Here is a 113,617-nt window from a genome sequence, read left to right on the forward strand (position 1 = left end):
AGATATATTTTCACGTACTTAGGAGTAATTCCTAAATTCCCTACTCCAAAAGAGTTTTAAGTTGATTCATTCAGTCAAAATTCATGCAAGGACTTTTAGAACACTGAATTATACCTGAGAAATAAAAAATGACACAAAATGTTATCTCTAAATTTGGAGATAACTGACCTTAATATATCTCTTTCTTAAATGTTAGCCAATCCACTTACTGTAGGCTTTGAGCTTTTAAAACCTGCTTTATTTGTGGTTCTTTAATGCTTCCAACTCACCTACCGTAGATAGGAGAGAAAGAAGGTTACTAGAAACAGGAGAGGGGGAACTTTTTAGACTCAGTTCCCTGGGGACAATTCTTCATTGTCAGGCTTCCAGCAGACCTATTAAACAGCAAACCAGCGATTCAGCAAAAGTGACAGCAACCACAGTATCAGAAACCTCCAACTGTTCTCTGGAGTGTTTCTCTCAAAGTGGAGCTATGTGCAGTCAAGTGATTCGAGGTGATACAAAAGCTATTGATCTTTGTTTTCTGGGCTGTTTATACTCTCCCATAGTCCAGACAGGATGCTTTTCAACTGTCAACTGTCAAAGACCATGCACCTGCGTGAGGTAGTTCCCTTTCTAGTGGACAAACATCACACACTCTCACATGAGGCAGTTTCACATCTCACACTTGGGATCAAAACATGTTTACATCCACTACAATTTACCATAGGCTAAGGATGTGTTCAATAGTTGAGACACTCCTGGCTTTTAAGTTCCTCCAGCCTATCCCAACTGAGGAAGTGCTTTGTGGTTCCAGGTAAAATTAGGCTTTGTTTTCATGTAGAAACCGTACTACAGATCCCTCATCCCTTCTCTTCATCTTGCTTTGTGCGCAGATGCTCACTGAATGTCTGTACTTGAAGCAAGTGAACCCGGGACTCACAATGGAACCCTTAGTTGGTCTGCTTAGAGCTGGCGCCAGGAGACTCTCTTGGTCAAGCCATTTTGTAAACTCCTGGGGGCAGGACACCATTGTGCTTTCCCACAATTCCTCCATTTTACCTTGTTACACAACTCACTGAGATTGTTCAGCATGGCTCACTCATATTCCTTCTCTACACTGGATTCTGAGTTCCTGGAAGAAAAACTGTTGAGAGCACACAGCACACTTTTTGGTATGTAATAAGTGTTAAAAAAAAAAAAACAAAAACAACTGTGGGTTCTGTTTGGGTAGTTCCAAGTAATTTTATTTTCAAAACATTCCCACTTGGATGGCACTTATTTTATGAAAAGGGTTGTCCTGCAGATGAATGCGAAGTAAGCCAGAAGGCGTGAAAACTGTTAGGCATTTGCATCACACACTCCCTTTGGGGTTTAACTGGCTTTAGCATAGCACAGCAGAGTGCACAGGTGCTTTTTGGTTGTTGTCACTGTTGGATCATTTTTGCCCCTAGAGAGTGAAGCCTCCACTTCATGAGTGCATCCTAAACACACAGCAGTAGAACAGTAACACAAAATGTGACCTCTTGCTAAAGGAAGCCTACAAAGTATTCGTTTTGTTGAGTATGGGTATGAAGCAGAAGATACAACCATATGACTATGAGCAATTCTATGCCTCTCTCCCTTGATGGCTTTGGGATAATGAGCCAAGAGTCCACCAAGAGCATATGTGTTTAAGATGCTACAGATTGTTTGTGCACAAAGCTTTTGCAGGCAAAACCAAAAGCAAACAACAAGCCAAGGAGGCCCAGAAAGAAAAACTGCATGAGGGCAAACTGGCCTCTTTTGTTTTGCAGGTAGGATAAACTATGGCAGTGAGTACTCGCTATTTCAAGTGAGGCTTTGAGGGAATTTGGAAAGTTCTGTTCCATAACATCCAAAACAACCTTAGTGTTCATGAGAACTGTAATAAGGGATGAAGCTGGGCATCTCTCTGTTTTGTGTGAAGGAAAACTCACCCCCCCTTTTTTTTTTGGTGTGTATTGTATCTGTCAATCACACTGGTTATTCCATTGGGAGGTGCAATGTTGTACAGGCAGGTGTGATGGAAGTGGTTACACAATGACTTTTATCAAACAATTATAATTGATTCTTTGAAAACAAGTGATGTATTTATGCATTTATGCGTTTATTTGTTTTTATGTGGATCAGTGTTTTGCTTGCATGCATGTCTTTGTGAGAGTGTTGGGTTCCTGGAACTGGGACTACTGTGGTACTTACTACATTACCTGAGGATTGTCTATTAGGAATGTATTTTCTCACTAAGCTGTGATCCCTGATTGTGACTACAACATGTTGAACACACACTTTCCTCCCTTCAATATCTCTCCTAACAGTAAAGTTTGTAGAAATCCAAGCCCTATTATTTATCATATTTTTTTCCCAAATGTGTTAGCTGCAAGAGCAGACCATGAAATTAGTTCAATTTTTTTTTCTTACTACATCAACCGTAGCAGCTGCTCCATTAAACTGTCAACTTCTCATAGAACCATTTTTAATTTAGTAATTCTAGATAGGTCTATTACCTGCTATGCTCAGGTTCTCATGGCTGCAATGTCTACTCACTGGTACTCTTACGGCACTTTTTTTAGGCCTACTTTTCAAATGTACAGGTAACATCTCAGTGACCATTCCATCCCTCTCCTCTTCTGCACAGGTCACTAAGGGATCGAGTGTTGTTCCTTCTGCATGCCTCTTGTTTGTCGTCACATTTTTTTAGTTTCTACTTTTGCACCTCCCTGGATCTTGTCCTGTGTGTTGTACTTCTTCATTTTCACTTTATTTCTAAATTTGTTTCATTGTCCTTCTTTTATTACGCTTGCTGATGCCTTCAAGAAAAATGATTGATTTAAAAGTTTCTGGGACCGTGGATGTTTTGTGTGTTGGTGTTGTGAGAAGCTTGTGTCCATCTAGGTTGACTCCCCTTGGTTCAGTGAAGCGGCAGGAGTCCTGGATGAATTGAAATTGGTATGAGCTACTGTGATCACTAGTGTCAACTTGACAGACGGGAGAATCAATTGGCGTTTCTTCTGGGAATCGCCCTGATTATACTTGTTGAGGTGGGAAGACCTGCCCACTGTGGGTGGCAACATTCCCTACGAAAGAGGATCCTGGGTTGTGGAGGCTGAAGAAGTTGTGTACTTGGTGAAATCTTTTCTTCTGACTGTAGATGTAATTTGACCAGGTGCTTCAACCACCTGTGGCCTTGACTCCCCTGCTGTGATGGGCTATCCTCTAAATTGTGAGCTAAAATAAGTCCTTCCTTCCTTAAGTTGCTTTTAGTATTCAAATGAGTTAGAACCGTTGCATCGGTCAATCCACTGAGCCCTGGGACAAAGTTCATTCTAATGCTGCTCCCCTTGGGAGGCTTGGACGATAGCTTTCTTCTGATATTCTTCACAAGTCAGTATCTTTATTGTTTGACATTACAAAACTTTCCCCATCTGAGGTGAACAAATGCTATTATGTAAAGTGGTGTTGAACAGTGTCAATCTTGTCAGTCCTTCTTTCCTGATATAGGTAAATTTTAAAAGAGTACAGCAATGATTCACTGAGCCCAAATGGGTGGCATAAATTGACTTTTGCAGAAACTATTTGAAAGTTGATTAACTGAAGGTTGCCTACCTCATCTGAAGTCTCCATATATGGTAGGAATACATACCATCTTTCCCCAAAGTTAAATGCCACTGACAGAGGAAAATGAAAACACATAAGTTTATATTAGAGAGCTTGCTTTGAAGGTGGGCCCACGGAAGATGGGAGTGACACTTTAGGGATAAACTGACTCATGCTCCCAGCCTTGACTAAGAGCTATTAGTCTTCCATTTTCAGAAAGCAGTTAACGTTGTCAAAAAAAAAAAAAAAAAATTCAGTATAATTATGCATGTCGGAAATGCAATTGAATAAGAGGATAACTCATTGGGAGCATCCTCTTGCTGTCATCCAGAGATCCAGAAACTTGTCTCACTCTCATCTATGCATCAGTATCTTTCCCAGTCCACAGCAGCCCCGGAACTGAGGGACCACCACTTGCCAGATAGAAATCAGATTCTATCATGTTTTCTCGCTATGCTTAAGTCTTATGAATGAACCCCAGGTTTACAATCAACTATGCTCTGGGGTTCTCTGATTAAATATTTCATTCTTTTTATGTTTTCCTGCACCTTTTAACAGTGACATTAGTATTCTAGACAGGTGGTCAGTAGTCCCAAACAACCTCAGCTAGTTCCAGCTATTTGCTTTAACCTCTTGCAGCATCTCAGAGTTATCAGGGATTGTACCATCTGTTACATCACACTCATCTCTAGGTCAGATCAAGGGAATCTCTGGGGTTGTTAATTCCTGGCCCAACTGCTTTGGGAAGTGTTCTCTTCTTTATCCAAGATCTTCACTATTCATGAATGCAATTTTACCTTTCATCACTCTACAGCATTCTACCTTAAAGCCCCAGGCCACACATTTATTGAAATGTATATTTCATGTTGCACGTATAACTGATTAGCATAACTTTTATTTTTGTTATTCAGCTTTCTAGGAACTTACAAAAGAACCCCACACATCCAGGTTGCATTGCAAAAGTGCAAACAGTATGAAATATCAAGATAGAATTCCCCCAACAAAATCCACCACTATTCTAACCAATGTTATTTAATGAGAATTACATATATGGCACACATTTTTTTAAAAGAAACTTTTATTTGATTTTTTTCATACAGCATATTTTGATATGTTTCCATCTACTCTAACTCCTCCCAGATCCTTCCTACCCACCTAATTTCATGTTCCCTTTCATTCTCTTAAAAAAAGAATAAATAATAACAGTCTCCCCAAAGAAAGAAAGGCAAAACAATCAACCAAACAAAAAGAAAGAAAAAGAAAAATAAGAAAATCATCCACAAGCCAATGAATGCATTTAAAGGGGCAGGGGGAAAGTCTGTTTTGTATGGTACAGATCTTAAAAGAAAAATTGTAAGCTTGATCAAAGCATTCAAGAAAACAAATAGCTCAATGAAATGCAAGAGAATGAAAAAAAATGCCCTAGTGATGCCATAGAAACACAAACCCAAGACCTAATGAAATGAAAAAGACAATAGATAAAAGTATTGGGGTCAATTCCAGCTTAAATGAAGGAGTTGAAAATAACTAAATAAGAAAACAGAGGAGCCTTGCAAGTAGAAAAAGTCCAATTAAAGACAGACTATCAGGACTTGAAGATAAAGTAGAGGGGTTGTCCCATAAAATAAAAGAATTAGAAAAACTTTCAAAAGCATAGGAAAGTACTATGAGGCATGATGAAAAGACCAAATTGTCAAATACTAGGCTTAGATAAGGGAGGAAAATCTCAGACCAATGGAGAAAACTCAAAGCAATCCCATTTAAATTTGGAAAGAGACAGGATTGTCTATTGTCCTCACTCCTTTGCAATATAGTACTCAAAATGTAACCAAATCAATAACAACAGAAGGAAATTAAGGGGCTGCAAACGGAAAAGAAGTCAATCATTCCTATTTGCAGATGGTATGTAAAAGAGCTCAAAAAATTTACCACTAAACTGCTGGAAAAGATCCCCAATTTCAGCAAAATGGTAGGACATAAAGTGGCCTTTCAAAATTTCAGTGGGCTTTCTATACACCAACAGTAAACATGCCAACGAATAGTTCATAGACGCATTCTCATTCATAACAGGAAAAAAAAATGGAATAAAGCTAACCAAGGAATTCAAATAACTCTACAGTGAAAACTTAAATTCTCTGAAGACAGCTACTGAGAGAGGCGCTGGAAGACAGGAAGACTCCCTTCCTCATGGGTCGGCAGAACCGATATTGTGAAATGACCATTCCATCAAAAGCAATTAATGGATTCAATGCAAGCCAGTTGAAATCCCCATGACAATCTTCACAGAAATAGAAAAAAAATCCCAAAATTCACATGGAACCCGTAAGACACCAGATAGCCAAAAAACAATAGCAATACTGAGCAAAAAGAACAAGACTGACAGGATTCCCATTTCAGATCCCAAGACAAATACCCCTGACATAACAATGAAAACAGCAGGGCACAACAGGCCTGGAAACCAATGGAATAAAACAGAAGACAGATCTGAGTGCAGGTAACTATAGCCGTGTGATGATTGACAGCGGTAACAAACATACACACTGGGGAAAAGATAGCATTGTCAACAAACGGTACTGGGAAAACTGGATCTTCACATGTAGAAGTATGAAATTAGACCCACATCTGTGATCCTGCACAAAAACCAACTTCCAGTGGATCAAAGAGCTCAGTGTGAAACCTAGAACACTGAAACTGCTAGTTTAAAAACATAGGCAGTACCAAAGTACATCTAAAGTGTAGTTTCTCCTTCCTAGTTATTCACAGTTGTGCCAGCAAGAGTCTAGAACCATGCCATTGCCTGGCTCTTAAAATATGCAGTGGGTGATAGATGGTTGTCCAAGAAGTAATATGGGTTATCTCTGAGTCTGTCCTACGAATGGCTACGTTTTTCTGACCATTTAAACACTGAGTCATTTAATTGACACCCTTGGACTGTTCTGTATTTATTTTGAGAACTTAGTCTGTCTTTAACACATATTCCAAAGGTGATAAGACTATAAGAGAAATTAATTTCTTACCTCAATTATAAAAACAAAGTTTGGGACCCTAATAAAACAAGTTCATCTTTGTAGAAAGTTTCAGCATAAAGACACCGACGTTAAGCCAGAAGCAACTTTCTGTGTCTGCAGCAATAAGACATTCTTACAGAATACCTGTTAATAGTGACATTTTATGATGGTCGTAAGAGAAGATTTTATGTTTTGTTAATTAAACTGTTTTATGTTTTCTGCCTTTTGTGTTTCAGGCTTTGGCTACTTAGAAATCTGTCTTTACAAAGCCAAGTTTCATTTAAGTAATTATTTAAGTATTGATCATCATTAAGATCTTTTAAACAACTTCTCTGAAAGTAATTATTTTAAAGTGATTTTTAGCACACTTAATGCTCGATGTATCTGTGAATAAATGTTGATGGCTGGGTTTATATAATACATATTTTACAGTTAGATGAATGTAAGGCTTATAAAAATAATGAAGAAATACTTTTGTTCAACACAATGTCTTTTCAGCATCCAGGCACGGGTTGAAGGAGGGACAATAAGAGGGACTGCAGCCAGCTTGCCTGAGCAGCGGGCATGCCAGGGCTAGAATACAGTCCTGCTTCCCAGTGTCCCAGGGCCAGGTTGAAAAGATTAGTGAAACTTACCAATTAATGTTATTAATTTGATTTATAGTTATTGTTTGAATGATCATAGTAATACAATTTTGTACAAAAAAAATCCAAAAAAGAGGGTATGTAGTGGCTTACAAAAGAATGTCCCTTATAGGCTCAGGTGCTTGAATACTTGGACCCCTGATGGTGGCACTGCTTAAGGAGGGTTAGGAGCACTGGTCTTGGTTAATGAATAAGACATTGGGGTGGGCTTTGAGGGTGCAAAGCCTCACTCTATTCCTGGTTTGCTTTCTCTGTTTCATGCTTATGATTTAAGATGTGAGCCCTTGGTTTCTGCTGCAGATTCCATGCCTATACTCTACCCTCATGGGCTCTTGTCCTTCTAGAAGCTTAAGCCCAAGTAAACTCATTCTTCTGTTAAAAAAAAAAAAAAAGAAAAAATTAGTGAATTCCATCCCGGTTCAGTTGAGGAAGAGACAAATCATAAGACTTTGGACTACTGAGGTATAATAAGAAAATTCCTCCCATTCACATGGATGCACCTAGCTTTGCTCTTTTAAGGGAACAGCTGATGGGATGCTTCCTTCTACACTGTATTATTTTCTCTTGAAAACTGTGTTTCTGAACCAACCACCAATACGGTTAATCATCAGTTTCATAAGAGGATTTTGTTCAGTGCCAAGGGTAAGAGTTACCTCTTGTTTTTATTAAGCGGCTTTATAAGTGAGTCCTCAATTCAATAAGGCTGTTTTTATTCCATTCCCAAGCTGTTTTCATTACGATAGCTCTGTAGTATAACTTAAAATCTGGAATGGTGAGCCCTCCAGTGATTTGGATATCCCACATATTTTGTAATCTCATATAAAATTTAGTATGAATCTTTTTCAATTTCTGAGAATAATTGCATTAGGATTTTTGATGTAGAATGCATTGAAAACATATACTGCTTCTGGTAAGATGGATATTTTCACAACATTCCTCCTGCCTGTATATGAGCATGGCAGGTCTTTCCATGTTGTGTTAATTTCCTTTTTCAGCGTCTTAAAGTTTTCATTGTATAAGTGTTCCACTTCTTTGGTGTATTCAAATAGTTATTTTTTTTTTTAAGTGACTGTGATGGTCTCTTAACTTCTTCTTCAACTGGTTTGTACTTGTACAGACGGAAGCTATTGGTTTGGAGGGTTAATTTTGTACCCTGCTACATTGCTGAACATACTCATCAGATGTAGCAGTTTTCTAGCCGAAGCTTTTAGGCTCTTTCATATAAAGAATCATATCCCCAGAAAATAAAGAGGTTTTTATTCCTTGCTTTCCTGTTTGTATCCCCTTTATTCCCTGCAGCAGGAGGGGTAAGTGGGAGCAATTGGTCTTCTATGTTTCCTTTGGAGGGAAAGGAGTAAGTCTCTTTCTGATGCTTGGATGGCACCTCACCTCTTTTCCAGATGCTTGGATGGCACCTCACCTCTTTTCCTGAAGGCACAGAGTAGTCTTTTCCTTGAGGTTTCTACTGTTCTCCCCGAGGGAGTTTTATTTGGCCAGAGTGGGGGCCAGTGAAAAAGACCTTCCAGCTGGGTCCCAATTCTCAGCTTTTTCACCTAGTGTCCTGTGGGGACACACACACACACACACACACACACACACACACACACACACACACACACACTATTTCTAGACCTCATATTCCACCGAATACTGTATGCTTTTTTTTCCTTCTTTCTGCATACTTTGAATAACTCCCTCATGACCCTCTTTCTCAGCTGACATGCACTTCCTTCTCCGAGGAGGACATAGTAGGAGTGGAAAAGAAAAAGAAGTTAAGATCTGAAAGATAAGACCATGTTTGTATATTGTGTTATTGATTATAGGGAAGCCGGGAAAACCCATGATACTACAGAAGGAATAGCTTAAACCACGGTGTTATAGGATGCACATAGGTAGTAAAATAGTTATTATAATGAAGAAAATTAATAATCTCTCATCTCGGTTATGGTCCTTCTGCATATCTGCCACTTTATACATCTCCCCGTTTCTTGCATCTTGCGTCATACATTGTCATCTGCTGCATCTCATTATTAAAGGCACGATTAAAAAAGTCTGGAGACCTTTCAGTATGCTGTCAGTGGGATGTAGGCTGGTGGAGCCTTTATAGGAAGAAAGAACAGCATTTCCTAAGAAATTACAAAGTAGAATTGCCCTATGACTCAGCAATCTGCTCCTGGGTATATATTCAAAGCAGGTTACACCTTCACCTGCTAAGATAGCTGCACTCCCATGTTCACTGTGGCACTATCCAAAAGATCGAAGTTGTGGGGGACAATAAGACTGTGTTGAGAAGAAGTAAGTAAGTAACGTGTTGTATACATTCAGTGAAAAATTATTTTTAATGCAATATTCATAATTTATTGCGTCAAGCCCCTGCTGTAATGGGAATGGGCTTCCTAACAGTATTTCTATAGGAAATAATATGTTGGGAGTAAAAATGGGTTAATCCTAGGAGCGCTGTCAGTCTAAGGAAAATGACTGCCAGTCTCTGACTACTGATCCACAGCTGAATGGACAAACATGTATTTGATGGATCTATTTTTATAACTTTGTAAGTTGTACCATTGCTTTCAGGCCAAACCAAAGGCAGGTGTGAACTTAATTAGAATATATGTGACTATCAAATATATTTAAAATCAATTCAATTAATGATAGAATTCAAATTTTGTGGCAAAATTGTTGTGATTATAATACTCCAATTACTATAGTTAATTATACTAATATATATTAGTGTATTAATATTATATAACACATGATATACTAACATAATATATTAATATAGTTAATAATACTGAATTATAATTATTATAATTATAATTAATAATAATTATCAGAGTAAAATTGAGAGAAAAAAATTTAAAAATTTAAAGTATAATTTGTTTTGGCAAGTTGTTCCTGAGTAGCTAATTCTTATCACCCCTTTTTTTGTTTACATATTTGATTTCTTTTAGTAATAAATGGGCGTGTTCAACTACGACTCGTCTTTGTGGGTTATAGTGCATGCCATGAGAGATATGATGTTCCCAAACGTTGACAAAAGGAAATGTTATGCCAAGACTACGTAGATCACAAGAGCCCCAAAAAAGACCACCAGGACTCAATACTGATGCAATATGCACAGGGTCCTATATTACGGGCTCAGAGCTTCAGATCACAATCCTCCCTGACACAGCAGGATAGATGAATGATACCAGATCTTCAAGGGTAATGGGTTTGTAAGGGAAAACTGTAATTAAGTGTTGGCGTCACTGGGAAGTAAGGAAAAAACCCATAAACTGGGGTTCTGAGTCTCAAGATGTCAACCTTCAGGCAGGTTGGGTCCAGGAGGCTGAATCTCCAGGGAAGTTGTTTTATCTCAGAGAATCATTGGGCATTAATTGTGTCTAATTGTTCCAGTGGCAGGTCTAGTTTATGGCAGTGCGTGGTCTAGTTTATGGCAGTGCGTGGTCTAGTTTATGGCAGTGCGTGGTCTTTCCCAGGAATGCAAGAAGTAGTAAAAACACCTGGAGGACAACTTCTCACAGACCACGGCATTACTTGTAGCATATACATTACATATAGGATATGGCATTGATTTTACTCCTATAGAAATAAAATTTTTGTTGGTACAAGCGACATCATTGTCTGTTTAAACTTGTTTTGAGATCCTCACGACAGATAGAGCAGTCAGTCAGTGTCTGTAATTGCTCAAGAAGACACATAGGTTTAAGAGGTGACAAAAATAAGGCTTGAAACGTTATGAGTAAAGCATGAACACATTGAAAATGATCAAAGGACAGTTAAAAAACTGAGCCTGTATCTGTAATAGTTTTGATTATTTTTATAGAGCATTAGTAGCCAGTTCATATAACTGTTACCAAGAGTAGATTAGTAACTTATAAGAACTTCATTAATTTACCTAGAGGTTTAACACAGATATGCTAAACCTTGTGTGTGTGTGTGTGTGTGTGTGTGTGTGTGTGTGTGTGTGTGTCTGAAAACCTGCTAGCTCAGAGAGGCAGAGAAAGCACCCAGCTGAACCTCCTACTCAGCTCATGTTCCAATGGAGAAGGCCCAAAAGACTCACTAACTTAGCTGACAGGCCAGGAGGAAAGGCCAAAATACCCAAGGCCAAAGGCTTGCTACCTCAAGGCCCCAAAATCCAAAGGCCAAGGAGCTGAGGAGCTCAAAAGCTAGCGCGCTAAGAGCCAAAGAGCTAAGATAGAGGCTGCATCTTTTCAGCTGTTTTTTTTTTTTTATTCAGTCAACTTCACATTTCTATTTACTTAATTTTTAGTATATTCAAAACTAATACCAAAACCTTCAATGATAGTTTTCATATAGTTTCAGTGTCTTTAGATATGGCCATATTATTCTCAAGTTTCAAGTTATTTTTGAGGGTAAGACAAAATAAACATAACTTTCAATATCTGTCTTTTTTTTGTTTTTTGTTTTCTTTCTTTTTTATACATTTTTAATTGAAAAATAAAATAATTTGTATTACATCTCATTTGCTATTCCATCCCATGCATCCTCCCATTCCTCCCTCCCTCCTGCTTTCACCCCATTCCCCTTCTCTATGACTGTGACTGAGGGGGACCTCCTCCCCCTGAATATGGTGCTAGGGTATCAAGTCTCTTCTTCGTAGTCTGCTATCCTTCCTCCGAGTGCCATCGGGCCTCCCCATCGAGGGCACATGGCCAAATATGGGGCACCAGAGTTCGTGTGAAAGTCAGTCCCCAGTCTCCACTTAACTGTGGAGAATGTTCTGTCCCTTGGCTAGATCTGGGTAGGGGTTTGATGATGACTGCACGTATTGTCCTTGGTTGGTGCCTTAGATCGACCAGAACCCCTGGGCCCAGATCCACCCATCATTGTCCCCGACCCGCGGGTTCAGTTATTCGTGGAGTGGCGAGGAGGGTCGCAACCTGTGAATAAAGAATTGGGCGAAAGAGAGGCACGAGCCCAGGAAAACTTTGCTTATCAAGGGCCGTTTATTGTAAGGGGGTATCCAAATTTAAAGTAAGTTTCTGAAAGGGCGGGGGTAGGAAGGAATGCAGTGGAAACTTACAAAATCTTCTGGGCCAGGCCCAAGGACAGCAGGTGTGGAGTGGGGCGATTATTCAGAAGTCTCGATACACCGAATGTTCTCTTTCTCAAGGTCAGGCTGGATCTTTGTGGTTGCCAGGCAGAATAATTATCTCAAGTATGCAGACAGCTGTGGCTTTCAACCAGCAGGGCCTCTCAGCCACTGGGGCAGGTCAGGCAAGGTCCTATGGCTCCTGACATCTCCCCCTACTCTAACTAATACAGTGACGGGCGGGCAATTGCCAATTAACATAGTCTAGTCTCTTGCCAATCAAGGTCTCAACCCAGAGAGCGCTCGCCATCGGGATGGCGGAAGGCGGAAACCAGCGCCAAGTCAGGGCATGGTTCTTCGCAGCTCTCTATATTTTGCCCATGTTTGACGAAACGGGTGAGAGTAGAGGTCTGATCTCCAGAGGGCACTGATATACGCAGGGCTGTCAACCCTGTGATCGGCCCCTATATGGCCACTGATATGCTCAGAGCTTAACTGAGTGCTCGGCCCCAGCCTGGCTCTGGATCCGACCGACACCTTTTGTCTGGAGGTGGGACATTGGGTGTCAACCCACATGCAATCAGACATGCTCCCCAGGAGGCCATTAACAGCAGGCAATGTATCTCCTGTGCAGTGCTTTGCCTCGCACCCCGAACGTGATGAGAATTAGGGCTTAAAGGCTGTCAGCCAAGCCTAAGGAGGTTACCTGGCCTTAATGGCAAGAAGGCATGAATAATAAGGGCATGGTCTCCATCTGTGTGGACACCAGCCTGTATTAGAAAACCCGACTGTACAGTAGAATGAGGGGAGATTTTAGGGAGGAGCCACTAAGAGGTGTCTTTGCAGAGCCCTGCCAGCCAGCAGCCTCCTAGCCACTGCTTTTTGTCCAGGGCCCTGAAATTGAGGGGGCGGCCAAATGAGAATGGCCCAGGATTGGAGGAAGTCCTGGGCGTAAAGTCAGCTGGGGGGTCTTCGCTGTCCAAGCGATGATAATGGACCTGAACAGGGTTGGTAGCCGCATCCACCTGTGCTTTAACAAAACTGGAAAGGCGGTTAAGGGCCCAAGGACCAAAGGAGAGGAGGAGAATAATGCCCACAAGGGGTCCCAGAAGGCTGGGCAAGAGGGTGGTGAGCCAGGGGGAGGAGGAGAACCAGTTCTGATACCAGGACTCCTGTTTCTCTCTGGCTCGCTGGCGTTCCTCCAGGGCCTTGGAAACTTTGTCAAGGCTCTTTTGTGCTAATCCCGTTTTACTGACATAGAAGCAACATTCCTCTTTAAGAGCAGCACAGAGCCCCCCCTCCTTGAGGAAAAGGAGGTCGAGGCCTCTGCGGTTTTGAAGAACTACCTCTGCAAGGGAATCAAGGGAGTCGGAGGGAGGGAGCTCGCGGAAGGCCACAGGCAGCGAGAGGGTCCCGTCTTCCGGAATTAGTACTGTTGAGGTGGTGGCACAGAGGTCCAGTCCTGGGCTGGGGGAAAGGGGGGCCGAACAGAAAGTGAATTGGCAGCGGGGAGAGGGATTAAGGGTGGTGGAAGGCTGGCTGGCAGCGCCGGAGTCTGCTGGATCTGTCCCGTAGCAGGCTGGAACGGAATCGGGCGAGGGGCCCGGGACTGGCCCCCATAGGAGTTTCCCAAAGGCGGGGGGAGAGGGTTACCCATGGCATCCGTTCTTGAACGACAAGTGTTAGCCCAATGGCGGCCGCGATGACAGCGTGGGCAGACAGTTTTAGGAGGGAGACTCGAAATAGGTCCCATGGGTGTCAGACTCAAGGAGGAATTTTGAGAGCCCTGAGGCATAGCAGTGGGACAAGTCTGAGCAAAATGTCCAGGTTGGCCACAGCGAAAGCAAACCTGGGAACCTGAAAATTGGGACCCCGCCGCAGTGCCCACCACAAGAATAGCCTTGGTAAATTTTTCAGTAATAGGGTCAACATCTCGGCACAGATGAACCATCTCATCAAGGTCCTTTCCCTTATATTTTCCTCTCAAGGCAGCCTTATAGGCAGCATTAGCATTTTCAAAGGCAAGCTGCGTAAGAAGTTTATTTTCACCTTGGTCCGGACCAAGGGATCTTTCTGCAGCCTCGAGGAGGCGAGCCACAAAATCACTGAAGGGTTCCTGGGGTCCCTGGAGAATTTTAGTAACAGGGGAAAGAAGTGCCCCAGGGGAAGAGACATTTCTCCAATCAGCCAAAGCTGCAGCGCTAGAAAGCGCCAAGAGGCCAAGGGGGAAGGCTCATTGTTTTTCATCGGTGGAATATTTGTCTTGGCCCAGTAGTTTATCTAGAGACCATTTTTGAGCAGAAGACCGCCCTTGTTGGTAACTTCTGCGGACGGCATCTCTGCACCGATCAGCCCAATCAGCTCGCCAAGAGAGAAATTGGCCCGAGTTAAAACAGATTGGGCGGTGGTGATCCACTCATTAGGAGTGAGGTGTTCGCCCTCCGCCAGGTTATCAAGAAGAGAGAGAGTGAAAGGGGCGTTGGGCCCATAAGTGCGGACTGCTGTATTTAACTTCTCTAATTTTTTAAAGTTGAGACGCCGGTAGGAGGTGGCCCCGGAAACGTCTTTGTTTATTTTCTCTTCCTCAGCGTCAGAAGAGTTGCAAGAGTCTAAATAATCAGAGTTATTTGAACGAACAGAGGAGGCCCGGGAGCGTGTGGTAGACGTGGCGGGTGCAGGTTCTTCACCTGCAGCCTCAGCCTCTCCGGAGGATGGGGGAGGAGCAGGATTAGATTGAGAGCGGGTGACAGGGATCGTAAGGCAGGGAACTGAAGACTGTGAAAAACGAGAATTTAAAAGCGAAAGCTGTTTTTGAAGTCGAGCGATTTCAGCGGCATCTGCGAGCTGGGAGTGAAGATGGGCTTTTAGGTTACAAAGGCAAGAAGAATATTGGCAGGAAGGAGATTGATTATAGGGGAGAACAGGAGGCTGCAGTTTACGGGGTAAAGCTGTAGGAGGTGGCCACTCTTCAGAATGATCTCCAATGGCTTTTTCTTCAAGGGCTGTGGCGTCATCAGGCTTAAGGGAATCTCCAGGATTAACAAAAAGGACAGCGGGGGGGGGGGGGGCAGAAGACTTTGTAGTGGATGGAGAGGCAGTCTTGGAATTCTTACTGTTAAGAGGGATAACAGGCGTGCAGAAAGGGGAATAGCCACGTTCCATAGAGGAGGCAGGATCTTCATAAGCAGGGAGAGGCAGAGTCGGGTAGAGGGAAGAGGAAGGGGGGATAGAGACAGGGCGGGTTTTTTTGTTGAGGAGCGGCCTGGTCCGAGGTCTGCGCTAAAGAGGGTAAGGGGTCAGGCTGGGAACTATTCGGGGGCATATCGATCAGGGTGAAAGAGGACCGTTGAATAGAAGAGCAAGAGGGGGCACGGGAAGATTGGCGAGAGGGCGGGAGGGACTCACGCAGGCATAATTCAGCAACGGAAAGAAGTTGTTTTTGGCCACTATCGTTTTCAGCTGATTCAATTACATCTCTAATAAGCCCCCAGTAAGAGAATACACTGTGTTTGACTGCGTCATTGCCTTCTTTTTCAATTAAGGCGTTTAGTTCCCTGCCCACCTTTTGCCATTTTTTAGAGTGAATAGTAGGACCATCAATCATAAACCATGGACATGTATCAGCAATAAAAACAAAGAACTGCACCAAGTTTTTCTTTTTAACCCTAATGCCCCTCTCTCTGAGAGTTTCCTTTAAGTCCTTAATGAATTGGACTTCCTTGGACATAGAATGGCCCATTCTTGAGAAAATGCAGATGGATGACTCACCTAATAACAAGACCAGCCGGGCGCGCAGGACGAATTATGAAAAACCAAGCGGGATCCCTTAATCCATCTGGGGGTGATCCATGCCTCGTACCCCACGTCGGGTGCCACTGTCCCCGACCCGCGGGTTCAGTTATTCGTGGAGTGGTGAAGAGGGTCGCAACCTGTGAATAAAGAATTGGGCGAAAGAGAGGCACGAGCCCAGGAAAACTTTGCTTATCGAGGGCCGTTTATTGTAAGGGGGTATCCAAATTTAAAGTAAGTTTCTGAAAGGGCGGGGGTAGGAAGGAATGCAATGGAAAATTACAAAATCTCCTGGGCCAGGCCCAAGGACAGCAGGTGTGGAGTGGGGCGATTATTCAGAAGTCTCGATACACCGAATGTTCTCTTTCTCAAGGTCAGGCTGGATCTTTGTGGTTGCCAGGCAGAATAATTATCTCAAGTATGCAGACGGCTGTGGCTTTCAACCAGCAGGGCCTCTCAGCCACTGGGGCAGGTCAGGCAAGGTCCTATGGCTCCTGACACATCATAGTGTTCTTCTTGTAGGTTTCTAGGACCCTCTGCATCCATCTATTTCCCTGTGTCCTATATTTTTCTCACCTAGAGTCCCAATAGGATGTCCTCACCTCTATCCCACTTTCCTTGTAAGTGAAGACTTTCATGAGACCTGCCCCTCAGGAGGTCAAAAAGCCACTTATAGACCTAAAATAAGATATCTGCAAAGACAAGCAAACATGTTATATTTAGAACAACTATTTCAAGTCCTTGATTTGCTACAGTCTAAAATTGTAGAGTGAAAAAACAAATATCTCTTAGTGTTGTTGCTTGTTAAAGATTTAATGTGACCAAGAATTATAAATTAAGTTACCGCAATAATCTAGCATCACTACTGTATGTTCTCAGCATTTTTATTTTACTGAAATGATACATTTTTCGATAGATGATATGCATGATTGACCATTTTAAATAAAATTTTATTACATTAAAAAAAAGAGCCAAAGAGCAAAAATCCCAAGAGCTAAAAGCACCAAAGACCCCTTCGACTTCTCTGCACTGTCTTAAATACCCCTCAGCTCAAAGTCCCTCCTACTCCTTGATCCCTGTCAGCTGGTTTCTTGCTCTGCCTCCTTTTAAAAAATTTTAATTTATTATAATTTATTCAGATTACATCCCTATTGTTATTCATTCACTTGTGTCTTCCCTTTCCCACCCTCCCTCCCTCTTTTGCCTTATTCCTCTTCCCCAGACCTCTGACAGAAAGGGACCTCTTCCCCCACCATATGGTCACAGCCTATCAAGTCTTATCCAGATAGTTCGCCTCCCCACCAAGGGGGAAGTGGTCAAATTGGGGGCACCAGAGTTTGTGTCAGAGGCAGTCCCTGCTCTCCCCACAACTATGGAGAATGAGCTGTCCATTGCCTAGATGTAAACAGAAGGTCTAGGTTTACTGCATGTATTGTCCTTGGTTGGTCCAACAGTTTGTGCAGCCCACCCTGGGTCCAGATCCACCAGCCTTGATGGTCTCCTTGTGGGGCTCCTGAACTCCCTAGGTCCTTCTATCCCCTCATTTGCCCAAGCCACTCTCATCCGGAGTACAACAGTGAGTCCCAGCATCTGTCCTGATCCCCCAATGGGTGGAGTCTCCATATGCTAAACTTTGAACATGTATCATCTTTAAGTCTTCATTTTCACATACTTTAAATCACTTAACTAACACCCTCACAAAGTCCATAACCCTTCTTTTTCCTTCCATTCTGGAAACATCCAGCCATTTTAACCTTTATTACAACTTCCAAAAACCATGTATGTATGTATACATATATATTTAAATATGAACATACCATACATCCATTTAAACCAGTACTTCTCAACCTTCCCAATGCTGTGACCTGTAAATACAATTCCTCATGTTATGGTGACCCCCAACCATAAAATTATTTCATTGTTACTTCACAACTGTAATTTTGCTATTGTTATAAATTATAATATAAATATCTGATATTCAGGATATCTGATATGCATTCCCCAAAGAGGTTTGACTCACATGTTTAAAACAACTAATTTAAACCTTCATATATAAATCCTTTTAAAATTAAAAGTATTTTATATTTTATGTCAATTTAACATTTTTATTTACTTTTTTTCTTAATATCATAAATCATGTTTGATTATTGATATTAATTATTGAAAAAGTAAGTCTTTTGAAAAAAATCACCAGTGGAGCATAAAGGAATAGTAAAAGCAATTTTTAAGTCAGTAATAACAGTGTGGTAATTTGAATGTTCTTTTCTTGAGATCTGTTTATGAGCTTTACTTATCACAGTAGGAAGCCTGTTAACTCTAGGAAAAGGCAAGGTCTTATTTTTACATTTGGAACATGTAGAAGCCTCACCAGAATTTGTCTTTTTATAAGTCAAGAAAACAAATAAGGTGGCAGCAATCTGTTTATTATCTGGCTCTTATTAAATGTGTCTCTCAGGGACTCCAAAGCAACAGTAACAGCATGCTGAGTACTAAAAGATTTCACAGGACTTAATTCACCTTGCTCATGCTTTTGTTTTACAGTTCTTCTTCTTCTTCCTCCTCCTCCTCCTCCTCCTTCTCCTTCTTGCCCCTCGATTCTTAGGATCTAACATTCCCTTTTCTAGAAACCATGTTTTATGCTCAATAATAGTGACTAAACTTAGATGGAAGTCATCCTCTGTTGTTAAAAAGAAAGAAAACCCCAAACAAGACTCAGGAACCGGATGCTGGGGTGAAAGCTTACCAGCTCAGAGAGGCACAGAAGGCACCCAGCTGACCTTCCTACTCACCTCATGTCCCGAGGAAAAGCCCTTCCTATTCAGCTTATGTCTCAGGAGCAAAACGCCCCTTCTCCTTCTCCATGCCATTGTAAACACTTTCCTCCCCAATGTCCCTCCTATCTGTTTACTGATGTTGACTTCCTGTTGGCTGGTTACTTGGTCACCTGTTTGACCCAGAGTTAAATTTATTTAATCCTGTTTACAGAAAGCTCTTGGATTAAAGGTGTGTGCTAGGGCTGAGCCACACCACAAGCACTTGTTTACAGTAAACAGAAAGCTCTAGGATCCAAGACTGAGCCACACCACAATTACAAACAGGCTTTTATAGCTCATAATCTCAGGGTTCACACTGGGATCAGATATCCTGCAACAACCCTCGTTTGCTTTACCTCCTCTACAACTTATTATTAAATAAAGAGACATGATGTTTCCGAACACTTTCAGAATTCTTCAGGTTCTTGGGTTCTTATGGGTCACGAGCCAATGTGTTTCTCAAGCTGATACACTCTTTGTCCAAATCTTAAACTGCTTTGCCATTTAAGTAGATGAGGATCCTTCAAGCCCTACATTGGGCAAAACTTCCCATGGCCATTGTAGCCAAGGGTTTGACGGGGGACATCCTGAAAAGGAGGGTAATAGTAGACCGACACAAAAGAATCTGGGTTCATGCCAAGAAGGCACAACTCTTATTTTCTCCACTGCCGCCTATGTATTGTTTAGCTAGATACCAGAGGTAGTGTTGTGAGCAGAGATCACACAGTATCTTTGGCCACCTTATCTGAGCTTGTCTTTTGCACTCCTTGCCCTTGTGGCCTTACTTCCTCCTAGGCTTTATCTTGTGCCTGAAGTTTCCCATACTTAGGGGGCCACATCTGGAATAGAGTTTGTGCTTGAGAAAGAACTCCAGGTCTCATGGATCCCAAGGAAAAATGAAATATGTAGTCCCAATACTTGGAGAAATAAAATACTCTTAAAAATTTATAAAGAGCCACTTTATCTGGACAGTCATGTGTATACCCAAGGATAGTCTTGATTACTGTGAGTATATTCCACTATTATTGCTAGTTCACAATATAATAGAACTGTAGAATTATAATAACTTGAAGACATACCATCATGAGTCTTTTTCCTCCTTGGTGTTAAGGGAAAGCCTTCTTTCCAAGTTCAGGTAATGGGAAATCATGGTAAAATTTACAAATGTGTGCTTCCTTATTTATATTTTATCTTTTCTTTGCATAGAGAAAACAGACACAAGATGAGACTCTCTCTTTCTCTCCTGTTTTTCTATAGATTATAAACAAATTAATCTTCCAAATTCTATATGGACTATGTCATTTTTCTTAATGTGGGTGGACTTTTGTACCTTCATGGGTATTTTGGTTAAAAAAAAAACAAAACTATTACTTCCCACCTCACATAGTACTTACATTAAACTCAGAACTTTAACGATGCTTTAGACAAGCACTCTGCCTCTGAGTCACAACCCCAATATCTAAATTCAAAGTAGAAAGCCTAAGAATTTGAATTCTACACGACACTGGAGTAGATGGTGTTTATTATATTTCTTTAGTAGTTTCTGGTGAGCATATCAATGTACAAATGAATGGCTGCTGCTGGAATATGGACGTAAAATATTCAGTGTAAGTATATTTGGTATATTAATTATTTAGAGAAACTGAAGACTTTTGAAGACACAGAAAAATGGCACTGAAAAGCTATCTTTTCCTAAGAGTAAGTTGGACTTACTCCTATTGGTGAATGATGGGTAGAGGCAGGGACCTTTTATTTTGTACTGTCGCCTACTCCTCTGCCTGCAGGAGAATTTGTAATAGGATAACAGAATAAGGACACAGCACATGGCCAGGGCAGAAATGACCGTAGATGGTGGATCCCCGGGGAGCTTCAGACTCAGAGTAAGTAGCTCTGATGCTATGTGCAGCTCCCTGTTACTACCAGATGTGCTTCATTTCCCTTCCCACCAGCCCTGCCACTCTACTTAGTTCTTTGTGTTGTCAGATGTTTTGCTCTTCTTAGAATAGTTCTGTGTTCCACTTCCATTATCAGTTTATTTTGTAGATTAAAATTATTAAAAACTCAGAAAAAAAAAAAAAGAACAAAAGGAACAACATCCTGGTGGCGTCATGTTGCGGCAGAAAGATATTCTTTGGCTCTTATAAATAGTGGTGCATTGACGTACATTTCTCCTGAAACTATCTCCTGGTCCCAAAGAGAATGAAAATTTCTGGGCCTTGCAACCAAGTGAATAATATGCCTTGAGACCATTTAATGTATGTATTTAACCTGATAGCCTACTGTGTATTAAGGTTTTTAAAGTTTAGCTTGAATTAAGATAACTGTCTTAGCCAGTGTTCTATCAGCGGAGAAACACCATGACAACAGCAACTCTTATAAAGAAAACCATTTAACTGGGCCTTGCTTAGGGTTCAGAGGTGTAGTCCATTGTCATCCTGGTGGCGCACAGACAGACATGATGCTGGGAAGTAACATCCAGGTCCACAGGCAGCAGGAAGAGAGAGACATTGGGCCTAGCTTGAGCTTTTGAAACCCCAAAGCTCACTTCCTGTGACACACTTCCTCCACACCTCTTAATCCCTCTCAAATAGTAGCACGCGTTAATGACCACATGTTCAAATAGATGAGCCTACCACACGATGTAACCACCATTACTCTGTTTCAGATTTCCCACGCAGTCAGCTCTACAACCCAGGCTAAATGCACAGCTTTAATGATAAGTTGTGTGGTCTTCCATGCCCCTGACTCAGAATGATGTTTATGCATAAGTGTGTGTTGTGATTCAGATCAGACACACACAACAGATGAGCTAAGTAACCACAAACTACAGACAGATCAGAGACGCTGGGAGAGAAGTTGGGCTTACTCTTGGACAAGCGAATCCTAGAGGAATTTGCTTTGTCTTCATTCCTTACTGTGTGTGACTCTGCTTCAATTACGTAGTATTTAGAATGACCTCCTTTTTTACTCTTTGATGTTCAGTTTCTTGTATTTTTTTTAAAGTAAGTGCTCTTTAAAGATAAAACCAATATAAAAGATATACAGTTAAACTCAAGTTGTGCTTTTCACAAGCGTGGAGAGAACAAAGTTCTGAAAGTAGGAATTATTTTCCAAGTACCAAGACTTGCCACCAGGTGGAGCTCTTCTGGAGAGCAGTGGCTCTAGCGCCACTGACCTGGGCACCCAAGCACCAGGAATATACTTCTCTTCCCCAGATTAGCTTGGAAATCTGTGTCCACATTTTCAGCTTTCAATACTCCAGAGACAGATGCAAAACTAGAAGTTCAAAGTCATCTTCAGCTAATTTGTGGCTAGTTTGGGAAGTCAGGAGGATGTTACAGGCCATTTTTTTCTTCCTGGGCTGTTCTATTGGTTCATCAATAACTAATAAATCCACAACCTAGAGGCCATAAAACCTGAGAGCTCTTTCTATTGTTGGGTTCTGTGCTGGTTGCTGTTTTTTTAATTTGAGACAAGCTGTGGTCATCCAGGAAGAGGAAAACTCAGTTGAGAAAATGGCTCCTCCAGACTGGCGCATGTATAAGCCTCTGAGAGAATTTTCTTGCTTATGACTGATATGGGAGGGACACTGTGAAACGTGGCTCTGTTTACATGGTCCTGCTTGTATAAAAAAGGAAGCTGAGCCAGCCAGTAAGCAGTGTTCCTCCATGATCTTTGCTTTAGTTCCTGCTTTCTGGTTCCTGCCTTGAGTACCTGTCCAGACTTCCCTCAATGGTGGATGTGACCTGGGATGTGCAAATTCGGTTTTGGTGTTTATCCCAGCAGTAGAAAGCAAACTTGGCCAGGGTCCTTCCTTGCCTTTGAAGGTGGAGACCGTGATCATGGTGTCAAGGATCAAGGTAAGCTGGTGCAGGTACTGAAACCAAAGAGATGTAGGCAGATGACCTCACATCTGGAGGCCCACGGCCTCTGTAAGATGTGTAATTTTTCTCTCTCTTGCATTTGTGTGTGTGTGTGTGTGTGTTCATATGCCACTGCATGCACATGGAGGTCAGAGGACAAGATGGAGGAGTCAGTTTTCTCCTTTCACTGTGACAGCCTAGGGAGTCTTGAGCAAGCTTGCTTTCTCTGCCAGTTAAATAACTAAAAGGCAGGAGGAAAAAAAATCTCAATCATGATAGATAGGGGAGGAGTCATCTTTTCAGAGGCTGATATTTTTAAAAGCTCTGAAGAGTTTTCCTTCTCTAATTTAGGGTTGGCTAGTTTGAAGAAATATAGGATGGTTGATCTTTAAGTTGCCAAGCTTTTGAATCAGGGCAGTAGGGTAAGGAAGAAGCTGGCCACCTGGGAGGTTCACCATCTTGATTACCTAGCCATGGCCAACCTTCATATCTGTCTGCCTACCAGGGATCTGTCTAACTCCTGGTATCATATACTGCTCTGTAAGCCTTGGGTGTCCATCTCAGGTCCAAAGGCTTGGCCGCAGGCTCTGCTTTGCACTGAGCCAGATTAGTAGCTCCTAGTCTCTTCCTTTCTGTTATTGAAGACCTTAAAGTTGATTAAGTTATGTTGGTTTGAGGGCCATCCTCTGAAGAGTTAATAGCTAAGAAGCCCTGGGTGGACTGAGAAGCTCTGGGCAGGGAGGGTGATTTGACTGACACATTGGTGGAAGCTGCTCTTCAAGAGATCCACAGAGCAAACCAACAGGGGTCTATCACCTCCAGACAGAGGAAGTGACCCTCAGATTGACTCTTCCAGCCCCCCACATTTCCATCCTTTTCTGTTCTATAAAAAACACTAAGACCTGCCCAAGCTTGGTAGGGTTTAATGGCTGCCAGCATTGATTTGAAACCTCTATGTTTTTGGTATGCCGTGTATGCCATGTGTATACTCAGTTTGGATCTTTCCCTCATCTGCCTTCCTCTCTCTCTTCCTCTCTCATTATTATGTGGCCATCAGGCAGAGCCCTTTTGCCATTCAGTCACAGTGTGTTCAACAGTCACAGGCGTGTTTACAGTCAATTCAGTTGAAGGCGCCCTAAACGGATATCCTTGATCTGACCCAGGAGGCCCTCCAGCTTTGCCTGCCAGGACACTGGAATTAGGGGACCCCTTCTAGCCCCCTGGACATTCTTTTTCAGTCACTTCTTAGTTTTAGATGATGACTTTTTTTTTTTTTTAATCAGAAACTAGTGTCATCCTTACCTTGCCTAAAATGTGCTCCCAGATCTGCATTCCTGCACACATTTGGTTCGCCTGAAAACCAACCTCAAGGCATCGTATGCCTGTTAATTAAGGTCTGGATCCAATACAAACCATGTAAAACATTTAACTTTCAAAGTCTCACTGACTCGGACAACATAATGAGACAGAATGACAAAAAAAAAAAAAAAAAAAAAAAAAAAAAAAAAAAAAGAAATGCCCCCAACTTCAAATCTTTTCTATTTTCACCCCTGTCCTATGTTTTGTACCTCCATTTCTGCATTTCAGATTTTGCCACTCAAACTTCTAAACCCAGTCCCCTAAACTCTCTCAGACCCTAATCTGGCCATCAAGGCCCTTCCCTATGAGAAGGGAGCACATTAAGTTATGCTAGCAAATTCTCTGATGCTGTTTAAGCACCCTGGCTTTAGATGGGCTTTGATCTTCTCACTTCAGACTCTTACATGTTTATATCCTTCAAACCCCTGTCCTGGGTCAGGTGGACCGCTGACTCTGTGACTGGGAAAAGGAGATATTCGTTTATTAGGATATCTTATCTATGACTATGTGTAGATAGACATGCGATTGTGGTTTGTTTTATGTCATGTGCTTAGTGCAAAATTGACTTGTAAGTAAATGCTCATGTAAACTGAAGTTGGTAACTTGGCTCAGTTTCATCTTGTTCACAGTAAAACTAAGATAAAAAAAAGAGAAGTAATAATGATAATGGCTAATGGTGTTCACATTCACCATTCCACAGAGAGATCCTGGCTCTTCAGTCATTTTTTAATTAAAGGACATTTCTGCTTCGGGAGAAGTCTGTCTGCTTTGCTTTGTTTCCGTGTTTTCTCCTTCAAACTCAATCTAACAGCCTCTAGTTCTTAGAGGTCTTTTTATGTTTTGTTTTTTTTTAAATTGATAATGTCTCAGGAGGATTGGGAGATTAAGTGGAACACAAGTACAGTCTTCTTGCCTCAGAGGCAAGTGCTCGATTAGTATTTTTACGGGTACCATCTGTAAGGCACTTCATAAGGGATTGTGGGGTTTCAACCTTCTGGGTAATTTCTTGGAGTGGACTCTGGATCAGAAAGGCCAGGAAGTGTGGCCGAAGCAACAGCTCAGGGAGTGGTCAAGTCAGTTCTACTTAGGTTTGGTAGAAGAGGCCGTTTTCTTTCTCTACTAGCTGTAGTAGAGATCCTGGATATGGAGAGAGTTTTGCAAAGGCTAATGACAAAGCCTAGATGTGGGCTTTTCAGCCTAGCAGGATAGAGGAACAGATAACATAAATGTTCTGGAAAGACAGACTGCAGGACTGTGAGGTGTGCTGCCCAATGTGGGACAGATCAGAGAGGAAGAAGGATACTTGGGCATGAAGGCTGTCCCTGGCTGTTACAACCTGTCTTAAGGATAATTCCCTGTTTAAATATGAAGGTCTGTAGAAAGCTGAGAATTGAGTGTTGTTTTTAATAATATATTTTATTAATCCTTTGATACAATGTATCTTGACCATATTCACACCCACTCCTTCTGCCAACTTCTCACAGATCCAGCCTCTAGTGTCCTCTTTCCCTCCTTTTAAAACTTGAAGAGACTGCCCTGTAAGATTTGAGTTTTTGAGAAAATGGCGGGATCAGGGTTATCCAGCCCTTTGCCACTTCCTATATTCATAGACATTGATTTTATGATTTTCAAAACTATTAATGAGAGCTATGGGTCTCAGGCATTACTGACGGGGATGATCCTGGTTTCACAGTTGGTATATATATTAACTAACTGCTTGATTAGCCAGGCACAGTTGATTTTCATTTGCAAATGAGTGTCAGGGAAAGTTTGCATGCTGCACATCTTGTTGACTTATCCAAGAGGAAAACATCTTTTATTTCATTGTTTGTCTGCTTAAATGAATTCTCCTTGGAAAAGCACGAGGTCATCACATGTATGCTCTTGATGTACATGTATGCACTAGATTTGAAACACAGCCCCAACTATATGACTCTGGGCTTCCATTTAACTTCTTGACCACAATTACCCTCTTTGCCAAATGAAGGCAAGAAATTGTTTTTGGGATTAAGAAAAGTATGTGAAAGTATTTTGAAGTATTTACTTCCACAGTTCATGACTTGTGCCAAATAAAAGCTCAGATTTCAATATAGTTCAAAAGTCAGAGCAATGTTGTTCTCTGTCATTAGTTACTGTGTAGCGAGCGACACAACTTTCTCCCACTTTTTAAAATGGTCATAATATCATATTTAGAGTTTTGTACAGATTAGGAGGAAGGTATGTAATCAAGCTTGGTTCATACATGTGTTCTGTCTGTTGTAGGCAAGATAACCAATTAAAATAATCTGGATTTAAATTTTTGTTAACTCTAACCTCTAGTGATAGCTTCTAGTTAAGGCAACTCTTTGGGTTGGATTTTTTTTTTTTTTGGTAAATTTCAGGAAAGGGATATTGTAAACTATTGTCAACTTTAGTGACAGCAAGGGAAACTTGCCTGCACTGTTTGTGGTTTCTGTTCAGACTTTCAATTTTGGTTTTTGTTGCTGCTCTACTATCGAGTTATGTCGTTTTAATCTATCGCATTTTCTATAGCTGCTCATTCATCAGAGCTAAGCACAGAAGTCATTTTTCTGTGTCTCTGGATGTTCATAGCTGAAGGGTTTCATACCACATTACAGTTTTCTTGGCTGTGTTGCTGGGGTTGGAAGCCATGGCTTCAAGCTTTCTAGACAAGTACTCTATGAGCGAGCTACATTCCAACCTTGGGGACCACTAAGTAAACTTGTGTTCTTTTCTTAGGAAGCTGCACTTTGTCAAAGAGACCCTCGTGATGGTGCAGAACGTTGCATTTTTTTCTGTCCCCACTTCTGTGAGCATCGAAGGCAACTGGAAAACTGTTTAATTCACATTCAAGAAATGCTTCGTATTTATCTTGCAAAATTAAGTTGGGAAAAGGGATTTTTTTTTTAGTAACAGATAAAATTATTTATAATCACTTTATTTCTTTTTTTAAAATACATATGAAACAGTAAAATTATATTTCAAGTGCTTTTCCATTTCTTTTACAAAAGTAATTATGAACTATCCTTCATAACAGCGTTGAGGTTTCATTGTTACATAGCTCATCTGATCCTGACAAGTATGTTCATATGCTCTAAAGAAGACACTGTAAAGATACCAAAATACAATGTGTAACATTTTTCAGAGGGTTTACAGAAACATCTGCTCTAAGTAATATGATTATAAGATGTCAAAGTTCACAAATGGCTGGTCACCATACAAAAGCCAGAGACACAAATTTCAAGACTTCTGTTTCTGTTCTATAATGTAGAAGTCAAAGATACTTATTTGAACAATGGCTAAGTATTACATCACAAACTTCACTTAAAAAGTTACATTAAGAACAATGACTTAAAGGTACTCAAAAAAAGGTGGACTGTGATGCGTTCAAATTGCCTGAGGCTCTGTGTGAAGAAGACGATTAGCAGTTCCTACAAGCGTAGATGGTGATTATCTACTTCCAAGGGAGTTAGAGGAAACATCATATTTATGACAGGAGGCAGTTCATTTCTTTTTTAACATCTTAATTCTGAATTGACAGTGTTCTGTAGTTTCTCCATCTTTGACTGTGAACCCAGTCATTGATTTGTTGGGTCAATGACAGCTAATGTTGACAACCTGGGTGTTTTCCTCTTTGTTTCAGGAACAAGGCATAATATTTTACATATTGGAGTTTTATCTGCTTCTTCTTTACGCAGTGAACTCTTCATCATTGATACTACTAAATTCTTCAAATGCAAAGCTTAAAGGACTCTACAAGAAAAACAGCAAATCTTAACGGAACCTACTTATGAAATGTTTTACACAAATATTTATAGAGAATGATTATTTTGTTGTTTTACAGTTATTTGGGGTGCACAAAGTTTCCATCAAATCACTGAAATATATTACTTCCTTTCTTAATGTTGAGATGGGGTACACAAGAAGCCTTGTCAAGTCTAGCCACCACATGCATTAACTCTGCAACAGCAAAACTAACTTATCCTTAATGAGTTTTGATTCATATCTGTAAATTACATCAATAGTCAGCAAATTATTTTTTAGGAAACAAAGAATTCAAGAGGTTGAATAACTAAAACTCAATCCCGTGTTCAGTAAGTAAGGAATTCTGTGCATAGTAGATGCAACTCAGCAAAATGTCAGAAGACAATGGCTTACTTTTACCCTCTGTGATGAATGCAGACATAGTCTCACCATTTGGGAAGGGTCTCGTGGTCTACATCAACGGTTATTATACACTTGAGATTAAAACATTTCCGTATAAATATATCAAGAGCAACTCATATTTCTTGTCACAATAAAGGTAAAAATAGGGTTTATATAAATAGGAGTGCATTTAATCATCTTAGACTTACAAAATACTGTCATTTCTCTTAAGCATCTTTCACTCAATATTTTTCAGTCATTACTTTTAGTATTAAAATGTTTTCATTAGGTAAATCATTAAGGCTTACCTGGGTTAACTGAGAAGTATTCGCAACCTCTGTAGCACACACTGTCATGTTACCAAATCACACTTCAATATAGTGACATAAGGGCATGATGAAAGGAAAGCTGAACCATGATTAAGTGCAGTTTTAATCAAATATGCAATGGTACCGCTCAAATATAAATCTTTTTGATTAACTGTTAAGCAGATGATAAGTAGTTACCTTAATCTTAACTGACAGATTATTAGAGAAATATTGATCTTTTAATGAAAGAAAATTCTTAGCTAAAAGAATACCCAGGAGACATGGTTTTGGAAACAGCATTTTGTTGTTGTTGTTTTATTTTTCGAGGCAGGGTTTCTCTGGGAAACAGCATTTTTTTTTCATTAGCTCTTTTCCCATGTAAAACATTAAACTCATTTTACCATAAATATTAGGTCCTCACAGCAGGTTCAGGATAAATCACATCCTGAGCTGTGTCACTGGGTAATGATTAAATGGTGAATTATGGAGCTTTGGAACAATAGTCAAGAATTAACTGTCCACTAAGAGTTAAAATACAAAGGAATTCCCTTTCCCCTACCTCTCAATATTGTTGTTTCCTATGCTTCATTGTCTTTTTCACTAACTATATGCTTATTTAAATTATCTTATTTTTAGGTTTTAAAAATTCTACCTGTTGGCAGCATTATGCTTTTAGTCTAAAAATTACAAGCATCGAAACCAACCAGGTCAAACCAGAACATCTGTGTGTTAAGACCACGTTGTGACACAGGTCTCATTTTTTTTTTTTTTTTTTTTTTTTACATTTAACAAAGAGACCTAAATGGTTTCTCAAGGCCATGCCAACCCAGTTTTCTAACTATTTGCAATTAAACTGGCTGGTAGTATCACAGATATTATGACAAAAAAAATCAGACAAATTCAAATTCTGCTCAAGAGTAATATCAAGTAGTCTTTTTGAAGAGGTAGAAAGAAATTGATTTGTGTTCAAGGTTACAATTTTATGTTCCTTTATTATAACAATCCTTGGCTGCTTGGAAAAAACTTCATCCTAGAATAAATTATATTTTGTTTTATAGATAATAGAATTGGCATGGGAATAGAATTTTGACTTTTTTTTTTTTAACTTCTGAAATGACTATTAAGTGGAAATTTCAAGAGATTGGTAGTTCTTTATTGAGCCTGGAAAAATTTTAAAAGAATAAACACTATAGCAGAGTAAGTAAAGTTGAGAAGATCAATTAAATATCACAACCAAATAGCTCTAACACATTTGCTCTAATATAACCCCTGAGTCAGTATTGATCGGTTGTAAGCTCCGTGCAGCAACGAGCATTTGCACACCCCACAGAACTAAATGAAGGTGCGTGATTGGCTCCACCTCCTCTCCCCACTTCCCTGGCATTTGTCCTAACATTTGTTACTTATCTGAGTGTGTATGAATTTGGTGAGTTTTACATGTAAAAGTACCGGCAACACAGGGTGGCCTGGGAAAGGAAGGGACAACTGTCGCGAGAAAAGCGTGTTAGGGAGCCAGTGAGCGTGCCTGGACCTTTGGACTAAAATCAAATGTAGGACACCAATGAGGAAAACCTCCAAACTCCAAACCAATCAGCTGCTGGTTTTGTGAAAATATTGTGCACCAGACACATACTGGTGTCTGTCCTAGTCATTGCACTTAGCAACAGTGCTGTCATGCCCACGAGGCAACACTGAATCTGTTTCCTAGATGCGTATATTGGTAAGTCCCTGAATAAGCCCCTGAAGTCGGGAGTTTATTGTATACCTAAATTACAGCTTCATGCTGCGTCTACCTGCATTAGCACATGCCGTCCCACAAGCTAGGTGGAGGGCATCTGGAGCGCCGAGCTGTATTCTAAATACTGACAAACTGACAGTACCTCACAAATAGAGAGACGTTTCTGTGTGGGGGCGGGTAAGATGAGGGTGCGCGCAGCGTGAGACCCGTAAGAATTGTATTTTCTTAGCATGAACTGTTGTTCTGATGAATTTGTGTATTATTCTGGGAGAAAACTTCTCTCACACACCAACTGAAAGACAAGTTGTGAATTTTCTCTCTTTAATCTCTTTCATAGGTTTAGCAAATGCTTTGACGTTCTGACTTAATTCTCATGTAATTTTGGGTTTAATTTTTCCCAATCTTATTTTAGTCCTACTCGCCTCAGAGTTAAGATATCCTGGTTACCTGTCACTTTCCTTTTGTTCATAAGAAGGTTTAGCCTGTCTCAGTAGGAAATTACCTGTAATTTTGCAAGGAGTAAGTCTGTAAAATACCATTTTGAGTGAAAATGCATACTTTACGGACTTAAGAAGTGTCACAGCTGTGTCTACTAAGAAAACCTCTCCGGAAATGTTATTACACTAAAATTATAAGGTTTTCCTTCCCATTTAGCAGTTTTCATTTCACAGTAAAACAAAAACTTCAAGGTTAGTTGTCGCCTTGAGTCATTCTGTAACGAGTACAGTTGTTTTGTTTGCTTTTTCCAGCTTGACAGGACAGTTAGGTGTTTTCAGACAGGTTTCTCTTATTCTTTATGTGAAAAGGGTTAGTAGTACGTTTTCATTAGCTGGACACAGGCATTTTAAAAAAGTTTTAGGCAGAACTGAGTTTGTACTAAAAATATTAATGGGAGACATGCTTACATCCTGGTTAACAGCAATTGAATCTTTATGAGAGAAAATGAAAGACTTTTAAAATACACTTCCTAATATTTGAAATAAGGGATTTTTACAAATATAAAAAAATTCATAATTTGTCATAAAACTTCCTCACCCTAATGAACTTGGCTTTAAAATTCCAAATATAAAATTTCTTCCCTTTAAAAAACCTTATCGTGGAATAAGCTTTAAGTATGCACACCTCAAAAGTAAGGTTAGAGTCATTCCATATAGATTCCATCCAATAGGGTCTTAAAATGAGACAATAAAAAGCTGACCTGATTTCTCTCTTGTAAAAAAATGAAGCAATATTTGCATAGTTTGTTTTTAACCTCTAATGGTCTGATCATTAATCCCTTTGAAGGTAAATGCCTTTCACTAAAGGACTATATGTCTGTCCTCTGGAAGGCCTTTACTTCTATTAAGTGTGAAAGTTGTACTGTTTATAACATGCGTCTATATTTTGATGAGTGACAAGTCGTGCTGTCATTGAGAGGCTATCCAGCTCTAGGAGTGAGCTCCTGAGTGAGAGGAGCCACCACCTGTCTATCTAGTGGTGAGCTCCCGAGTGGGAGGAGCCACCACCTGTCTATCTAGTGGTGAGCTCCCGAGTGGGAGGAGCCACCACCTGTCTATCATCTAAAGGACAATGGGCATGGAGAGCTTTGCTGGACCTTTGGTTTCTGTTAAGTGTGACCTGTCAAAATCACAAAGAGCCACATGACAGTTCCAAGTCACCAAATAATAAACATACCACAGCACTGGAGAACTTTGACAGACAGACTTACGACTGTAACCATTTAAGAACACCAATGCTACACTTGAGGTGAAGGTTACTAGGCCTTTTAAAACTATCAGCTTTGTAGTACACGTCTGAACTAATGTCTGAACTAATGTGACAGCAAGACATTGTAAGCTGGAAGCCTCACTTACCAGCTCTCAACATCACTTTATACATTAATATTAAAAAATGACTCTTCATCTCGCAGCTTAGCTGAGTGTCCCCCAAAAGAAGCTTCAGAGACAAACCTCAGTGACGAAACTGCTGATCATGAAAGAAAAACTGTTATCAGACAAGTGACGTTAATTAGAGCTTGAAGGAGTCGGTCCTTTTGAATTAATTTAAATATGCACATCAAAGTTCACAGAAAACTGTGTGTACGGTTGGGGATTACACACCTAATATTTTATACAACACAAGCACAAACTATATTTAATTTTACAGACATGTGGATTTTCTTCTCAAAAAACTTATTTCTTTGCTTAAGCAAAGAATTACAGCGTAATAAAACACCGTGCTAGTAGAGAGAAGACATGAAAAATAAAACACCTTATGTAACTAAGGACCATTAGCACTCAAGTAGAACATATTAATATGCTCAAAGCTAAAAACAAAGATAAGCCAAATAAGCCAAAAAGAAATTATGCATCGTTATTAATTATCACGGGTATATTTTAAATTAAGAAGCCAAATGATCTGTGTTTTTAGCGTGTGTTTCTGATCCACGGGGCATGTGACGCTGGGCCTTTCTGTGGTGCAGTCTTTGGCGGCTCTATGGTGTGGACGGTGGCCTGGGGGAAGAACAGGATCCTTGACTGTCAAAGCTGGTTGCCCGGCCAGGTAGCTGAAAGACAGAAAGTTCATAATATATGATCCAGTGAAGAAGAAGAAAAAAACATATAATGGCAACCCTATCTCTGTTAACAGTGGATATTCATGCACAATTTGCACATCTCTGAAGAGAAAAATTTTGCAATTTCCACACTCTACAAAACTGGCCTTCCAAGGCAGGGAGAAAACACAAATATTTTCTGTAATATGGAGCGCTTGGAATACAATAGGTATACAGAATAATGTCGCATAGCAACATTTTTGGTTTTTTAAGAAGAGTCCCATACTTTAGTTTTTCTGGAACAGTCCTTGCCATAGCGCAGGGTAAGAGTAACAAGAAGTTATAGACGTAAAAGCCTTACAGTAGTTTGAATGAGAAATGTCTCCCATGGGCTCCGGTATTAGAGGACTGTCCGGGAAGGTTATGGGGCCTTTGGTAGATATTGCTTTTTTGGGTAGGCTTTGAGGGTTTACACTGTCAGTGGCCATCTTCAAGTTTGTGCTGTGTGTGGATAAAAATGCACTGTCTTTGCATCCTGCTCTGACCTCCTGCCACCATGCTTTTCCGCTATATGGACGTTTCTCTGGGACCATTAAGCCAGAAAAAGCACTTCCTTCCAGAGGTCACTTTTGGTCTTGGTGTTTTATTATAGCAACAAATTGTAATTAATTTAAGCCTGTGTTCCCTTTGCTTTGAAGGAGGAAGGGATTTTCATCTGGGCAATTAATAAACTGAAAATACTAGCCTGTCAGGTGGGAGCCCCTAGTGACAAGAGTAATTCCCATGATCCTTACATATCTGTATTTTAAGAGGTGAATTAATAGGATATATGTGTTTGGTTAATGAAGTAGAAGTAAGTAGATTTTTCTAAATGAGGCTTTCATCTCTGCCCACCAACTTACTCTGCTCTTGAATAACTATTATTTTCTCATTTATTCCTTCTCTAACAAGAAAAAAATATAACTTCACCCTGATTTTCCTGTAGTGCTAAACTCAGGCTGTGCAAAAGTCTACGGTCCATATAATGTTTGTCCACTGAATAGCGACATAGGGGGTGAGAAAAAGATTAGTAAGGTACAGGATTTCTCTGTGTAACAGAGCCTTGGCTGTCCTGAACTTGCTTCGTAGATCAGCTTGGCCTCAAACGCACAGAGATCCACCTGCCTCTGCTTCCTGAGTGCTGGGATTAAAAGTGTGCGCCACCACACCCAGTCAGTACATTCATCTTTTGATATCAGTTGTCCCTGATGGTGTTACTAGAAAACCATGTGTGATCTAATGCCATATTAAATCCTGTGTTTCTATACATCTTGTGATATATACGGACTGAAAAGGGATTGAAAGGGTTGTTTTGGTCTTGATACAAACACCTGCCTACTGGTCTTAATCAGGCAGTTTCATATATACATATATATGAATGTATGTTATAATTAATACACCTCAGACTCTATGCTTTTCCTTTTAAAAAAATTATTTATCTTTGTTTTATGTGCATTGGTGGTTTGCCTGCATGTGTGTCAGTGTGAGGGTGTCAGAGATTGGAGTTACAGACAGTCGGGTGAGCTACCATGTGGGTCCTGGGACTTGAGGCCTGGTTTTCTGGAAGAGCAGACAATACCCTTAACCACCGAGACATCTCTCCAACCCCTCTATGTTTTGCTTTACACTTGTTAAAATTCTTGCTCATGTGCTCTCATTTCTCCCCACACCATCTTCATTAGCATGGAAGGGCGCACAGCTGCCCCAAGATCACACGGCAGAGGAACGAGAATCATGGCCCGCATCTCCATTTAGCACCCCCATGCAGCAGAGCTTTCCTTCCCTTTCTGTATTCTTGAGCTTAATTTTTAGTTCAAACTAAAAAAATAAGGCCCCAGGGGGAAAAAAAAAAGCACAATTATACAACAAACAGCGCAGCACGTTCTACACAATATTTACCTCTGAGACAAAATAAATTTATTTAGTAAGTGTTGAGCTATCCGGCAAATACACCTGTCTCTACTTCTGAAGTGTTTCAGGGGAGTACTCTGTATGTGACTGTGTGCACGTGCATGTGTGCCTGTGTGCATTTTTGTGTATATATGTATATGTGTGTATGTGTTTACATTTATGTTTTTTCATATGCATCTGTGTGTTCCTGTTATCTATGCCTGTGTTTAGTCTGTGTGCATGTGTTTTATGTATATATGTATCTGTGTATTTTATGAAAGAGTGTGTGTCTATTTGTGTTGGTGTATATCTATGTATGTGTGTGTATGTCTGTAGATGTTTGTTGTATGTGTATATGTGTGTGTATTTCTGTATATATGTGTGTCCATGTGCTTATGTGCTTGTGTATGCATGTGTCTTTGTGCATAGGTGTTTGTATCTGTGGGTATTAGTGGACATGTTTATGTATGTCTGTGTATATATGAATGAAAATGGCCCATAGGCTCATATATTTCAATGTTTGTTTCCAAGTGGGTGGACTGTTTAGGAAGGATTAGTAGGTGCTGCCTTGCTGGAGAAAGTGTGTCACAGCTTTGAGGATTCAAAACCCCACACAGGGCATCCCACCTTCTCTCTGCTGCATGCTTACGGGTCAGGAGTAAGATCTCAGCCACTGCTGGGGCACCTTGCCTGCCTGTATGCCTCCCACAATGACGATCATAGACCAAGCTGCTGGACCTGTATGCAGGCCCCAAGTAAATGCTTCCTTTTATAAATTGCTTTGTCCATGGGGGTCTCTTTATAGCAATAGAACAGTGACTGAAAATAATGCCTGTATGTCTCTGTGTTTATGTGTCTGTGCATACATGCTCTGTAAATATGTATGTCTGTGTGCATGTGTGTGTATCTGGGTGTCTTTGCATGGGTATGCCTGTGTGTACTGGTATGTGTCTGTGTATATGTCGTCCATGTGTGTCTGTTTGTACCTGTGGCTGTATTTATAATTCATCTTATGAAATTTCACAAGGTCTTTCATCTTGTGAACACTCAATACATCTCAGTTTATTCTGTGGCTCTTGAGGAGGTTCAGCAACTGACTTTGTTGGAAAGAAAGGCGCCAGACAAAGCAATACTTTGTACATCCAAGAGACCAACTTGGACTTAACCTTATAAGAGAAAACTGGTATTCATCTTTCTAATGTAACTCAGGCATGGGCACAGCTGTGAAGACCCCGTATTGACTATTCTGTGCAATGCAGTGTTACCATCGACACTGTAAGTCACTCCTATTGCAGAGGCGTAGCAGAAACTCAGAGAAGGCCAATCACTCACTTAAGCTTTATAGTAAAAGTCAAATAGCATGGCCAGCCTTCGAATGCAGCTAAGTTGGTGTCTTGATATTTTAAATCTCTGTCTTTTCTTTCTGGGCTGAGTTGGATGGGACACAGAGGTATTAGACGACGGTGCTTTATCAAGGATTTATAAATGGAAAGGGGCTTTAGGTCAAGAGGCTCTTTTCACTAAGAAGTAGTGCCCAAGCTCACTTCCCACTGAGTAAAGAGTTTAGTCTTTGGTCTAATGGTCTCAGGTCACTGACATAAGCCTGAGGCTATGCAAAGAAAACAAACAAACAAACAAACAACAACAACAACAACAAAAAACCCGAAACACTCCTCTCACAGGCTTACTGAACAAGAAGCCCCAGAGATGTACAGTTTCCTTTTACATCTCTCAAGGTACACACAACTTAAATAGACAATGTTAGAGACTCTGAAATAAAAGCAAGAGCATTTCTTTTTAAAAGGGAATCAGTGAAATGTTGAATAAAAGTTCGCAGATAAAAATATTTAAGCAACGGCAGTACAACCGAGGGCAGGGTGGCAACGACATCCTTACCTCCAGTAAGGGGTGCCAGTGTGTGATTGGCTTTCGGTGATAGGCCAGCATTTCATTCCAGTGGTCTCTCCCAAGACCCTCAGCGTCTAGTCCAGTTCGGCACACACCTATGACCTCATTGTGTCCCACCCTAGGGTTTGAGGAATGCAATAATTTTATTGTCATAATTCAAAGGTAAGTGGAATGTTCCACATCTTGGTAGAATTTGAAGCTCCTCATCAAAGCAATAAATCCTGCAGCCTATGGTAGCTTCCAGGCCCAGATTTCATTGTTTTATACCTTTAGTGTCCCATGGTCAATCATTGTCTGAAGTTTTCAAATAAAAAGTTATAGAAACAAATAACTCACCAGTGGTACATAGATGTTTTACAGTATATTGCTATAGCAATATAATTATAGCAATATACTTGCCCGATTTTATTGTTATTGTTAACTTCTTCTTGTGCATAATTTATAAAGTGGGCTTCATAAAGATCTGTACATGTAGGAAGAATAATATATATGAGACCCACTGCTGCTTTTGGTTTTCATTATGAATGGAACGTGCTGGAACATTCCTTACAGAGAAGGGATTGTTGTATATCCCTTTCGATTAAATGAAGACTCCCAAATAAAAATTAACTAGGCCAGGTGTGGGTGGAGACAGGAGAATCAGAATTTCAAGTTCAGAGTCAGCTACAGGGAAACCGTTGAAGCCAGCCTGGGGTACATGGGATCTTGTCTCTAAAACAAACAAACTGATAAAAAAGACCCAAAGATAATTAACTAAATAACATCAACATACAAAATGAATCTGTATATTAAAAAAAAAAAAAAAACCTCACAAACCTTTCTAACTCTCTGCCACATTACAATAAAAGCACGTGCATGGGAAGCACCAGCAGACCCCTCACGTTTACCATGCTGCTTTCTGGGAGGAAGCCCCACTAAACCCCCACACTGTAAAGAAAACCTCTTGTCACGAGGCTTATTCTGCAGTGGTGTTTAGACTGCATGTTAAGAGGAGAGGGCTCACTTCCTTGCCTTAAGTCTCTATTTTACTGACTCTAAATTATATGAGTAAGTATGCTACTGCTGGCAATATAATTAAGCAGGGCAGGGTTATGTTTAGTCTCACCGCTGTGACTTATCATTGCATAGCAAAAAGAATACTGTTCGACATCACTATTTTCTAGTTTTGTCCTATTTTCAGGGCAACCAATAAAATGATAGATAAAATTAAATTTAAGTTTTTTAAATTTTTGATTATAATGTAATCACACCATATTTTCCTTCCTCCCTCCAAACCCTGCTTTCTACTTTCCTTCACATTCATGGCTTCTTCTTTTGATTGGTTGCTATTGTATGCACATATGACTATGTTTAGACATATATATATATATATATATATATATATATATATATATATATATATATATATATATATATATATATTTCCTAAATATCAGCTGCTGAGTCTGTATAATGTTACTTGTATGTATGTATGTTTCCAGGGCTGATCATTTGGCACTGAACACCCTGTTGGTGCTCTCTTCCCTGGGGAGACCTCCCCTTCCTCTCCCAGTTTTCCTCAGTTGTCTCTGTTTCTCTGTGTGGGCGTTTCTCTTTCCACTTGGGCATGTTCAGCTCACTTTTAGGCAGTCGTGTCGGTGATGTTTTAGGGGTGTAGCACTTGATATCACTAGGAAACACAGGCTCTTATACTCTTTCCATTCCTCAGGCAGAGTTTCTAGAGCCTTCTTAGGTGTGAAAGACCCTGACTCTGAATAATATTGCCATGATCTCATCCCCTAAAATTAAAACAACAAAACCAGAACCAAATGGAATGTTCCAAAGAGTTCCTGAGAACCAGCAGCAGAAGCTGGGTCCCCTCAGTATCGAGACAGCACCTGACAAAGCTGGCTTTCCTTCCTTCTGTTCTTTTGGAGATGGAGTCTCCTGTAACCCAGGCTGCCCTCTGACTCACTGTGCGTAGCTGAGAATGAGCCTCCTGCCCGAGCCGTTTGAGTGCAAAGATTACAGGTCTGTGTCACCACAACATCCTTGACAAGTTGTTTCTGGAAACCCAATGTAATTTAAAAGAATTTGAAAGACTGTCCCTAGAGTCACACTGGTGGCATCTGTGATGCGGCATGGGGATGGTTTTAGGATGCTCCAGTATGCTTTCCTGGTCTTCTTCTATGCAAATGGACTTCAGTATGAAGTTTCCCAGGAAGAATATGTGTAGAAATGATTTTTATCTTCCCGATTTATGTGACGTTAGGATCTATTTCCTTAACACCGGCTTGACGACATGTTTAGCTATATCTACCCAAACTCCCTGCTTTGCAGTCAATAGGGGTAGTAACTAAAGCAAATGTTCATGAAAACACAATATTTTGAAGGTTTGAAGTGTGAGACAATTCAAGATTTAAAAAAATCACCTCTGAAAAGTCATCCCAGGTGCTTTCCCTTTAATATAAACTCAAATAGATCAGAAAATCATTATTTATTTATTAGCTGAGTTTGAGACACTGAATGGCACATTACTATTTTCCCTCATGGTGTTCAGTGAGTATTCTCTCAGGCATTTTATATTCATGTTCTACACATGTGGGAGAATCATCAACAGAGTAATCTATTAAAGCACTGAGCAGTGTCACAGCCTCCCAGGCCACTAAGCATCTTCCACTCCCATCATATGGAACCACAGTTCCATAGTATGTCAACAGTTTACCAGTGAAGAAAGTGACCCTCATTGACATGCTGTACTGCCCTCGAAGTCAGTTCATTCTAAAGCTGGGGTGAGCACCACTGTCCCCGGGCATGTGGTAGCCCCTCTAGTTAAGCCAACTCTGGACTGTAGTATTTGTTATTCTGAAGGAAGACTTACGAACATGTCTTTTGTGTGTCGTGAACTTCACGCCACTTCCAGGCTCGCTCTTTCCTCAGCCTCAGGTGAGTGCTAAGTAAGACTGCTTAGGCGGTGAAGCCAAACCAAAGCTGTAGCTATAGACTCTGATGGATCATTTCCCCGCTGTTCATTTTTAGTTAGCTCTGCTGTAACAGTGGGTAACCTGGGAAGCAGATGTGACCTGGCTGACTGGTTGATGACCTGCATCAGCGACGAGCAGCCTCCACCCACCTGTCGTAATCCATGACTGCGATGCACAGGCTGACCTGGTCAACGTTCTCTGGAGGGATGTCAAAAATGATGGCTTCATTGTACACAGGGTTGAGAGTATTTTTCTTGGTAGTTGTTTTCCGTTTTTTAAGTCTGCGGCCCTCACACATCAAAGACACTTTGACATAAGGGTCTATGAGAAGGAAGGTAATTTTATTAAAATTGTATAAGAATTTTATGCCATGCATGAAATGCAATGTTTTTTTGTTTTTTTTTCCGAGACAGGGTTTCTCTGTGTAGCCTTGGTCATCCTGGACTCACTTTGTAGACCAGGCTGGCCTCGAACTCACAGCGATCCGCCTGCCTCTGCCTCCCGAGTGCTGGGATTAAAGGTGTGCGCCACCATGCCCGGCATGTTTTATTCTTCTTAAATAAGAATGTATACATGAGCCCGCTCATGTTAATAGTTTTAAACTCAAATGACTTGGTTTGGGGGCTACAGATTCTTGGTCTTATTTTTGTCTATTCCTATAACTTTCACTTCCTTAGAATAAGATTTCAATTTATTGAGCAAGTATGTACATCTTAAACTCTGGGAAAATGTATCTCTATATTTCGAGGAACAAAAGGTATTTTGCTGTTGGAGTTATGTACATACTTGTGCATGTAAGAGGGCAATGCCAATATATAAGCTGTTCAGATGTATTTATTTCACACGCAGGCTGTTCTAAGGAAGACATCCTTTGGGTGAGCCTTTTCACAAGAGAATGAGGCCTAGTTGCCCTCTGCTCCCTCATCTGATGACGACAGTCTGTGCGTCTGACAAGTTCAGTGGCTCCTTTGTTGATGCAGATGCCTCTTGTGAGGTAGGATTAGATAACATTCCCTAACAGACACCTCAGGGGGAAAGCTTCACACACCGAGGGATAACTCTGACACTGTTCGCTGGGCTCAAAACACACAGTCAAAGTATAGACTCAGCAATAATGTGTTGAGTGACTTGCTGACATTCAACAATACACATTGACCTAAAGTTTTTCACCAAGATAAATTTAATTGTCCTTCTATCTCTCTCTTCGTTATGTAGCTCACAAAGTTTTAAAAAGGAACGGGTAGCTCATGATACAGTCTGCAAATTAAGATGTTAGCAGAACACACATAAAAAGCCTTCACATTACCCAGTCTCTTCCTTTGCCATCTGCTGGCTTGTATCACTTTATAATTCTCCAGGCAAACACTGCAATGTAAGTTCAGGTTCAAAACCATGAAAGGAAGGGAGAAGGAACCACCGCGTGTTTGATGCCTTTGTCAAATTTCCCTCCAGAGTTTCTTGGCATAGTGCTTTTGTTTGTTTCTTGTAATTTCTATGGTTTTACTGGAAAAGTACCAAGAATGCAAACGCAAATCATGAGCTTAGCTTTTGTCTGCTTCTCTGCAGACAAGTAAAGGAAACCTATTCACTTTGAGTGTATCTTTGTATGGCCTTGATTCACAGCTGAAAGTCTAAGGATTTCTTATTAAAAACACTATCTGAGAGCTTGGCAGAACAAAGCAAAGTAGACATTTTTAGATATATTAGATCAGTAAGGAAAGAAAGGCAAAATCAAAGTTCAAAATCAATCTATTAGCCGTTTTCAACGATTTCATAATTTGAATTCTATCTTTAAGAAAGGTGATTTGTAACATTTTAATTTGTAATCTCTCTGCTTTTATTTTATTCCACAGTTGAGAAATCAATAAAAGCCTTATAATTTTTAGATATGTGAAATTATTTAAAGAGGAACATGCCATTGACTGTGCTGTGTACGCACCTGATGACCCAGTAATGTCCATTGCCTTCAGATTTCTGCACTTGATCACTGTCAAGGTCATACGACCAGCAGTTGGCAAATAGCAAAGGGAAAACATGATTTCCCCCAGGTCTATGCTTTCCTAGAAAGGCAGTTGATAATGTTAGTAATCTCAAACACCAAACAGTGAAAGCAAAACGAAACGGAAGAGAAGTGAAAAAAAATCACCTTAATAGGGCATTGGAAAAATTTTAATGATTTCATCAAGTATTCCGATTAAGTGTAACTAAGTTTTTATGAATGGTGTTAGCAAGAAGAGTATATCCCAGTTGCTCGCTTACCATCTGTGACTCAGCAGAGAGAACCAGACTGCTGATTCCAGCCACTGGCCCCTTCATCTTGTTTATCATATAGAACAAGCGACAGCACAACTTACCCAGAGGCTGTAGCCTAGAGGGCACCTAGTAGGGAATTGATTCTTCATTTCCTCTCACCTCTGCATCCAGCCATGCCAGAGGTCTTCTCTACACTACTGACAAAGTATGTCATGTATTTTTACATATTACCAACTCTTTTGGGATCTACTGTGACTGCTCAAGCCATTATCTCCCACCAGGATTGAATGGCCTCTAAAACTCATCTCCCACTCCAGAAACTAAGCTTCGTATACCGGGGGGACTATATATCAAATGAAAAGCATTTTATTTACACACACGCGCACACACACACACACACACACACACACACACACATGGCCCTCATCTTAAAAGCATTTATGGGCTCAGTGATGTATAATTCAAACTCTTTAAATTGGCCTAGCGATGGAATGACTATATGCCCTGATATGCATGGGAAGTTCTTGATTCACAACTCATTTGGTGTGACTGTGAAGGGCTTCCTTTACACGGGTCTTCATTTAGACAACACACTGAAAACCCCCATGCACAAACACAGTGGCTGGATCTTATCTCTCTGTTTCATTTCCAATGTACCAACCCAGCCCCATTATAAGTGTAGTAGCCTCTTCCCTCCAAATCAAGTAATGCTCAACTCTGCTTTTGAAGATGCTCCTTGTTGGAAATTATTTCTCTCACATGTCAACTTCTTGACTTCTCTGTCTTTGTCTCTGTTTCTCAGCCTCTATCTCTCTCTGTGTCTCTGTGTCTGTCTCTGTTTGTCTCTCTCTGTGTCTCTATCTTTTTGTGTTCTCTTGGTCTCTGTCTCTCTCATTCTATCTACCTATTATCTACCTATCTACCATCTATCTATCTATCTATCTATCTATCTATCTATCTATCATTTATCTAATCTATACCTTACATGTGCACTTGTGTGTACATGCACACAGAGGCCAGAGATTGGTGTTAGGAATTGATTTCCCACCCTGTTTTTTAAGGCAGCATCTCTCAATTAAACCCAGAGCACACAGCATGATATGGCTAGTTTTGCAAGTCAGCTTTCCCTGGGAACCTGCCTCTACCTTCCATGGTTGGAAATGCCAGGTGAACCATCACACCCACTTGCCATTAATGTACATTCTGGGGATCTGAACTTAGGTGCTTACACTTGCAAGCGAGCTATATGCTTTGCTCTCAGCTGGTTGACTTTTTAACTGGGAGGTGGCTATGTAGACACTCTTCAATGAGACACCCTAAGGTGCCTTGTCAGGTGCACATGACCCTCCCTTGCCCCTTGCAGATCCTTAGATTTTCATAGCAACCACAGCACGAACTGGAAACATCTACAGTTCCCTTTTAGTTTCTTTCCCTGTTGCTCATATACAATATCCAAGATAATAGGGATTCTGTTTTATTTTCAATATCCTAGAAAGGCATGGTGTATTAGTGACTTCAGTACCTAAAAAACATGGTCCTTGGGATTGGATCCAGGATTCCAGCATGCTAAACAACTGTTCTACCATGCACTGCATCCTCAACCATTTAGTACCACAGTCCTTGAAGAAACGAATACATGACAATTACTCTAGATAAAAACTGATATGTATTAACTTTCACATATCCATTAAAGATGCTCCAAGTATTCCAAATGTAGATATATATGTTGCTGCTGCTGCATAGATGGTGAACAAGTGAAAATTGATGTACATGGTGGGAATTAAGAATTTCTTTCTAAGGGTGGATTAAAGGGTTTGATGAAACTATTTGTAAAGAAAAAAAAATTGGAGTGATGGGGAGATTTCTATGAGCTGCTCTGTAGAGGAGAGCAGACAGTGTGGGCTTATCCAACCATTCTCCAAGTCTTGAATAAAGTTGTTTTAACAATAAAAAACAAACAAATAAAACAAAAACAAAAACAAAACAAAACAACAGCAGAAAAAAAAAAAAAAAAAAGAACAGGGAAAAAAGAAAAAAAAAAAAAAAAAAAAAAAAAAAAAAAAAAAAGAAAAGAAAAAAACTGGAGTTGATTTAATTTGGAGAAAATACATTCTGCACTCAGTACCCAGGACAGAACTAAGTTCTTAAAGTTTCTTTGTTTCTCAGACCTGAAAACTGCCTCTAAGTCTGATGATCCAAGTTCAGCCTTTGAAAAGGAGTCCACATGCTAGAGGGCAAGAAGTGACTCTATACTCTTCCATAGTGCACCTTGGCACACATGTACCCACACTTCCACACAAAATAAATGAAAAATATAAACTATTTTAAAAATTCTTGTTTCTCTGAAAAAATGCAGTCAGAATCTTGATTGGCATCGCAGCCAGCCCGTGGCTTGCATTTGGTCGTACAGCAACCTTCATGGAATTGATTCTTCTTGCCTATGAACTTTGGAGGGTTTCCCATCCTCCTGTGTCTTTTTCTTTCTTTGATGTGTTAAAGGTTAATTGCAAAGGTCTTTCCTTTCCTGGTTGTGCTCACTCTCCCTCCTTTAAATGGGAGTGTTTCCTTGATCTTTTTCACAGCATGTTAACTGGTACATGGTTACTGGTACAGAGGGAGGCTTTGACTTTTTGTCGGTTAGTTTTGTATCCTGCCACTTTCCTGAAAGTGTTTATCAGCTCTAAGAGTCTTCAGGGTCTCATGTACAGAATCATAGCATCTGCAAATAGAAATACCTGGAATTCTTCTATTTCTATTTCTTTCTTTCTCCTGTCTTTCTGCTTTAACTAAGACTTAAGACTTTCAAGCACACTATTGAATAGGAGTAGAGAAAGTGGATAGCCTTGTCTTGTTTCTGATTTCAGTGGAAATGCTAGAGATTTTCCCTGTTCATGGTAATGGTGGATACAGGTTTAAGGAAGCACAGAAGGTCCCAGGTAGTAAAAGCAGTTTGGGGCAAAAAGAATGTGTGATGTTAAACAATATTGATTTTAAGTTACGGTACACAACCATCTCAACAAAACCCAGCACAGTGTTGGCACAAACACAGAGTGAGATCAATGAGTGGATCAAAGGACCCAGATAAAACCCCACAGCTACAGCCACACGATGACAAAACTCCGCAGCAGAAAAGAAGACAGCTTCTCCAACTAGAGGTGCTGAGAAAAGCTGGATAGGCACATGAAAAAGAATGAAACTAAACCTCCATCTCTCATTCTGTACATGACCAAATCCAGACAGATCAAGCAGACTGGAAACTCTGAAACTGTTAGAGAAAACAGTGGGAAAGCATTCTAAGATATTAGTATCGGGAAGATTTTCTAAATAGAAATCCAGTCACTTGGGAAATAAGGCAGAAAGGACAAATGAGACCCCATCAAATTAAAAAACTCTAGCAGAGCAGAGGAAACAGTTAATCTAGTGAAGAGGCAGCATATAAGAATGGGAGAAACATATGCTACCTACATATCAGACAGAGGATTAATATTTAGAATGTACAAAGAATGAAAAAACTAAGTAATTAAAGCAAATAATCCAATCAGCAATTAGCCTAATAAGACGAGCATACAGATCCCCCAAAGGTGAACTATAAGTGGTCAATACACATATGAAAATATGCTCAATTTCACAAGCCATTAGAGAAATGCAAATTAGGGGTTGAAGAGATGGTTCAGTGGATAAAGCACTTGCCAGTCAAGCATAGGGTTCTGAGTTCATATGCCTAGAACCATGGAAAGCTGGGCATAATGGTATGCATATGTCGTCCCAGTACTCTGACAGTGACAGGAGGTGTAGACAGAAGAATACCTGGATATTTACAGGCCAGCTACTCTATACACAGCTGCAAACAAGAGACCCTTTCTCAAGGTGGGAGGCAAGGACCAAACACATATGCACCATAGCACATGGGCCCTGCATTTACACATGTGAATGAACATGCCCAACACACACACACACACACACACACACACACACACACACACACACACACACACACACACACCTACCTTGGTTCTCTGTCTCTCCCCAGTCAGGATGGTAGTCAATAAGAAACCAAATAACAACCAATGTTGCCAAAGACACTGAGAAATGAGAAGCCTTACATAAAGCTGGTGGGGATGTAAACTAGTCGGGCCACTATGGCAATCATTGTGGTGGTTTCTCATAAAATTAAATATAGGTCTACCAGCAACCCAGACATACTACTTCTGGGTATTACCCTAAACTCCAAGTCAGCATATCACAGAGACACTGTGCATAAATGTGGACTTCAGCACTACTCACACTAACTAACATACACAACTAACCTAGGTGCCCAACAACAGAGAAATTAACTCAAACAACTTTCAGCAAATCAAAGCCTCACGCTAGTTCCCAGGCTGTTCTAGCCAACTTGCCTACTTCCCACTACAACATAACCCCTTATAACTGTCAAGAATCTCCCTGAACCCTAAGGGTTCCTTAGGGTCCTCTCTGAACCCCAAGAGATGGCTTTGACAGTTTGAATAAACCTTTCTTTTCACCCACTGAGTGGTCTAGTTTAGTGACTTCACTGCACCCTTGACTACAATATAAATCGAGGTAATGCTTTTCTAGACAGGATTCCGTCAACATGGAAAATAAGACCAACACTTGACTCATGGGACCTCCTGAAATTAAAAAGCTTACCCAACAGCAAAGGCAACCATTAGGGGACTGAACAGAATGAGAGGAAATATTTTCCAGCTATATATCTAAAACAGGATTAGTAACTACAGTATACAAGAAATTCACACAACTAAAGTCAAAGGAAACAACCCAACTGAAAAATGGGATTTTAAACTAAGCAGCAAGTTGTCAAAAGAAGACTTAACAGTTGTCTAGGAAACATACAAAAAGTATTCAACAATCTTTGCTATCAGGGCAAATGTTGACTAAAACGAGTCTAAGATTCTATCTTATTCAATGGTATCAATGATGACAAATATTAGCATGGGATTGGACAAAGGAGAACTTTTTACACTGTTGGTGGGAATCCAAATCACTACAATCACTTTGGAAATCAATCTGGAGGGTTTTCAAAAGACTATAAGTGAATCTACCACATCATCCAGCTGTACCGTCCCTGCAAGATACCGAGATGACTCTATATTTTAATACAGAAATATTTCTATTAGCACATCGATGTTCATTGCCGCTGTAAGTAGATAGGAAATAGAATCAGTCCAGATGTCCAGATGGATGGAGAATGGAAATGTGGCAAAATATACACAGTAGAATTTTATTTATCTATAAAGAAAAGTGAAACTGAAAAAAATTATGTGGACGAGGCAAACTACCCTCAGAAACAAAAATGCACATGCTCTTTCTTCTATTCAGTTCTTTGCCTTGACTCTTTAAATGTGGGTGTTTAATCTGGAGTTCTTTGGAAAGCCTGGACGCTAGAATAGAGATTAGAAGTCTTGCCTTAAAGGAAATGGGTGGTAGATCATGGATAAGATGAAGGAGAGGAGATGGTAAATTGGATGTGGAAAGATTCAAACAGGGAGAGGGCTGGGCAGAATACGCTGTAATGATGTAATGATGTAAGTAATTGAGATGAGCATAAAAACGAATACACATGAACAAGTGCATTCAGGAAGGGACAGGAGGAAGGTGCCGTGAAAGCTGTTCAGGGAGAAAAGTCATGAACAGGCTTACACAGCTGTGAACCCTGGCAGCCAGAATTCCAAGACGTGCCCTCTGGCAACATAGTGGCATGAGGTCATGTGGATAATCAACATAATTTTAAATTAAATTTAAACCATGCTCCACAAGAGGCAAACAATAACTGATACTATAACCCTTGGCTGTGGAGGCCATAGTCCCAAGGAGAGAATGCACTACTAATATTTTGCTAATGAACACATTATGAGTGCTGTCTAAAGGCATAATACTTATCCTTCTGCTCATAGATTAATGCAGCTATTGATTCTCATCAGAGAAAGTTCTTATTGTAGTGGACAGAGGCTACTACAAAGATCCATAGCTGGTCAAAGTCCAGAGAATGAATGGGTGTGGAGTGGCCAGTCCTTAATAGAATGTCTGCACCATTCTCCTTGCTCCAAATCCTCTGGGACCATCTTGGGAGAGGTGGTATAATTAGGATATATTTTGTGAGGAAAAAAAAAATCTGTTTTCAATAAAAGGAAAAAAATGAAAGAGAGAGAGAGAGAGAGAGAGAGAGAGAGAGAGAGAGAGAGAGAGAGAGAGAGAGATGGAAGATGGAGAGAACTGTTGCAAACTAGTATCTTCGTGGACATGATAAGACATGGTAACACCCTGATATCATTAGCCAGTCAATATGGCTATCAGTTGGACTCAGAAATATATGTATTTGGAAGGGAAGTGGATGGCGCAGGGAGGAGTAGAAGAGAGCAACTAGGGGAAGATATGGTTAAAATCCAGTTTATATATGGATTAAAATTTCAAAGAATAACTAGTGTGATGGCTCTTCTTGGTTATCAACTTCACTACATGTGGAATTAACTAAGATTCAAGCATCTGGGTCCACCTGTGAGGGACCTTTTCTAATTGAATTACTTGGAGCGGGAAGATCTACCCTAAATCTGGATCCCTCAAGGTAGGAAGATGCACCTTAAATCTGGGCCCCACCATCTGATGACAGCCTATATAATGGGCACGGAAGATGCAAGCTCTTGCTCTTGGCCTGCTTGTCCCTCCTCTCTTTGGCAGTTAAATTCTTCGTTGGCATCAGCACCTTCTTTGGGATTCTGAAGACCAACTGAGACATCCATCTTCATGGACCAAACAACTCCTGGATTCTTGGCCTTTCCCTTGGGAAACAGCCATTGTTGGAATAAAGGAAGAAATGTTTCCATCCTTAGCAGAGGACACACCCCCACCCCTACTCCCTGAAATATTACCCTTTTTACCTTTGTCAGAGGAAATCAATCCTTCATTGTCTGCCAAATCATTGGTGACTTTTCTTGAAGGAGATGATAGACTTGATAATACTTTGTTCTTCAGAGTCTACCTATAGTTACCATTAGGCCTATTACCACACTTAAGCCTAAGAGGGAATATAGAAAGTCTAGTTCATTAGAAGGTGTTTTATACCACCAAAGAGCTTACTGGGTTTGCTAATTCATTCACTCAGAAGTCTGAAGATTAGGAATGGATTTCAAGGCTGTGGTAAAATGGTAGAAGAATTATAAAAGTAGCATGGTTTATTGATGGTTTTGTAGCATAAAGAAGTTGACTGCTGTAGCATTATAACCTCTTTCTGCAACAAGCCTGAAAAACACTATTGAAGAGAAATCTTCCTAGTGGGCAGAATGTTGGGCAGTACACATGGTTTCACATTTTTTAAAAAGGAGAAATGGCCAGATGTGCAATTGTTCACTTATTTATGGCTTGTAGCCAATGGATTGCCTGGATAGTCATGGACTTGGAAAGGCCATCGCAGGAAAATTGGTGAATAGACCTCTCCAGATGGACAAAAAATGTGAAGATACTTGTGTTCCCTGCAAATGTTTATCAAAAGGTGACTTTGGAAAAGGAAGAGTCCAATAATCAGGTAGATAAAATGTCCTATTCTGTGGAAAGTCAACCTCTTTCCCTAGCCATCTGTGTCATTGCCCAATGGGCCTGTGTACAAAGTGACCATGGTGGCAGAGACTGAGGTTATGCATGGACTTGACAGCATGGACTTCCACTCACTAAGCTGACCTGGCTACAGCTGCTGCTGAGGGTCAGGCTGGCCAATGGTAGAGAACAGCACTGTGACTCTGATATGGCATCCTTCCACCCAGTGACTTGGTGGCAGGTTGACTACGTTGGACCACTTCCTCTGTGGAAAGAACAACACAGTGCCCTTACCGGAGTAGATACTCATTCTGGTTATGGATTTGCCTTTCCTGCATGTAATGATTCTGCCAAACTACCATCTGTGGAATTACAGTCATAGCATTCCACACAGTATTACTTCTGACCAAGGAACCCGACACCCAAAGAAGTGTGACGGTAGGGCCATGATCACAGAATGCATTAGCCTTACCGTGTTCTCTATCATCCTGAATTAGGTGGCCTGATAGAAAAATGGAATGGTCTATTGAATACATAGAGGGTCAATTAGGTGGCAGCAGCCTGGGGTGGTGGTGGGCCGGGCCAGGGCTCTCCAGCACGTGCTTATATGTTTTGAGTCAGCATGCAATATTTGTGATAGTTTCTTCCTTAGCCAGGATCCATGGATACAGAAATTAAGGGATGGAAAAGAAAGTGGTTCCACTCAACTATCACCTGTAGTGAATCACTAGAAAGAAAAGTTCTTAATGTTTCTACAACCTTAAGTCCTTCTGGCCTAGAACTTTTGGTTCTAGGTCAGGGAGCACTCCTGCCAGGTGACACAAGAAACGTTCAATTGAACTGGAAGCTCAGACTCCCCCTCTTGCCAAATGGGCAAGCTTCAGCAAGAGACATTGTCTCAAAAACATAATGGAGAATGGACTGAGGAAGTCACCCAGCCTCAAGCTCGACCTTTACATGCATGCAAACACACACGCAAATTCATCCACACCAATGTGTGGGTATGTTCACAGATACCACCAGCAATGGTACATATTCCATGTATTAATTCCCAAACAAAGCAAAAACAAAAAAGCCAAAACAGACAACCTCACCCACCCCTCAAAAGAAAAAACTTGATCTCCTTTAAGTTGAGTTTAATTGCAAGTAAAATGAGAATAACTTTTACCTTACCAGATCAAGGTAAACAGAACACAGTAATAATTGCAATATTATCTGCAATACTTCTTTATTTTTTGTGACCTAGGTTAGAAGGAGAAGAGAAAGAAGAAGCAAATTAAATGAAACAGGGATGAGAGGAAAAGTTTGAATTCAGGGATATGTTGGGAAGTAGACTAACGAGGACTTATTGAGAAAAAAAAAACCATTGGTTCCTATGGTTACAGAAGTCATCACATCTACTTAGCACCCTAAATGTAGCCTGCCTTCCACATTTCCTTGAGGGTAAGAAAACATGGTTTTCTGTAGTATACTGCTAAAAGCAAGATGTGCTACTAAGTAGATTGAGTGAGAAGTGAGCTCCTTCATCAAATGACTAGTCCTCTGTCCACCTCCGAGAAAATGAATTTATAGTGAAAGGCAGAGTGATATACTGGCTTCAAATGACTATAAAATTCTTATTATTTCTTCATGGCACATCTCGTGAAATTTAATCTTGAGCAATCTACCCACCCTTGGCTTCAGTGTCTTTGGTATAAGATAGTGTTCAATAAGATGAAATAAATTCTATTCTAGCTCTAAATGTTTATTAATGCAAACACTAGTGAAAATAGGGCCCATGGAGGATATATAGTTGGAGCATGCTCAAGATTGTCTGAACCTGGGGCTGGAGAGATGGCACAGTAGATAAGAGCACTGGCTATTCTTCTAGAAGGCCAGGTTCAATTCCCAGTACCCACATGGTAGCTCCCAACCACCTGTAACTCTAGTCCCCAAAGATCTTACACTGTATTCTGACTCCCACAGATACCAGGCACACACACGGTGCACAGACCTAAATGCAGGCAAAACACCCATACACGTAAAATAAATACTTCAAATGTGGCAAACCAGCCACTGGGAAAAATGTCCTGGTTCCTGCCACAGACAGAATTCAGCCTAAAAGTGGGCAAGCTTGGATGCAGGCAGAGTAGACGGCCAAACTCTGCCAAGACAGGGTAAGCAAGTCCTCAATAGTTCCTGCCTCACAAATATGTCTGTCAGATATATTGGGTCAGAAGATGATGCTCCAATGTTATAGAGAGTTTTGGGTGACTGTTCAGGCAGCAAACCGTCTCCGTTATTTTTTCATTTTGGAAGCTGCTAACCTGCACTTCCAGTTCACTCAGGTAATTAAGTTTCATTCCTTCTCAAGTCTCGGATGGGGTTGAAGACCAGATAGCTTAGTCTTACAATTAAACTTAGTCGTTTAGGGGTTAAGATGTTTCTAGGTCTAGATAGATGTTTTACGTTGATAGAGATGAGATATGACAGATATTGACTTACATTCAGAATTTTAGCCTCACCAAGATAGGAAAGATGTTTTCTTCAAGTTTGCCAAATACCTATAACCAAATAACTATGAATGTAACATTTATATAAGTGCTGATTGTTTCATGGTTCTTCTTGCTGTATGTAGTTTATTTTATTTATGTGCAATAATATAAATGTATATGTAAAAAAAGAAATATAATTAAAAAAATTAAAGAAAATGTTCAGAACCACAGTTTCCAGCTTGTTTGCACTAGTGCAGACCCAGAAAAGACAATAAGGATCAATTGATGTTAATTGTTCAGATTCAAGAAAGGAAAAAGCAGACACAGAACATAGCTATCACCCCAATTTCTAGAAAATGTGCCAGATGAGGGAGGTGGTGCTCCTTAAATCAGTCAGCGTCTAGGTTCATTTAACAGGAGATGGCTGAGGATGGCATAAAGGTTAATGGATGGACACTGTTATTTATATTGTGTAATCAAAATGCCTGTGAGGAATAAGGACATTCTAAGGAGACCTTGTGTCCCTCATACTAACAGTCTGGACTATTGAAACAAGCCACCCACAGGCTTGGAATTTCTACCAAGGAAATCTCAACGCTGGGAGAAGGGAAAAGCTGAATCCTGGTCCCTTCCAGAGAGAGGGAGCTTGTCTCCTGGAAGGAGACATATTACCAATCACTTCTCAGACTGCCTGGTCCTGATGCGGGAGACAGTCTGGGTCAGTGATGGGCGGAGCCAAGACTGTTTAGTTATGCACTCTTTCTCTTCCCGCAATTTGAAATTTACCCTCATGCCAGAACCCTGAAGGTGGGCTTGGCAATGGCAAAGGGTGGGAAGGAGGGGGTGTCACTGGATTGTTTTATCCCTCTTCCCAGTGTGGTCACCTTGAATCTGCTTTTACAACTTTTTGCTATTGCTTGTTTGCTTAGCTGGCTTACTAAGTATAGCTGGCTGAACATGGCTTCTTACTGGGGCTACAAACCCCAGACCTTCTGCAGCTCCAGTAATACTACTCGGTTTTGTTAAAATCCTCAAAGAGATCTGGTGTGTGTCTTACAGAGATCTTAAAATATAAAGTCCAAACTTCATATCATGGCGCACATAGGCCCCTGAATGTTCAGCTCATTATTAGTTCTATTAATTATCATCACCATCATCATCATCACCACCACCATCATCATTACTAATTTTTATTTTGGCTTTCAAAAATCCCAAACTCTGATTCCAACTGTATCAAATACCTTATCAATCTTTAAAGATTTGCCCATCCATCACTATGTTCACATTTATTCCCCCAAACACCAGGCACTTGGTTATTCACGGGGACACAAGTGATCAAGATAAATGCTCTCTCCCAAGGTTCGTTCAGCTGATTCCAAACAAGCACCTTGACCTTTCGAAATGTCACACAATTAATTAGGGAACAACACAGAATCAAAACACAGGTCTTTATCATCTTAAGGCATCATAGGCATTTGGGGATTTTAAATAATAGAACAGTGGTTTTCTTTAAAAAAAAAAAACAAAAACAAAAAACAACTACCCAATTCTTTCCAGTGTTTTTAATTTTCTAAGGAGGGTGGCAAATAATCGAGGATAAGTACAGTGGATTACAGCAGTAAAGCATCCACAGAAGCTCTGGGGATAGGATGATGGACAAAGACCAGGCCACGCAGGAAGCACTTCCAGGGCAATGTCATCCAATACAATCCAAATGATAACACTGGCCACATCCTAAAGGGCCCATCCTCTGAGCCACCTAATTAACTTGGATTTTCGGGTTTTGTTGCTGTTTGCTTGTTTTCTGGTTTTGTGAGACAGGGTCTTAGTCTGTTCTCAAACTCTCTATGCAGTTAAGGATGACTTTGAACTTCCAATCCTTCTGCCTTTCTTTCTTAGCGCTGGCGTTACAGGCGTGTGCCACCACACCCGGCCATAGGCTGTTGAAATTTAATTTCGGTCTTTGTGCATCCAAAGCAAACATTCAGCCAGCTGAACTTTATAGCTCAGCTTTAATTTCCTCTGCTGTCAAGATCAGTTCCAATTTCATGGCTAGTAAAAATTAGCAAGAAGTGAGGAGTTTTGCTTACCTGAAACTTGTACCTGCCGTACTGCCTATCATGCAGCGAGACAAACACCCAAGTTGCCCAATTTTTCACTACATATTTTTACTTAAGAGGAAATTGGAATTTTGTAATTTTGAATATTTTATCAGTGGCTGTATCAGCTAATAGTTTAAGTTTAGAAGAAAATCCAATAATAGCAAAATTTAAAAGTAGCGTTATCCCGACTCTGTGATATATTTAGTACAACTGGAGGAAAAATGAAGAATGTAGCACCAAAATTATAAAGTTCATTAAAAAAATTTAAGTACTCACAGAAATTTAGTAATAAATGTTAAAATGTATTTATTTACATTACATTGGAAGCTTAGCAGGAGCAGTTGGTGCCCAGCAAGACTGGCACCGGGAGCAAGGTATTCTTTTCACTTATCAAGTCAAGGTCTACATGTTTACATAATACTTGGCAAATTCTGGGCTAGAAAAAAAAATCTATTAAAACATTTCAGGTCCACAAACCAGCTCAATATGTTATGTGACCATGCATCTCTTTTTCTTAAGTTCTTGTGAGAATTTTTAAAGTGCTTTAAAAGATGGTTGTTGCTATAAATGTTTATTTAGTAGGAAATCAGAGAAGTAAATGTGCGAAATGTAATTTTATTAAAAAGGGGGGAATTCTTAGGCCACTGAGATTGCTCAGCAGGTGAGAGGCACTTGCTGCCAAGACTAAAGACCTGAGTTCAATCCCTGGCACCCAAGTTGCAGAAAGAGAACCAATTCCTACAAGTTTTCTTTTACTTCCACTCATGCATGTATACATTCATATGCAAACATGCACAAGTACTCATGATATAATATAAAATAAATAAGTATTCTAAAATAATTACTTTCCCCATTTATATTCTCCATAGCTTCTGGGTATGCACGGGAAATCCACATTCAAATGTACAAAATGTTTGTCTTCATAGTGATTTAAAATTTCAATTAAATGCACCAATTAAACATTGAACAATGGACTCCGTTTTAATATGAAAATGTCAAAGATTATTCTTTATAATCGGTCATCTATTTTCTAACACTTTTACCAATAAGCAGCGATCTTTATTAAATTCTATATAACTAAGTATAAACTTGTAGTTTTTCTCTTCTGTTACAAAAGTGGTCACCCAGGGTCCACCGCGTCCTTCAGTGCAACCTGCCCGAATGTTAGCAATTTTTCTGTTAGTTAAGATGAGATGAGTAGATTGCTTTATGTATGATATGCAGCTGATAGGATGATTTATAAGATGAAATCAGATCTTTTATATGTAGCAAATATATACCCCTAATGTTTTTTTGCTATTCAATACCAAACTTTAAGAGGGGGAAAAATAGAGAGATAATTCCATATATCAATCCATAGGTTTCTTTCTGAAGATACTCATCAGTCTTAATTTATTTTCCTTTCCTTGTGCCGTTTTCTTTTCAAATATCAGTGAATTCTTCAGAATTCTGTTGCCATTCAAGGATGATTTTAAATAAAATAGATACTTTGGTTGTGTGTGTGCAAAGGATTACTTTACTCCTGTATTTATCTCATACTTTAGATTTCTTCCTTGACTAAAACTGATGTCTTACTATGATTTGTCTCTACTTTAAAATTTAATATGAACTTTCACAGAGAAAGTTTTCAGGGACTATATAATAAGAATAAAGTTATATGGGTTTCAGGCTTCTGGAAGTTTCCTGGAATGGACCGTTGCAGAGTTTTTTTTTAGAAAAGTCTTAAAAAGGGATTTTGATACATGAGAAAAAATAATGCTCTAGAGACAGTGACGGGTGGGCTGTCACTGTCTCCTAACACCCTTGCCTTTTCCTTCAAATGTTTGTTCATTTTGTTGACTCCCTCATATCCAATTTGCATGTTACCTTTTCAAGCTCCCACAGGATGTGGGTGATGAGAGTCGGCTGTACTCCTATTTCTTTCCTTTTTTCTTCCTTCTTCTAGAACAATCCTACAATTGTAGTTTCAATTTATAGATGTATGGGCTAAGAATAGAATGTGCTGAAGCAAAATTTGATCTACATTAATATTTGCTTTTTATTAAAAAGAAATATATCCTCAACTTAAGACCTTAACTGTTACTTACAAACAAGGTTATTTTTAATTCATTGGTATAGAATTTTGTATATTGGTGCAAAATAGGTTTGATTTTGATACACTGGCACAGAATTTAAATTCAAGATTATTCTTCACACACACTGAATATATTTCTACTCTAACATAAGGTAGTGTACTCATACAACTCAATTATAATATAAAGTTTAATTCCAACACTTTGAAGGTGCTATTGCAGGCTGTTTAGGATAATTAAGTAATACAAATTAATGTTAGTTGATCAACTCATGGTCCTGTCAATTACTACTCTATTTTCATCACAAGAATATACACCCTCGCTTTAACAGATAGATATGATTCTATAGATAGATAAAGTAAAATAGTTAGGGAAGGTCTTCCAAAACCCCAGAGACCTACAGAATATGGCATTTATAGATGTTCTTATGATTTTAAGGATCCTTTGACAATAAGACAGGCTAACTCCTGGCAACACCCAGTCTACCTCAAAGAAGATGATGAGCATCAAAGAATCTCCTTATAGAGATGGCTTCAAATGTGGCAAACTAGCCATTGGGAAAAATGTCCTTGTTTCTGCCACAGACAAAATTCTGCCTAAAATGAGCAAGGTTGGATGTAGGCAGAGTCAACTGGCAAACTCTGCCCAGACAGGGTAAGCAAGTCTTCAATAGATCCTGCCTCACAAATAGGTCTGCCAGATATAATGGACCAGAAGGCTGAAGATGATGCTCCAATGTTATAGAGAGTTTTGAGTGACAGCCTAGGCAGCGAACTGTGTCTATCATTTTATCATTTTGGAAGCTGCTAATTTGTATTTCCTGTTTACTCAGATAGTTCATTTTATTCCTTCTCAAGTCTCTGATGGGGTTGAAGACCAGATAGTTTAGTTTTATAATTAAGCATAGTTGTTTAGGGGTTAAGTTGTTTTTAGGTCTAGATAGATGTTTTTAGGTTGATTAAGATGAGATATGATAGATATTGATTAACATTCAGAATTGTAAACTCACCAAGATAGAAAAGATGTTTTCTTCAAGGTTGCCAAATACAAATAGGCAAAGCACTATGAATGAAGCATTTATATAATTCCTGATTGTTTCGTTGTCCTTCTTGCTGTATGTAGTTTATTGTATATATGTGTAATAAAATAAATATATATGTAAAAGTAAAACATAATAAAAGAAAAAAGAAAAAAAAGAAATACAAATAAAAAGCATACAATTGTTTCTTGAACAGGCATGGTGGTACACCCATATCCTGTCAGAATTTGGGAGGCAGAGGAGGAGATCATGTCTGCAAAGCCAGCCTGGGTTTTATAGTGAGATTATTAGAATATATTATAAAAATAATACATCAATACAATATATAAATAATACAGAAAACTTATAAATAATATAATTATAAGAATATCACAGTTATCAAAATAACTATGTTGTTTGTATCAAAAATTCAAGAATGATAAGAGATGCCTATTTCTTAAAGGTCCTGTTCATATACAAAAGTTTATAATTACTTATAACAAAAAATCCACTATGAGGCTCTTGGAAAAGGGACTAAAGTTATATTTCCCTTATTGGTTACTTACTGCTGAACCTGCATATGGACCGAACATGATTCCAACAGTATTCTAGAAATGTCTAGAGCTGACTAAACATTGGTACTTTGCAAACATTTGCTGACCAAATAACAAACCATGATCAAACACTTAAGCACAGAAGGAAATAACTCTGCAACTAATGCTCAACAATCACCATCTACATTTGTAGAATTTCAACTATCAGAGCACTAAAAAAAATCATGATTGTTACTGTAAGGAGTTTCTGTGTGGGAATATTGTCAACAAAACATTTAAAATGTAAAGTCAAAGATCCCAATGGGCCTGGCTGTGAATCAGAATCCTGCTTCAATTCCACCTTGTTTTTTTAAATGAATATCAAAAAAAAGAACAAACTCCAGAGACTGAAAATTCTGTAACAATGCAGTTTCCACACAATCTGTAATAATAACAATAATTTCAAACACTGCCTCAGGAAAATATCCATAAGAAGAAAGCCAAAAAAAGGGAGTTATTTTGAGTTTATAAAATGTTTTCTTCTTAAAATAAATGCTCTGTTGTCTGTATTCAGCATCAATTTTGGTAAAATCATTAAGGTAAATTGGTAACATATGAGGACAGTCTTATACGTTACTTAAATGTGTAAATGGATAATGTATTTAGAGATTGTGCGTTGTGTGGCCAACAAATGGTTTAGCGGGTAAAGGTACATGCAGTGCAAGTCTGGAACCTGAAATAGACCCATGGACCACAAGCAAGGGTTGGAAAGAACTGACTCCACAGGCTTCTTCACTGACCTCTGTAAGTGCCTGTCATGGTACATGTATCACACACACACACACACACACACACACACACACACACACACACACACACAGTTTAACATTTTAAAACAATAAAGATCATGCATTGAGACAGATAAATTAGCATGGAACAAAATCAGTGTGAAAATAAAAATTGAGTGCAGTCATAATTACTTTAATCCATTCAGAGCGGAAACAGGAAAAGCAACATCCCCAAACATTTACATAATTGGTAGCATTGTTGATTATTTTTATTTCTATTGTGTTTTTACTGCTTTCAAGTTTTTCAATACTATGTCATTTGTAATTGAAAAATACATATCATGAGAAAATACTTCCAATATGGAGAACTGTGTCTTGATCCTTTACCATCCCATGTACTATAAGCACGTACAGTCCATGGGAGCTTCTAAAGTCATGGCTGTTTCAGACCAAACCATATTGCATCAAGCGTACATATCAGGTTTAACCTGTGTGTCAAAATTACTTTAAACAGTGAAATTCAGCAGCACCTTTGGAGAAACCTGCACTGGGAACAGGTTACATGTCAAGTATATTGTAAAAGAAAAGTCTTGCCACTTGGAATAACACATAAAGGCTACTTTGCTGTCCATGCACCTTGTAAAGTTATCATATTAATCACTCAAGCTATATTGCTATGTAAGCAAAAACCACCTTTGCAGAAACTTGGAGCTTAAGTTCTACAGCCCTGTAGAGTTTACTCTAATAATGTGGGCAACGATTTGTCTTAAACATCAGCAGAGGTCACAGAGAAACAGAGGCTTTCTTACTTACTGTGGTAGCACAGTGGATATCTTTCCACACTGTGGCTTCCCTGGAGAGGTCAGAGACTTCGAATAAATTGTCAAGAATCACTTCCCCGATCATGTCGTGTCTGGAAAATCTGTCAAAGTCATATATGCTAAAATGTAGTTTCCGGTTGCTTAGCTGATCATAGGCCACTGGAAACTGAAACAGCTCATCGAACAGAGGGTTTAAAGTCTTCCTGTGCACACGCGTCTGAAATTTCTTTTTCCTGTCTGGAAGAAGATAGATCTTCACATAAGGATCAGAGGTTCCTGTAAAATCTTTAGCTGGGAGATCTAAAGCTTTGATAATTTTAACAACCAGGAGTTCGTTTTCATAATCATACTGGAGCGTAAAGTTCAGTTTCCCACAGGTTCCGGAATCGTCTTCTCTGTTGCCCTCGGAGTCGACTGACTTCTGCTTATAGAGTTCTGGCTTTATCCTCCCAATGCTGGTCCTTGTTTCTCCTCTTTGTAAAACAGGTTCAGTGCCCGTGCTAAAGTCAACACTGGAGACGTTCATTTGCCTTGGTAGGTGTCTCCTGAAGGAATTGTGGCTGTACACACACATACACACACACACAAAATCATTCAGGTTAGTCATCTTTGAGGTTGGTTACGAAGTGGCACATACACTCCCCCCACCAACCAGGATCAGGAAAGAATGTTATTGTCCATGGATAGGATTATTATACCTATGTCTGTATCAACACTCTCACACTGAAATGAATCAAAGAGCTACTTCGAAAAACCAGAATGGCAGCAGTCAAAAAAGTCTAAAATTTGATAAATAATGTAGAGGTTTCACTTTTTTTCACTCATAAATACATTATTAAACACCACTGTGAAGAAACAAGATTCTCAGCGAAGTTCCATTCCACAAGAATTACACATGCCTTTATTCATCTGCTCACATCTGGACAGGAGAAGGTTATTTGCTTGGTCTTTTTCTTTACATCTGTATACTTAAGTTTCGTGTTTTAGTAACTCCACTACTAACTAAAAACAAAATCCTATAAGCACATATTCTTACACGCTGATTATTGCCCATCTTTAAGATAACTAGATGTGTATTTACTTTAAAGATCAACAGAGTTGTGACAACCCAGGTGAGTGTGTTTCTCTTATTTGACAGAGTGAGCTTCAAAGCTTTAAGCACAAAAGAAGAATGCACAAATTTAATACTCGGGACCAAAATAACAGCCTTAAAAATTCAAACTGAATCTCTCATACTCATTATTACCCATCTACATTTATATTTGCAAGACATTAAGTATGCAGGTCTTGTTAATGCCATGTAAGTATAATTTGAATTGAGATCCATTTCCCTTCTATGTCCTCTGTGATTTCTATCTGGCATGAGCTATGCCAACCCATGAGCTTCTTGCAGGATTCATTTCATGTACTCTGGTCTCTTCTCTCTTAAGTCTATCCATCAAAAAGTTTACAGTGTTGGACTGTAATTCCCGGGTAAGTTAGATTGCTTCTCAGATATGCCTCAGCTACATAATATTCACCCCATGTCCCTAAATCTTCATAATATTCAACCCATGCTTCTAAATCTTCAAGATTCCAAAAATAGATGTTGTAACTCCCCTCTCTCTAAGTCAAACAAATTCATTGTTTTCTCCCTTTTGCTGACAGAGTCATCCTCTCTCCTACAATTTCTAACAGTAATAAATAATGTGTTGTATTGAGTAACCATGAAATAATGAAGAAATATTCATATATGGCTTATATAACATTTTTACTTAAACATTCTATATAACCTACCTATTTACATTAAACTTTAAACCTTACCTGGTTGGAATGTGTTTTTTTTTATTTTTTAAAAATTAAATATATTTTTTACATACATATTTATATTATTATACATATATACAATAAACTACATAAAGCAAGATGAACCATGAAACAATCAGGAATTATATAAATGTCACATTCATAGTGTTTTGGCTATTTGTGTTCGGAAGCCTTGAAGAAAACATCTTTCCTATCTTGGTGTATCTAAAATTCTGAATGTAAATCAATATCTATTGTATCTCATTGTTATCAGCTTAAAATATCTATCTAGACCTGAAAACATCTTAACCCCTAAACAGTTAAGCTTAATTGTAAAACTAAAGTATCTGGTCTTCAGCTCCAACGTTATAGAGAGTTTTGGGTGACTCTTCAGGCAGCAAACAGCCTCTGTCATCTTCTTATTTGGGAGTTGGAGTGTCTTAAGGTATATTTGGGAGTTGGAGTGTCTTAAGGTATATTTGGGAGTTGGAGTATCTTAAGGTATATTTGGGAGTTGGAGTATCTTAAGGTATATTTGGGAGTTGGAGTATCTTAAGGTATATTTGGGAGTTGGAGTGTCTTAAGGTATATTTGGGAGTTGGAGTGTCTTAAGGTATATTTGGGAGTTGGAGTGTCTTAAGGTATATTTGGGAGTTGGAGTGTCTTAAGGTATATTTGGGAGTTGGAGTATCTTAAGGTATATTTGGGAGTTGGAGTATCTTAAGATATATTTGGGAGTTGGAGTATCTTAAGGTATATTTTTGGGGGTCTTCCCCCCACTTCTTTAAATAGCTACCTAAACTGAAATGGAATAAGGATGCTGAATTTGTAAGCCAAATTGTAACTATTCCATGGTATAAAATACTCTAATAAGTAGATTATTATAGAATATTCTGTTATATATATTCAATATATACAAAAACAGTAACATAAACATTGTAACAATTTATTCTATATTGTATAATAATAATAATGACTAAGTAAAATTTTGATCATAATTGAAAAGTTATTTTTATAGAAAGAAATATACTAGAAATATTAGGTCAGATAAAAACAGCTATTAATTAAAACTATAATTAATGTAAAACTCAACATTTCCATTTTTGTAAGTGAATATATAACATATATATGAAAGTTTTTTACTAAAACTTGGAGACTGTAAATCTTGAAGCAATCTGTCTTCTTAGACCTATCTCATTATAATTTATTAGACATGCTATAATGAATATAGACCCTAAACCAATCCCCAAGTAAAATATCAGAAGCCTAAATTATTTTTTTTAATAGAAAAATAAATTAATTTTCCTTAAAATAAAGCACTGGTAAAATATTCTTTTTTTCCTTTTTATTCCTTTATTTCTTTATTAATTTATTCTTGTTACATCTCAATGGTTATCCCATCCCTTGTATCCTCCCATTCTTCCCTCCCTCTCATTTTCCCCTTATTCCCCTCCCCTATGACTGTTCCTGAGGGGGACTACCTCCCCCTGTAGATGCTCATAGTATATCAAGTCTCTTCTTGGTAATCTGCTATCCTTCCTCTGAGTGCCACCAGGTCTCCCCCTCCAGGGGACATGGTCAAATGTGAGGCACCAGAGTACGTGAGAAAGTCATATCCCACTCTCCACTCAACTGTGGAGAATGTTCTGACCATTGGCTAGATCTGGGTAGGGGTTTAAAGTTTACCGCCTGTATTGTCCTTGGCTGGTGCCTTAGTTTGAGCGGGACCCCTGGGCCTAAATCTGCCTATCATAATGTTCTACTTGTAGGTTTCTAGGACCCACTGGATCCTTCTACTTTGCCATTCTCCCTCTGCCCATCTAGAGTCCCAATAGGATGTTCTCCCCTCTGTCCCAGTTTCCTGGTAAGTGAAGGCTTTCGTGGGACATCCCCCTTGGGCTAGTATGCAGATATAAGTGAGTATATACCATTTGATTCTTTCTGCTTCTGGGTTAACTCACTCATTATGATCATTTCTAGCTCAATCCATTTATCCACAAATTTTGGGAATTCCTTGTTTTTAATAGCTGAGTAGTATTCCATAGTGTATATGTATATGTACCACAGTTTCTTTATCCATTCCAGAAGCCTAAATTATATTCAGAGTAAGGTCAGAGAGGACTTATGAAACAGGAGAAAAACATTTCCATAGGCTCCATTGCTGCTATGAAGCATTAAAGTGGTCCATTACAATCCAATTTGTGAATAAAGTCCAGGGTGCGAATCACTACATAATAGAGCGACCCTTAGCTTCTTGGGAAGGTTCATTAAACAACAATATTATTAAAATTACTTCACTTGTCCAACAACTTTGATTCATATGAATAGAGCCGGAAATAAGTTAATTGTTGAATGCTATAAGCTCATTTTATAATTTCAAAGACTTTCAGATATAATAATTTAATTCCTTTTCCTTCTCTCCAAACTTAGAATTTTTTTCTTTATGTCTCTGAGTGTGATGTGCATGGTTGTAAAGCATCTAAAAGGACTCCCTTCTACAAAGCCTCTTCTAACAGAATAAAAACTGTAGTGTCACTTTTGTTCAAGCAGCAGTGTCCTAATTACAGGGTGACTGGTGCACATTCTAAGTCAGCAAGCTGGTTAACAAAAGCATCCACTGTTACAATGCTGAACTATCACCATGACAACGCACAGCTTCTCCCTCTTTCCCCTCTTCTCTTTTGGAATGACAGTGATTAGCAAATGTTCAAATAATGAAAATGTGAACCACTGCACCACTTAGCCCTCAATCTTCAGGGGATCCATGCAAGCACTCCGGGAGAAGCACTGGACTGTAAAAGACTGCAACTGGGCCTCGGTGGTCTTACATGGACTCTAACTGCACAAGTCGCCCAGGGTATGGATGCTCTCTATGTGTTATTGCTTCATAGAAACCTGCCTCAGACTTCTTGTGTGGCTTCTGATGTTTTCTCTACACCCCTTACTCTACTGTGCCTTTGCCTGGGATATTCCATTGTTCTTCTTATCCCGTCACCACTTTACACAGTTCAGAAATAAATGCTACTCTACTGACTTGTCAGCTGAGCACTTCCTTATGGTAATAACCTGTTATTAGCCCCGTATTGATACTTCAAATTATTCTCTTGAAACACCATGTTATTTTAGTCTCCTTCCACAACTCTCTGGGCACTTCTATTTTGATTGCCATGGTATACATGTGTCTTCCCAAAGTTTGATCTGTAAGTTGAGTGGACTACTTCTTTGTAGTGGTGTTTGTATCTTAATCACTATTATGCGAACAGTTGGATTATGTTTTATTAACTGGAAACTGTTCCACAGCTCCAACTTATAGCATACCTCTGATCAATATCTTCTACCTTTCAGTGATCTTTTGAGACATACTGAACACTTGTCATCAGGTAAGAAGACTGAGCAGTGCAGAGAGAGAAAGGAGCATTTGTTATGAATGAAGCAAGACATAGTAACGAGTGAGGATCTGGTGTGAGATGAAGACTTTGGTTGTTGTCTTAGGTTGGGTTTCTACCATTGTGATAAAAATACCATCACCAAAACCAACACGGGGAGAAAAGGGTTTGTTTCATCTTACACTTTTCAGGAACACTCTGTTACTGTGGGGGATCCAGGGCAGGAATTCAAGGCAGGAGCTTGGAGGCAGAAATGGACGCAGAAGCCATGGAGGAATGCTGTTTACTGGCTTGCTTCTTATGGCTTGCTCAGTTTGCTTTTTTAAAAAAAATACAACTCAGGACCACCTTCCCAGGATTTGCATCACCCAAAAGGCCTGGACCCTCCCATATCAATCAGTAATCAAGAAAAATTCTCACAGACTTGCTACAGGTAGTCTGGATGGAGGAATTTGAAGGATTGAGGGTCCACTTCCCAGAGTTCCACAAACTCTAAGTAGTGCCAAGTTGACAAAATCAAAACAAAACAAAACAACTATCACATTTGACTCCTTGTCAACTTGGCACAAAAATATGTCTGTCTTCAATGGTAAACATTTCTTTCTTGTTCAACTGCAGGACCTCATATAATACCACAATATAAAGTATAAATAACATTAGAAGTCTCACAGCTTTTTAAAATTCAAACATTTTGAAAGTTCAGTTTCTTTAAAACATTCAAAATCTCTCAATTGTGGGCTATTATAAAATAAAAAATTAGTTACATATTTTCTTATTCCAAGAATAAAGAACTGGGAAATAATCACAATCAAATCAGACCAAAATTCAAGTTTCTAGGTATAAATACAAGTACAGTACTCAAAGGAAAGCCTTCTAAGTGGACTGAATCAAGCAGAAGACAGACCATCAGGACTCAAAGATAAAGTAGAAGAACTAGGCTGAATAATAAAGGAATATGAAAAAAATTAAAACACAAGAAACATACAGGAAATGTGGGACTCGATAAAAAGATCAAACCATTGAAATATATACATAGATGATGGAAGAGAAACTCAAGCCTAGAACATACCATTAACAAAATCACAGAAGAAAACCTCCCCAAACTAAGGAAAACCACACACACAGAGATAGAAGAAGCACACAAAACATTGAATGGGCAAGAGCAGAAAAGAAAATCCTCATGGTCTATCATAGTTAAAATACTAAATATACAGAAAAATGGAAAGCTGCAGGAGAAAAAAATGCAAGTCACATATGAAAGAAAACTCATCAGAATAGCAGAGGATTTCCCGTTGGAAACTTTGAAAGCAGGAAGAGTCTGAGGCAATGCATTCCAAGATCCGAAAGACCATGATTGCCAATCATGATCAATATATCCTGCAAAATTATCCCCCATAGTTGAAGGAGAAAGAAAAGTTTTCCATGGTAGAAACAGCCTACAAACTATTTATATACAGTAGATCAAAGCTAAAGATGGCAGAGGAAGCAATATTTCAGGCTGAAAAGAGCAATGAGCACAACAGAGATTGTGGAAAGAATTACAAAGTTATAATTATTAAAACATGAAGTACTACTGAAAACTGAAAACACAAACAACACCAGATATCAACAATATGATGGTTGCAATTAACACACACTTCAACAATAACTTTAAATATAAATGGTCTTGATTCTCCTAGCAAAAGACACAAGCCATTAAATTACAGAGCCATAGTAATAAAACAATATGTTGCTGGCACAAAAACAGACACATAGACCAATGAAATGAAATCAAAGACCCAAACATGAGTACAGTAACATCAGCCACTTAATTTTTGACAAAGATCCCAGAAATATAATGTGAAGAAAAGAATTCATTTTCAATAAATGGTTCTAGGAAAAATGAATGTTCACATGCAGAAGAATGAAATTAGACCCATATCTATCAACTTGCACAAAAACCAGACGCAAACGGATCAAAGTCCTAAATGTCAAACCTGGAACCCTGAAGCTGCTAGAAGAAAACATAGGCAGTGCCCTACGTGATCTAGGTGCAGGAAAGGACACTACGAATAGGCCTCCATTTGCCCAAGAACTGTAAGGGCAAAACCAGTCGGAGTTCATAAAACTAAAAAGCTTCAGCAGTGCTAAAAAATCAATCAGGTGAAGATGAAGTACACTAAATGAGAGAAAAAAAAATCTTTGCCAGCTGCACATCTGACAGAGTATTAACATCTAGAATATACAGAGATTAAAAAACAAAGTCTGGGACCCGAACAGGGAGTTCTCAATAAATAACTAAGAAATATCATCATTCCTACCAAATAAGGAAATAAAAATCAAAACAACTTTGAGATTTCGTTTTACCCCAGTCAGAATGGCAAAGATCAACAAAACAACCGACAAACTGACAACAAATACTGGAGGGGATGCAGTGGTGGGGTGCCGGGGGGGATTAAAAGGACCCCCCTTTACTGTTGGGGGTATTGCAAACTGGTCCAGCCACTCTGGAAATCAGTGTGGAGAATTCCTAAAAGAGCTAAAAATGAGCCTACCATATGACCCAGCTTTAACACCCGTTGGCATATGTGTAAAGGATTGGACATTCTACTCCACTGATACTCGCTCACTGATGCTCTCTCTATTCACAGTAGCTAGGCTATGGAAACAATCTAACTGTGTTTCACCAGGCAAAAGGAAAATGAAAATGTGGTACACATATGGATGAAATTTTCTAGTAGATTGTTGAAACTAGAAAAATTGTGTCGAGTGAGTTAAGCCAATCCCAGAAAGACAAACACTGCATGGATAGCTCATCGGAGGCTCATGACTCCAAATCTTCAGATGTGAGAATATATCCTGGAGTAACTATAAAGCCCAGGAAAGTAAAAAGGGATCATTTCCAGGGTGGAGGAGCAATAGAGAGGGGGAATACCAGAGTGCACATGATCTGAAGCGGGGAATGGGAAGATCGGTGGGGCTCTAATTAGGTATATGGAGAGATATAAATAAAGAAGATGGAGGAGGGAAAAAAAACCAGAGGGTAAAGATGTCTGAAAAAGTCATAAAAGGTAATACAATTATTATTTACCTAAAATATTTTTAATAAATATAAGTAAGTCAGTTCACCATAATGTACATTAACATTTTCTATCTTGGTTGACAATGCTCCTTCCAAGAACAAAACCTGACTATCTGACAAAAACCTTATCACTAGTCATGAGAAGCCTTCTTTTGAGTCAGGTAGTCCAAAAGAATCCCAAAACACTATAGACTATTGTTATCACCTTTGGCTGTCTCCCCCACCCCCAACCCCCACCCCAACACACACAATGGAGGTTAAGTCCTTATTGCTGACGACACCATGCACTTAAGACACAATCCAGGAGCCTTGAGATAGATATGACCTGAAAGCCTACTCCCTGGGTATCGTTAGTTGCTTCCCAAGGAAGGACGCAAACACTAGACCTTTCCCAGCTATGGCACCTATGAACCACAAAGATGACTGGCATGGCTTGATAACTCTAAGGGTTCGTTCCTGCCATATCTTGGAGGCAATCAACAGTTCTCCAAAACGGAAGTCCCACTCAGCAAAGTGGGAAGCCATGCCTGGTACCGGAAACCTCGCCAGCTACACAGGACTAGTGAAGTCATAAATCTTGGTGGTCCTACAACTATATTAATAAGCCAGCAAAGTCACTCATCTCTAAATATTTGTCCTACTGCTCAGAGTAGTTCTCACCCCTCATCCAGGAAGCTTCTCTTGTAACAGAGGGAAACTGCCACAGAAAAACACAACCAACAATGTGCACCGATGTGGGGCCCAGTCCCAAATGATACATCAATAAAACGTTCCTGAGCTCAAGGCTCAGCAAACACTGAGGAAAGAGAGGGGGGGCAAAAAGGTGGTAAGATCAGGGAGTTTGCTGTATGACTGTGTCTCCTAGAAATGTCAGAAGCTACATCTGTAAAGTCTCACCAACGTGACTGCATAAACATGAGCATACTAACCCAGGACAATACAAGTAGTAAACACCGAACCCCTACTCTGATCTACCCAATGGACAGGACATTCTCCACAGTTATGTGGAGAGCAGGGCCTGACTCTGACATGAACTCTGGTGCCCCATATTTGACCACCTCCCCTTGGTGGGGAGGCCTGGTGGCACTCAAAGAAAGAATAAGCAGGCTACCAAGATGAGACTTGATAGCCTATGACCATATGGTGGGGCAGGAGGTCCCCCTCAGTCATAGCCCGGGCGGGGGGTGGGAGGTAATAGGGTGAAAGAGGGAGGGAGGGAGAAACAGGATACAATAGATGGGATAACAACTGAGTTATAATCTGAATAAGTTAATTAAAAAAAAAGAAACAACAACAGTAGACATGCCAAAGTGCATGGGGGAAGTTCAGAGGGCTTCACTCCTACACAAAGAACCACAGGCACCTCAGGGGATGCTCAAGTCAAGAGAAATAGCCTTTGCCAGGGAAGAACATGCCAATTGGTTAACCGATACCAAATGGTCAGTCCTGAAAACATGTAATATTGTGTAGACTGAGTAGGTTGTACTTATGCATTTATGAACGTATATACATACACATTATATAATATAAATTATATATATAAAACAATTAATGAAAAAGTCCATGAATTTGAAAGAGAGCAAGTTAGAGGTATATAGGAAGGGTTTGGATAGAGGAAAAGCAAAGGGTAAATGATGTAATTACATTAAACACTCAAAGGTAAAAGAATTTTTTAAAATTATCAATAATATGATTAATATAACAAATCTTAGACTAACTTTATATTATTTCTAGGACCTTAAAAAGCGTTCTGACCTGTTGTGGGATATTTGCTCCCATTGTGATCCCCGAGATTGTGAACTGTAAAAATCTGTTGTTGTTTGGTGTGGTTCAGCCCTAACACACACTTTTAATCCAAGAATTTTCTGTTTATTGTAAACAGGTGATTAAGGTGTGGCTCAGCCAGTCCTACCACACACTATTAATTCAAGAGCTTTCTATACACAGGATTTAACAGCTAACCCTAGGTCAAGAGGCAGAGCAAGAAACCAGCTGACATGGATTAAGGAGTAGGAGGGACTTTGAGTTGAAGGATATTTAAGACAGTGAGGATAAGTAAGAAGGGGCTTTTTGAGCTTTGAGCTATCAAGCTCTTGGCCTTGGGTTTTTGGCCTTTTCCTCCTGGGCTGTCAGCTGAGTTGAGTCTTCTTTGGTAAAATCAAATGGTTGGCATTTTCATTTATTTAAAACACCGCTGATAAAATGTACTTTGGCCTTAAATTTCTGCACGCAGTGTTCCAGTTTAGGCTTTCCCTTACGTAGCAACAGAATTTTGACCATCAGGAGCCCATGTCCTGGGTGAGCTGAGCTGATTTCTGAGGGGCAGTTGGAAGCCTGAGCTGAGCTGATCTACTCTCTGCTGCCCTGTCCCCTCCTACTTCAGCACAAGGTACTTGGCCAATACCTGCTTTCTCTTCTGTCTGCCGTTCCTTAGTATTTTATTAGACTGTGATATTCATAACATCAACAAAGTATTATTCATCTTATGCTTTTAAGTGAAAACATTATGGGACCATACAAATGACTGTTTATGTAAGTGATTCATGATAGGGTCCTTGTGACGAATACCATGAAACTTCCCAGGGCTTACATATGTCAGAGAGAAGCATCCAGCCAACCAAACACTAGTGCCTCTATAGAAAGAAATACTATTTATTAGTGCCAGAAAACTAACACGGTTTCCAACTTGAGAACTTTGTTCTCTGGTTGTTGTATTTGGTACAGCCTTGATCAAAGAAGGTATCTCAGTTGAGAAATAACGCATGCGCACATACAACCCTTCATAGGAGCGCTGGTGTGCTGAGTTCACAGCCACAGGCCTCATGCACTCTCAGTCCAGGGACATTGACCTCAGTCTTGTCTATTGTTCTGGATAAACATTGCTTCTTGATATCCTAGCTAGCTACATATTTTTCCAAATGCTTCCATTATTATTATTATTATTATTATTATTATTATTATTATTATTATTATTATTATTATTATTATTATATTATCATTATGTCTTGTTTTCTATTCCTTACAATGACCCGGAATGAGTAATTTCAGTGTTTTGTTGTCCTTTAAAAGAAATTTAATTTATAAAAAAACCTTACAGTAAATAAAATTACGCAGTTTTACATAATTTTTCATTTTCCTTATAACAAGGTACATTGAATTATTCTTTGTGAAATTGTGCATGGTCATTTCATGAATTGCTTTTTTAATCAATCATAGCTAATTCCATCGGAACATGTAGTCATCATTTATCTCGTACACATTTCCCTCCTTTTGTTCGTGTGCAGTTAGATCTCTCATGTTTTCTAATCATTTCATGGGTCCTCAGAATCTTTGAACAGTGATGAACCTAGGCAATTCTGCATCTTCAACAGATTGTTGTCCCAGTGACTATTTATTTTATCTTTACACCACTAATGAATGAACAGAAAATTGGTTTCCACACTCGTCCTGTGAGTACATCACCATTAATCTCTTTCTAATTTGGGCATGGCGTTCCCTCACCACTTGATGTCTAGAAGAGTAAACAGAAGTGGAGCAGATCAGCCAATCAAAAGCATCCTCCTGACAATTGCTCTGTACCTACACAGTGCTGGAAGATAGGAGGGTAGAAAAAAAAGGTTACATTTCCTTATAGTTTGAGGATTTAACATTTGAAAATGGAACATGTTTTCAAAAGGACAGCTTTTGAGCATCTCAGTTATGGTTTTTAAGGCCTCATATACTCCGATTCCAGCTGAATCTGCCTATATTGCCACAAAATTGCTCTTCTGTTAGCAGGACATTGTGTTCTATGACTTCACGTGTTTCCATCAGTGAAACACTCTTAAGTCTCCACGACTCATCTGGAAGTAATCTCTCTGTGCTCTGAAGTTCACTTTCTCTACCACACAGGTGACATTTATAGTTAGTTATATTGAAGTCGGTATCACACGATGTATATTTCTTTACAGATTCTCGGAGGCTCTAAGTGGGTAGAGTACAGAACACATTGACTACACCCAGAAGTACACATATAAGCATTCTGAGTGAATGAAAGGTCAATCAAAATGGACACATGGGGCATTTAGTAATGAGGAAAAACACATGTGGAGCTGAGCAGTTTTTTCGACAGCTGGAGGGATTTGAAAATGGGGACGAGAAATCAAATTCTTTTTCCAGTGTCCAGCAATGCTGCTAATTTATAGACTTGTCAGAATGTTATTTCTATTGAGAAAGGGATAATTGAGACTTGAAAGAGCATGATGTCATCTCCTGTTTGAACTAATAAGACGAGGAAATAGAAAATTAAAGTTCAGTTTGTTTTGGATCTGTGTGCATGTATATGCACGTAGCTTTGATTTTGCCATATGTCAGGCAAAATTGGCATTTGAGCCGGATGACTTGATTTATCATAAAGTAATTTCCATTTCATGTTGACGAACTCTACGATCTATTTCCCGTATCACGGTAAATAGACAACATGAAGAAGTGGCCGATGGAGTTGAGGATTCTTGAGAAGTGGCAACAATCAAAGAGTCTGTGAGGCATTCATCCTAAGCTGAGCAGATTTGGAATCCCATCTCGAATAATTCACAGTAGCCACCCCCACCTTTAGATCTTTAATTAAGTGGAACAAGCAGGAAGATACTTTTCAACTCCAAACTGCTTGTCTTCAGATGACACGGCAACTCAGTTTTGCTTGTACAAAACCCACATTGTGTTTAAAAATCGAAATGTTTCATCCGTCTGAATAAAATTTGAATTCTCATTCCTCGTAGCTTTCATTATGTCAGGCAAAATATTTAATCTCCCTGGGCTTCGTCTAATTCACAAATAACAGAGGCAGTCACGAATCCTTGCTGCGGGATGGCGAAGGCACAGCAAATAAGAGGGCTAAGTTCTCCAAGAGCTTCTTTCGCCTTCCACAACCTTCCCCACAGACAAGTGCGCTTCGGGAGGCATGTGAACCCGTGACATTCCCACCACGTTCCTGAGCTGTACAGTGCTCCATCAGTTAGAAAATACCAGATGTGTATACCTCTTTTTACGTTTCCTAAGACTGAGAGAGGGAAAGCTTTCTGACTTAATAGCTGTGTATTTTTTTTTTCATATAGTTACTGAAAAATCCAAGAACGGAATTATTTCTCTTGACTGCAAGAGAGACCGTTCTGTCTCCAGAGCCCGGCCTTCAAGTGCATTTTCAGCACATCGTCTTTCATTCTTCCTTCACTAGGGATAATCAGATGGACTCTTTATACCCAGATGATAGTATTTTGGAGATAAAGTTTCACTTCAGTGCTGTTTTCCAAAATAGAACACATCTATCATCTTCATCACCTGGGTTTATTTATGTGAGGCGTATACCTATCAACTAAAGTGGAATAATTCTGCACCCCAAGCTGTCAGTTATTCGTAATTGTTAGGACAGTAGTTCCTCTCATCCTGTTTTACATTCTTTGGTCTTTGTCAACTGTTGTCTTGGTTACCAATAGCAAACTGAGGGCTGGAAATATTGAATGGAACATTTCAGAAGTAAACAATTCATAAATTGTAAAACCGAATACTGGTGAGTGAATTATTGCTGACTTTGCTCTGTCTCCTGGAGATGTGGCTCACTCTGCTGCCCCCACATCCATGCAGTACTTGTCACCTGCTTCTCAGTCTCTAATATGTCATCCTGGTCATCAGATACACTGCTGTCATATTCCATGCATTCATTCGAATTACTCTGATGTAGAAGTCCAACACCATGTCACAATGCCTACGTCATTAATTTCCCTTCATTGTATCATGAGGAAATACTGTTGCATACCACAAGGAGAAAGCTATTATATATAATAAAACACAATATTTTGAGACAGAGGGATCAGATCTATATAGTTTTAATTATCACTGTTCTTTTTCACTATTAATTGCTACTGTTGCTATCACGTCACTATAGGTGTGTACACATAGAAAAACATAGCATTTACAGAACTTGGTGCTTTCAGGAATCCATTGGGGTCTCAGAGCTGCTCCTTTTAAAAACTGCTTTGTGATTTTCAGGGATAATAACATACTAATCAAGGAGGCATATGCGATCACTTCACACATATGCACAGAGTTTTGAATGACCATCAATGCCACTGGTTAAAAATGTTCTCAGAAGAACTAGCTAGCAGCTGTTGCTTGCTTGTAAATTTTTTTCATGGTTATATGCTATTTTTATTTATTTATTTATTTTTAAATTTTTTTATTAATTTATTCTTGTTACATCTCAATGTTTATCCCATCCCTTGTATCTTCCCATTCTTCCCTCCCTCCCATTTTCCCATTATTCCCCTCCCCTATGACTGTTGCTTGTAAATTTTAACCAGCACAGCAGGCTAGCCCGAGAGACAGCTCTACCTGCGTCCTTATGTCCTGAAGTTCCTTATGTCAGTTGTAACAGTTTCTTAACCCATCTCTCTGGAACACATTTCAGAAAGAAGTGTGTGCTGCATGGTGTACCTGTGGCATTTCTGCTCCTGTAGAATTGCCTAGCATGAAAGTGTCATCCACATGGGCTCAGATAGAGTGCATATCTATATTTACAGTTTAGGTGCTAACTAACTGCAGACTAAAAACTATCCTCTGGTTCTACTATGAGCGGCTAGCGTGTATGTGTGTGTGTGTATGTGTGTGTATGTGTGTGTGTGTATACTCTTTCTGTGATACATATTTTCAATGGCTGTTTGTATACTATTTAACAACATTAAATTGAAAACTTGTAAGTGGCAGTTGTGAGCTGATGACATTTCAAGGACAAGAGTTAAATAACTAGTGTGGTATAATTTCACCGACTACCAAATCCTTTCCATGTCCCTCCCTATCGGCTTCTTTGCCTTTGATTTACTCCCTGCATCCTCTTCTGTGTCCTACCCTTTGTCTCTTGATTGCCTCATTTGCTGGTATGTTTCCTTATTCCCTGTTCCTCCTTTCTCTTTCCCCTCCCATTCTTGCTGTTATTTTTTTTTTTTCCTGTTTCTTTTCTGTTCTCTCCTCCTACTCATGTGTTTGCTCTTCTGGAGTCACACCCACCCGTGTGTGTGTGTGTGTGGGGGGGGTCACACATGTGACCTTTCCTTACCGGGATGAAGATGTAGGCTCGGTGGTTTGCCTTTGCACACGAGCGTGTTTAATTAAGTGCTCCTTTAAAGCAGTCTGCACTTCTGCTGGGATATCGGGGGAAGTGTGGCTAATTTTGATGGCAGGCTCAATCGCTTTTGGTGCTGGTTTTTCATTTTCTTCAACTTCTTTTTTCTCTTCAGTCTCAAAAACTTCAGTTGGAGCACTTGAGATGCTTCGTGGAAGGGCGCTTCCATTGGTGGCCACGAGCTTGCTTTTCCAGCATGGCCAGCACAACTTCCAGAAGACAAACAGGGAGACAACCAACAAGGCCAGGCCACAGAAGCTTACAACGACTGCTAGCAGGCTGACTGAGATATCTGGGGAGAGAAAATAAAAATCACAACAGAAAGTACAATCAATAGACATTAGAATAAGGAGCAGAAAGAGTGATGTGATTAAGATAATGGGGGGGGGGCGGGGAAGGGGAGGGCCAAAGAGGTTTATCATATGAAAAACTATCAGCTGAACCCAGAGAACGCGTTAGTCATACCCAAGCACACCACTGGGGAGTCAAGGTTAACCAGCTTGCCTCCTCCTATAAAGCCAGAAAGTTAAACTCTGAACCTGTAGAAGATAGAAACTATTCGCTTCCTCTCTGATTTAATGACCTCCTCCCCCTGTCTATGCAGAGAATAGCACTAACTACTTAGTAGTCAATATTTCTGTGCACACACGAGGACAACACCATGAGATGAGTACATACTTAGATGTTCAAACTCTGTGTCTTCTATGTGAGCTACTGAATCTGCCAGTAACTCAGTCTTGAACGTCATAGCCTCAGACCATGGGAAACACACTTCTGCTCTGTATATGATGCCCAGTTAATACTATTTTGCAATAGAAACCTGACTAGGTTAAGAAAATTCTTACTTGTGAATTAAAAAAAAATATTAAATAACTATACCATGAATTTATGTCCATGTGAATTTCTTGACAGAGATACAGTTTAAAAGCTGAGGCTGAATAAACAAATAAATGAAGAAAAAGCAACAGAATAGCCATTTAGAAGAACTTTAAGCAAGTTATGTATATAATTTATTTTTCAGGAGTGAGCACAGCTCCCCACTTCTTTGCTGTGGGCTGCACACCCTCACGGCGACATTCCCTTTATGAGTATTACTGACAGTGAAGGTGATGGAAGTCGACAGTGATGAGCTGTGGTCACAGCATGCAACTTTGACATGGTTCTGTGGTCACCATGCCTCATGCCAACAGCTCATTTAATCATGATAAAAAAAAAATTCAGACAAGTTCCAAGAAATAGAAGTTCTAAGAACACCCAACCAGTACTCCTACAGGTCACCAAGGCCAGCCACAAAAGTTTGGGGGAAATGTCCCAGTGAAGGAGCATCTAAGCAGACTTAGTCACAACATGGAGTAAATCATCTTGGTTAGGGTCCTGGAATAGAAAAAGACTATTAGCCAAAGGTGAAGGAAATCGCAAAGAAAAAGGTATGAAATTTAGTCTCTCAGTTCCAGTATATGTGTAATATCAATGTGTCACTTCTTCGTAAGCCATGAATATTAGGAGAAAGTGGTCATGGAGATGACACGAGTCTTACTTTGTTGTTTTTCTGTAAGTCTTAAGCTACTTGAAAACACAAAGTCTAAACGAAGAAGAATTAATCTTCCCATTCCCCATTTTTATCTTTCTAAAGTGACCCAAATTAGTCACATGGTTTTATAGCATTATTAAAATTTTGAATGTCAAATAGATTCCCAATAAAGGACAATTTTTCTAGATTTGATTAACCTTATAATTTTTTATTACCAATTTTATTTACACTCAATATGAAATATAAATCCAATTTCTTCTGTTTGTTTTAAGTAAGAATGTTAGGAATATATCACAGATTGTGTCTGTCTCTTGTCCCTTTCTAAATTAACATCTTGAAGTAATAACAGTCAATACTTCAAAATATGACTCTATTTGAGAAAAAGGACTTTTTGGTAATTATGATAAAATCAAGTAATATGAACCAGTCTTCCTCCACCGATGCTCATGTTTAAAGAGGAGAAGAGGCAAGGACACAGATAGAAAATCTCATAAAGGCATAGGCACAGTGACGACCATCACTGGCTATCTTAATTGGGATTTCTAATATTGAGACAAAACATCATGACCAAGCAGTACACTAATACTGAATAATTCCAAATTCCTTTAAACACTGTTGTAAATACAATATGTCAGATTCTTTGGAATTGACCAGTGACACTAACTGGATATGTATGTACAAGTCTGGCACTTAAAGACAAAAATATGTCATATAAAATCTTAAATATTTAAAATTATATAATATTATTTTAACATAAATTGTTTTCTGCATAATTCTTTCTTCAATTTGTCTTTTTACCTAGATATTAGTTCTAATTTCTTGTTGATGTAATTTTCTATGATAATTCATCCAAACAGATATATAGCTTAAGCCTAGTGTTTGGGAGTGTAATACAGTTACACTGAACATCTTTGCCTCTTTCTCCTTGTATGAATATTTGTGACTGATTTTTCCAAAGCAAAAGTCTCAAAATAGAATTCCTTGGTCAATTATAAACTTAGTTTTATTTAGCTCTTACTAATATTTAGATTTGGTAGATACTTTCATAGTTCCAAAAAGAGTCCCATGTGGGTTTATAAGTTCTGCAGTTTTAGAGAAATATTGTCTTAATTTTCACTAATCTTCTAAAGCTTTGTGTCCTCCTGACTGAAATGAAAGCGCTTCCATTTTTTTTTACTACTACCCAGTTATAAAAAATTTGGCATGCTGTAATGGACATTAACATTTCCCTTACTTTTCTCTATCTTACTTCAGCACCTACTAAGTGCTTCCTGGTTGTACCCTTCTAATCAGGAGGGCTTTATTTAACATTTTAGAGTTTTTTTTTTTTAGTTCATTTATTATTTTTACTGGTGTATTACCCGTTAGCACTATAACTTGAGGAAAAGAGAAAAAAAATGTATGAGATTAATGTGCTTCCTGTCTATTAACTGTATTTTAAAAGATGAATAAAGGTAACGCCATGTCTGCTATGCTTCTTCTTTTTTTTTTCCTTTTTTTTTATTAATTTATTCTTGTTACATCTCAATGTTTATCCCATCCCTTGTATCCTCCCATTCCTCCCCCCCCCCATTTTCCCATTATTCCCCTCCCCTATGACTGTTCCTGAGGGGGATTACCTCCCCCTATATATTCTCATAGGGTATCAAGTCTCTTCTTGGCTACCTGCTGTCCTTCCTCTGAGTGCCACCAGGTCTCCCCCTCCAGGGGACATGGTCAAATGTGAGGCACCAGAGTACGTGAGAAAGTCATATCACACTCTCCACTCAACTGTGGAGAATGTTCTGACCATTGGCTAGATCTGGGAAGGGGTTTAAAGTTTACCTCCTGTATTGTCCTTGGCTGGTGCCTTAGTTTGAGCGGGACCCCTGGGCCCAAATCTGCCTATCATATTGTTCTACTTGTAGATTTCTAGGACCCTCTGGATCCTTTTATTTTGCTCTTCTCCCATGCGTCTCTCATTTAGAGTCCTAATAGGATGCCTTCCCCTCTGTCCCAGTTTCCTGGTAAGTGAAGACTTTCGTGGGACATGCCCCTTGGGCTAGTATGCAGATATAAGTGAGTATATACCATTTGATTCTTTCTGCTTCTGGGTTAACTCACTCATTATGATCATTTCTAGCTCAATCCATTTATCCACAAATTTAGGGAATTCCTTGTTTTTAATAGCTGAGTAGTATTCCAAAAATATGGAACGCTTCACGAATTTGCGTGTCATCCTTGCGCAGGGGCCATGCTAATCTTCTCTGTATCGTTCCAATTTTAGTATATGTGCTGCCGAAGCGAGCACATGCTATGCTTCTTCTAAAGCACTCCCTGAGGCTCATAGCTTGGAAATGTTATGGCAAAAGCAGTAGGGCTGCAAAGTGAGGCCAAATTCGAGTTGCTGTCGTCACAAGGGCCCTGATGTAATACTGGGCTGATGCTATGCCAAGAGTGGTTAGTTACTGAAGGGTAATTCTTTCATTGTTGTTGTTGTTGTTTGTTTTTAATTTTAGTTTAACTGAGATCTTTACTTTTGAAAGTTTAATTTAAAAAATTTCTTCAGATTACATCCCGATTGTTATCCCCTCACTTGTATCTTCCTGTTCCCACCCTCCCCTCCTCTTCTCCCCTGTTCCCCTCCCCTAGATGACCTCTGACAGAAGGGGACCTCCTCCCCCACCATATGACCACAGGCTATCAGGTCTTATCTGGATAGCCTGCTTCCCCTGAAGGGTAATTGTTAAGCTTGTGAGTCCTGGCCCAGCGCAAAGGCCCTTGACATCAGAGTTATTAGCCTTAGAATGATGAAAGATGTCTTTATTTATAAATTATATAATCTGTGTTATTGTTGCAGTAACATAAAACAGATCCAATCCTGTGGTCTTCACATATTTTCTACATCATTTACCTTATTCTTTTTTTATACTTTGAAATTAAAGTTTTCAATGAGTTATTCCAACAAAGTTGGAGCCAAGAGCCAAGTTGTAGACATGTAGGATTTTGTGGGATGAACATAGTGTTCATTAGTCATTGGAAATATGGCTTCCTTTCCTAATGGGGTACAAGTTTGAGTGGAAAATCCATTAATAGCGCTGTCCCAAAGAGGTGGCTTTGGCATTCACAAGTACTCAGTTTAGGTAAGAGACCTGTGGGAATCTGAGTACAGTTTTTAGTTTTCTTCTATTAATTCTTCTTCTAAAATATTGCATCATTTTTGGAAACCATCAACTACTCCTGAGAACCACCACAGCATTTCTAATGACGACAGGTTATGCCATCAGCATAAACAAGACAGTGGAGAGGAACAAGTCTTGTTCTTGCAGTTCAGCTGTTTACTCTTCCACCTCTCTTGGTTTCGGATCCCTCTAGACAACTCCACATTTTGTAGGACATCTGCCAGCATCTTTGTGACCCTGCCTCTGGCTGTGGGTCCAGCTTCGATAGCTGTTCCTTGCTCTGACCAGGGTTTCTTTGCCATAATCTTTAGAAGCATCCTGCAGTGGCAATGCGTTCTTTCCCTCCTGTTTTATCGAGGGGCATCCTATAATAATTAGGCCCAATGCTACCCCTTCTCTGGGTTCCTTTCTGCCTCTTCTACTATGAAGGTCTTCTCATCCACACCCACAGGGCAGTAGCACTAGAACTGTGAAACTCCTAAAATATGATATATTTAAAATATTTTCATTTGGATATTAGCTATCAATATGGTATGTACTATCCACTATATTATCTGGGAATCAGGCATAGTACTATTATCTGCAACCACGTAGATAACTGGGATTACTGTAGGCCCTAATAATATACACTGTTAATTAATTAATGCCCAGCCAGGTAAGTTACTAGTGTCAGGTTGCTACAATTTACAAACTGACTTTCAGTTTTCAAAGTTTTGAGGGCTTCATATGATGGATGGAGGACTGTGATCTTACCCTTGCTTTTCCTCTCCAGGCAGTCTCATCAACACCCCAGCAACTTGATCCTTCAGACTGGGGACACACTTACTCACCTTCTAACGTTCAGTGTCCATTTTATATGGCACAGTTAAAAAAATGTTTGTGGAGTTATTGAACGTATGCTTTGGCAGTTATGTGCTTGCTAGTTGTCTCTTCGAGAGAAAAGGCCTTCAAATGAAGGGAGGTTTCCCCATGTGCTTGAGCAAAAACACCACACTGATGGAAGCACACAAGTTCTTCATTGCATGGGACACAGGAAGTAGAAAACGAAAAAGAGCTCAGGGCTAAGATACAGAAGCCCTCCAAAGCCAGGAGTGGTAGCTCAGGTCTATATATAATCCCAACACTCAGAAAGCTGAGGAATGAAGGCCACAGGACTTCAAGGAAGCCTGAGCTATACAGCGAAATGCTGACTCAAATACTGAACGCACGCACGGACGCACGCACGCACGCACGCACGCACGCACGCACGCACGCACGCACGCACGCATCAGTTTCCCAATGACATAGGCTCAGTAGCTTATTTCTTCCAGCCGGACCATAACCATTGCAGTTTCTACCACATCCCAAAAACAGTATCACCAGCCGGAGAACTGGTATATAACACAAGTTTGTGAGGAACATTCCAGAGTCAAACCTTTCCATTTAAAAAGCTCCTCCATAGTCTGTTGGCTTTAAGCTGGCGAGGTAGCTAAAGGGCTCTTTGGAAGGAACGTGAAGAAAGCCTTCTGCAAGGAAGACAGAAAAACACTCCTGTCTTACAACACCACGCACGCACACTGGTGTAGATATCTGTTTTACCACAGTGAAACTTTGCGGAAATTATGCATGGACAAGTATTAAAAATGAGAGTAAATGCTTAATGCAAGGCTTGTATAACTTAATACCTTACACCAAAATTAATTAAACAAAGTAAGACTGTCACTGAAGGAAAAAATGAGGACCTGGAAACGATTTAAATGATATTTTTATAATTGCGATTCAATGTGATTAGTATGGTTAGGAATAAACGGAAGGGCCTGAAGAGATGACTCAGAGGACCAGAGCTCTTGTAGGGGACCTGAATTCCACTCCCTGCACCTACATAGCGGCTCACAGGGGTTCTGACTTCAATTTCAGGGAATTCTATGTCCTTTTCTGACCCTTTTGGTCACCAGGCATGTGTGGTGTGTGGTGCACAGTTGTACTTGCAGGCAAACCACTCATGCACATAACCAAATCTGTATGTATGTATGTGTGTGTATATATATACATGATAGCAGAAATTGTATTCTTTGGGCAGAGATGGTTGCTTTGAGAAACTGGACTCGGAGAAAGAGTAGAGGGAAGGAGACTAACTAGAGTGGCTTACGGAGTTGAAACAGGTACTTTTCTTATTAAAATGCAATATTTCAGCGTGCGTAATTTTGATGGAGAGACTTGGTAAAAAGTAGCAAGTATAGGTATAGGCTAATGCTGATGTGCCATGAAAGGTCTGAGCCAAAGGCAAAAGAGCCTTTCACTTTGCTTTCCAAGAAAGGCAAGATGGTCCTGAACGCTGGTGTGATAATATGCCTTAGGGCAGTAAAAGTAAAAAGATCTTGTTTTCCCCCGTCAATTGTTAATTAATTTTGGATAGTCTATGGCAATGGCTCTCAGCTTTCCTAATGCTGTGACCTTTTAATACAGTTTCCCATGTTGTGGTGACCCGTCCCCCCCCCCCAACCATAAAAGTGTTTCCATTGCTACTTCATGGCCGTTATTTTATAGAGGAGCACTGTCTCAGTTCCTAAGATCATTGGAAATATGTGATTTTACATGGTCGCAACCCACAGATTGAGAACTGTTGCTCTATGGATACTTAAGAGAGTGAAAAAATAAGTAACAGAGACTGTAAAGAAAAGAGGAAAAAGCTACATAGACACACACAGAGTGTGTCTTATACCCCTGCCAGTTTCAGAAATCTAGAAGCCACGGTTGTATTGGTATAAGGGTCAGCAGGAGCTATCCATGACTGAGGTCTTGTTTTTTTTTGTTTTTTGTTTTGTGTGTGTGTGTGTGTGTGTGTATGTGTGACTTCACAGGAGAATGTGATAAATTTCAAGGGCATGGGTGCTTATATTTATGAAATGACACAGGCCTAAGTATGGGTCTGTCCTCAACAGCAGGGACTCATGTGAGGACACAGGCTGGTGGGTGGGAGAGTCCAAGTGGGGAGGCTGACACGTGGTTTGAGAACTGGAATATTTGCCTTTGTAAATCTGTAGCAGTGTTGTTCACCCCAGTGTCAGGGGCTTGGGCAAGATCGCTAAAGAAGAGCGGTGAGGAGGTGAATGGGAGGACGCTAAGTGAAGAGGCCTGGGTGACACATGAACACTTTGCCTTTGAATCAAGTTACTCACTGCAATGGACAAGTTAGACGAGTTGGCCTTCTGGAGCTGAAATTTTCAGTCTCCAAACAATTTGAGAGATTTCATTATATAACCGTCATTGTATTGTATCTTGATAAGATTGGAGGTAAATGAAGCTTACAGAAATTAGGTTAGGCCTCTAGACAATCAGATTAGAACTGTCCAAGCTGTGGTTTGAGTACATACGTTTGCGTAACTACTGTCCTATGACTATCTACTTACATACCTCTGCATGAGTGTATGTGTCATAACTTACTCTTTTTTTTATTAATTTATTCTTGTTACATCTCAATGTTTATCCCATCCCTTGTATCCTCCCATTCCTCCCCCCCCATTTTTCCATTATTCCCCTCCCCTATGACTGTTCCTGAGGGGGATTACCTCCCCCTGTATATGCTCATAGGGTATCAAGTCTCTTCTTGGCTACCTGCTGTCCTTCCTCTGAGTGCCACCAGGTCTCCCCCTCCAGGGGACATGGTCAAATGTGAGGCATCAGAGTACATGAGAAAGTCATATCACACTCTCCACTCAACTGTGGAGAATATTCTGACCATTGGCTAGATCTGGGAAGGGGTTTAAAGTTTACCTCCTGTATTGTCCTTGGCTGGTGCCTTAGTTTGAGCGGGACCCCTGGGCCCAAATCTGCCTATCATATTGTTCTACTTGTAGATTTCTAGGACCCTCTGGATCCTTTTATTTTGCTAGGATGCCTTCCCCTCTGTCCCAGTTTCCTGGTAAGTGAAGGCTTTCCTGGGACATGCCCCTTGGGCTAGTATGCAGATATAAGTGAGCATATACCATTTGAGTCTTTCTGCTTCTGGGTTAACTCACTCATTATGATCATTTCTAGCTCAATCCATTTATCCACAAACTTACTCTTTATCATGTTTTAACACAGAAAAATAAAGCATTAGAGTTCTGGAAAAAGAAAAGGCTGCTCTAAGAAGGTGTGCATATCTAGAAACCTTCAGATGAATGGAATCTTGATGAAGAACAATTGATATTTGGCCTTCACATTTCAAAATGTGGTATTCATTATGCCTTGTCTGATCACCTTTGACACTTACACAGCTGGTGATAATTGCTTAGAAAAGCACACATACCTAGTGTCATGCCCTCAACTCAACAGCTACTGTGTTTTTCTTTTTTTCTTCCTTCCTTCCTCTCTTCTTTCTTTCTTTTCCTTTTCTTTTCTTTTTTTTTACATTTTGTTAAGAACTTCAATTATGAGTGTTGCCTCTATGTCACACTTGCCTCCCTCCCATCTCCTATGGCACCCCCTCTCCCTCCCAAATTCCTGACCTCTTCTTATTATAGCTTTTAGTTTATAAAACTTAGTCATTTTAGTTTTTCAAAACGTACTAAGGTGTGATCTTAAAGTTAATGAACAACTTTGTTGATGGGTGTGTTAAGTATTTTGATTGCTGGTGGGCCTTTGTTCTCTCCTCGCATGGCCACAGTCTGTAGACCACAGACCGCCCCTCTGCTTATGGCACCTTACCATAGAGAGAAGGAGAAGAGACTAAAACTCGAACCGGTGTGTTTTCTTAAATGAAAGGGCATTTAGGGATTATTGATGAAGTTAGTTTGTTTATACTATTCCTTTGGGAATTCCTGTTATAACAGGTAAGTCACAGCTCTGCTTTCTATGAACTAAGTTAATAGCGACTTAGACAGGAAGATTTTTCTCTTGTTAGTGGAGAGGAATTGCCAACTTCAGCAGCCAGGGGCAGACACAGCGACACCAAGGAGGTCTTGCTCCACTGGCCAGTTTTTCATTCCCAGTTTTCCATGGAAGGCTGCCATGGCTACACCCTAGGAGCTGAGTGAAACTATCCAGGGGAAGGGAGGATAAGGGGACACATCATCACGGCCTTGAAGAATATCGCCTTAATATCTGACGCATCAGATTGCTGCTCACATTCTGATGTTCCCATCTTACAACTTAGTCCAGAGGCCACACCACAAAGAGTTCTATAGCTACAAGGAAAGGAGATTTGAGCACTGGCAAGCAATTACTGTTCTTTATTTCTACATTAGATATGTAATACAATCAGCCCTTGCACCATGCCGCTGAGGAGTCCCATTTTAATTTCATTTCCCTGTGCTCTTCCTTTGAGTTACAGTAAATGAAAAAAAAAAAAACCTTTGAACTTAAATATCATCCTTAACTGATGATAAAATGTGTATTTAAAAATATCTCTTGTTGCTGAGGTCACAGTACATCAGTGATTTTCAACCTGTGGGTCACAACCCTTTTGGGGGGGTTACTTATTAGATATTTACATTAGAAGTCATAACAGTAATGAAGTTACAGCTATAAGGTAGCAGTGAAATAATTTATGGTTGGTGGGCCACCACAATAGGAGGAACCATATCAAAGGGGTGCGTGCAGAGCTAGGAAGGTTGAGAACCACTGTGATATATATTAGCGGTTAGGGTTTACTAGCGTTTCTAACAGCCAGGAAGTTTCTGTGGTGTAGTTATGCCTGCACTAAAGCAAAAGCGTCCACATAAAAATCCATGAAAGAATTTCACAGTATGAAAAAAAAAAAAAAAAAAACCAATGTACTGCAGCAACTGGTCATGTCACACTGCATCCTTACACACGGAGTTCTTAGTGGAAATTGGTAGGAAAGGTGATGAATAAATGTATTTGCCAACATTGCTAACTCTCAACATTTTGCACAGAAAGCTAAACAGAACAATAGCTAATGGATTTTATACTAGACAAGACTGAAGCCCCAATTCTGTTCATGACACTGTCTGAAAATGGCTAATGAACAAAGGCATCATGAATTCTGAATTTAAAACCAGAATTTCAGCTTTAACGCCTGAGGTGCAGCTCAGTGGTTAGGAGTGTTTCCCAGTATACACAAGCCCCCGGGCCAGTTCTCAACACTGTGAAGGAAAATATGAAGAAGTTAAGTTTTAAAATTACTTCAATCTGCTGATTTCTTGCTGGATTTTTCCCTCTTGCATGTTCAGAAAAGTGATGCATGATTTAAAAAAAATCTATTTAAAGTTAAAGGGCATCTTTATATAAATATGATATAAAAATTTCACGTGAGAAGAAAGCACTGAATTCCCACACCTACAGCTCAGGGAACAGTGCAGAAGGCAGGGCAGCAAGATGGTAAGAGCCAGGATATCAGGGTCTTTGCTGTGAGACTGTGTCTCCTCAGAATGCCAGAACCTTCACCCATAAAGTCACCAACATGGATGGCTAGACATGAGCTGAACAAGAACAACAATGGACATGCCAAAGTGGGCAGGGAAGAGCCCAGGAGGGACCTACAGAAAAAGTGAAGGCAACTGAGGGATGCTGGGAGTTGGGGAAACCATCTTCCCCAGGGAATAGCACACTAATTGGTTATCATAATACCAAGCAGTGGGCCTGAAAACACACATACAGGTTCTGTTTAGGAATATACATGTGTGTGTGTATATATATACACACACACATATATGCATAGAATAACAAATAATAAAAAAATGAGGCCATGAATTTGAAAGTAAGCAAATAGAGGTCTGTGGCAAGGTTTAGAGCAGTGGTTCTCAACCTGTGGGTCATTCAGGTGTATTAACAAGGGCTACGGAAATAGATTAGAAATGACAATAAAACTGAGACTATTTATCCTATTGTTGCTATAATTCTGAGCTCCAAAACAGAACTAAGGGGAGGACTAAAGAGAAGACAATAGTTGAAGACTGCCAGTAATGTTTCTTATTCAACAACAGCATGACACACGGTTCCTCTCTCCCTTCTACCCCAGGTGAGGATATCCTTTTAACTCCAACACCATCATTGCAGAGCTTTGCAGAGGAGAAGGAGGAGGGGCCGGGGAGAGACTGATGAGAATTAACTATCCCACAGAATTGAGTGGATGTGGTAATATCGTCAGAACCCAGCACACATTCCTCAAAGCACTTTAAATCATCCTTAGGTTTCCTGCATTATGTAAATGCTCCATCGATGGCTGCCACACTGGTTGTTCAAAGAGTAATGACAAGAAAAGAAATCTGCACAAACTATGCATGGCATTTGTTTCTCTAAGCATTTCCCATCCACTGGTGGAGCCCAGGGACTCACAGGGCTGACTTTGCACTGAGCACACAGGTAACAAAATGTGTCCGTGTAGTTTTTCATGATAGCCTGGAGTTCTTACAGTTCATGGGGCACTTAGGATATATCTGATGCTATAAGGCAGGAAAAAAAATCTATTGTTAGTAATAAGAAACTATCTTCACACAGGGAATACATTTCTAAACTTGTCCAGAACAACTGACACTGTACAAGTTAGAAATTAAAAAGTATAATTTACTGACCTTTATTAAAATACTCATTATCAGGAGTCCACTCTCATCAGTGCATGAACTAATTTCAGAATCTTTGAGCAGAGGAACTTAGCTCCTTTGCATTGCCACACTATTTTAATTGTCTTGCAATAATAAATCTTATTTATAATATAGACTAATACTTTCTAAATTTGGCAAGAAAACATACAAATTAGAGCTCTACTGTTTTTTTAAAATAGTAATTACAAATTAGAAAAAACAATTAATTTTGTTCTAATATATTTCTCCATTATACATTTATCTATATGAGCATGTAAAAAGAGCCATATGTGAAATTGTAAGAATTCACCACCAAATATACTACATACACTAAAAGCCTTCACATCAGGTTGGAGAGATTGCTCAGCAGATAAGAGCACAGACTGCCCTTCTAAAGGACCTAGGTTCGGTTCCCAGCACCCGCATAGTAGCTGACAGCCATTTGTAACTCCAACTCCGGGGGATCTGAATCTGCTTCTAGGCTTTGTGGGCACTGCCCACACATGGTGTATAGACATACATGCTGAAAAAACACCCTTACAAATAAAATAAGAGTCTCTTACCCGATCTCACTGATATGAATCGATTCTATTTATGGTAGAATATGGGTAAACAAATGGTTGCACATCCTCAGCTGCACGTGAATGGCTATGTTTAAACATGACAAATGGGGAGCCTATGTTGTACTCGAGTGATAGGAAATCTAACATTAAGAAAGGCTCTAGGAAGAGACTTGATACCCTATGAGCAGATACAGGGGGAGGTAATCCCCCTCAGGAACAGTCATAGGGGAGGGGAGTAAGGGGAAAGTGGGAGGGAGGGAGGAGTGGGAGGATACAAGGGATGGGATAACAATTGAGATGTAATATGAATAAATTAATAAAATATATTAAAAAAAAGAAAGGTTCTAGGTTTGAGTTAAATTTTAAGTGGCAAAATTCTGTTGGTACTTTCTTATATATTACAGCCAGCAATAGATGAAGAGTTAAAATTCCATGCTCACCAATACTTCCTGTAACAGCTAGGATTTAAGAAGCCCGAGGCTTTTAAATGTATTCATCAGTAACTAGTTGTAATTTGTGATTAAAGTGTAAACTCTTTTTCTTTTCTTTTCTTTTCTTTTTTTCTTTCTTTCTTTCTTTTGTTTTTTTGCTTTTGTTTTCATATCTGAAAATAATGGCTCCCGGTTAAGCGGGAATAACTAACAAAAGTTTTAGTGATGGGTTTTAATTCCATGAAGTACTTTCCACTTAAGGCGACTCACATGCTTCCCTTTGCTTCTGGGGGTCATTAAGGAAGCCATTTTTGTTCATTGAGCAAATTCAAGCCTCTAGCATGCGCCCCAGATGCTTCCAGCACCGGGGATGCAGCAGTAAACAAACCTCTGTCTTCAAGGACATAATATTCTAGTGACTTAAAGTGCACACTAATGTTGTCAATGTAAATCTAGAGAGCCTTACTAGGCTTTCAGTATACTGGCAATTGCCACCAAGTGGCTCTGATTCATGACTTAAAAAAATTTTTTTTTATAATGATACAAGAGATAAGGTAGAAACCGTATTTTGAATTTGGAATGCTGACCTTTTCTCAAGTTAGCAATATTGGTATAGTCTTCCTGGGATGCGTGGCTGAAGGCTGAAGTAATACTTTGAACTTTTTAAGTATAGGTTAAGAGATAGTGGTCACACTTTCAGCTCAGTAGACTGGGTTTACTAAGTCCACTTTAGACTTTTATTTATTTTTTATTTATTTTTTATTAATTTATTCTTGTTACATCTCAATGTTTATCCCATCCCTTGTATCCTCCCATTCCTCCCCCCCCCCATTTTCCCATTATTCCCCTCCCCTATGACTGTTCCTGAGGGGGATTACCTCCCCCTATATATTCTCATAGGGTATCAAGTCTCTTCTTGGCTACCTGCTGTCCTTCCTCTGAGTGCCACCAGGTCTCCCCCTCCAGGGGACATGGTCAAATGTGAGGCACCATAGTACGTGAGAAAGTCGTATCACACTCTCCACTCAACTGTGGAGAATATTCTGACCATTGGCTAGATCTTATCAGCCTCTGATTGGGACACAACTTCATGATAACTCAAAGAGCATCTCTTTTATACAGAGATTTCTAGTTTTCTAGAATTTCAATAAACTAAGTGCATTTACTATATGACACTTTACTCACTCAGCAAATATTTATTGAGTCTTTAGAATACATCTCAGATTTGTCTGGGCTTACATTTATGGACATAATGTGCACACTAACTGTATCAATCAGTGCTGATTAGAAAGAAAATCTTTGTTAAGTATCTGCTCAACAAACAATTCTAAATAACAGAAAAGACTTGGGATAACTTGTCTCCTTTCTTAGAGTCTATATTTCCATATTAAAGTTGTACAAAACCAAATATGAAACATCGATGAATTAAATGCTCATTAAAATATTTATGCTAAGGTTAGCTATCCATAGCTGTGGTGTGACTGTGACTGTGAGCTCCAATGGTCTTGATCAGCTGTGGATTTAGAACTCTGTCTTTCAGGCAACACACGTTTCTTAAACTTCATAAACATCTAAGCAGCAATGAAAGACTGTGAAGAAATGAGCCTAAAACCAGCTAAAATGATTATGCATACAATTGCTGTGATTATATCATAATTATAATAACATATTATTATATATACTATTAAATAATATATTATGAAATGATTATGTCAACTATTATAATGATTATTATAATAACATATATTATATAAAATGTTATAATTATATACTATAAAAATGATTATGTATGCTGTTATAGTATAGATAAGAAATAATGCCAAGAGGAACCTGTCTTGACATTTCCCATAAGCCTTCTTGATTATATCATGTTGTGTACTAAGTGAATTTGTAGGGTAACATATCCATTTTGAGGGAGAAGATAATCAGTGTTTTTTGTTTTTAAACGTCTCCCACATCTAGTTTTCTAAAACTTACACATGACGGACTCTGCAGTTCTACTGTTACACTACATTTTAATGTATGTGGTTGATTCATATAATGTTGATTCATATACTGATGTTTACAAAGCACTTTAAAAGGGCAGCTTAGCTCACATTATTCACCATGGTCTAAATTTTCAACATTTTGCCCATACCTGAGCATGGTTGGCTGGGCTGTGGACCCTCAGGGGCCTTATCTCTGTCTTAGTGATGTACTTGGTTCCTAATCCCTGACTGTGGTAATGAGTTTATCTGGGATTACGTGAACCTTTCCCTTGTGATTACTATGTGAGAGATGAACAGTGATACAATGTCAAATCTCAAGATTGTTACTGTAATGCGAAATGAACACCATGAACTGGCCATTTCAAAAATGAACATCTGCTATATCAATAAAAGTTAGTGAAGTTCTGTACTCTGGTGCCTCACATTTGATCATGTCCCCTGGAGGGGGAGACCTGGTGGCACTCAGAGGAAGGACAGCAGGTTACCAAGAAGAGACTTGATACCCTATGAGCATATACAGGGGAAGGAAATCCCCCTCAGGAACAGTCATAGGGGAGGGGAATAAGGGGAAAATGGGAGGGAGGGAAGAATGGGAGGATACAAGGGATGGGATAACCATTGAGATGTAACAAGAATAAATTAATAAAAAAAAGTTAGTGAAGTTCCCCTATATACAATGCAGTCAACATCAACTATTGGAAGTGCTTTTATGCAGGAAACATAATGAAGGGCACACATTGTAAGAAAAACTACAGAACGGCATGCACCTAAGTGGCTAACTGATATAATTAAACGTTTAGCAAATAATTATTGAATCTACTTTAATTACCCATTAATATTGAAACAGTACTTTAAAAGTAAAGCAGTTTGCTTTTAACTGTTGTCAAATTTTACAAACAAAGAAAAGCAGGGGGAATCGTGTTTATCTTCGAATGTCACGTGCAATTTGTGGACTGTTTTTCTCTAGTGAGAGCTACGTTCTATGTCCACATATCAGACAGAATATCTCACTTTTATAGTACACATTTTCCTTAAAGGAAGACAAATATTCATACAATTGTTTTAGAGTCATCTTTCTTCATTTTTGTTCACAAATAAATGTCTTAGAATTAGGACTACAGTTGTGCACAATAGTGATTAGGAAAACCTCAAAACCCACTCTCCAATTTACATACCTTGTTTTACCTTGAATTCACAATCACACATTTTGGATGGGTTAGAACCTAGCCCTGTTTTAGTTTCTAAACGTCATGTAATTTCTACACTGCTAGCCAATGAGGGCCAAGAAAGAATAAGACTTAGGGTTATGGTCTAGGCATCAACTGTTAGTGAATAAAATGCATGTCATTAGACTTAAGTATTCTCACTTCCTCCACTCTGAGCCTTAGCTTAATGGTCGCTTAAAGACATCTCTGAAGAGCTCACTCACTTTCTTTACAGAGATCTCTACAGTCCCAGCACTTTGACATTTTTATTACATCACACACATGCACACAAACACAGGCACACTTCCACTTGTTCGGTTTCATTTGCTCCTAAGAATCTAACACCCACTGAACAGCAGAAATGACTTTCGGCTGTATTTATACATTCAGAGAATGACTGCTTCCATCTCACTGACAGTAGCAATAGTGGATTGCCCTGCCTCATGATTCCCTGGTTCTGACAAGGCCAGACACCCCCCCCCCCGCCCCCGCCTCTCGCCGCTTCTGTTGCCAGCCATCGGCAGAGCCTTTGAAAACCTTGGAGACAGTCCATGTAAACAACTCTAAGACACAGCTAAACCAAACCTATGCCCATCCCACCATACTCCCCCTTCCTCTGTTTAGCACTCAGGGTGGATGGTGGGGAAATAACTGTTCTTTCATCTTCCGAACCTCTCTCCTGAGCCCATCTTGACTTTGCCTTTGCGCTTACCTGCTGCCCTCCCTACCCTGAAGCCCAAGACTCTTGCCGGGACACCAAAATGACTCCAGAAAACCAACAAGATCACATCTCCTCCCCGGGCCATTTGCTTCCAAGGCTCTGGACGCGAGTAAGTAGTGTGGAAAGGATTTAGAATCTCTTTTCCATTTCCTTGACAAGTGACCTAAGTGTCAGGTATCAATAATTCCTACCCCTTAGCCATCGTTGCCAAGAAACACTAGAAAATTACATATGCATTATGAAAGGCCTTGGAAGCTTTGAAGAGCTCGACAGGTTGTATCCGAAAGTTACAGCTGAGGGATCCTTTCTGCGTTTTAGGGCCAACGCAACCCGACGTTTACAAGGCGGTTCTATGAGGTCAATCTCAGATTCTCCCTCAAGGCTGGATGGTCCAGCTGCGACCCGCAGGACAAGCCAGGGCACTGAGTCCCAGGGCACTGAGCCAGAGCAGCAGGTGGGAGAGCGCCTGGGAGCAGAGACCCAGAAGGTGCAGGCGACAAACCATGCAAGGAAGCCACCGCGGGCCCGGCGAGACAGGCTCCAGCCAGGATAGCTACCCGGAAGATGCCCCTTGTCTGCGAGGCGCAAGCCGAACCCCTTCCTTACCTGTACCACCTCCTCCCTGGCCGGCCCTATCGGCGGGAAAGATGCCTGAACACTTGTCCCATTCCACCTGGCCGGCAAAGCAAAGCTCGGTGATGATGTGCAGCGCCTTCTGGCACAGGCTGCTCACACCGTCCTCCTTGCGGAAACTCATCTTGGCTTCTTCTGCTCGCAGCTTCTCTGATTTCCCTTGGCCCGAAGCTGAGCCCTAGGAGTTGCGAGTTGGCCCCATGGCTGGCGAGGGAGCAGGAGGGCTGCGCGCGGACCGACTTGGCCGCTAGGTCTGCGCTTCTCCTAGGAGCGCTCGGAGGCGCGCGAAGCCCAGCCGTCTGGGAGCGAGGGGCGGCGGCGCGCGGAGAGGCGCCTCCCGGGTGCTAGGCGGCGGGGCCAATCGCAGGCTGGCGCGGGCAGCGGTGGCAGGGGCCACTCGGGCCTCCCGCGGTACCCCGCGCGCCTTCCTGAGCCCCCGTCACGCTCCTCCCATTCCTCCTTTGCCAACTTTCCTACTCCCTGCTCTCTCCTAGGATTCTGCATCTCTTGAAAAAGAAAAAGCAATCCCCCAATTCCAGACCTGCTGATTTTTTTTTTTTTAAAATAAAAGTAATCAGAAGACAGGAACATGCAAAGCAGAGTGACACTTGTTTACATTTGTTTTCAAACGACTTGGAAGAGTGATGGTTTGGTATTGGGAACGCTCTTAGGTGAGAGCACTTTATCGCCAGCAGTGAGGTTCACTAGAAGCCGGTTTACCCCCGCACAGAGAGCAGGAAATTTTGAATTCATGGTGCTTAACCCTCCTAGGTAGATAACAAAACGAAACATGCCATCCATCAGGGTCTTTACTATTTATTATTATTATTATTATTATCATTATTATTATTAACTCGTGACTGAGAGGCGCGGCTTGATCCTTGTTTCTCCTCTGCTGGTGGCTTAAACACTATAAAAACAAGACTTCTGCGTCAAAGGAGGAGTGTGGGGGATTAGGTTCAACGCATTCTGCTTAACCGTAAAGCGATTGTTTTGAAGTCTTCTCTGCCTGCTTAGAACAAAGGGCTTTAATCGGAGCGTAATGAATTCCGGCGCCCTCAAAGCGCCCCCCCCCTCCGCCCGCACTCCCTTTGCCGCCGTCTGAATTTCTCTATTTCAAGTAGTTGTAAATCACCGATGAAGCTGAAGAAATATAAAATGAAATTAGAAAACAATTGCCACCGGCTGTGACAAACGCAACTACCTAGTTTGAGAACCATTTTCTTCCTCCTCCTCCTCCTCCTCCTCCTCTTCTTCTTCTTCTTTTTGGTTTTTCGAGACAGGGTCTCTCTGTGTAGCCTTGGCTCGCTTTGTAGACCAGGCTGGCCTCGAACTCACAGCGATCCGTCTGCCTCTGCCTCCCGAGTGCTGGGATTAAAGGCGTGTGCCACCACCGCCCGGCTCGAAAACCATTTTCATATGGTCTGTGAACCAGGCAGAAGTTCTTCACTCTCCCTGCTGTCCTCTTTCAATTCCAATTCCCCAGTCCTATCGCCAGCTTTGTAGCAGACCATCTGCTGCGGCTTCGCCCCCACCTCTATTCCCAGGGGATAGTGCAGAGCTTCTCCTACAGCCTTAGACCCTCACCCCTCCTTGTCTCAGCTCTAACTCTCCTCCCCCACCCCCCCCCCCCCACCCCATATACTCTAGCTAAACCAGCCTGGGAATTAGGGAGGTAATTCAAACTTCGCTTTCCTTCTACTCCTCCAATTCTGATCACCCAGACCCCTGTAGCAGATCACTTGAGGGGATAGGGGTGGGGGCTCTATTTGCCCTCTGTACCTATTCCCAGGGGAATCTTTAGATCCTGCCTCCAGAAGCAGCTTTCTTCCCTCAGATGCACCCTCAGAGCCCCACCACTTCCATCTAGCGCACCCCCATTTCTTGGGTCCGCTCCCAGTACCTAGAAACACCTTCTAACCTCAGAAACCCCACTGGCCTCACCTGACAGGGTCTCGGGGAAACACACTCCCTAACAGGCACACCTCCGAATCCTTTCAAATAGTTCCACTCCCTGATGACCACTTATTCAAGTCTGAGCCCGTGGTGGGGGATGTTTTCAGTCAAACCAACACAAGGGAAAGGAACTGAAATAAACAATTGAACAGGGAGGGGGAGGAAGGAGAGAGACAAGAGAGGGAATACAAGGAGGGACACTTAAAATGACGGGGCGTTTGAACAGCCACGCGGAAACCTAATACAGTAGAAGCTTCTAAAATAAATACATACATAAAATATATACATATGATCTAACAAATTGCCAAATAATGTCGGAAACAGAGCCCCATCTGGGCATCCTTCATCACCAAATGAAGCCTCTAAGTCCAGGAATAGATTGCATCTAATAGAGTTGTTGTCTAAAGGGGCCCTATTGGAACCCCCAAACAACCCACGCTATTGTCAAGGTTATCTGTGACTCTCCACTAGCCAACAGTAAAGCCCAACTGATAAAGACAACACCCACACAACTCATTGGACATGGAGAAGTCAAGCTATTGCCTACCTAGGACCTTCACCCCTATGGACTAGTGTTGATGGTATTGGGAGGTTCTTTACAGGTTTCTGAAGGAGAAAAATGGTTTTGTGTTTATGGGATGTATATGTGTGCAAATATGTGTGTCTCTGCATCTATATGTATTTTTTTCCTTGCTTTTTCATTGGCTGTTTTTCTTCTGTTTGTTTTGTCATAATCCAATTTTTCTCAAATCTTTTCATTTTACTTTATTATTAGTTTTTCGATGCCTGTTTGTTTTCCACCAAGAAAGAAAGAGAAGTGGTGTGGATTTTGGTGGGAGAGGAGGTGGGGAGAATCTGGGAGAAGTTGTGGGAGGTAAAACCATAATCAGGTGGATGGCTGTGAGTTCGAGGCCAGCCTGATCTACACAGCAAGTCCAGGATAGCCAAGGCTAAACAGAGAAACCCTGTCTCAGAAAACCAAAATCCAAACCAAACAAAAACAAAAAGCCAAAGCAACCACCACCACCACCACCACCACCACCACCACCACCACCACCACCACCACCACCACCACCACCACCACCACCACCACCACCACCACCACCACCACCACCACCATCACCACCACCACCACCATCACCACCACCATCACCACCACCACCACCACCACCACCACCACCACCACCACCACCACCACCACCACCACCACCACCACCACCACCACCAACAACAACAACAACAGCAACAACAACAACAGCAACAACAACAGCAACAACAACAACAGCAACAACAAAACATAATGATAATGTATTGTACGAATAAGACATCTACGTCACCAAAAGGAAAGGAAAAGAAAAAGAAGTGATTTTCACATGTTTGTTTCCCATAGCATAACCTGAGGATTTGATTATTTATCATTAGGCAAGAGAGACAATTTCTGAAAAGGAACATTCTGAACATGTTTGCCTATTCTGGTAAAATATGTAATTTTATTTTAAATTGCTAGTCAGTGTGTATGTTTCATGTCTGTTGGATGGACAATACGGCGAGGCTCACTGGTAAGTACGAGGGACAGCAGCACAGCTGAGTAAGCGTTCATTAGTTGAATCATCTTTACCTGATTCATAGGAAAATTGGGTAGTCCGAGACTGTTTTCGTCACCGATTAAGAAACACTGAAATCTGCAGGCTTCCTTTGATCTTTTTCTTCATTGAATAATGAGTGGTGGTTTTTGGATCAGAATAAAAAAATAATTTAACTGTTAGTTTAAAAATATTGACTATCTACTGTATGTGAGTAGAGCATTTTAGTAGAGCATTTTCCACCTGTTCCTGCCCTCCATTTATTTACAGTCTGGGCAAAACAGTGTACAGGCCATCCTGTGCTTTGGAAAGCACTGGTGAGAAAAATGCTATGTGAAGGAACAAATGAGTAATTTACCGTTCATACCACTTACAGACTCCACTTGCTTAAGTAGAGCGAAGCAGATCTCTCTAATAACCCTCTTACGTTTGATTTCTGCTTTAGTATTAAGTAAGCACATTCTGAAAGTAACTTTCCTGGTATTTGCTTACGGTGTTCTGGCCCACTGCTACTCTCATTGGTGTTTTTGTAACCTGGGTAAGCTTCTCAGTGGTTTTCAACATTCCTAATGCTGCGACCCTTTAATTCAGTTCCCGATGTTGTGGTGAGCCCCCAACCATAAAATTATCTTTATTGTACTTTATAACCATAGTTGTGTTACTGTTATGAATTGTTATATAAATATCTATGTTTTCTGATGGTCGTAGGCAATGCCTGTGAAAGGTCATTCAGCCCCTAAAGGGTCACAACCCACACGTTGAGAACCCCTTCTTCAGATGGACATCCATTTGTTTGAAGTTCTTCTTCTTCTTCTTTTTTTTTCCATCTAAAATACCACAAGGTTCTGTCTTTTCTTTTGGCTGTTTGGTCCTTTCCACAATTCATTTATTGACAAATGAATCAAAACAGTATTACCTGCAGTTTGTTAATAAAGCAGTAGGCGTTTGGTGAAAGCACTGCATTCAAGGTTGTTTTTTTTTGTTTTGTTTTGTTTTTTGTTTTTTGTTTTTTTTACATAGTGTTGAAGGCTAAGATGACAAGAGTTTAAATCTGTAGTCTTTATTATTATTGTTTTTTTTTTTGCCAATTATTTCGGCTTAAAAAAGTAAACTAAGCAGTACAGATGTGCCTTCATGTCCTGACCACACACAGAGTGAAGGAAATCCTGAAGCAGTGGAACTCTGACAGCCATTGCAAGGACGAGCACTATATTCAACACTGTTAGTTTTCAAATGCTGTTCATGGCTAACATGGTGGCACTCATATCTGTGACTCTCAAGCCAACCAGGGCTACAAAGTGACAGCCTGCCAAACAACAGCAACAGCAGCAGCAGGAGCAGCAGGAGCAGCAGGAGCAGCAGCAGCAGCAGCAGCAGCAATAACAACCACAACACATTACTTTCAATTATCCCAGTCACTTCTGCCTGGTCTGGAAATAAAGTTTCTAAAAGAAATTCCTAGTGAGATTCAAGTTTTCCTAATACCACTTGCTAAAGATGCTGCTTTAAAAAAACATTTTTGGCCAAAAAATATTGTCAAAACTCAGGTGGCAGTTTGCTGTTTTCTTACATCGCTGGATCCCAGTTCCCTAACTAGGGGGAGTGAGGGAATGAAGAAAGGAGAGACACATGGGCACATGGACACGTGGACACATGGACACGTGGACACATGGACAGAAAAGCTGGGATTGGTTGTGCTGGCCTCTCTGATAAAGAAGCAACAGCACCTAGGAAGACAATCATGCTTATTAAATACAGTTGAGCAGAAATAAGGGTTATTTGTATTCAAAACAAGGAGCGAACATTGTCGCCTACAACTGAACAAAGAGTCAGGTTTAGCTAACGTGGATGGGTGTTATCTTGACGGGGGAGCAGTCTTCAGGCAGTAAATATGCATGGGAAGAAAGCTATGGGGGACATTTTCTGCACACACTGTCGACATCAACACATGAACCAGGGGAAAGCGTTGCCATTTCTTTTCTTTTCTTTTTTTTTTTTTTTTATTAATTTATTCTTGTTACATCTCAATGTTTATCCCATCCCTTGTATCCTCCCATTCCTCCCCCCCCACCCCCATTTTCCCATTATTCCCCTCCCCTATGACTGTTCCTGAGGGGGATTACGTCCCCCTGTATATTCTCATAGGGTATCAAGTCTCTTCTTGGCTACTTGCTGTCCTTCCTCTGAGTGCCACCAGGTCTCCCCCTCCAGGGGACATGGTCAAATGTGAGGCACCAGAGTACGTGAGAAAGTCGTATCACACTCTCCACTCAACTGTGGAGAATATTCTGACCATTGGCTAGATCTGGGTAGGGGTTTAAAGTTTACCTCCTGTATTGTCCTTGGCTGGTGCCTTAGGTATATACTCACTTATATCTGCATACTAGCCCAAGGGGCATGTCCCACAAAAGCCTTCACTTACCAGGAAACTGGGACAGAGGGGAAGGCATCCTATTGGGACTCTAAATGAGAGACGCATGGGAGAATAGCAAAATAAAAGGATACAGAGGGTCCTAGAAATCTACAAGTAGAACAATATGATAGGCTGATTTGGGCCCAGGGGTCCCGCTCAAACTAAGGCACCAGCGTTGCCATTTCTTGAACCAAGCCCAGGAGAGGCCTTGCCATTCCCATCAGTCTGAGGTATTGGGGTCCTTGACATGGCTGTGCACATATCGAGCAACACACATTCACTTAGGAACGTCACCAGGTCCCTGCAGCTGTCAGTATACGGGCCTATATCTGAGTTCTCAATTCTATTTCATTGGTTAATGTATCTGGTTTTGTGACAGTACCGTACTGTCTTTACGATTATGACTCTGTAGCGTAACTTGAAACTAGGAGTGGTGATGCCTATAGCATGTTTTTATTATTTGGGATTGTTTTGGCTATCCAGGGTCTTTTGTTCTTCTATACGAAGTTTAAAACGATTTTTTTTTCAGCTCTGTGAAGAATTGTCTGGAATTTGGATAGAGATTACATTGACTTTATAGATTGCTTTTGGTAGAATAGTGATTGTCAGAGTATTAGTAATACTAGTGCATGTATACAAAAGGTCTTGCTTCATTTTCTGGGATCTTCACTTTCTTTCTTCAGTACTTGAAGAGGAGGCATTTAATAGGTCCTTTGCTTCATTTATTAGGTTTGTATTTCTTGAGGCTGTTGCAAATTGTGTTGTTTCCCTGATTTCTTTCTCAGTCTGTTTGTACTTGATATATAGGAAGGCTACTGATTTGGATATTTTAATTTCGTAACCTGCTGCTTTGCAGAAAGTGTATGTTAACTCTAGGAGTTTCCTGATGAAGCTTTTGGGGTCTCTGTATATAGAATCTTGACATCTGCAAATAGCGATATGCCACAGCTCTTGAGGTGGTGGCATCTGGGAGAATGGAGCTGATAAGCGAGGCAGACTAAAGTATCACACAATGGCCAACTTTAGTCAGAGCATCAGACAATTTATACTCTGAGGGTTAAGAAGAACCACATGAGTAAAGTTCTCATGCGTTCAAGCTATAGACAATCAAAGGGACAAGTTGCACATGGCATAAACATTGTTTTTTCCATAGAAAGGATAATTTATAACAGCAGTAAGTAATAATGAGTAATCTGAGGTATACTCACTCTATCTGCTACACCTGAGAGGAGCATAAAAAGACATTCCAAGAATAACTCTGTTTTTAAAAAACTGAGGTCACAAGACTTTTGTTTTGAAGTATTCTTCACAAGCACTCAGAATTCTCCTCACGGGACTCCATTCTTGGACCATGTGCCAAGAGAGATACTTTGGTTTCTTCCTTTCCTACTTGTATCTTTTTTTTTTTTTTTTTTAAATTTCCTTCTCTTTTCTGATTTTTCTAGCTAGGACTTCAAGCTCTATATTGAATAGGAGTGGCCATAGTGGGCACCTTTGTCTTGTTTCTGATTTTTTTTTTTTAAATTATGGGAGTTTGCTGGATTTTGTGAAAGGCCTTTTTCTTCACCAATTGAATGCCTGTGTGAGTTTTGAACTTAAGTGTGGAGAATTGTTTTTACTGATTTACATATGTTGGTATGATTTAAAAAAAAATGTGTTCTTAAGAACGATTTCCAGGTATTTTTATTTAGAATGTTCATTCAGGGAGACTGGCTTATGGCTTTTCTTTTGTTTTGTTTGTTTATTTCGTTCTTCCCTGGCTTGGGTATTAGAATAATAATGGACCTGTTAGAAGATCTAGGTGGTGTTCTTTTCGTTTGATATTACAGAATAATTTAGTTTGAGGAAGATCCTGGTGTTACTTCTTTGAAGATCTGGTAGAATCCTGCCCTAATCAGTTTGGCCCTGGGCTCTTTGAGTTAGGAAAATTCTATTTAGTGTTTCTATCTCATTCGCTGTATTGCTGAATTTATGTTTGCTTAACTTTGGTAAGTCATATGCATCTAGAAATGCATGTGTTTCTTCTAGATTTGCCAGTCCAGTGGGATATAAATTTTAGAATATGTGTTTGTGATTCCCTGTATTTCTCCAGGAATTGTTGTAGTGTCTCCTTTTCATGTCTAATTGTATTTACTTGCATCTTTTCTCTCTTTATTTTGGTTAATTGACTAAGGGCTTGTCAGTTTTATGTTCTCGAACAACTCCACCGATTCTATTTTTCACCCTTCTCTATCACTTACTTCTGCTCTGATTTTCTTCATTATTTCTCTCCATCTACTGCTTTTGGGATTGGTTTAATTTTCCTTCACCTACATCATTAGGTGCTGTAAGCACCCATGCTTCCTTTCCTGGCCAGGATCACCTGATAGGGCCAGAGGAATTAAATGAGGCTAGTTGGAGGGACCACAGCACGACTGAAGCTGTGACAGTTTTATTGAGAGAAATCAACGTTTTTTTATACCTTCAACAGGAGCAGAACATAATTGCAATTGCCAGAATCAATACTATAGTGAGGATTTTTGATTTCTTTAAAAACACAGAAATGTTATGCTTTTGTTTTAATCCCAAATATGGGATATGGGACTGCTTCAGATTGTCCACAGCAGCTGACAATGATTTGCCTTGTGCTCTAGCAGGGGTGTGATTTTGCCAGCTAAGGGCAGTTTACGTTTGGAATTCTGGGGACTCTACACAGGGGTATATAGATGCCAGAGCCCCAAGAGGCAGGGTGGCTGTTGCTCCCCATGCTGTTGCTGATTGCTGTTTGCTTCAGCTGCTGTTGCTGGTTGCTGTTTGTTGCTGGCTGCTGGCTTGCTGGTTGGAGATATCTTGAGAACAAAGCCCAAACTTGCCCCAAGGAACCTGATGCCCCTAATCAGCAGGAAATAGTCTAATACTATTGACATACTCTCTCCCCTCTAACCTTCTCTCTCTCCTACCTAGTATTGAGGGGGTGTGTGTTGAAGGGATAGAGGTGGTGTAGGGAGGTAAAAAAAAAAAAGCCATTAAATAGCCAAAATGCCAGTTGTAGTTGCCAGGATACAATGACATTTGCAAGCTATATATGGTATACAAGATTAATGTCTAAGACTAATTGTCTTGTCAAATTTCCATGCTCCCTTGACTGCTAAGGGAATATACAGAGAAACACAAAGTATCCTGAATACTTCACTGCTTGGAAGAGTGTATTGGTCTCTCTGGAACAGGAAGGCACATTGTGCCCCAGGAGTCATTGACTCAACCTGAAAAAAACCTATGATGCATGCTTCTCAAGGCAGCTAGGTCAAGCCAACTCTACGAATGCCTACAAGGTGCAATATCAGATTTTTTTGTCTTTTGTTATTTTTTTTCTATCTCTCTGATTTTTAAAAATGTAAACATTTAAAATCACAGGCTTCTCTGTTAGGTTTGTCTTCATTGTATCCTATAGATTTGAATATCGTTACAAGGTATTTAAAATACATTTAATTCTATACATTTAAAAATTTAATTATTGATTTCTGCAATGACCATAGTTATTACTCTGTAGTGTGTTATTTAATTTTACAGTGTCCTTTTGTTTAAAGAGTGACAGGGCACTACTTGTTTTTAACTCCTGTAGCCCCTTGCGTGTGTTTATCTTTCTCTTTAGACTGAAATATTCCTTCTACCATCATCAGTAAGGCTGGGTTGGTGATTGTGAATTTCCTTAGGCCACTTTTCCTTCACCGTTGTCTTAGTTACTATTCTATTGCAGTGAAGAGATACTATGACTAAGGCAACTGTTTTCTAAAACATTTCATTTGAGCTTGCTTACAGCTTTAGAGGATTAATCCATGATATCGAGGCAAGGCACTGGAGCATGTAGCAAGGAGAGAGAGAGAGAGAAAGAGAGAGAGAGAGAGAGAGAGAAGAGAGAGAGAGAGAGAGAGAGAGAGAGAGAGAGAGAGAGAGATAAAAGAAGAAGAAAGGAGAGGGGAAGAGAAGAGAAAAGAAGAGAAGAGTGTAGGCTTAGATTTTCCAAGCCTACTTTATTTAGGGTTCCTAAACACTTCAACCTCACTTCTAACCCACCAACCAGAGAAGAGGAGAAAAAAATGTTAATAGGAAAAGGGGGTCGTGGACCTGTTCAGCTGTAGTTCCTTAGGCCAATTCCACTTTGTCAAGAGATACCAGCGTCCAGTCTAACACCAAACAGCAACAGGAATCCGTGATGGTGGCAGAATCCAGCAGAAACAGCAAGGCTCAGCCAAATTGGCATGAGTCAGCGGAAGTGCCCAAGTCAGCTGGAGTACCACGTGAAGTTCTCTGGAGCGTTTCTCTCTGTAAAGTGAGGAACAGTGAAGACCAGCAGTGTAGCAGCATAGAAAACGCAGAAAGTGTCATTCCGCTACCCATGGGGTTCTATTTATACTCTTCCAAACATCAGGAGCCTTCTCACGTGTCTGCTCCCAGAAAAACATCACAACTGAAACCAGAAACTTCCACTTAAGAAGAGAAGAGAAGAGAAGAGAAGAGACGAGAAGAGAAGAGAAGAGGGGGACTGGGTTTGAGCGGTAGGAGACAGAGTCGGCTTGCTACACCAACTGGCTATAGCATGAAATAAGAAATTGCCACAGGGAAGGGACGGGAGTTGAGTGGAAACACAGTGACATGGACTCAGTGGCCTGGATGTTGCGTCTCCTTATGGACTATTTGTTTTGTGACCCTGGTGATACTCCCTGTTGTTTTTTATAGCCTAGCTCTTTCTTCCCTTGTACTCACTTTTTGTTCGTTGTGTGTGCAGTTTTCTTGACTGTGTTCTCTGTGCTATGGATATCCAAGTCAGCAGCAGTTGTAGTGTTCCAACAGGGAGGGGAGTGACCGATGGCTGTGTCTGCCCAATACTCCATTTGGAACTTGTGCTTAGGTATATGAGAAACATTATTTCCTATTAAACTTGGCTAGCCCACTAAAGGTCAATATTCCATAAATCTCCCCACTTTATGAGACTTTTTTTAAGCAAAGAAATTAAAAATCCTTTAATCTCCCAACCATGAAAACATTTCATATAAATATTTTAATCTTACCCCAAGGAGTAAAATATTTTTTTATTCAAAGGCCCTGGTGTATTAGTTCCTGGAATTTAAGGGCTCAGAGCTCCCAATTCCTTCCCCCTTCCCATGGTTTTCTCTGTGCCTATTCTTTTAAAACTATCCAACCACAAGAGACTGCGAAGTCAGACTCCTACCAATGTGGAAAGGACACAGTACTCTTGTGTTAGGATAAAAATCTACCAAATAGCCTGCTCAGTGTGCTTGCTGGCCCAGTTTGTGATGTGGTGCACACTTTTAACAAAACAAAATTGCCTTGCTGGTTTATTTCCACTGTATGCTTCTTTATGCCATGGAGATATTTTTCTAACAGATTTCACAGCTTTGTGTTTCCCCATTGTGGTGCTGATGGTGGCCCTGGCACTCCTATTGGTGCTGCTTTTATAGATTTTTCAGATAGAATTTTTTAGCATAGGTTTCCTGGAGTAAAATGCCGCTATGGCAGTGGCGCTTACTTTGGTTGCAGTTGCAATGGCAAGTCCAGTCTGATTGTAGAGAAAGTGCGTGTGCTTAATGATGAAAAGTTTTGTTGAAGTGTTGATCAAGTTGATTCTGGGATGGGAGAAGCAGCAGATAAGGTAAGAAAATATTCCCTTTTCCTCTAATTCTTAGATTGCAAGCATTCACTTATTCTAATTAAGGTTTTAGCGCACCATCTTACCCAGAATCACTTTCTTAACTTCCGTATGCAGCTGGGCTTGCTCCCGTGTGTTGTACTTCAGAAAATGGAATGGCCATTTATTTTTAATTTATAGTAACTTCAAGGCACACAGAGAGATAGGGGTCTCACCTAAGAAGTCTGGATCCTTTTAATTCAACCTGGCAAAAGTTGATATTATTTGTATTGAGATCAGTTAATTTTCAGGGCTATCGTTGGCTGAGCCATCAGGATACACAGATGCTCTGTGCAGTGTTTCCATGGTCCAGACAAGATGATGATCCTGTGCTGTTCATGCCTTGCTCACCATTCAGGACTGGTTGAACCCAATCTTTATCCATCTCTAACTTACTTAACTTATTTAACTCTATTGTCTATTAGCACTTAGTCAACGGTCTTGCTACCTCTGACCATACAGATATCTCAAATGCTCTTAGGAAACTAAGCTTTTTTTTTTTTTTTTTTTGCTGTTGTTCCTGTTCTCACAGCTGTCATGATATAGCTGCAGCCTCTCTTAGTTAACTCCATGTCTACAAGATGGTTTTGGGGTCACTTTACTGAAACAGATGGAAGCTTCTTGTTCAACGTTATAGCTGCTTAAAATTTATTTGTTGTACCTAATTGTATTGGAACAAGGATGAAAGGACATCTGTGTCTTATAGAAGTGCTCCAGGAGCTAGGGCAGCCAGCCTACTATCACTGGCCTAGAGCCTTGTCCTTCTTCTTATGGGTTTAGCTTGATTATCTTATCCCTAGCTATGAGCACACCCATTAATCTTCCTCAGTGCTTTAGACTCTGCCATTTTAAGTCTTTAATCTTTCTTTTGACCCCATCCTCTGTTTTCATTGCAACACATCTGAGGAACTTGCCATTTTCTCCATGCATACTTTTTTTTTATTACCTATATAGAGCCATCTTGTATATGAGTTATGTTCCTGTCCTCCTGATGTCTTGAAGATCAAGCCCAGAGTCTCACACATGTTAAGCAAGCACTGTGCCACTAGGTATATATGCCCACATTTTAAGTAATCTATTTTTAGCTCCCCAAATCATCTTTCAGCTTTTTGTCTTTTTCCTCTAAGGGAGGAGGTCTTTGTTGTTATAGTTTGTTCTTTGCTGTCTTTTATGTTAGTGGGCCTATGAGGGGCGTCCTGACTATTGGTTCTGCATTTAAGAACATGTTAATAATTTTAAAAACCATTTATTGATTTTTTGTGAAGTTCATATCATATACCCCAATCCCACTCATTTCCTCATCCCCCAATATCTGCTCACTGAACTTTCAACCCCTCTCAAAGCAAGCAAACAAACAAGCAAAACAAAACAAAACAAAAATCTTGCCATGGAAGCTGCAGTGTGTTACAATGTATCACACACTATACCTTTTTGGCCAAACAGCTTTATTTGAAAATGTTCATTTCAATGAGTTACCGGTCTTGTTTGAGTCCTCTGGTTTCTGTTACATCATCAATATTGGGTCCTCACCAGGACTCCTCCTGGATATTCTGTTGTTGCTCTGTGTTATGGAGACCCTGAGGCTTTGGTTCTACAGAACTGGTTCCTTCATTGATCCATTAGTTCATTGATGGGGTAGGTATTGGGGTGGGCCAACTCAAAGTCCTGGATCTCAGCCTGGGTGGTAGTTGAGTTGGTCATCTCACCAGCTCTCCTGCACCATTGGCACTGTCCTTGCTAGACCACCCAATGCCATAGCCAGCAGTGGACAGGGCCAGCTCTCTAGCACTGCTGTGGCAAGGTGCAGGGCCAGCTCTGCTCAGTCCCTGGACATCAACATGTCCCCCAGGTAGCCCAGACTAGGGACATCCACATGACCTTTGGTGATAAAATTGACATTGGGCACCATCCCCAGTTGCTGCAGGGCCATGGGCCCAGAGGTGGCCATCGGTGGATATCACCATGGCCTCAGGTGTCAGTGCCGGCTACTCACCTCAGGCTATTCCCTGCCACCCTCGCACCTTCAGCTCTGCCTTTCCTCACAGCACACAAACCATATTTGATTCTTTCCATCACATACTTGCCGAATATTGTGGTGCCTATGGTGCTTGATGGCAGGTGGACTTCTCATCTTAACAGATAAAGTCCTGTTATATTAGCAAAATATGCAAATAAGCAGAGCTGTCTTCCTCTTTAAAACACATTGATATTTATTTTCTGGAAATATGCCATTATTTCCTTGAGGATGAGCTCTCACTAGAGGTCTGGAGTCATAACTAAAATCTTCTCTTTTTATTTAACATTGCTTTGTTTATTTGTTTCTATCTGAAGTCTCACTGTGCCCTCTTTTGGGGTCACTGCTTTAGGTACTGGAACATTTATAGTGTCATAATTTCAAGGAAGAACTCTTATTTGGATATTTGGGGAGCACTAAATGATCAGTGAGTAGAAACTTGGGCCTAAGACACATTTAAAAAATATACTAGGTAGGAATTGGGAGTGGAGCTTAGTGGCAGAACGCACTAAGGGTTCTGGTTTTGGTTCTGGCACTTGAAAAAGGAGAGAAAATATGCTATAGTTGGAGGTGAAGAAAGACAAGAACTACAGAAGTTTTTTTGTAGGATTATGTCTTCCTACAGGCATGAACCTGGATTCCTGCCATGCACCAAACTACTTCAATAAAAGCCAAGAAAACTCAGGCGAGAAACTAAAGTGTCTGCTTTTAATACAACAGCATTAGAAGACAAGCTATATTAAGAGAGGCAGGGAAAAGACAGGCTTGCATAATTCCTCCAGCTCCATCATGGGGATAACCTTCTCCAAGTCAAGTTGCTCCAAGTCTTACGTATTAGACCTGCTATCAAGCCAACTGATATGTAGTCCTGGGATAAATGCACTAACCCCAGTACTAGGTTAGTGCTTGTGGACTGAGACAGGGGAACTACCAGGGAATTGGCTGCTTCTAGCACCCCTTCTCCAAAGAACAGAGCATGAAAACTACTACAGTGGGGGGGGGGTAGAGAGGCGGTTTATTGGTAACTGCACTAGCTGATCTTCCAGAGGACCCTGAAGCATTTCCCAGTAACCACGTGTCTGTTCACAACCATTTGTAACTCCAGGTCCAGGAGTACTAGTGATGTCCTCTGATCTCTGTGAATAATAGGCACACATGTAGTGCACAGATGGACATGCAGATAAAACATCCATATGCATTATATAATGTATATATATAAATGTATAAATATATACATATAGAAAATGTATGTATAATAATTTTTAAGTTTTTCTTTTATTGAAAATAGATTTTTTTCACACAGTATATTCTGATTATAGTTGCTCTCCCCTTCTCCTGGTTCTTCCCCATCTCCCTTCCTAGGGAGATCTATCCCTTCCCCAAGTCCCTTACTCCCCTTACAGAGCTTGAAAGGACATTTTTTAGCTTCATATAGAAACACCATTCCCCCCCCCCCCCATTGATTGCAAAAAACACTTCTGAATGATAAGGAACTGCTGGAAGAATCACCATCCTCAACCTTAAATTATATTAGAGAGCCACAGTAATCATAAAAAAAGACGCATTGATCAATAGAATCGAATTGAAGACCTACAAATAAACCCACACACCCACTTGATTTTTGATAAAGAAGTCAGAAATATACACTAGAAAAAAAAAGATAGTATTTCAACAAATAGTGCTGGTCAAACTGGATAGCTGCACATAAAAGAATACAAACAGATCCATGCTTATCATCCTGTATAAAACCCAAATCCACATGTACCACAACATGTGATTAGATACAGTGGATTTGACAGAAGAGAAAGCAAGGAATAGTCTTGAACTTAATGGCATAGGAAAGGAGTTTCTGAAAAGGACACTAATGATACAGGCACTAAGAACAAGAATTAAGAAATGAGACTTCATGAATCTGAAAAACTTTCTGAATGGCAAAGGGTACCATCATTTGAAGAAGGCAGCCTCTATAGTTAAAAAAGATCTTTATTAGACACCTGGTTGAAGGTTAGTATGTAAAACATATAAAGAATTAAAGAGCTTGGGTATCAAGAAAACAACAAAATTAAAAAATGGGGAACAGACTTAAACAGAGGCTTCTCATAAGAGGAAACTCAAATGGCTGAGAAGCACTTAAGGAAACATTTAACATCTTTAGTCATTAGGGAAGTGCATATCAAAACTATTTTGAGATTTCATATTACACTCACAATCATGGACATGATCAATAACACAATGACAGCTCATTCTGGTGAGCATGTGGAGTAAGGAAAACACTCATCCCACAGCAGCAGTTTGAAGGGAGATATTCAGTCTGGCTCTGGGCTTTTTGTTTCATAATCTATGGTTACCAAGGGGGGCCTTATCACTTCATAGGGTAACTCCAATTAAACTAGCTTTTTTAAAAAAATTAATTTATTCTTGTTACATCTCAATGTTTATCCCACCCCTTGTATCCTCCCATTCTTCCCCCCCATTTTCCCATTATTACCCTCCCCTATGACTGTTCCTGAGGGGGGTTACCTCCCCCTGTATATGCTCATAGGGTATCAAGTCTCTTCTTGGCAACCTGCTGTCCTTCCTCTGAGTGCCACCAGGTCTCCCCCTCCAGGGGATATGGTCAAATGTGAGGCACCAGAGTACGTGAGAAAGTCATATCCCACTCTCCACTCAACTGTGGAGAATGTTCTGACCATTGGCTAGATCTGGGAAGGGGTTTAAAAGTTTACCGCCTGTATTGTCCTTGGCTGGTGCCTTAGTTTGAGCAGGACCCCTGGGCCCAAATCTGCCTATCATAATGTTCTACTTGTAGGTTTCTAGGACCCTCTGGATCCTTTTATTTTGCTATTCTCTCATGCGTCTCTCATTTAGAGTCCCAATAGGATGTCCTCCCCTCTGTCCCAGTTTCCTGGTAAGTGAAGGCTTTCGTGGGACATGCCCCTTGGGCTAGTATGCAGATATAAGTGAGTATATACCATTTGATTCTTTCTGCTTCTGGGTTAACTCACTCATTATGATCATTTCTAGCTCAATCCTTTTATCCACAAATTTTGGGAATTCCTTGTTTTTAATAGCTGAGTAGTATTCCATAGTGTATATGTACCACAGTTTCTTTATCCATTCTTCTACTGAGGGACACTTAGGCTGTTTCCATGTTCTGGCTATTATGAATAAGGCTGCTATGAACATGGTTGAGCAAATTTTCTTGTTGTGTGCTGGAGTATCTTCTGGGTATATTCCAAGGAGTGGAATAACTGGGTCTTGAGGAAGCCCTATTCCCATTTTTCTGAGATAGCACCAGATAGATTTCCAAAGTGGCTGTACTAGTTTGCATTCCCACCAGCAATGAAGGAGTGTTCCTCTCTCCCCACATCCTCGCCAGCATGTGGTGTCACTTGAATTTTTGATCTTAGCCATTCTGATGGGTGTAACATGGAATCTCCGAGTTGTTTTGATTTGCATTTTCCTGATGACTAAGGAGGTTGAGCATTTCTTTAAGTGTTTCTCAGCCATTTGATACTCCTCTGTTGAGAATTCTCTGTTTAGTTCCAAGCCCCATTTCTCAATTGGGTTATTTGGTTTGGTGGTGTTTAATTTCTTGAGTTATTTATATATTTTGGATATTAGACCTTTGTCAGATGTAGGGTTGGTGAAGATTTTTTCCCAGTATGTAGGCTATCGCTTTGTTCTCTTGACAGTGTCTCCTGCCTTACAGAAGCTTCTCAGCCTCATGAGGTCCCATTTATTAATTGTTGACATTAAGGCCTGGGCTGTTGGTGTTCTGTTCAGGAAGTTGTCTCCTGTGCCAATGGCTCTTCCCCACTTTTTCTTCTAAGTGACTTAGTGTCTCTGGTTTTATGTTGAGGTCTTTAATCCACTTGGATTTGAGTTTTGTGCAAGGTGACAAATATGGGTCCAGTTGCATTTTTTTACACATAGACCTCCAGTTAGACCAGCACCATTTGTTGAATATGCTGTCGTTTATCCATTGAATGGATTTGGCTTCTTTGTCAAAAATCAAGTGACCATATGTGTGCGGATTCATATCTGGGTCTTCCATTCGATTCCACTGATCAACCAGCCTGTTGCTGTGCCAGTACCATGCCGTTTTTAATTACTATTGCTTTATAGTACAGTTTGAGATCAGGTATGGAGATTCCTCTGGAGGATCCTTTATTGTACAAGATTGTTTTAGCTATTCTGGGTTTTTTGTTTTTCCATATGAAGTTCAGAATTGAACTTTCAATGCCTTTAAAAAATTGTGTAGGTATTTTGATAAGGATTGCATTGAATCTGTAGATTGCTTTTGGTAGGATGGCCATTTTTACTATGTTAATTCTCCTGATCCATGAGCAAGGAAGATCATTCCATCTTCTCATGTCATCTTCAATCTCTTTCTTCAGAGTTTTGAAATCTTTTTTCAAACAAGTCCTTCACTTGCTTAGTTAGAGTAACTCCTAGATATTTTATATTGCTTGTGGCTAATGTGAAGGGTGTGGTTTTCCTAATTTCTTCCTCTGCAAGCTTGTCATTTGTGTATAGGAAGGCTACAGACTTTTTTGAGTTAATTTTGTATCCAGCCAATGTGCTGAAGGTGTTTATCAGCTTTAGGAGTTCTCTGGTGGAATTTTGAGGGTCACTTATGTACACTATCATATCATCTGCAAAGAGGGATAATTTGACTTCCTCCTTCCCATTTGGATACCTTGATCTCCTTTTGTTGTCTTATTGCTCTGGCTAGAACTTCGAGTACTATATTGAAGAGATATGGAGAGAGTGGGCAGCCTTGCCTTGTTCCCGATTTTAGAGGAGTTTCCTTGAGTATCTCACCATTTACTTTGATTTTGGCTATTGGCTTGCTGTATATAGCCTTTATTATGTTGAGCAAAGTGCCTGGTATCCCTGATCTCTCTAAAACTTTAAATATGAATGGGTGTTGGATTTTATCAAATGCTTTCTCTGCATCTAAAGAGATGATCATGTGTTTTTTTATTTTCAGTTTGTTTATATGGTAGATTACATTGATGGATTTCCATATATTAAACCATCCCTGCATGCCTGGAATGAAGCCTACTTGGTCATGATGAATGATTATCTTTGATGTGTTCTTGTATTCGTTTTGCAAGTATTTTATTTAGTATTTTTGCATCGATGTTCATAAGAGAAATTGGTCTGAAATTCTCTTTCTTTGTTGAGTCTTTGTGAGGTTTAGGTATCAATGAGACTATGGCCTCATAGAATGAATTTGGTAATGTTCCATCCAATTCTATCTTTTGGAGTAGCTTGAAGAGTATTGGTATTAGCTCGCCCTTGAAGGTCTGGTAGAATTCTGCACTGAAACCATCTGGCCCTGGGCTTTTTTTGGTTGGGAGACCATCGATGATTGCTTCTATTTCTGTAAGGGAAATGGGACTATTTATCTTGTTTATCTGTTCTTCACTCAACTTTGGCAAGTGAAATTGATCAAGAAAATCGTCCATTTCCCTTAGATTTTCAAATTTTGTGGCGTATATGCCTTCAAAGTAGGATCTTATGATTCTTTGAATTTCTTCAGTGTCTGTTATTATGTCTCCCTTTTCATTTCTGATTTTGTTGATTTCAATACTGTCTCTCTGCCTTTTAGTTAGTTTGGCTAACGGTCTGTCTATCTTGTTGATTTTCTCAAAGAACCAGCTTTTGGTTTTGTTGATTCTTTGGATTGTTTTTTTAGTTTCTAAATTGTTAATTTCAGCCCTGAGTTTGATTATTTCCAGGCGTCTACTCCTTTTGGGTGTTTTTGCTTCTTTTTTTCCTAGGGCTTCCAGTTGTGTTGTTAAGATGCTTATGTGCGATGTTTCCAATTTCTTTTTAAAGGCACTTAGTGCTATGAATTTTCCTCTTAGCACTGCTTTCAATGTATCCCACAAATTAGGGTATGTTGTTCCTTCCTTTTCATTGAATTTCAGAAACTCCTTGATTTCTTTCTTTATTTCTTCTCTGACCCAGGTGTCATTTAGCAGAGAGTTGTTTAGTTTCCACGTACGTGTAGGCTTTTTGTTATTTCTGTTGTTGTTGAATTGCAGCCTAAGAGCATGGTGATCTTATAGGATTACAAGGTATTATTTTAATCCTCTTGTATCTGTTGAGGCTTGCTTTGTGACCTATGATGTGATCAATTTTGGAGAAGGTTCCATAGGGTGCAGAGAAGAAGGTATATTGTTTCTTGTTTGGGTGAAAGGTTCTATAGATATCTGTTAGATCCATTTGGCCCATGGCATTTGTTAATGATGTTGTTTCTTGGCTTTGTTTGTTTCCATGACTTATCCTTCAGTGAGAGTGGGGTGTTGAAGTCTCCCACTATTATTGTGTGGGGACCGATGTGTGGTTTAAGCTTTTTTAGCAGATCTTTTACAAATGTGGGTGCCCTTGTATTGGGAGCATAGATGTTCAGAATTGTGATGTCATCTTGGTTGACTTTACCTTTGATGAGTATGAAGTGTCCTTCCTTATCCCTTTTGATTAATTTTGGTTGAAAGTCTATTTTGTTCGATACTAAAATGGCTACACCTGCTTGCTGCTTGTGACCATTTGCTTGGAATATTTTTTCCAACCTTTTACCCTGAGGTAATGCCTATCATTATGGGTGAGATGTGTTTCTTGGATGCAGAAGAATGTTGGATCTTGTTTATGCACCCATTCAGTTATAAACTAGCTTTTAAAAACATGTTTTCCACCAACCTTCCGCTTTCCCTTCGTCTCTACGTATTTGTATTTTTCCCCAACCTTCCCCTCTCTCTTCCTTCCTGTAGATTTGTAGTTTTAGGGAGGTTATAAAATAATAGGTTTCCATTTGTCTTTTTCAATTATACTTAGTTTTATTTACCCTTTCCTGAATGCCCCCTCTGATTTTCTCTCCCATCCAAACAATTCTCTTTTAATCTCAGCTTTTATTAATGTCCATTTTCTTCCCTCTCCTATTATTGTTGTAGTTATCTTTTCAAAGAACCACTCTCCACCAAACCTAAAGAAAGAACTTGGCTATATGTAGTAATCTTAGTTGATGGTTTTCTTTATTGTCAAGGATTGAGATATTATATGCTTTCTCCTCCTTTCCATTTGCTAAAGAAGATATGATGTTCTAAAGGCTCATCCAACCTCCTTATCATTCCCACACTAATAAAATATGCCCAATAAATGTTCAGGTTCCTTTCACCACTATTAAACACTATTAAAAATCAATTCCTACACATTATTTCCAGACACACTGAAATGGCTGAGAAAACTCAAGAAATTCTTTAGGGTTACACTAAGTACCTCCTCTCTCGTAGCCTGTTGAGCCTCGAGTGTGGTTCTAAGTTTAGAGGCACAAATGCATAGGCCCTGAGGAGCGTCAGCATTGTCTTTAGGCAAGGCCATTGCTGATTTTATAAGCAATACAAGATTAATTTCCCCAAAGCCAGGCTGGAGAGGCAACTGGGGGGCAGGGAGGTGGAGAGAGAATATGAATGCATCCATCACTAGCGGTAGGGAGATTAGCTGTACAGTCAACACAAACACATCATAATCTGAGAGTTCAATGTTCTGA

The 113,617-nt window shown here is 40.0% G+C and overlaps 1 protein-coding gene and 1 non-coding gene across 2 annotated transcripts; both read right to left on the bottom strand.

Annotated features, from left to right (window-relative positions):
- Positions 1 to 32,694: 32,694 nt before the first annotated feature.
- Syt10 (synaptotagmin 10) lies at positions 32,695 to 92,706 on the bottom strand. The gene is made up of 7 exons (XM_051160219.1): positions 92,378 to 92,706; positions 74,601 to 74,958; positions 59,274 to 59,841; positions 41,594 to 41,714; positions 39,804 to 39,975; positions 36,680 to 36,809; positions 32,695 to 32,866 (listed from the first exon to the last, which is right to left on the bottom strand). Exons 1-7 carry the CDS (start codon positions 92,526 to 92,528, stop codon positions 32,795 to 32,797), a joined length of 1,572 nt encoding a protein of 523 aa, XP_051016176.1. The 5' UTR covers positions 92,529 to 92,706; the 3' UTR covers positions 32,695 to 32,794.
- On the bottom strand, positions 78,381 to 78,487 carry LOC127201910 (U6 spliceosomal RNA). Its single transcript, XR_007832246.1, has one exon. It is a non-coding gene; the product is annotated as a U6 spliceosomal RNA (small nuclear RNA).
- Positions 92,707 to 113,617: the final 20,911 nt, after the last annotated feature.

This window comes from Acomys russatus, chromosome 17, assembly GCF_903995435.1.
Source record: "Acomys russatus chromosome 17, mAcoRus1.1, whole genome shotgun sequence".
NCBI classification, from domain to species: domain Eukaryota; kingdom Metazoa; phylum Chordata; class Mammalia; order Rodentia; family Muridae; genus Acomys; species Acomys russatus.

Bases quoted from the DNA above. Each gene is read 5' to 3' on its own strand.
- Syt10 (XM_051160219.1), bottom strand. From the start codon at position 92,528: ATGAGTTTCCGCAAGGAGGACGGTGTGAGCAGCCTGTGCCAGAAGGCG. The intron at 74,959-92,377 runs GTAAGGAAGGGG...TTCTCTCCCCAG, and splicing joins CCAGGGAGGAGGTGGTACAG to ATATCTCAGTCAGCCTGCTA. The intron at 41,715-59,273 runs GTAAGTAAGAAA...CTGCCTTTCTAG, and splicing joins ATATCCACTGTGCTACCACA to GAAAGCATAGACCTGGGGGA.